General features: G+C 41.5%; 9 protein-coding genes across 11 annotated transcripts; 5 read left to right on the top strand and 4 right to left on the bottom strand.

The window, feature by feature from the left end:
• Window positions 1-9,699: 9,699 nt before the first annotated feature.
• Window positions 9,700-11,007, bottom strand: LOC118564480 (olfactory receptor 146-like). Its single transcript, XM_036142636.1, has one exon. The coding sequence runs from the start codon at window positions 10,809-10,811 to the stop codon at window positions 9,858-9,860; it is 954 nt and encodes a 317-aa protein (XP_035998529.1). The 5' UTR covers window positions 10,812-11,007; the 3' UTR covers window positions 9,700-9,857.
• Window positions 11,008-25,251: 14,244 nt separating this feature from the next.
• Window positions 25,252-26,524, bottom strand: LOC105921404 (olfactory receptor 1009). Its single transcript, XM_012857116.2, has one exon. It carries the CDS (start codon window positions 26,322-26,324, stop codon window positions 25,371-25,373), a length of 954 nt encoding a protein of 317 aa, XP_012712570.2. The 5' UTR covers window positions 26,325-26,524; the 3' UTR covers window positions 25,252-25,370.
• A 14,990-nt stretch (window positions 26,525-41,514) lies between these two features.
• Window positions 41,515-43,038, top strand: LOC105924548 (olfactory receptor 52K1-like). The gene is made up of 2 exons (XM_036142603.1): window positions 41,515-41,551; window positions 41,719-43,038. The coding sequence occupies exon 2, from the start codon at window positions 41,723-41,725 to the stop codon at window positions 42,701-42,703; it is 981 nt and encodes a 326-aa protein (XP_035998496.1). The 5' UTR covers window positions 41,515-41,551; window positions 41,719-41,722; the 3' UTR covers window positions 42,704-43,038.
• A 10,362-nt stretch (window positions 43,039-53,400) lies between these two features.
• On the top strand, window positions 53,401-54,324 carry LOC118564440 (olfactory receptor 52N5-like). The gene has a single exon (XM_036142604.1). It carries the CDS (start codon window positions 53,401-53,403, stop codon window positions 54,322-54,324), a length of 924 nt encoding a protein of 307 aa, XP_035998497.1.
• Window positions 54,325-66,774: 12,450 nt separating this feature from the next.
• On the bottom strand, window positions 66,775-85,674 carry LOC105921141. The gene is made up of 5 exons (XM_036143497.1): window positions 85,516-85,674; window positions 84,971-85,363; window positions 84,468-84,694; window positions 84,026-84,377; window positions 66,775-67,859 (listed from the first exon to the last, which is right to left on the bottom strand). The coding sequence occupies exons 1-5, from the start codon at window positions 85,524-85,526 to the stop codon at window positions 66,875-66,877; spliced, it is 1,968 nt and encodes a 655-aa protein (XP_035999390.1). The 5' UTR covers window positions 85,527-85,674; the 3' UTR covers window positions 66,775-66,874.
• Window positions 85,675-90,845: 5,171 nt separating this feature from the next.
• LOC118564481 (olfactory receptor 2K2-like) lies at window positions 90,846-95,531 on the top strand. The gene is made up of 4 exons (XM_036142637.1): window positions 90,846-91,004; window positions 91,157-91,549; window positions 91,831-92,057; window positions 92,148-95,531. The coding sequence occupies exons 1-4, from the start codon at window positions 90,994-90,996 to the stop codon at window positions 92,501-92,503; spliced, it is 987 nt and encodes a 328-aa protein (XP_035998530.1). The 5' UTR covers window positions 90,846-90,993; the 3' UTR covers window positions 92,504-95,531.
• Window positions 95,532-98,864: 3,333 nt separating this feature from the next.
• LOC105921142 (olfactory receptor 2K2-like) lies at window positions 98,865-100,568 on the top strand. The gene is made up of 4 exons (XM_036142638.1): window positions 98,865-98,937; window positions 99,090-99,482; window positions 99,814-100,040; window positions 100,131-100,568. Exons 2-4 carry the CDS (start codon window positions 99,106-99,108, stop codon window positions 100,493-100,495), a joined length of 969 nt encoding a protein of 322 aa, XP_035998531.1. The 5' UTR covers window positions 98,865-98,937; window positions 99,090-99,105; the 3' UTR covers window positions 100,496-100,568.
• A 21,314-nt stretch (window positions 100,569-121,882) lies between these two features.
• Window positions 121,883-124,671, top strand: LOC105921143 (olfactory receptor 2K2-like). The gene is made up of 4 exons (XM_021313148.2): window positions 121,883-121,921; window positions 122,055-122,447; window positions 122,912-123,138; window positions 123,299-124,671. Exons 2-4 carry the CDS (start codon window positions 122,071-122,073, stop codon window positions 123,652-123,654), a joined length of 960 nt encoding a protein of 319 aa, XP_021168823.2. The 5' UTR covers window positions 121,883-121,921; window positions 122,055-122,070; the 3' UTR covers window positions 123,655-124,671.
• A 5,579-nt stretch (window positions 124,672-130,250) lies between these two features.
• On the bottom strand, window positions 130,251-139,639 carry LOC105921145 (olfactory receptor 13C2-like). 3 transcript variants are annotated; one of them, XM_036142606.1, is made up of 4 exons: window positions 139,602-139,639; window positions 134,677-134,861; window positions 133,935-134,597; window positions 130,251-130,765 (listed from the first exon to the last, which is right to left on the bottom strand). In XM_036142606.1, the coding sequence occupies exons 2-4, from the start codon at window positions 134,746-134,748 to the stop codon at window positions 130,601-130,603; spliced, it is 900 nt and encodes a 299-aa protein (XP_035998499.1). In that variant the 5' UTR covers window positions 134,749-134,861; window positions 139,602-139,639; the 3' UTR covers window positions 130,251-130,600. The 3 variants fall into 3 exon arrangements, with proteins under 3 accessions (XP_035998499.1, XP_012712296.3, XP_035998498.1); XM_012856842.3 differs by lacking the exon at window positions 139,602-139,639 and adding an exon at window positions 138,744-138,890; XM_036142605.1 differs by lacking the exon at window positions 139,602-139,639 and having other exon boundaries at window positions 134,677-135,032.
• Between the last annotated feature and the right edge of the window lie 4,247 nt (window positions 139,640-143,886).

A 143,886-nucleotide genomic window follows, 5' to 3' on the forward strand; every position in this document is an offset into this window, starting at 1 on the left:
TTTCAAAAGAGCTCCTGTTCTATACTATGATTGACACTTAAACCAGTACCGGGCCCTTATTGAAGGGCCCGGTACTCCATACTCTCAGAGTACCCCCCACAGGATCCCTTGAGGGACACGGTCGAATGCCTTCTCCAGATCCACAAAGCACATATAGACTGGTTGGGCAAACTCCCATTGTTGGGATTAATGTTTATACTTCATTAACCAATTTATCTTGTTATGATGTAGTAATGTAAGCTTCTGATATAATCATATTACTCACATGATAGCTTAATCATGTCTGTGCGAAGAAACAGAAGACACTCTGTTTCTTCCCTTCCTGAAACAAGAAGACTCAGCTACAAGATTATGTGCTGACTGGACGTGATTACTCAGCTGTGTATCTTTGTTGACAACTGAGGCTGTAAACTATCTGTTCCCCCACCCTTCAGTACAGCCTCAGTACTGTAACTAGGGAAACGCCCCAAACTTAATAAAACCGAGGAGAACGCTGAGACTGGCAGAGTGGGATGGAGATTGTAACTGTGCGATGTCTTCCTACTCTCCTCGAGAATGAAACCAAACTAATTGTCTTTGTGCCTTTCTTTCCCTGTTTATATGATATTCTAGGTGCTTAGACCTGACACCCATGCGCCAAGACGTGTTGGTGTCAAGGTCAGCAGCACACCACCCCCACTATAAACAGTGTTGGTACTGCACTGCTTCCCCCTCCTCAGATGCCGGATAGTGGACCAGAATCGCTTCGAAGCTATACGGAAGTCTTTCTTCATGGCCTCTCCGAACTCTTTCCACGCCCGAGTTTTTGCCTCGGCGACCAGGCGAGCCGCCTGCTGGCAGAACCAGAACCAGGCTCAGTGTGAACGCTCATCTGCCTCCACCCACTGGGGCTTAGAGAAGACAGAGCAGAGACACAGAAAGCACAGAAGCTCACATTGACCCAGGAGTACTTTCTATGTTAGAGAAGACAGAGCAGAGACACAGAAAGCTCAGAAGCTCACATTGACCCAGGAGTACTTTCTATATTAGAGAAGACAGAGCAGAGACACAGAAAGCACAGAAGCTCACATTGACCCAGGAGTACTTTCTATGTTAGAGAAGACAGAGCAGAGACACAGAAAGCACAGAAGCTCACATTGACCCAGGAGTACTTTCTATGGTAGATGGTAATAGAGGATGATCTGCCTCCCCTGATGATGTCACAGTACCTTCTATGAAGAGAAAATGATAGAAAAATAAAAGTTAAAGGTTGAAATAATAACAAACAATGCAGATTGGAGAGCAGTAGGAGAACTCAGCAGAGAGAGAGAAATAGACCCTGATGTCCTCCAGCAGCCTAAGCCTATAGCAGTATAATTATAGACATGGAATTTAATATCCCTCCCGTCGAAAGCAAACAACCAAATAGTTCTCCTTTTAACCCGACTTTAATAACATAATAATGAAAGAATAAACATATTATTGAGTTCAGCCAACTCTTTGCCATTTAGATTGCCAAAGAGTTGGCTGTTATCTATATCCTATTAGATTCCTTGGGCATCTATGGATCTGGTCAGGATGACAGTGATTGCCAGACATACACATGGTGCTAATATGTGGATAAAAACTTTGAAGAAGAGCCTGTTGGGAAAAGGTTGGCCCTGGAGGGCATTAAAAGGGCACCACTATGGTGAGTCTGATATTCAATGCAATTCAATTCAATTTTATTTATATAGCGCCAATTCATGAAACACGTCATCTCAAGGCTCTTTCCAAAGTCAGACTCCATCAGATCCTCCAGGTTGGTGAGAAAGTTTCCTCTCTAAGGAAACCCAGCAGGTTGCATCAAGTCTCTCCAAGCAGCATTCACTCCTCCTGAAAGAGCGTAGAGCCACAGTGGACAGTCGTCTGCATTGTTGATGGCTTTGCAGCAATCCCTCATACTGAGCATGCATGAAGCGACAGTGGAGAGGAAAACTCCCCTTTAACAGGGAGGAGAACCTCCAGCAGAACCAGGCTCAGTATGAGAAGGTTGCAAGTACCCGGTTCGATCCCCACAGCCTGCCACTCTGGGTCCCTGAGCGAGACCCTCTGGTGCATAGCGGCCACTGTAGTGGACAGCTACTAAAAAGTAAATATCTCTTTAATTCTGTGGTTTCTATGGTGCAACTGCATATCAGTGTCTAGAATGCTCTCTGCTGCCACACTCTATTGAGGTCAATTCAGTGGTCAGTCATTGTAACTGCAAGTAAATTTCTTCTGAATCCAAGATGGCCAACAAACAGCAACCTCTGTCGACCACTGCTGGCATTTCCTCTCAATAGGGTGTTTTCACTGACGTCACTGGCCAACTTCCGGTCCGCCATATTGGATGGCACACTTCCTTATCTCTAGTTGTCGTACACGTATTATCGTATCGCGAATGGATAAGTACGCCAGCACGCTAGAGCGACCAGATAAGGACGTATATCTGAGGAAATGTTCCGTGATCGACCATATGGACCCGTATGCCCTCCACGGTGCCTTGTTTAGCAGTAATCCAGATGATTGGCCAAATGTAGAGCACGGCGACATAGTGCATTACCTGGTGTTCAGTGAAAACCCTCTGCACACTCTTGAGGAAATGAGAGCTTACAAGGATCTAGAGGCTCACAACCAGTTCACATCTGGTTATGTACATCAAGGAAATCGCCATCATACGTGGACGGGTGAGTTTTAATAAGATGGTAAAAATGTAAACAATCCGACGCAAATGTGTTGCAAATGTGTTGCACCGCCCGCCGGCGTCGGGCGGTGCGCGAAGGCGCTTGGCTGCAAGGCCGATCGACGCCGCTCGCGGCTTTAATTATTTAAGCAGAACAATGACCAGTGCAAAATTAAGTTGTATTTACCGTATTGGCGCCGGTAGGAGCTGCAGATCATAAAGCCAGCAAACAGCGGGAACACAGCAACTCGTTCAAAGGTAAGCTGCGCTCAGACGGGCTGGCACATGCTAGTTTAGTAGCTGCTAACCGTCAGTGCTAACAACCACTCGCGCATGTAATGTACTTTTAACTTGCTGCTATGTGTTTCAAACGTTTAGAACACACTCTCATTGACATCGGGATACTGTGGAAAGTTATGTTCGGTCGACTTACAGCCGCGATCCAAGCGAGCCGACGATCTCTTTGTTATCTCTGTAACTCGTTCAAAGGTAAGCTGCGCTCAGACGGGTTAGCACATGCTAACCGTTAGCGCTAACAACCACTCGCGCATGTAATGTACTTTTAACTAGCTGCTATGTGTTTCAAACGTTTAGAACACACTCTCATTGACATCGGGATACTGTGGAAAGTTATGTTCGGTCGACTTACAACCGCGATCCAAGCGAGCCGACGACTCTTTGTTATCGCTAACAGTTGTTCTCCGTGGTTGCGCCTCCAGGCAGGAAAGCGGTGGAAAATGAATCTGTTTCTATGTTTTTCCCATGGCGATCATGTGTTGCGCTGTTACAGCCCACAATACAGCAACGGTTTACCATGGTTGAAATCAAGTTAAGGTGAAATTAATCAAATTAAAACATGGCTGAGAGAGGGAGTACAGTACGCGGTAGTAATAGGCAGTAGAGGCGGCGGAGGCAGTCAACATGACAGCCGCGGAAAGTAATAAGTCATAACGCCCAAGCCCTATTATTAATATATTCTTCTTATATGTTTTAAATACTTAACAGTTAATTACCTGTGACAAAGTGAGCACCGCAGACTCTGGCGTATTCCAGCTTAACACCGTCCAAATCGGACCTGGATATCCGTGTCAGCCATAGGTGACGGCGTTGTTCAGAGAGCTGTTTTTTTTTTTCACACTGATTCACTATTACGGCTGGTAGGCGATAGAAAGCGTTGATCTCCACCTCCACGGGCCGTGCAACCAACCATTAAACACGTTTTCCCCATTGTTCACTTCCAATACTGCCTAAGGCGTCATACAATGCAGGTCAACGGTGCGAAACGACTGCCACCCAATATGGCGGACGCGCTGAGTAGTCACGTGAGCGTGACGTCAGCTGAAAACCCCCTATTCTTCTATAGTAGAAGAGCCCAACAGGTAAAAAAAATTATGATGATTTACAGTAACATCTAAGGAAGGATATTATCAGTTTGAAATATACAATTTTTTTTCCAACATTTAGAATATTACGATTAACCATGTGTCCACTGAAGTGGATGTCATGCATCTCCCATTACCAGTTTTGTATAGTAACCAAGTAAAAATACTTCACTACTGTACTTAAGTATATTTTGGAGTACTTTATACTTTTCTCAAGTATACATTTTTTTGATTACTTTTACTTCACTATATTTCCGTACTTAATTGCATACTTTTACTCCGATACATTTTCAATGTTTGGTTTAGTTACTCATTACAAAATAAGTGTCGGTTTGGCTCAGCCAGACCTGCGTACATGCACAGGTTCGCTCCGTTTGAAGCGCTCGGCGTGTCATTTAAAAGTTGCTGTGCGCTAGCGGGGGCGGGGCCTGGAGCTCCACGCAGCCAATCATTAACGCGCCTGGCCTTTGATTGACATGGTAGAGAACCCCCTTTAACTCTGCTCTCATTGGTTGTGCTGTCTTAAATCCCACCTTCCGTCTTCCTGATTGGCTGTTTTCTATTACGTGTGTGTGCGTGCTTGGAGCACGAGATTTCAGCTTTGATTTTAACTGGGATACTGCCGTTACCACAATTAATACTAGACTACGAAACTAGTCCCAGTTAAGAAACTAAATATTATCTGCACTAAAATAAGTGAAAGCTGCTGAGTGCAGTTCTGAACAGAAGCAGCAGAGAGAGGTTTGAATTGTTGAACTTGAGAAATGTAAGTAACCAACATTAATATCTCAAAATAGCATTTAATTCTGAAGTACAACACATTTTATCAACAAAAACCTAATCTCCTCTATAAAACTAAATATTCTGTGCCAGGCAGGAGTTCTGAAGACTGCTGGAAAGATGGAAAAGCAAAGACTGTAGGTCATAAAAATTCAGATTCTTAGCCACAGCCGTCTGAAAAAGGTGAGAGTGTCACTTTTACCCTTATTTCGTTGTTATTGTTGCTTTCATTTATTTTCGACCATTGGAGGCAGTTGCTATTCTTGTTTAGACCTTTGCGTAGTTATAATAGTATGATTAGGGTTCCACAAAATAATAGTGTTATTCATTTGACTATTTCTACTTCTAGAATTAGGATAAAGACAAATAAAACAAAGGAACACAATTTACATTGGTTTATTGTTCATAGATTTCCACACTGTCCATTAATAAATTAGTATAAACCAGGACCGGAGCTAGCAGATTCAGAGGGCAGAGAATTGCCAAAGTATCTAACATATTCTGCCTCCTGCAATGGAAGGGAAAAATTGTTATGGGCTGGCTAATATACAGCAGGTCAAAAAAATGCCATATTTTGGTTGCAGTGCTTTCTGTTCTCTTACGAAGAAAAGATCAACTAGTGCACTAAATTCAATAGATGGGTTGAAAATATCCAGTATAAAATACAGAGATTTGTGTGTGTGGTGTGTTGGTGGCAGGTGTAGAGAGGGGGGTGTAAAAGTTATATTTTCTGTTTAAACTTGGTCTAAATTTCTCCTGCACTTGGTTGTTTATATTATTTTAAGTGAATTTGACTTTCAAAGTTTACCAAAATCTAAAAAATGTCATTCAAATTGCATTTGCTTTGTTTTACTTTTTACTTATACTTTTCATTACATTACTTGAGTAATTACTATTTTTACAGTAATTTTCATACTTAAGTACAAGACATTTCAGATACTTTAAGACTTTTACTCAAGTAACATTTCAGTCAGCTACTTGGACTTTTACCAAAGTCATATTTTGGAGAAGTACTTATACATTTACTTGACTCCGAGATTTCAGTACTTTATACAACACTGCCCATTACATTTTTTCAACAGAAGTAATATAATTGCTTTACTGTCTTGTAATTGTTTTGCTTATAATTCAGTGTTTTAAATTTAACACATATAAGCTATTCATTTAAAATTTACATTTTAGTATATTTTGTTTATACTTTGTGTATATTTTGTGCAGATTAGCTGTAGTTTCTGTAACTATCAGTGTTGTATAAAGTACTGAAGTCTCGGAGTCAAGTAAAAGTATTGGTACCTCTATAGAATATGACTTTGGTAAAAGTCCAAGTCACTGACTGAAATGTTACTTGAGTAAAAGTCTTAAAGTATCTGAAATGTCTTGTACTTAAGTATGAAAATTACTGTAAAAATAGATGTACTCAAGTAATGTAATGAAAAGTATAAGTAAAAAGTAAAACAAAGCAAATGCAGTTTGAATGACATTTTTTAGATTTTGGTAAACTTTAAAAGTCAAATTCACTTGAAATAATATAAACAGCCAAGTGCAGGAGAAATTTAGACCAAGTTTAGACAGGAAATACAACCTTTTTGTAAGCTTTCAGTTTTCCTTCTTCAAGTAAGGTCAGTGCTATGGACTTTAAAGTTGTACACAACCAAGTGTAGGCAAACGTTTAGACCAGGGGGAGTATACTAAGAACATGGTTAAGTGATAAACCAGGTCTAGTCAACCTACAGGAAGTGGTAAACCTGCTAATAGATACACCTGAAGGTTATCATTTAGTTAAGAAAATTAGGACTCTGCTATTAGATGCTTTAGCTATACCACAAGGTTAATTTAATCTGACCTAGCACTGAACCAGCTTCTTATCCTGTTGGTGGTGATGAACAAACCCAGACAAGTCTGACTTTGTCGCAGTCAATCAGTAGGTGGGGTCAAAACACTTGCATGCGTGAGTGTCTCTCTTTTTGTAACGAGTAACTAAACCAAACATTGAAAATGTGTTGGAGTAAAAGTATGTAATTAAGTTCAGAAATATAGTGAAGTAAAAGTAAAAGTCAAAAAATGTTATACTTGAGAAAAGTATAAAGTACTCCAAAATGTACTTAAGTACAGTAGTGAAGTATTTTTACTTCGTTACTATACAACACTGGTAACTATACCAATTATTTATATTGTAGACTTCAAACACAGCGAAGAATAAGGCAAAAAATTCTAAAAATACAAACAGAGGCCATGATGCTGTGTGCACATGGAAGACTAAATACATCTGCATGCAATGCTGTGTGCCAGTGTGCCCTGGGTGCGTTGCAAACATTCATACTGCTTAGGTGTGATGACCATCAAAGTGATAGGAGATGCAGAGACTAAAATGAAAGTTCATGCTTTCTTGCAACATGCTAATAAAAGGACTTGGTTATACTGTCCTACGTTCTTATAGAACTGTGGAGAGCCACAGTGATGTTTGTCACATTCAGGTTAAAGATTTTTGGCTATGATATTCATTGGTTTTCTTATTCAGTTCTAAACATTGTGCCTATATAGTGTTAAAATTTAAACAAAATATGTTGAAATATTTTTCAAAGCATAAAATTAAACAAATGCTTGTATATTTACAACAGAATACAAGATTGTTCTTCATTTACAATACATTTATAATGTTTTGTGTTCAGTGCTCAGGCGCATGTAGTCCACTGTAGTGGACATTTCTGTAACTTCCTGGAAAAATTAAATTTTTGAAAAAAAAGTTCATATTTTTTCAAGCCCTAAGAAGATAAAAAACACATATAAAAAAATCTTGACTCAGGGATTCATAATTCATGCATCACCCCAGATTGCCGCACAGTGGCAGCCCACTGCTCCCTAAGGAAATGGGTTAAAATGCAGAAGTGAATTTCTCCATTGTGAGATCAATGATATTTATTTATTATTATGAACGGTCGACTGACTGGGGGTTAGAGAAGACAGAGCAGAGAACAATATTATAGCCAACAATGTTGAGACCCACTACAGAAATGAGACACAGAGGTGCTCTAGAAATAACCTCATCCTGAACACCAGCAAGACCAACAGGTCATAGTGGACTCCAGGAGATCCTGGAGGACTGAACATGCTCCTCTCTGTATACAGGATGATGTGGTGGAGTGTGTGGACAGCATATAGTTCATATGTATTTACATCTCTAAGCTCTCATGGACTGTCAACACCTCCCACCTGGTGAAGAAGAACTAACAACAGCTCTTTTTCCTCGGGAAACTGAAAGGGACTGAACTTTCTAATAAGGTGTTAAAAAACCTTTATAGAGCCACAATTGAAAGCATCTTGTGTCACTGTGACTGTGTGGTATAGGAGCAGCACAGTGCAGGAAAGGAAGGATATAGCATGGGTGGGGAGGTCAGCACACGGGATTATGGGATGCCTTCTGAAAGATCTGAACATGGATTATGTGTCCAGAAAAAGGCCGGATGTATTGTCACAGATCCCACCCACCTGGGCAATGCTCTGTTTGTCCCATTTCCACCAGGGAAATTATTCAGGAACATTAAATCAAAGAATAATAGACTCAAAAACAGCTTTTTTCGCCTGCTGCTGGGAGACAAAAAACCACCAGAAAAGTTCATAGTCTGTTACATGTTTACAAATATACTGCTGTTTCTCAAGTTCTTGATCTGATGAGAATTATTTACACCGTCTCTCTCATACCGATGTCTATTTGCCCACTTTAGCCTCTCAAGGAGTGTTTGTCTGATACATTCATGCAAACAGTGATTTAGACACACTTCAGGCACTGAGTGAATTGGTACAGATCAGATTTATTCGGCAGACTTTCTCTTGGTCGGACATGCTAAGGTCAAGTTCATGAAATCGATCCAGCTAATGGGACAATCAAGAGGTCAGAGCCAGGGAATCCAATAAAGAACTGAAGGGAAACAGGCAGGCAGAGAAGGGGCACAGGGCTGTCTGGGCGGGTAGCTGGGCAAGGGAGGAAAAACAGACTGGTTAGTCTCAAGCCAGGACTTTGACAAAGCTTTTCAGTAGGCCTGAAAGTGTTAATGCATAGATTATCATACAATGTGATGCCGTGCAGGAGGCCCATCCTTATAAAGCAGCAGCAGCAGCAGATCAGGGTGATGCTGTCCAGGTGTGAAGGTCACGGCTCAACAGGAGGCGTTGACATTGTTCTTTTAATAAACTGCTTCTCATCTCATTATCTGAATATGTCATATTACCTGTTAACAAATGCACTGTATGTGTCCCCTTTTGATAAGTCTTTCTCCTCTGCTGTGCAATATAACTTTAAATTGAGCTTTTTTCATATTGGGCTTTTCCATTTCTGAGGGTCTTCTCTAGGAAGGCTGAGTCTTTGTTTTTCCATGGATGTTTTTGATTTGTGTCTAGTAAGTAAGCAAGTAAAACTTTATTTTCATAGCAAGTACTTTGCAACAGAAATTAAAAACACAAGACACATTTTTAGCTGACCTTTAAAAGAAACCTCCAAGCCTGCTGATAAACTCAGTGTGTATTGTGTGCATTCAGAGCCGAATAACAAATTCAATAAAGACATTCTTCAATCTTGGAAACACTGATTATACTTATTTCTGTAACACTGGATATAAATTCAGGAATGAGGGATGGAGTTGTGGGTTTTTACTCTTTTTCGATTTATAGAAAAATACTCATGTGAGAAGCAAAAATCGAGATGTGAACATATTAAGGAATTAATGGAGATATATAATAAAAACTGCCTGGTCTGATTTGGGTGATGATGTTCTTTTGCTGTCTTTATTTTGTTTTTTTCTTGGAACTCTTGTTAAGATCTACGGCTGGTGCCTTAAAAAAAATTAAATACGAATACAATTTCATCAACATAAGGCCCACTTTATTTCTCACAGTATCAGACCTCAATGTTTCAGATGGTGGATTTTAAAAACTACACTGTAAAAAACTATACATTCTACAGTTTGGTTCTCAAGTTTTCTTTGACACATTCAAGCAAAGAACACAAATCTTTTTGACTATTTTCTGTTTTTTAAAGGCAAAACTTTATTTGATTTAAACATGTTAAGTAAGAATTTTCGTATTTCTTTGGATTGCACTCCATAGATGATGGTGTTGAGGCTGCCAGGTACAATAAAAAACAGCAGAATAGATATTTTCCTGTAATCTGAGTACTGAGGGAAGCGATGCAGAGCAATACCAGTAAATCCACTGAATGACATGATGAGATAGACAACCAAGTGAGTGCTGCAGGTTTGTAAGGCTTTTCTGTTGAGTGATTTGTTTTTACTGGTCAGACAAACCATAGCAATCTTCCCGTAGGTCAGAACAATGCAGCCGACAGACGCTACTAGCAACAGCACGGTGTAAAAGAGCCCATAAATATTATTGATGACAACACTGTCACAGGAGAGCTTAAACAATGAGGCGTTGTCACAGAAAGGGTTTGTGACGAGAGTCCTGCATCGGTTCAGACGTACGGAGAGTCCAATCAGAACCACAACAAAAATGAAAGGCACCCCCCAGGCAGAGACGGTCAGCTTCAGCACCATTCTGTTGCTCATTATTGCAGAGTAACGCAGAGGATTACAGATGGCCACATACCGGTCAAAGGCCATGGCCATGAGCACCGTGTGGGACGTGGCGCCGAACCACTGAGTAATAAAAGCCTGAACCACGCACTCATAGTAACTGATGAGACGCTCAGAGGGAGGCTTCAGAATATCCGACAGTATGCGAGGAAAGATTTCAGTACCTCCAATGATATCACTGACTGTCAGGTTGCAAAATAAAAGATACATGGGCTGATGGAGGTTCTTGTCAATAACGATGAGAATCAAAAAACCCAAGTTCAGAGTCATAGTAAAAATATAAAATGTTAAGACCAAGAAAAAGATAACATACACTAAATCCCTTGTAAAATTTAGGCCCTCCAGCTGGAGCGTCACACTGTTGAAGGTGTAGTTTTCCATTTTTCAGAAAAAAATGTTACACTGTTTTACTAAATCACTGTAGAGCTACAGACATTTTTTAACATGAAATTAGTACATAAGCTACAAGTATGGACAATAGCATCTAAAGATTAAAGTTCACCAAGAAATCAAACATTTATCAAGAGTGCAAACCAATTAGGAGAGAAATACCTGTTGGACTATTTCACCACCTCTCAGCAACAATTGACATGTTGCTCGTGTGAGGAGGTAGATATAGTTTTAATGTGAGTGGGCTGGCTCAGCTTTGCATTTTGACTGATGTAATCTTAAAAAAATCCATGTCATCGCTCCTACAACTATAACTAAAAATGGTCTAATGTTGGTTTTAATTTTCACAATTAAATTTGATTGGCTGAGCTACTGCTGTCAACAACTTCTAACCCTAGATGAAGTGTTCAGTGCATCAACCCTCCAGACCACTCAGGTCTTCTGGCTCAAATCTACTCTGCATAACCAGAATCAAAACCAGACATGGAGAAGCAGCATTCAGTTCTTATGCTCCACTTATGAGGTACAAACTCCCAGAATACTTTAAAAGTACTGAAACCCTGAGTTCCTTTAAATCAAGGTTAAAAAACCTGTTTGTTTATAGTTGCCTTAAAATGTAAATGTTGAGGTTTTTAGAATTATACTTAGACTTATACAGCTTTATTTGTCATTTTGTATGCACAGAGTGCGTACAGAACGAAATTTTGTTTGCATACAGCTTGAAAAACACAGTGAATTGCAATAGATTACAGGGTAAGTAAATTACAGAATAAAATTACAGGATAAAGTGCAGCAGTGATTTAACAGTAAACAACTGGAATGTAAACAATGCAGGAGAAAGAGACTGTGGGGGGGCAGAGTTCCTGTGTTGGTCCCTCTTGGGCGCCCTTGCTTTGGTGGTCCCTTTGGTGGTCTGGGGGGTCCCCCTGCGCCTGCCTTGGTGCTCTGGGGGGACAGGTCTTTGGCTCTTCACAACCACTATTCAGCATTTTTCTTTTGGATAAACTTTACATACCCATCTCTGGTGCTGAGGTTGCAGAGGTTGTTAAAAAGCTCCTCGGTGGCAAGGCCCCAGGGGTGGATGAGATTCCCCCTGAGTACCTTAAGGCTCTGGATGTTGTGGGGCTGTGTTGGTTAACGCGGCTCTGCAGCATTGCGTGGACATCAGGGGCAGTTCCTCTGGATTGGCAGACTGGGGTGGTGGTCTCCCTATTTAAAAAGGGGGGCCGGAGGGTGTGTTCCAACTACAGAGGAATCACACTCTTAAGCCTCCCTGGTAAGGTCTATTCAGGGATTCTGGAAAGGAGGGTCCGTCGGATAGTTGAATCTCGGATTCAGGAGGAGCAGTGTGGTTTTTGTCCTGGCCGTGGAACACTGGACCGGCTCTATACCCTCAGCAGGATTCTTGAGGGGGCATGGGAGTTTGCCCAACCAGTCTACATGTGCTTTGTGGATCTGGAGAAGGCATTCCACCGTGTCCCCCGAGGGATCCTGTGGGGGGTATTCCGGGAGTATGGAGTACCGGACCCTTTAATAAGGGCTGTCAGGTCTCTGTACGACCGGTGTCAGAGTCTGGTCCGCATTGCCGGCAGTAAGTCGGACTCGTTTCCGGTGAGAGTTGGACTCCGCCAAGGTTGCCCTTTGTCCCCGATTCTGTTCATAACTTTTATGGACAGAATTTCTAGGCGCAGCCAAGGTGTTGAGGAGATCCGTTTTGGTGGCCTTAGGATTGCGTCTCTGCTATTCGTGGATGACGTGGTCCTATTGGCTTCATCAGGGCGTGATCTACAGCTCTCACTAGAGCGGTTCGCAGCCGAGTGCGAAGCGGCCGGGATGAAAATCAGTGCCTCCAAATCCGAGACCATGGTCTTGAACCGGAAAAGGGTAGAGTGCCTTCTCTGGGTTGGGGAGGATGTGCTGCCCCTAGTGGAGGAGTTCAAGTATCTTGGGGTCTTGTTCACCAATGAGGGGAAGATAGAGCGGGAGATGGACAGGCGGATTGGTGCAGCGTCTGCTGTGAAGCGGGCGCTGTACCGATCCGTTGTGGTGAAGAGAGAGCTGAGCCAAAAGGCCAAGCTCTCGATTTACCGGTCGATCTACGTTCCTACCCTCATCTATGGTCACGAGCTTTGGGTCGTGACCGAAAGAACGAGATCCCGGATCCAAGCGGCTGAAATGAGTTTTCTCCGTAGTGTGTCTGGGCTCTCCCTTAGAGATAGGGTGAGGAGCTCAGTCATCCGGGGAGGACTCAGAGTAGAGCCGCTGCTCCTCCACGTCCAGAGGAGCCAGGTGAGGTGGCTCGGGCATCTGGTCAGGATGCCTCCTGGACGCCTCCCTGGTGAGGTGTTCCGGGCACGTCCCACTGGGAGGAGGCCCAGGGGAAGACCCAGGACACGCTGGAGGGACTATGTCTCTCTGCTGGGAACACCTTGGGATTCCTCCTGAGGAGCTGGCCCAAGTGGCTGAGGAGAGGGACGTCTGGGCCTCCCTACTGAAGCTGCTACCCCCGCGACCCGACCCCAGATAAGCGGAAGAAGATGGACGGACACACGAACTTTACATACACAAGTGCACTCTTGTCATAAAATAAAATCAAAGATGAACTGTAAACAAAACTATAATAAACTAAATTATTTTGTACTATTTTGCAATTCTGGTGAGATGTTCCACGGTCCCACTCTTTGTGTGCCAGGTGCTGATCAGAGCACATCATTGATTGATGGGTAGGGCAGATACCTTCAGAATTTGGTAGGTTGCGATGTGCGTCTTTGTTACTCCGGCTTCTGTTCCAGACCTAGTAATGGGATGAAGAAGATATGGGAGACTGAAATGTTCCAGACCCAGTAATGGGATGTAATGTTTGTTATTGCCAAACATTGAACATCCCTCTAACAATGTCAAGAGTGATCAATGTTTAGCAGATTTCTATTATACACAGTACAACAGTTGTATAAGCATACCATCTAGGGATGATAGGAAACATCTGATGTGATACATGACTAAAACACCCTACATACACATCCATGTAAATGGAACCTTATAAAAAGGTTTGAGAATTGTAATGTACTGTGTTATGGAACTGTGAATGTGCAACTCCCATTAAAGGGTCCCCCTACTGGCCAATAAAAAAAGAATCAGCTTTGTGTCGTCTTGTTTTCAGGTTAATTTCTCTCCAACAAATTTGCGACTGTGGCAGGACTGAAGCTAAGAAGTGAGAGGAAAAAAAGCCTGTTCCTGTGGTGTGCAGCGCCTGTGGCAAGTGGGCCCACTGAGAGACTGAGACAGGGGGGTAAGTAAATCTCCCTCTCTCCGTTTCTCTGCTTTCTTAATGTTAAAATCGGCACACACGGGTTCTGCTTTGGGAAGAGTGTGCTTTTTTTTTTATAAGCAAAACAAGTGAGGCAGTGCTGCTTCTTTTTTTGTGCCCAGAAGTTTATTTTCCGCGCCAAAAAGAGGCTGCCTAAAAGAGAAAAAGATGACCACGGAAGGAACAAAATTGGGCACCGGCAGTTTAAAAAGTGATCAATCTCCCAGCTGTGTCATTATGGACCCAACTAGTTTGAATTTAGTGACTACAAGATACTGGAACAAACTCTGGCTATGACCAGTTGATGGTCCTGCTATGATGTTATAACTTTCTAGAAACAAGTTCTGTGAGAGAATGTCTAGAGGGAATAAATGAGCTGGTTGGAGATTAGAGGTGTTGAGATCTCTGGCTACGGCATTTGAGGTGAAGCCTCCGCTCAAATTCAAGAGCCTGGAAGGAAACAGTAAATCTGTTCTGAAGCACGTGTATCATCATAATATTTTTCCTCCTTTGTGTGGGTCTGTTAAAACATGATTTAAGTTGTATGTGCGCACATAAAAATTAAGAAAATTGGATATCTGGACCATTAGAAAAAGTTACTTAAGTAAATAGTTCCCAGGAAAGTGAAGTAAAGGAATGACTGTTTGTGTGAATGAGTGAATGTGCTGTAAGTTTGAATGCACTCAGTGAGCAAGGGTTTGCTGTCTGATAAACTGCATGTGTTAGGCTGATTTTTGTCTGATGCTCGCTGTGTTAGCTGTTTTTGTTCAATGTCCCATTATCAAAAGGAAAGGTAAAATGTATCTAATTTTCTGAGTTTAACATGTATGAAAACTTCCCTGCCGGACTGAGGCACACATGTTTACTGAAAGCTGCTTGGTCAAATTGAGAGCTTGAGTGTAGGTTCTTTTCAGTGTGATCAAGTGCTGGAGAAGTACATCGTAGTGAATTTGAGCCCGGTGTCGAAACTTTTGGCAGTTACGTTGTTTCGTCGGTCTGCTGGTTTGCCTGTGAGTAGGAGTGACAATGCACACGCATTAATACATCCTGTACAGTGCAGGACACACACGCATTTCCTTCTCTACCCCTCCCATGTAGACACAAATCTATATACGGCTGTTGTAAGTTTTGTAGGTTCTGCAGAACACTAACCAGATCATTGAACCCTTAGTAAACCTATATTTGTCATCTGGGTTAACCAAATTAATATAGAGCAAAATGGGAGGTCTTCCAATTGTCATTATTGGACTATTCAGAGGACTAACATATTCAGGGGACTAAAATACCCTAAATATGCTTCACAGATTCCAAAAATCTCTAAGATATGGAATAAGAGGACAGCTTTAAGGAAATTGATGATCATGCCACCAGATACAATGTTTCATAAGGAAGTGTGGAACTCGCAGCAGATTCAGCCACAGGAAGGCCAGAAGCAGGGGGAGCCCCTGCTAACAGACAGTATGACTTGAGATACAGATCCACCATACACCCATCTGACAGGTACACAAATAATAAACAACTACCTTTTCTAGTAAAATGAAATGTCACCCATTATGTTCCTTGGGCCTCTGCTGACCTGGTGGCTATGGTTGCATAGTTGCCAGACATCCATGAAGGTGCAAGTAAATGGGTAAAAGTGTTTGAGGAAGAGACAGTTGGTAGAATTCTTGCCATAGGTGGCATTAAAGCTGTGTTTGCACAGTGCCTGATTGATCCCAAAGCACTGAAAGCTGATCCTCTGGAACACTGAAAGTTGATAAAAAGCCCGATGCTTACAACCCTGTTCCGAAATTCCATCATCGAGGCCATTCCCGCTCCAGTGCAAAACAGGCTTGAGGACGTGGTGGCGCTGTCATCAATGCCATGCAGAGAATTTTGTGATCAGTGAAAAAGTACAGAAAGGAAGAAATGAATATTGCAGGATAAGACAAAAATATGCAAAGAAAACTGGCAGAAATGCATCTTGGAGAACTGCAGGGGAAGAAAACACAAGCCACAATTATTAAAGTGGCTGAACATGCAACACCACCTCAAGGTTTTTCAGAATCTTTCTCAGATGTGGCAAAACAAACGCAGATGACCTTTCCAGCTCCTCATCCCACCCAGTTGCAGCAACCAGTGGTTAATGTCTATCCTTAACCATTCAACTCACGACCATATGGACCTGGAGGAAGACAGCGAAGAGGTCCAGCACGGACCAAAAGGGGCCAGACTGGTGCACCTGGAGTGGTAGGTGTTACGACCCCCTGTTGGTCTAGGGAAGTGGGGTCATGAACATATAGGCAGAAACCGGTAAATTATAAAATTATAATTTATTTGATAACAAGAGGTGCAAGCAATAAACAAACAAAAGGAGGGTGGATGAGGGTGCTGTGAAAATAACAAACCAAATTAAATAAGAGATCCTCAAAAGGAGGATTATGCCTAACTATACATTTAAACAGAGGAGATTCTTACTTAAAAACACAGAGAGCACAGCACCCACTACACCTAATGAGACTAACATAGAAAAACTCAGTGTGGCAGTCAGTAAGAACTCTGGCCCTAATTCCACCCTCTTCTTGGCCTCAAGGTAATAAATGCACAAAAAGCAAACACAACAAAAGATACTGGCACAGGCTACTAAACAAACCAAAATGGGTAACCATAAACTTAAATGAGCCACTCCACTAGGCACAAATACATCAGCTAACAAACAATTTCTCCTTCACACGAGGCACACAAGTCAACTGGCTGTGACAAGCTGCCTCAATCAACGGGTTGGCTCTCCTTATGAGCAGGAGGTGATTGTAGGTGGTGATGAACCATTGGTTGAGGTGGAACCGAGGGAACCAATGGATGGGACTGAGGTCAGCACCCCAGAAACCAGGAAGTGGGCGGGTCTTTTCACAGGGACAAGCAGCCTATTTAGTAGAAATGAGAAAGAAAAAGGGGGAAACACAAATGTGACGGCAACAGCCGTGACACTCCCCCCCCATAAAAACAAACTCCCCAGTTTGTAAATTTAACAGTCTAGACATAACCACCCTTTTTTTTAATCCATGAATGCTGTCTAGATAAGGCATATGCAACAATGTTTTAGGGTGGTCTATACCCTCTACATCTTCTTGCAAAGTCACGGCACCAGCTTCTTTCTTGGGCTTGCTTATGCTGTCCTTCCACTTTAGACAGACTGATCTTCAGGCTTTTGTTGTCCTCCTGCAGTCCAGCCAATCTTGCTTTCAGTTCCCTCATCTCCTCTGTTTCCTGACTGTAGTTCCGGCGCTCTGTCTTCAGCGCGCTCTGAAGAAGCAGGAGCTCCTTCTCCAGCTGGGCCATCTCTCCACCTGCTGCCCTGCTGCACTCCTGCAGCTCACGGTTCAAAGTTTCCAGCTGGCTCATTGACTTTGCCATTTCCGTGTGGCTCTTATTAAGGGGTTCCTTTTTCACAAAACCACCACCTTTAGTCTGTTGTGAATTTTGGTGTGTTTTGCGTTTTAGAGCTAAACAATCAGCAATGACATGTCCAGGTTTGTGACAATAGAAACATAAACGGCTTTCTTTTGAAACAGTGGTTTTACATTTTAAAATAAAGCAATCGGCGATAACATGTCCACTGTTATGACAATAATAACAACGGCGCTCTTCTTCCTTCGGATTGGGATTCCTAGGGGGACTAGACTGAGTTAGGTTTACATGAGAACTTCCTACAACCTGGCCAAATGCTACTGGTTTGTGAATTAGCATGTACTCATCTGCTAACATAGCTGCAGCAGACAATGTTAACACTTTTTGTTCATTTAAGTACATCACTATGCGTTCAGATAGGCAGCATTTAAACTCCTCTACCAGACATAGTTCTCTAAGTGAACTGAACTCAGCTACACTAGATGACGCAAGCCACCGATCGAAGAGAATGGCTTTCTCTCTAGCAAACTCTGTGTAGCTTTGCGTTGCCGGCTTTTTATGTGACCGAAACTTTTGCCTATAAGCTTCGGGCACTAACTCGTAAATTCGTAAAATTGCAGACTTAACTTTTTCATAGTTTGCACTGTCCTCAATAGAAAGAGCAGCTATAGCCTCCTGAGCTTTTCCCTGTAACTTGCACTGCAATAATAATGACCAGACCTCCGGTGGCCATTTTAATGCTAAGGCTATGCGCTCAAAAACTTGAAAGTAAGAGTCCACTTCAGCCTCTCGGAACACTGGTACCAAAACAATATTTTTGCCAACATCAAATCGGGGACTTACCGAGTCCAATTTGGATGAGTAGAGGAGAGAAGTTGTACCACCAGAACCCGCAGCCACACCAGCCATAGCTGTGTTGGCGCTTTCTAGCTCCAACTTCCGCAGTCTCACCACCTGGTCAGCCTCAATCTCCATTCTCCTTACTTCGAGCTGGAGTTGCCTTTGACGTTCTCTGTCTTGTGCCTCATAATGGAGACGGGCAAGGCGTACCTTGAGCCGTGCTTCTCCTAGCGAATGAGCACTGCTAACAGAGGTGGGATCAAACTTGGGTAGCGTGAATGGCGTCGCCAGCCATCTACCTGCTTTGTCTGAGTCCACTACGTGCGTAGCAGGGTCAGGGGTAGGCGTAACCTCCCCTTTGGCAGCTGGACCAGCCACTGGGGACATGAGCACTTTCTCAGGTGGTTCTGGTACTACAAGTATTCCTCTCTCAACTAACGCTAACAATAGCATAGGTTTCAATTCTTTCTTAAGAATGGTGTTGGGAACCGAGATGCCAAAGTGGGCTGCTAACTGGAGCAGCTCATCTTTCCGACACATATTAAATTGCTCAACTGAGGGCTGTTTCAGAAAGACCTCTAAGTCAAACCGTGCAGTGGCCATGATTCCCTGAATCAGGCAAGCTGTACCTCGTTACTGTCAAGCTAGTCACTCCACTGTTACCAAGAACCAGTTAATGCCAATCGAGATTCCTCTAGAAAGAGCGCTCCCGGACGAGCCCCCATATATGTTACGACCCCCTGTTGGTCTAGGGAAGTGGGGTCATGAACATATAGGCAGAAACCGGTAAATTATAAAATTATAATTTATTTGATAACAAGAGGTGCAAGCAATAAACAAACAAAAGGAGGGTGGATGAGGGTGCTGTGAAAATAACAAACCAAATTAAATAAGAGATCCTCAAAAGGAGGATTATGCCTAACTATACATTTAAACAGAGGAGATTCTTACTTAAAAACACAGAGAGCACAGCACCCACTACACCTAATGAGACTAACATAGAAAAACTCAGTGTGGCAGTCAGTAAGAACTCTGGCCCTAATTCCACCCTCTTCTTGGCCTCAAGGTAATAAATGCACAAAAAGCAAACACAACAAAAGATACTGGCACAGGCTACTAAACAAACCAAAATGGGTAACCATAAACTTAAATGAGCCACTCCACTAGGCACAAATACATCAGCTAACAAACAATTTCTCCTTCACACGAGGCACACAAGTCAACTGGCTGTGACAAGCTGCCTCAATCAACGGGTTGGCTCTCCTTATGAGCAGGAGGTGATTGTAGGTGGTGATGAACCATTGGTTGAGGTGGAACCGAGGGAACCAATGGATGGGACTGAGGTCAGCACCCCAGAAACCAGGAAGTGGGCGGGTCTTTTCACAGGGACAAGCAGCCTATTTAGTAGAAATGAGAAAGAAAAAGGGGGAAACACAAATGTGACGGCAACAGCCGTGACATAGGAGCATGCTCAACATGCAATGAACTTGGACATCATGCCGACCAATGCCTTTTAAGAAACAACTCATATCAAGACATCCAGTAGCTCCAAATTCTGGGTATTAGTGGGGCCCAGAGAACCTTACAGGGGAGAACCAGTGCCCAATCGTAAGAGAGGGTACTAAAAAAAAAAAACCTATGTTGAAAATTCGAATAGAAGAGAAAGAAACACTGATGCTGGTTGTCATGTCAAAAAAGACGAAAGGTAGGAGAAAAGAGTGGAGCAGGTTTCAGCTCATGGTCAAATCACCAGATACACAACTGGTAAGAGGAAATCAAGTTTCCGTTATGAAGATACTGTTTATTAAAAGGTAGAAGTTGAGTTGGAAATTTTGAAGATATTTTATTATGGCTTGTGGCCTGGTAATGTTCAGTTTATAGGTATGCTTAAGGTTGAGCCACAGTGGAAATGTTTGATGTAAAATGTTTGTTTGGAACTAATTGAATTTCTGTTTTTTAGGTTTTCAACCTAAATCCTTATGTAATGTTCAGAGTGAAAGGACCCAGAATTCAGCCAGACCAGCAGAGGTTTCTTTAAAAAGAAGCTCTTTAATCACAAAATCAAAAACAGGGGAAAAATCCAAAGAGGCTGTTGAACAAAAAGATGGCACAAAAAATAAACAGACGAGCAGGGCAGACAAGGCAGGAACAGACAGGGCAGAATGGCTCAGGTTTCTGGAGAAAAAGGGGTCAAAAATCCAAAAAGCAACCCAACATACAGAATTTGCAGGAGGAGACTCACCCATACTCAACAGGACAACCTGGCACTGATGTCTGGTCTCAACAGTTTATATGGAAGTGGAAGCAGGTGAACCCGGTGAGAGGTGATTGCAGCAGGGGTGGAGTTAGGCAGGTGTGCAGAGTAAGTAATTAGACCAGACATCAGTGCTGAGGCTCAAAACAAGAACAGATAAAAAAAAACTAAACTAAGAAGCTTCTGAAGACATAACAGAATAAACTAAAACAGTAAACAAGAATCTAAACAAGAATCCAGACAAGACAGAACTCAAAACAGCCAGATAATAAAAGACAGGAGAGAGAAGGAAAACTAAAACTAACATAAACCAGAACAGAACCCAGAATATTACACCTTAATCCTAATCCTAAATCCTGCGAGAAATCTAACACCATTTTCAACAAATAAAACACAATAGAAAAGGATTTGAGTTGTGCCTAGCGTCCTTCTTGGTGATGACCAGCCATTTTTCAAGTTTGGGCAGGAGCTGAAACATCAAACCAGACATAACTTGACACTGGTCAATACAGGGGCATCTTACAGGTGTGTAAATCCAAATGATGTAAAACAGCTCCCCATGTCTGATAAATTCTTCAAAGGAAGCTCTTCTTTCTAGGAATCTGGCTGGATTTATTAGTTCTCCTAAATGATGACAACCTAGGGTCCAGACCAGGAAGCAGAGCCGTAGTTTAACACACCTCTCTGCAACTTCTGTACTGTTACCCATCCATTATCCTATTGAGACGGTGTCTTTCCCACGGCCAAAACTTAACAGATCAAAAACTGATCTAAAAGGAACAAATCATAAAAACCTAATAAAAATCAATATGGTTCACCTTGAACCAAAAACTAAAATAATTAAATGTGATCTATTAAATATAAGGTCTCTCCCTCCAGAGACTTTGTTAGTTAATGAATTGATTTGCGATAATCAGATTGATTTGTTTTGTCTCACAGAAACCTGGCTACAAGAGGACTACGATAGTATAAATGAGTCAACTCCCTCCAATTATTCAAATTTCCACATTCCCAGATCTGTGGGAAGAGGAGGAGGAGTGGCAACTATCTTTCAGTCTGATTTATCAATTAGTCCCAGGCCAACTAATAATTACAGTTCTTTTGAACATTTAACCCTCAGTTTCCCTCATCCAAACTGCAAAGCAATAAAACCTTCTGTTTGTTGTTTTGTATCGTCCACCATGCCCTTACACTCAGTTTTTGGATGAGTTGTCAGATTTCTTATCTGATTTGGTGATAAACACTGACAAGGTTATTATAGTGGGTGATTTTAACATTCATGTTGACACAGAATGTTATAACCTTAGTGTAGCCTTTAAAACTATCCTAGATTCCATTGGTTTTGCTCAAAATGTGCATAAACTGTTGCCACTCTTGGCTCCATACTTTAGACCTTGTGCTGACATATGGCATTGATTGTGAGGAATTAACAGTATTCTCTCACAACCCTGTCCTGTCTGATCATTTTTTAATAACATTTGAGTTTAATCTAACTGAGTTCTCCACCCCCAAAAGACGGTTCCATTATAGTAGATCTTTATCGAATAATGCTGTATCAAAACTTAAAGAGTCTGTCCCCTTTTTAATATCGTCAGTATTGCAGAAATGGCCTGTAGATGGCAGCAACGCTGTTTCTTCCCATTCACAAATCGATACCTTTGCTAACAATGTGACTTCCTCATTGTGTTCTGCATTAGACAATGTAGCTCCCTTGAAAAAGAAGGTGATTATTCACAGGAAGCTGGCTCCCTGGTTTAATTCAGAGCTGCGTTCCTTGAAGCACAATGTTAGGAAATTGGAGAGAAAATGGCGCTCTTCACACCAAGAGGAATCCTACTTAATCTGGAGGGACAGTCTATTGTTGTATAACAATACCCTTTGCAGAGTTAGAGCAGCATATTTTTCATCATTAATTGAAGAGAATAAAAATAATCCTAGATTTCTCTTTAGTACAGTTGCCAAACTTACCCAGAGCCACAGCTCTGTTGATCCATCCATTCCCTTAGCTCTTAGTAGTAACAATTTTATGGGATTCTTCATAAATAAAATTGATGCCATTAAAAATAAAATAATTGGCATCCTCCCAAACATGATTACCTCATCCTCAGTAAGATAGGCAGTATTGGACGAATCTTTAGAACCTGCGCAGTGTTTGAACTGTTTAGAAGCAGTAGAGCTTTCTGAGCTATCTAAAATTTTAGCTTCATCCAAACCTTCTACCTATATGTTAGACCCAATCCCAACCAAGTTGTTTAAGGACATATTCCCAGTGCAGTGGCACTATTTTAGACATGATTAATCTATCCTTAGTAAATGGATATGTACCACAGGTTTTTAAAGTAGCTGTTATTAAACCTTTACTTAAGAAACCTTCTCTTGATCAAGATGAGTTAGTAAATTACAGACCTATATCTAATTTTCTTTTCTTATCTAAAATTTTTGAGAAAGTAGTTGCTAATCAACTTTGTGAACATTTACAAAGCAATGACCTACTTGAGGAGTTTCAGTCAGGCTTCAGAGCTCATCATAGCACTGAAACAGCTCTGGTGAAGGTCACTAATGATATTCTCATGGCCTCAGATAATGGACTTGTGTCTGTACTTGTCCTGTTAGATCTCAGTGCTGCATTTGATACAGTTGATCACAATATTCTCCTACAAAGACTTGAGCATACTGTAGGGATTAAGGGGAAAGCATTAGGCTGGTTTAAATCTTATCTGTCGGACAGATTCCAGTTTGTTCATGTTAATAATAAATCTTCCTCAAACTCTAGGGTCACCTGTGGAGTACCACAGGGTTCAGTCCTTGGACCAATTCTCTTTACTATATATATGCTTCCGATTGGCAAAATTATCAGACAGCATGGGATTAATTTCCACTGTTATGCTGATGATACTCAGCTATATTTATCCATGGATCCTGATGAATCCAATCAATTACTTCGACTGCAGTCATGTCTTGATGACATCAAAAGCTGGATGACTTTAAATTTCCTGCATCTAAATTCTGACAAGACAGAAGTTGTAATCTTTGGACCAGAGTCCTCAAAAAATAAACTTCTTAATCAATCACTTAATCTGGATGGCATTAACTTGGCATCTGGTAATAAAGTTAAAAATCTTGGTGTTATTTTTGACCAAGACATGTCATTTAAATCCCATATTAAACAGGTTTCCAGAGTTTCCTTTTTTCACCTCAGTAATTTTGCCAAAATTAGAAACATTCTGTCCAGGGGTGATGCTGAAAAACTAGTCCATGCATTTGTTACTTCAAGGCTGGACTATTGTAATTCTTTACTATCAGGAAGTCCACAAAATGCAGTTCAAAGCCTTCAGCTGATCCAAAATGCTGCAGCAAGAATTCTGATAAAAATCAACCAGAGGGGTCATATTTTTCCTGTTTTAGCTTCCCTTCATTGGCTTCCTGTTAAATCAAGAATAGAATTTAAAATTCTTCTTCTAACGTATAAAGCCCTAAATAATCAAGCTCCATCATATATCAGAGCTCTGATTACCCCGTATGTTCCTAACAGAGCACTTCGCTCTCAGACTGCAGGTCTGCTGGTGGTTCCTAGAGTCTCTAAAAGTAGAATGGGAGGCAGATCCTTTAGCTATCAGGCTCCTCTCCTGTGGAACCAACTCCCAGTTTTGGTCCGTGAGGCAGACACCCCGTCTACTTTTAAGATTAATCTTAAAACTTTCCTTTGTGACAAAGCTTCTAGTCAGAGTGACTCATGTTACCCTGAGCTACCTCTGTAGTTAAGCTGCTATAGGCTTAGGCTACTGGAGGACATCGGGGTCTATTTTTCTATTTTTTCTCACTCTACTGAGTTCTACTGTTCTCCAGTTTTGTATTGATTGTCGTCATTTCAGCTTTTAACCTTTGTTGTTTCTCTTTTTTCTCTTCATAGAAGGTACACCTGGTCTGGCGTTCTGTTAGCAGTGACATCATCCAGGGAAGACAGATCACCCGCTATTACCATCTAATGTAAAACAGATTACTGGATCAATGTGTGCTTATGTGCTTGTTTTTCTTTCTTGTTGTGTCATTGCTTTGTCTTCTGTAACATAGAAAGTACTCCTGGATCAATGTGAGCTTCTGTGCTTTCTGTGTCTCTGCTCTGTCTTCTCTAACCCCCAGTGAGTCGAGGCAGATGACCGTTCATACTGAGCCTGGTTCTGGTTCTGCTGGAGGTTCTCCTCCCTGTTAAAGGGGAGTTTTCCTCTCCACTGTTTCTTCATGCATGCTCAATATGAGGGATTGCTGCAAAGCCATCAACAATGCAGACAACTGTCCACTGTGGCTCTACGCTCTTTCAGGAGGAGTGAATGCTGCTTGTCAAGACTTGATGCAATCAATTGGGTTCCCTTAGAGAGGAAATTGTTTGACCAATCTGTATAATCTGATTGAGTTTGACTTTGGATGTTTAATGAATTGGTGCTATATCAACAAAATTGAATTGAAAACTGTCTGCTCTGTTTTGGATGATATAATTAAAACAAAAAGGTTCCAGTTCTTTTGCTTTCTTTGTTTTTTTCCCCCGTAGCTCTTCTTAAGACCTATGGCTGGTGCTTTAAAAAAATTAAATACGAACACACTTTCATCAACATAAGGCCCACTTTATTTTTCACAGTATCAGACCTCAATGTTTCAGATGGTGGATTTTAAAAACTACACTGTAAAAAACTATACATTCTACAATTTGGTTCTCAAGTTTTCTTTGACACATTCAAGCAAAGAACACAAATCTATTTGATTTGATTTATTTTCTGTTTTTTAAAGGCAAAACTTTATTTGATTTAAACATGTTAAGTAAGAATTTTCGTATTTCTTTGGATTGCACTCCATAGATGATGGTGTTGAGGCTGCCAGGTACAATAAAAAACAGCAGACTAGTTATTTTCCTGTAATCAGAGTACTGAGGGAAGCGATGTAGAGCAATAACAGTAAATCCACTGAATGACATGATGAGATAGACAACCAAGTGAGTGCTGCAGGTTTGTAAGGCTTTTCTGTTGAGTGATTTGTTTTTACTGGTCAGACAAACCATAGCAATCTTCCCGTAGGTCAGAACAATGCAGCCGACAGACGCTACTAGCAACAGCACGGTGTAAAAGAGCCCATAAAAATTATTGATGACAACACTGTCACAGGAGAGCTTAAACAATGAGGCGTTGTCACAGAAAGGGTTTGTGACGAGAGTCCTGCATCGGTTCAGACGTACGGAGAGTCCAATCAGAACCACAACAAAAATGAAAGGCACCCCCCAGGCAGAGACGGTCAGCTTCAGCATCATTTTGTTGGTCATTATTGCAGAGTAACGCAGAGGATTACAGATGGCCACATACCGGTCAAAGGCCATGGCCATGAGCACCGTGTGGGATGTGCTGCTGAACCACTGAGTAATAAAAGCCTGAACCACGCACTCATAGTAACTGATGAGACGCTCAGAGGGAGGCTTCAGAATATCCGACAGTATGCGAGGAAAGATTTCAGTACCTCCAATGATATCACTGACTGTCAGGTTGCAAAATAAAACATACATGGGCTGATGGAGGTTCTTGTCAATAATGATGAGAATCAAAAAAACCAAGTTCAGAGTCATAGTGACAACGTAGAAAGTTAAGAACAAGAAAAAGATAACATACACTAAATCCCTTGTAAAATTTAGGCCCTCCAGCTGGAGCATCAAACTGTTGAAGGTGTAGTTTTCCATTATTCAGAAAAAAATTCTATTACACTGTTTTACTAAATCACTGTAGAGCTACAGACATTTTTTAACATGAAATTAGTACATGAGCTACAAGTATGGACAATAGCATCTAAAGACTAAAGTTCATCAAGAAATTAAACATTTATCAAGAGTGCAAACCAATTAGGAGAGAAATACCTGTTGGAGTATTTCACCACCTCTCAGCAACAATTGACATGTTGCTCGTGTGAGGAGGTAGATATAGTTTTAATGTGAGTGGGCTGGCTCAGCTTTGCATATTGACTGAGCTTGCCATCGCTCTTACACCTACAACTAAAAATGGTCTAATGTTGGTTTTCATCTTTAGAATTACATTTGGCTGAGTTACTGCTGTCAACAGCTTCATGTTCTAGATGAAGTGTTCAGTGCATCAATCCTGCCTTAATTTTTTTAAGGCAGCAGCCGTAGGTCTTAACAAGGAGAGCAAAAGAATAAGAACCCTTTTGTTTTAGTTCCATCCATCCATCCATCCATCCATCCATCCATCTATCCATCCAATCCATTCTGACATGGATTCAATCTCTGTATTCCTTATTTTGTTTATATTCCCAGACTGTATTCACCTGAAACTAGAATTGTATTGTGCTTCACACACTGATTTGCGCTGATGTTATTTTGCTTCGCACACTGCTGAGATACTGGGAACGGTTTCTGTTTTGGAAACATGTTTTGGAAACATGTTTTGGAAATGGGACGAATGGATCGGCTGTGGAGGGAGAAGTGGCCATTCTCTCTCCACACCTGGCCCTTTGTTTGTAAGTATATAAAAGGGAGGCTGCCCTCGGTCCGGTAGAGTCTGCCGTGGGTGGCGTACGGACACCCAGCCGCGTGTATGCTACCCTACTGGGACTGACCCGACTCTCCAGTCCTTGTATCTTGTGCCGAGGTAGAGTGATTCTGAGAATCTGTTGAGCATTGTGCCTGTCTGAAAGCGTGTTGCTTTAAGTGCTTGCTACTTTCATATATTCTGTGGGGAATAAAGGGGACATTTATCCTATCAGAATTGGTGTTTGCAAAGTGCTTGCTGTTTTGTGTTGTTGTATTCTGTAGGGAATAATAAAAGGGCACTATTATTCTAGCAGAAACAGTGTTTGAGTCCCTTATTTGTGTGTCGCTAGGGATGGGAATCAAAAACTGGTTCCTGTTCAGAACTGGTTCTGTGTGTTCCAATTTCGTGGCACCGTTTGGCAGCTCGCTTAATGATTCTCTTTTCGATTCCGTCGTCAGGTTTTATACGCAAGTTACGCACATGGCACTCAGTAAGCACGTGTGCGTAACTTGCGCATGGCGTGACCAGGCTTAAAGCAAAACAAAAAAAAGTGGCGCCCCATCGGGTAAACGGTCGAAAGTTTGGCTTCATTTTAAGGAAGAGAAAGATGGCAACGAGGCGCCTTGCAATCATTGCAAAGTGGCATTTACATCCGCGGGAGGAAATACATCCAACAGGCAGAAACACCTGCGCACACAACATGGCATACAATTTAATGAATACCGTGTTTTTGATTCTTACCGGACAGAAGCTAAAGTTACGACCAGCATGGAAGGCAACTTGTTAAGTAGCTAGTTTTACATCACTGGCTGGTTCCTAGTAAATCATATGCCATTTCTGGAAATAAACCAATTTCCTACCTCTCTTTGGGGTTATTAAGGGAGTGTGTCTTTATCGTTAATCCAGCCCTTCATTGGTAGAATGTTTAATTAGAACTACTCGTAGCTGGATTTCTTATATGATGATTATAGCTATTGCAATGGATGTGACAAAACATGCTACAAAGTTGCTCCGCAGTTCAGGGAGCGAGAGAAAGGTGACGCTCGTTTATTTAAATCAGGGGGAGATGAGTTTATTTCCCAAAATTGTACAGTAATGCTTTTTCATTAAACGGATGGCTTCTCCGTTATATTTAGATGACTGAGGTTATCTAAAGAGAGATTAATAAGCAACTGTCACAACAAACTTACATTTTCTTGTATTCTAAACAACTCATCTACTGTATTTAAGTTTGTTCTTATATTCCTTTTTTTATTTAAACAAATATAAATGTTACTCCAGTTTCACATTTGCTGTGGACATCTTGACCTTGTTAGTTTGTAAGGTCGTGTGATAGTTAAGTAAACAAAGTTGATGCTCATCCTCAAACTGTTTGTTCTCCTTTTTCCCCAAATTGGAATCGAAAACAGAATCGAAAAGGAATCGGAATCGTGAAAATCTTTTCAATTCCCAACCCTATGTGTCGCCGATCTCTCCCGAGACCTTACTTTTTCATAAAACAGGAGGCCAGTAAACATTCAGAAACACAGTTCATACCGGGCTCTTTACCTGCAAAGCCAGATATAGAGTTCAACACTGCTTAGACCCAGTAGCTCGGGGTTCCCTAGTGTTCTCCCCAGCTTCTCTGAGAAACTCCTTGGTTCCTGCCGCTGGCCTCCAGGTTTCTGCCAGCCGACCGAGCTGCCATCACATCCCCGGGGTCGTCCACCGTGACGCCCGCCTCTGACTGTGCCTCCCCGCCGGGTTTGCCAACTGCAACGCCAGTGCCAGATCGTGTTGCTTGATTTGGCTGCGGCCCAGCCTCTGACCCGGCGGGTTCGCCATCGGGGACCCCCCCCCACGGCCCCCACCTCTGGTTCTGCGGGTTTGCCGTCGGGGTCGCCCTCTGCGATGCCCACCACTGGTCCTGCCACAACGAAGGCACTCTCACCCACCTCTGCTGCTCCGGCGGCTGCCATGCCCGGGCCGTCCTCTGGTGGCTCCGTCTCTCAACCTGCCGACGCTCTCAAGTTCCTGTGCTGCTGTTCCAGCGCTGCTTAAAGTTCTGAGTTCCAGCGCTGCTTAAAGTTCCTGAGTTCCAGCGCTGTCAAAGAGTTCCTGAGTTCTCCTGGCACTCACAGCTCCCAAGTACTTTTGTTTGGAACTCGTGCCCCCCGTCCAGTACCTCCCTCTGCCCACCCTGGGTGGGTCTTTTTTTTTGTGTGGTGGTCTGGTATCCAGCCTTGACAATTGTTTATTTCTTTTTTTATCCTGTTAGCTATGTTCTTTCTGCCATGCATCATCAGATATTTTACAGCTATCTCCCATCAGGGGTCCAAGCTGATTCTAGAAATGGTCACAACTAATAAAGCTACCACTAGAGCCCGGTGTGTATAACAGTGAAGTGATCTGAAGGTCCTGAGCACAGACATGTTCCTTGATATGTGGAGGAGCTAGATTAGGAGGTCGGGAGGCTCTGCAGCCTTTGGAAAATGCTGGTTTAGTCACAGAGCTAGGGTTATCAGAATGGCTATGCAGAGAAGATGTCAGCTGTAAGCCAATTTTAAAAACCTCTTTCCTGTTGTTGGTGAAATCCAGGTAAGAGACATCTGAGCTGAGTGTCTGGGGGGAGAGAGGTTTTGGTTCTCTGCTTGGGATAACCTAGGGGTCATCTTTTTGTCCTGTTGAGGTCTGGGAAGAATCCTCCTGTAGTGCTGACGTAGCCTCCTTCTGTGTCATCTTTCTGCCTATCTTTAACCTGACCTGTTGGGGCTGTACTGGGCTTATGATTTGTTTTGGCACTGATTGAGCTTTGTTTTGGGACAAAGCTGATGGGTTTCACAGAATATAAAATGTTTGAAATCAGGCGTTTTGCACCTGACCTCTCTAGAAAGAGACCATCTCTGTTGAACATATGTCTTTCCTCCCAGAAGATGTTAAAGTTGTCTATGAGGTTCGCAGCTGTTTGTTCGCTTGTTTTTTCCAGCCAGTTGTTAAGCATTAGAAGTTTTGAAAAAATTTCATCTCCACAATTTATGGGCGTGTGAGGTCCACTGAGAAACACCTTAGCCATGAACTAAATTTAGCAGACAAATGTAATCCCCCTTCATTCCAAAAAAAAGGAAAAAAAAAAGCAACTGTACTTGTTTTCTGTAGTTGAAGACGTTTCGCTTCCTCTCCAGGAAGCTTTCTCAATTCATAAAGTCTGGAGTAATGATGAGTACCAGGCTTTATACTGTAATGGCTTAGATAACATGCAAATTCAACAGAAACAGGACCACCCCTTAGTAATGGGCGGTCGTTAAAGCCATTAAGCCAGCAGATTGGACCAAAACTGGTCCACTCCTCTGTAACGACGTGTCGTTAGAGTTGTTGTTGGCTTGTCTTAAAGGAACAATGTTTTGATCACCCATATAAGGATGAGAGTTAAGGTGATGATTGGCCGGAATTAATCCTATAGCTGTATTATAAGTTTTTGAGAGTTGGAACCTAAGGCCTCCTCCTCTGTTTAAGGTTGATTTTTCTCTCTTAATGTAGATGGCTTCCTTCACACCCCTTTCAAACCATCTGTCTTCTTTGTCCAAAATGTGAACATTTTGGTCCTCAGAGAGTGTCCTTTGTCCTTAAGGTGTAGGTGGACAGCAGAGTCTTGTCCTGAGGAGGAAGCTCTCCTGTGTTGAGCCATTCGTCTGTGGAGAGGTTGTTTGGTTTCTCCAATATAAAGATCAGAACATTCCTCACTGACTGAACTGCATACACCACTCCGCTCATCTTAGGTTTGGGGATTTTGTCCTTGGGATGCAACAGCCTCTGTCTGAGGGTCCTGTTTGCTTTGAAATGTACTGGGATTTTGTTTTGGAGAAAATTCTCTTGAGTTTTTCCATCTTAATAATGGAATTCAGATGTTCTAACCATTTTCATGGCAAAACGTGTATATAATCAACCACCAGGCATACAGACTGTTTCTATCTACACTTCCTGAAATAATATAAAAATATTATGCATACATTTCCCAGAAATGTCTTAAAAATGTAAAAAATTGCAGATCCTATCTTTAAACCTTGCATTTCTCTCTATAAGTAAGGTGGATGGATACAGAGTAAATGGAATGCACCCCACTTTTGGTCCGGCCTACACGTGGTAGAACATGTGACACCTAACCCTTCAGCAAAATTAATACATGAAAAGTTATCTACCTTCCCTGAGCCCCCCCCCCCCTTGACAAAGGTTATACACATACTATTTATACGTTTTTCTAGACATGCCAGCAAAATGCATAGAACTGCAATGTTTTTCTTAAATACTGATTTTTATGAATGCGGAATTCTGACCACATCTGTAACGTAATTGGCTGCATCCTTGGCAACCACTTAGCAGCCTGACTGCATCATGTCTTTCTGAGACACACTGAAATTACTATATGAAATGTTGTCTATCTTCCCTAAATTAAGATTATAAATATATAATGCATACTTTTCACTATAGTTGTCATCAAGATACATATAACTGCAGATATTTTGCTTAAATGTTGTTTCCAGAATCTTGGTGACATAGGTAGGAAACATCACTTCCTCACGTCTTTCTGAGAACATCTTTGGCAAAACTAATAAACGAAAGGTTGTCTATCTTCTCTGAATGAAGATTATGAAAATAATATCCATACTTCTTGCTAGAAATGTAATGAAAATGCATATAAACATAGTTGTTTTGCTTAAATGTTTACTTTTCCACAGGCAATGGCAGCCTTGTCCTTGATAAACTTGATAGTCACGTAAATTGGCCTATTCACAAATGAATAGGCCAAAGAAAACATAAGCCTGACACATATTAAAGAGCCAAATTGTGACAATAATACATTTCCCCCTGTGAACCAATGTTGATATTAAACGTTTTTCAGTGAGACTGGGGTGCATTAGTTTTCTCTTCATTATGAATCTTAGTATATTTTTGCTTCTCTTACATCCATATGTTCCTGCCTTCCTGTCTTTAGCTTAGCTAGTGAGTTTATTTTTTCCTATTGTGTTTATTCCTTGTGGTTTCTGTATTCTTGTTAGGTTCTTTGTTTTCCTCCGTATCTCCTGCCACAAACCTGGCCAGCAAGGTTGATAATGCGTACCTATCTCCATTCTGCACTTTATCAATCTGGGTCTGCTTCCATCAAATCCGTTCAGGGAAAGGAGGGACATTCAGCAGAACTCTGAGCTTTTTGGATGAAGCAACACCTAGGGCCCCCCGACTAAAGGCTGGTCTTAGCCAGTAACGGTCTCAAATGAAAATTTAAGCAGTAGACGCCATAAGAAACAACAAGTTATGCTGGTCAAGGTACTTCTTTCTGTTCTCCTTTCAAAGATGAAATCGTGGACGCGTGCCTCCTCCTGTGCTGCCATGTTTCTGTTGGTTCTCCTGTGGGCTCAACCGCTCTTGCGTTCCTCACAGCTGTCCGGCCATAAACCTCAATACTGCAGCGTGATTGGCCCAAACCGTCACAAACGGTGGAAGGGGAAGCGGGTCAAGATGGATTTTTATGTTTGTGAACGCACAAATATCACGAGAATTCAGTTTGCAGGCAAGGTTATCCTGCCACATCATTGCTGTCCCTCTCCTTCAGCTCAATCACTCTCATATCTGTCACCTGTGTTGATTACTCTCACTTGCCATTCCTTCTGTTCTCTCCCCTATTAAACATGCCAGTTTCCTATCACCTGTTGTCAGATCATCTGTCCTGCCCCAGTTCCTGGTCCTTTTCTTCTCTAACTTGTAAGCTTGCTATTTTGTCAATAAATACCACCTTTACCAAAGTATGTGACTCGCAAACTCTTGTCTGCATTTAGGTCCTACAAAAACCTAAATAAACCTAACCTGACATTGATGGAATAGGCTCCATCTGCCGTGGGTTTGGAGCTTGAGGCATGGCATGGTTGTCTTTCGTTTCCCTGTGTCCGGCTGGACAGAGCTGGAGGGCGGGTGGGTTCCTGCCTGCTGATTGGGCAAAGAGAAACGCCTTTTTTAAACAGAAATGAGGGCTTGATGGAAATTATGTTTAAAACCTGCTCAAAGTACTTTTCAAAATGTACTTTTTATCTGACAAGCGAGCCTCATTGGAGCACCTGTTCTAATTAATTTAACAAAACTCTATGTATCTTTGGCGGGGACCTATTATTACTTGGCTGTAATGAACATCCTTGAGGCATCTTTGCTCCCATGTGTTTCAATGACCAGCAAGTGATTGAATTAAACCTGGAGTGTTGTGTTCAGGGACTGTCAGAACAGGAGTAATTCCTTCTTCAACCCAGATTGCATGAAAGCAGCTGTTTCCTTTTTTAACTTCTATTGACCTTTTCATCTGGATCACGTCAGTCCTTGGTGCATCTCCAAAATATTGTCAGGTTGTGGTTTGCCTTTATTTTATTTATTTTATATTTAACCATTATTTAACCAAGAAAATAGCTCTTTGACATAAATAATCTTTTTTTCAACATTGACCCTTGGATAACCCCAATGCATCAGTAGCAGTGAATCTAAGAAGTTATTCAGGGTTGATGAAAAATGAGAAAATGAGTTAAATTTGGACTATTCTTTGTGTATGCTGGATCTATCAGCCCAGGAAAGACTTTACCTAAAAAGTTGCTAGAGTACAGCCTCTTATAGTCATATAAAGGGACTCTACAGTGAGACTTTATCAGCCAGTTTATGTTTAATGTTGAAAAGATCCGGACTAAGGATTTGGGTTAGGAACCAGTCCTTGTTAATCTTGAGATGGTTTCCAGTTTTGGAAAATCTAAATGTAATGTATGAAAAAAAATAAAAATAAAAAAATAATTCTGTACGATTGCCCAGTATTAGATGAGAATTTGAGTAACCCATACCTCTTATGGAGCTTCCGTTAATTTCACTCAGGTCACAGGTCACTGACCTCCCTTGCTCTTGACTAAAGAAAAATCCTGTTTATATTTTTGTGTATAATAATAATAATAAGTTTGTCATACTTGGATAGAAAGAAGTAATTTTAGACCTTGGGGAAAATTACTATAACCACCTTGTAATTGGTGTTATTCTCTGAGCTCTTATGAACATCTAATAGGCCTCCATGTTTCTCCCAGAAGGCTAATTACCATCAGAAACTGTTGGTAAGTATTTGTTGGGGAACAGCTCACAGCGGACCTCATTAATGATCACCTTGGCCGTAAAAACAATGGCACTTGTTCTTGGCAGCTGTGGCAACTGCAGCAAACAGTGATGAAATGGGTACATCATTCTAGATTACAGCAGTCCTCTGGGCCAAGAAACGGTTCTCTTTCCACAGAAAAATAAAAGTTAACAAAGTGAAAACAATCAAAAGGCTTTCCTACTTAATGCGTGGCAGCAATAAAACCATATCAGTATGTCAGTCAATAAAAAGTTTGATCCTCAGGCAAAATATAATTAATATATAATAATTAACATAAACACCTGCTTTAAACAAATATTGTCACCTTCCTAAGATACTGGCCTAAATAATATTATCCTGATTCTGGCCACCTCTGATAAAATTATTTAATCCTCATCTGAAAAGATCATGTTTTTAATTTTACTTATTTCAAAGATAATCCCTTGAGATGTAACATTTCATTTTCAAGAAAACTAAATATTATCAGTAATACAAATAAAAAGTAATTCCAAAATGTAACACAAGACAATTTAACAGATTACTGGATCAATGTGTGCTTCTGTGCTTTTTTGTCTCTCTTGTTGTGTCTCTGCTCTGTCTTCTGTAACCCCCAGTCGGTCGAGGCAGATGACCGTTCATACTGAGCCTGGTTCTGCCGGAGGTTTTCCTTCCCGTTAATGGGGAGTTTTTCTTCCCACTGTCGCTTCATGCTTGATCAGTATGAGGGATTGCAGCAAAGCCAAATGCAGACGACTCTCCCTGTGGCTCTACGCTTCCCCAGGAGTGAATGCTGCTTGTTGGGACTTTGATGCAATCACCTGGTTTCCTTATATAGGACATTTTTGACCAATCTGCATAATCTGACCCAATCTGTATAATATGATTGAACTTGACTTTGTAAAGTGCCTTGAGATGACATGTTTCATGATTTGGCGCTATATAAATAAAATTGAATTGAATTGAATTGAACACAAAGACATCCACACAATACTCAAGTATACACAGTCTTCCACAGTTTCACAACCTCACATCCCCGTCCATCACATACACTTAAACAAACAAACATTTGGGGGAACGATTGACTGAGGCCTTGCGTTGCCAAGGAATGCAGCCAGTCGGTCGCTGCTATTAGCGCAGCCATTAGGCGCATTCCTCCAAACAGCCCCAGACCCCGCCTACACGGAGTCCACGAGGCGCTGCCCTTGAAATCTGTCGAAGGAAGAACAACAACATGGGGAAAAAGGGGGGGGGGGTGGAGAAAGGGACAGATGCTTGCCAATTTATGCTCTCACCAATAAAGAGTCAAACAACCGACAAAAAAACCCTCATAGCACGAAAAGCACAAATAACACAAGACAACATATATGCAGAAGGTAAACATTTGAGACCTGTCGCGTGTAAATTCATCCGTTTTATGAGCATCAGGTATGTGTGACTGTTTGGGTTAAAGTGTTTATATTTCCGTGAACACTCTCCAGAGGCCATTGTCCTTGATGTTATCAGCCGGCCAACAGTTCAGAAAAGCATCCACAGGTGTCAGCGGGGAAGGGGCGGTAGCCGTGGGCTTTTCTGAGCATTCTCTGCCATAACAATCCAGGAGTAGAGATAGGGAGGGAATCCAAATATGTTATTTGTTATGAACAAGCTGCTCTGACTTTACTGTCAGCTTTTAAGTCTTTTGCTGGCTCCAAATGGTAAATCCAATATTCCAAATTGTTGGGCTTTTTCTCACTTCACTTCCAGATTTTATCCCATCTCCCCTTGAGTTCAACCACCAAAGCCAGTCTGCGTTCCAGCACATCCAGCTTTTCAGCTCTGCTCCTTCACCTTCCAGGTTTGTCCATTCACCGCCTTAGTGGGCGCGTCATGCAGCTGGCAGCCTGATCAAAGCCAAATAGCTACCGACATCCGCTGTATTTGCTGATACTTCAAAAATCCACAAAAACCAATAAGTAGAAATCCAAGTATTCTGAATCCAAACATGCAAATGTTTCAAATAGGAATGACAAAGTCGAAAGACACACCGTTTTCCATCCAAGAATTTAGGGTGTATCTCACAAAATAAGTCAAATCAGGACCGGGCGGGTCCCCCTTCCGTTGCCTACCCGTCGAAAAAAACATATCAATAGTATTGAGAGACTGTCGTGGATGTCCTCCGGACGACGTAGTAATTTGGGCTAAGTCTTTCAAAAATTCTAAGTTCTTGATAAGTCAGTTGAAAAATCTCCAACAGTGGTCCAAAAATAAGCAGAGGCAGCTGGGTCTCGGTCCAGTATGGTTTATTGCAATAATACAAGTCAACCACACATGAGATGTTAACCGGTCAACATCTAACAAAGCAAAGAATGTGGTCTGCTTATATACATTCCCTGGGTCTTGGGGGCTCCTCCCCGAGCCCCTCCTATTTATTACGTATTTTCAGGTACTTTTCCACGGATATCTCTGTTATCCTAATATGTACCGGTGGAAATTTCCCTAGGGTGCGTGTTTTTAAAAACATGGTTACACATCACTGCTCATTCCAAACATGGTCACACATCACTACCCATTTCCGACATGGTTACACATCATTACCCCTTCCAAACATGGACCATGCACTTTCTGTTTACATTGCAGCCCTTTGGACCATACATGTTCTGTTTACATTGCAAATGGCTTGCTCTTTGGTCCAGATGTCTTGTCCACTGCCTCGGTATGTTTGCATTGACCCTCTACCTCTTATCTTGACCTCTGGAGTGACACACACACATTCTTTCTTAGGTATATGTTACAGCACACCCTTTAACCCTTGTGATAAGAATATATTCATTGTGAGACATTAATCCACCATCCATCCATCCATTTTCCAAACCGCTTAATCCCTCATGGGGTCGCGGGGGTTGCTGGTGCCTATCTCCATCGTTCACTGGGCGAGAGGCGGGGTACACCCTGGACAGGTCGCCAGTCTGTCGCAGGGCAACACAGAGAGACAAACAACCATTCACACCTAAGGACAATTTGGAGAAGCCAATTAACCTAACAGTCATGTTTTTGGACTGTGGGAGGAAGCCGGAGTACCCGGAGAGAACCCACGCATGCAAACTCCATGCAGAAAGACCCAGGGGTGTACTCGAACCCAGGACCTTCTTGCTGCAAGGCAACAGCGCTACCCACTGCGCCACTGTGCAGCCATTAATCCACTATATTGATATTAATCCACTACAAGACCAGCTTACCAGATCCATGATTTTCAGAGTTTGGTTGATATGAAGAAGGTGCTCAGAAAGACAAGACATAGCAAAGCAGGAGAGGGGGGGGGGTGAAAGCTGCAGAAGAGATTAAAGACACGACCGACCTCGGAGAGAGACAGACAGAATACAAGCACATCTAAGTTCACAGCAACTGTTTGGTACACATAACATCAAGACAAAAAATAAGACAATGCATACAAAGTACATGTGCATATCCAAATATATATGTTGAGTTCATTTCAGTTTGCTAATAAACTCCTAGCATTCCACTGTAGGATATGAACATCCTTAACTTTTTACCTCAGGAATATCGCCAAAATTAGAAACATTCTGTCCAGGGGTGATGCTGAAAAACTAGTCCATGCATTTGAATGAATGGGAGGCAGATCCTTTAGCTATCAGGCTCCTCTCCTGTGGAACCAACTCCCAGTTTTGGTCCGTGAGGCAGACACCCCGTCTACTTTTAAGACTAATCTTAAAACTTTCCTTTTTGACAAAGCTTCTAGTCAGAGTGGCTCATTTTACCCTGAGCTACCTCTATAGTTATGCTGCTATAGACTTAGGCTGCTGGAGGATATCAGGGTCTATTTCTCTCTCTCTGCTGAGTTCTCCTACTGCTCTCCAATCTGCATTGTTTGTTGTTATTTCAGCTTTTAACTTTTTGTTCTCTCTCTTTTTTCTTAATAGTAGGTACACCTGGTCTGGCGTTCTGTTAACTGTGACATCATCCAGGGAAGACAGATCACCCGCAATTACCATCTAATGTAGAACAGATTACTGGATCAATGTGAGCTTCTGTGCTTTCTGTGTCTCTGCTCTGTCTTCTCTAAGCCCCAGTCGGTCAAGGCAGATGATCGTTCATACTGAGCCCGGTTCTGGTTCTGCTGGAGGTTTTTCCTTCCCACTAATGAGGAGTTTTTCTTTCCACTGTCACTTCATGCTTGCTCAGTATGAGGGATTGCTGCAAAGCCATGGACAATGCAGACGACTGTCCCTGTAGCTTTACGCTTCTCCAGGAGTGAATGGTGCTTGTTCCCTTATATAGGACAACTGGTTCCCTTATATAGGACATTTTTGACCAATCTGTATAATATGATTGATTTTTGACTTTGTAAAGTGCCTCGAGATGACATGTTTCATGAATTGGCGCTATATAAATAAAATTGAATTGAATTGAATGAGAGAGAATTCTCCTTTTAAAATGGGGAGTTTTTCTTTCCGCCGTCGCTCCATGCTTACTCAGTACCGTTCACAGATGTCTCTGCTCTGTCTTCTCTAACATAGAAAGTACTCCTGGGTCAATGTGAGCTTCTGTGCTTTCTGTGTCTCTGCTCTGTCTTCTCTACCATAGAAAGTACTCCTGGGTCAATGTGAGCTTCTGAGCTTTCTGTGTCTCTGCTCTGTCTTCTCTAAGCCCCAGTGGGTGGAGGCAGATGAGCGTTCACACTGAGCCTGGTTCTGGTTCTGCTGGAGGTTCTCCTCCCTGTTAAAGGGGAGTTTTCCTCTCCACTGTCACTTCATGCATGCTCAGTATGAGGGATTGCTGCAAAGCCATCAACAATGCAGACGACTCTCCCTGTGGCTCTATGCTTATCCAGGAGTGAATGCTGCTTGTCGGGACTTTTCCAGTCCTCACTTGTAATTCTTCTGTTTTCTAAAAATGTTTTAATCCATATAAACATTCAACCATTTCTTCCTACTCTTCTAATTAATGCTCTGTTGCGTGAATACATGTTGAAACAGCGAAACAATATACAAACATTTAATTTTTTCTTGTCTACAAGTTAAGTGGTACAGGAGCAGTATAGTTTTCACAAGCCTAGCGAGCCCTCTTGTGGCTATAGAAAGTAATGTACCTATGGAAATTCTCAGTTATCCGGATAATCGCAACAGGAAACAGGTTTAAGCGGAGGCTACCAGACTTTCATTCAGTTCTTTCTGAATGAAAGTGGCTCAGTCTTTCCCACAACACATTGTCATAAGTTCCCACCACAAGTTAAAACAAGTTATAACAAAATAACACATGTTCTTAGTTTTATGTGAGAAACAAAATAACAGGCAAAACTCAGAGCATGAGCACAATATGTTGATCCCAGTTTCATGTGAATATGAGAAACAAAATAACAAAATAAGATATGTTGCTCTTAGTTTATGTGAACTCAAAAACATGTACCAGTTCTTCCCATAATATAGGTGAAACAAGTTATATAACTGGCCAGTTTTTCCCATAATATATTGTCAAAGAGCAAAAATAATTCTTTGGTATATCAACTTCTTACCGTATGCCTGCTAAAGCTCACTTCTCAGAGTCTTCTGTTGGAAGAAAGGTGGCATTTCAGGATCTCTGTCCTTCATCTGGAAAGCAATAACTCAGAAAAACATTTATGTTAGCATTCAGGTAAGGCATGCAGTCAAAAACCTGGTCCTCTTGGTGTCAATTTACCGTGATGTTCTTGGCTCATGCTGGAAAGGTTCATCTTTTCTTTCCTTTCCTTTTGAAATTTTGTTCAAAAACATCTCTTTCTTTCAAATTATCTGCAGAGCTACCTTAAATGTAGTTACTTTGCGTCACTGGAGATGCAAAAAATAAAAGTCTAAACCTACCTGCATGTTGGACCCAATCCCAACACAGTTGTTTAAGGAGGTATTCCCATTGATCAGTGGTCCTATTTTAGACATGATTAATCTATCCTTAGTAAATGGATATGTACCACAGGTTTTTAAAGCTGTTATTAAACCTTTACTTAAGAAACCTTCTCTTGATCAAGATGAGTTAGTAAATTACAGACCTATATATAATCTTCTTTTCCTATCTAAAATTCTTGAGAAAGTAGTTGCTAATCAACTATGTGAACATTTACAAAGTAATAACCTACTTGAGGAGTTTCAGTCAGGCTCATCATAGCACTGAAGCAGCTCTGGTGAAGGTCACTAATGATATTCTCATGGCCTCAGATAATGGACTTGTGTCTGTACTTGTCCTGTTAGATCTCAGTGCTGCATTTGATACAGTTGATCACAATATTCTCCTACAAAGACTTGAGCATACTGCAGGGATTAAGGGGAAAACATTAGGCTGGTTTAAATCTTATCTGTCAGACAGATTCCAGTTTGTTCATGTTAATAATAAATCTTCTTCAAACTCTAGGGTCACTTGTGGAGTACCACAGGGTTCAATCCTAGGGCTAATTCTCTTTACTATATATATGCGTCCGATTGGCAAAATTATCAGACAGCATAGGATTAATTTCCACTGTTATGCTGATGACACTCAGTTGTATTTGTCCATAAATCCTGATGATCCCAATCAATTACTTTGACAACTCCTGTCCTCGGACTTCCTGGCTCGTTGGTCGGAGATCCTGTTCGTGAAGCTAAATGTGATAGGAATTCTAAACAATAACTGACTTCCTAGGGTTGGTGAAATACAGGGCCCAGTTTAAATCAACCAAGTTCAGCAAGAGTCCTGTTGTCCTCATTTTACCTCTACTAACACTCTGAAACGTTCCAATCTCCCATAATCCCCCCCCTTTTCACTAAAAGGGAAAAATTCTAATAGTTATATATGAAATTATAACAGTAAATACTAAATTATAGTAATGTAGTAGTGAAAAATCACATCACTGAGGAAGATGGAATAACATAGATTCCCACTCTGGGTTGTCCTGAGAAGACAGGAAAAACTGACCTGTATCTTATATCACAAATATTTCCCAATGCACAGTCTTCAATACTCTCATGATGTTATCCTTGATGCGTCCGTGGTGCTAGAGTCTGATTAATTAATTCATGATCACAAGATCATGTGAGTATCCATATTTTTTTGTATTTTTCTTTAAGTAAATTGCAAACAAATGGTGGCAAATACCTGGTACTAAGGTAAGGGTCTAATGATGCTGCCTGGTGACTGTGGAAGTAAAAAAATATGGATGTCTAAAGGTGACATCACCCATTCTCTGAGGTTATGTGACCCCCCTCCTCATAACTTTAAAACAGCATCTAGAAATACAGTCAACACTGATTGCTCTGGAAATAAGCTGTCTTAACTCAACCTGACTGCCAGAAGGTATCAATATAGTTGATGTAATGCTGTTTTAAAAAATGCTTGTCAATTCATTTCTTGGAACTTTATAAAAATATTCCATTTGTTTAGTTTGCCTAATGAAGTAGCTTACTTTTAGTGTAATTTATTAGTTAACTTCCAGTTTTATTAAACATTGCTTTGTTTTTCAGCTTGATGGAGAACTACACCTACAACAGTCCTACACTCCAGCTGGAGGGCTTGAAGGTCAAAGATGATTCTGTACGCCTCGTCTTTTTCCTGTTTCTGTTTTCCTACATAATTTTTATGATCATGAATCTGGGTATTTTAACAATCATTTGCATTGTAAAGAGCCTTCATCAGCCCATGTATGTGCTGTTTTGTAACCTAACCATCAGTGATATTATAGGAAGTACTCACATTTTACCCCGTCTGCTGTCAGACATGTTACTGCCCCCTTCTGAGCGTCTCATCAGTTATTATGAATGCGTGATTCAAGCTTTTATAACACACATGTTCGGCACCACTTCACACACTGTGCTGATGGTTATGGCGTTTGACAGATATGTGGCCATCTGTCAACCTCTGTACTACAGCACAATAATGACCGGCAGAATGATTGTAAAGCTGATAGTGTTTTCCTGGGGGGTACCCTTCGTTTTGGTTGTGATTCTGCTGGGCCTGACTGTAAGGCTGAACCGATGCCGGACTCTCATCACCAACCCTTTCTGTGACAATGCCTCACTATTTAAGCTCTCCTGTGAGAGTGTGGTTTTTAATAACATCTTTGGTCTGTCTTTCACTGTGCTGCTGTTTGTATCGTCTATTGGCTGCATGGTTCTCACCTATGGTAAGATCACGGCAGTCTGTTTGGCTACTAAGAACAAAACACTGAACAGTAAAGCGATGAAGACCTGCAGCACTCATCTGGTTGTGTATCTCATTATGTCACTGAGTGGCATTACGTTTATTGTTCTCCATCGGTTCCCTCAATATTCAGACTACAGAAAACTCTCTGCCATTCTGTTTGTTATTGTGCCAGGCAGCCTGAACCCTATTATTTATGGTTTACAGTCCAAAGAAATAAGAAGTTTCTTATACAAACTACTTCTTTCTCGAAAATGTTTGCCATCATGTGAAACTAAATCCTTGATTAAACCTTGGAAAGATTTTTGAAATAAATGTTATTAAACATCAGCAAACATGCATTTGTGTAATAAATACACCTTTGCACGAAGAGTTCATGTACAATTGTTAATTCAATCAAATTTTATTTACCAATTTTAGAACCAATTCACAACACATGTTATATCAAGGCTCTTTTTAAAGTAAATTCAATCAAATCCTCCAGTCATGTTGGTTGAACATTTTCTCACTAAGGAAACCCAGCAGGTTGCATCCAGTCATTGACTTGCAGCATTCAGTGTTCCTGGATGAGCCTTGAGCCACAGTGGACAGTCACTGGCATTGAGTTGTTGACTTTGCAGTAATCCTTCATACCAAGCATGCATTCTTACAAGTTACACATCAAACATGTGAAAACATGAATAAAAATATCTATTAATACTCAAGATGCTTCAGTGAATGCTTTCTCTACAGTCTTATCACCAACAGAGGCCATGAAATTATAGTGTTCACTAATTAATAATATCAAATTTGACAATCTAATATATTCATGTGTAATTGACATTACAAAGGGATAAAAGAGCTCACAATAGGGTGCTATAGTCATGAAAAATGTTTTAGCATGTATTTTGAATATTTATTTGGTTTAAAGAGAGACATTTTTCATGTTATTGATTTGCAGCTAAGCAATAAGTCTGACGATGTGTGGAAGATAATGAATAAATTAAGATTCTTAATCTTGTTATTCAGCAAAACTGTATTTACAATGATGTCTAAAAATACAAGACAGTCAAATGAAAAAGTGTCATAATTAGTTCCTTTTGTTAAATATACTTAAAGAGCTTATTTCATTGCAGCTCTCCTTACTCTGACACGTCAAATAAAATCTTATTAAAATCCCACAATTGCTTTAAATCCCCCATGTTCTACGTGGCTCTGTGGAAGCAGTACTCCAGCCTTTTCCTGTCCTTGACATTGCACTTCCCCAGACCACAGCACCAAGGTGAGGTTCTTCGTGCAGTCTGTCTCTAAGAGATAACCAACTTAGTTTCTCTGATTAAAATATGAAAAATGTGGGACTTTTGCTTCTTTTGTTTTGTTTTAACAAACTCCTCCAATATATACAGTGCCTGTAAAAACTGTGCCAAAAGACTAAAAAACGTATTAAAAGGCTAAAAAAGTTTTTTGTCCTTTGCAATCCCTAAAAACATGAAAAGCATTTTCAAACAGACCAGATAAACACACATAAAACAGATAAAATGGAGTTTGTTGTGAGGGCACTGTGTAAAATCCTCGATTGAAGATCACCAGTTAGTTTTTTTTTCTTGGAGTCTGGTGTGCTCACCGAGGACCACCAACGCACCAGTGGATCAAGTCATCAGTCAACGGAGGGGAGCAAGATGGTGGGGGGATGGGCTCCACAGTTAGGGGAGACCTGAGATGTCCCAGGAGAGGAGGCAGTCCAAAATCCAGCCTAAAAAAAGACAGAGAGAAAACCATGTACACAGCCATATTCACTCATTCACACCCTAGTGCCCCCACATGCATACACTCTTACACACAAAAGAAAAATAAATAAATAAGAGGGACACACACTTGCGCTCACCACACACATTCTATACTCACAGTTTCAGGCACCTCAAGACCCCCCTCACCCAATAGTCCCCAAACTCAACATACATGGTCCATACTCCAGCCCCATCTCCACCACCCTGATCCCAGTCCTATAGACCCATCCATCCATCCATCCATCCTCTTCCACTTATCAGGGTCGGGTCGCAGGGGTAGCAGCTTCAGTAGGGAGGCCCAGACTTCCCTCTCCCCGGCCACTTGGGCCAGCTCCTCCGGGGGAATCCCAAGGCGTTCCCAGCAGAGAGACATAGTCCCACCAGCATATCCTGGGTCTTCCCCTGGGCCTCCTCCCGGTGGGACGTGCCCGGAACACCTCACCCCCCTAGGGCCAAAACCAAAATTTCCAGGGCGGGCGTAACGAGACCCTCCATTTCCGTACAGCCCCATACGGCCCCAATGCCCAGGTATGCGCGGCGGCGTGCCGACGCTCGCCGCGGCCAGGCCGGCCCCCTTAAAAATCGGCGGGCAGGCGGGCCGGGTGCGGCGCGGATCCCCGCCCGCCCCGCCACCGGCGGCATCCCGCCGGCGTGCACGCCGCCGCGCACGCCGCCGCGCACGCCGGCCGTGCGGCGCCCCCCCAAAGAACGCCCTTCTCCGCTCGCAGTGCGGGCTCCATCCACAGTGTGACGCCCGGGGGTAGGGTCGCGAACCGTACGGCCCGTACGTAGGCGGGGGAGGGCCGTACAGCCCGCGGCGGGCGGGAGGGGAAAAACGGGAAAGGTTCACGCATTGGCCGAGCCCGCGCATCCGTCGAACTGGCATGATTTTGGGAGGGAAAAGGTGGCCAAAGCGTGGACCGGCCGTACAGGACCTATAGATTCCCTTTGCCACTGGCGTCGGGTCTTCGGCGCCACCAACCTGTCGGAGAGGGGATAGCGCCAGCGCGGCAGGGGGCGGAAAGGGAAAAACGGGAAAGGTTCGCCCATTGGCCGAACCCGCACGTCCGTCGAAGTGGCGCGTTTTTGGGAGGGCCAAGCGGCCGAAACGTGGACCGGCCGTACAGGACCCATAGACTCCCTTTGCCGCTGGCATCGGGCCAGAACTAAAAAAAAAATGCCACTTATTTTAATATAATGGTAAAATTATTATTTAACCCGTTAGCAAATATAGCTTCCAGACCCCTAATGTGAAATAAAAAAAATAATGAATCTCCCACTTCCAGGCTGGGGGGGGGTCTCAGTCAGAGACCTCTTCCCAGGAAGAGTGCCTCTTCCTATGTATGTCAGCTACCGCGTTATGTACACTTTATATGTACGTGAGCTACGGCGTTATGTACACTTTATATGTACGTGAGCTACGGCGTTATGTACAGTTTATATGTACGTCACCTACCGCGTTATGTACACTTTATATGTACGTCAGCTACCGCGTTATGTACAGTTTATATGTACGTCACCTACCGTGTTATGTACACTTTATATGTACGGCAGCTACGGCGTTATGTACACTTTATATGTACGTCACCTACCATGATATGTACAGTTTATATGTACGTCACCTACCGCGTTATGTACATTTAGGACCTCAAAAAAACGCCACTTTTTAAAAATAATGTTCAAATAATTATTTAACCCATTTACAAATATAGCTTTCAGACCCCTAATGTGAATTAAAAAAAAAATTACTCTCCCACTTCCAGGCTGAGGGTGTCTCAGTCAGAGACCTCTCCACAGGAAGAGTGCCTCTCGCTGGGCTAGAGTGCTTGACTGGACCCCCCCTTCTGGAAGTCTGCCTTACTATAGGCACAATTAGAGCTACTCCTGTTGAATTCGTATCCACCCCATGCTGGAGACAGAACTCAAAAAAAATACGCCACTTATTTTAATATAATGTTCAAATTATTATTTAACCCGTTTGCAAATATAGCTTCCAGATCCCTAATGTGAAATTAAAAGAAAAAAAAATTAATCTCCCACTTCCAGGCTGGGGGTGTCTCAGTCAGAGACCTCTCCCCGGGAAGAGTGCCTCTCGCTGGGCTAGAGTGCTGGAACGATGACCCCCCCCTGCTGGAGCTCTGACATGCATCAGGCAACATCTCTAAATGTTTGGTAGGACAGGTTACAGTTTGTAATAGTGGTAGCCACATGCTGAACTTCATAAAACAATGTTATATTTATTAAAAATAACCTACCGCGATATGTACACTTTATATGTACGTCATCTACCACGTTATGTACACTTTATATGTACGTCAGCTACCGCGTTATATACACTTTATATGTATGTCACCTACGACGTTATGTACACTTTATATGTACGTCACCTACCGCGTTATGTACACTTTATATGTACGTCACCTACCGTGATATGTACAGTTTATAATTACGGCAGCTACTGCGTTATGTACACTTTATATGTACGTCACCTACGACGTTATGTACACTTTATATGTACGTCACCTACCGTGATATGTACAGTTTATAATTACGGCAGCTACTGCGTTATGTACACCTTATATGTACGTCACCTACGACGTTATGTACACTTTATATGTACGTCACCTACGACGTTATGTACACTTTATATGTACGTCACCTACCGTGATATGTACAGTTTATATGTACGGCAGCTACGCCGTTATGTACACTTTATATGTACGTCACCTACCGCGTTATGTACACTTTATATGTACGCCAGCTACGGCGTTATGTACACTTTATATGTACGTCACCTACCGTGATATGTACACTTTATATGTACGTCAGCTACGGCGTTATGTACACTTTATATGTACGTCACCTACCGTGATATGTACACTTTATATGTACGTCAGCTACCGTGTTATGTACATCTAGGACCTCAAAAAAAAAAACACCACTTTTTAAAAGATAATGTTCAAATTATTATTAAATCTGTTTCCAGATTTCCCTTCCAGAGTCCTATTAAGAAATTAGAAAAATATTTCAAAGTACAAGATGTTTATGTGCTTTAATGTTGTAAATGAGAATATGATGGCTGAGGTGAGATTCGAACCCTGCTCCTCTGGGTGGAAGGCAATGTTGTTATCCACCCTATATATAGGGGGCAGAGAGCCGTTTTATACTCCCATGTTGCCTGTACAGACTCCCTCCTTCCGTACACATTGACCCCTCCTAAACCCACATAATTACATAGGCCACGCTCTTGGCCAATAGCAAAAGCTTCCCCACTGTTCCCCTCCCCCGGTAGTTGTGGTCGTGTAGTGCAGTTTCAGACAAAACAGTGGTATATTTGTTAAAGCTTGATTTCCAATGAGTCCCAGCATCAGCCCGTAACCTACCGCGTTATGTACACTTTATATGTACGTCAGCTACCGGGTTATGTACATCTAGGACCTCAAAAAAAACGCCACTTTTTAAAAGATAATGTTCAAATTACTATTAAATCTGTTTCCAAATTTCCCTTCCAGAGTCCTATTAAGAAATTAGAAAAATATTTCAAGTCTAAATTGTTTATTTACTTTGATGTACTAAATGAGAATATGATGGCTGAGGTGAGATTCGAACCCTGCTCCTCTGGGTGGAAGGCAATGTTGGGTGCTGCTACACCCCTTAGCCCCTATATATAGGAGGCAGATAACCGTTTTATACTTCCATGTTGCCTGTACAGCCTCCCTCCTTCCGTACACCTTGGCCCTCTGTGTTGTCCTGCTCTAACTCTACTCCTCAGGTGTGCCTAGTTGGCTGAGGGGGCGTGGCCCACACCTGCAGCTCGTTGCAGGTGGCTTCCTCTGGCTTCTTAAGCAGAGCGCTGACAGATGGAAGACGCCAGAGCCTTAAGCAGTCGTGGTACGACGTGGCCTCTGACCCAACTCCTGAAAACCTGCTGCTGAGTTTTTTCGTCTTTGAACTTTGACTAATTTTGGATCTCCCTGTTTTTGTCACAGCTTTTGGTGCTTGGATGCACTCACCAGAGTCACTTACTCTTCTTCTCTTTGCAGTCTCTCCAGCCGTGATGTTCTGACCCTGCCGAGTTGTCCGTAGTCCCGTCCGTTGTATCTGCCTGTCTCCTAAATAAACATCTTAGAACTGTGCTTTGCCTCCCGATCGTATCTGCATGTGGGCTCGTCATCTGAAAACCATGACAGTACCAAGTTTGGTACACTTCTTTTTAGGATGCCCTGATTAAGGCCTCATTAAGGTCAAAAACCAGCTGCTGGCAGAGGCCCCAGTGAGGCCTCCTAAGCAAGGTGAAAAACACAGCTGTTGGGAGACAAAGGAAAAAGCTACATGGGCTCAAGTGGGCTTGTTTCGATCGTCTCCATTTACTGTTTCGTTTGGTACCAAGTTTGTGAGGCTACGATGCTCCTTTGCTAAACAGTGGCACAAAACACTGGTTTCTAGGAGGCCCCATTGAGGCCTCCTAAGCAAGGTGAAATCCCCAGCTGCTGGGAGACAAAGGAAAAAGCTACATGGGCTCAAGTGGGCTTGTTTCGATCGTCTCCATTGACTCTTTTGTTTGGTACCAAGTTTGTTACCCTTTGTTGCTCCCATGCTGAACAGTGGCACAAAACACACTGCTTCTCTGTGTTTTGTGCATCTCTTTTTCATACTTCAAACGGTTGCCATTCTTAGACGCAAGCACCCAGAGGCACAAAAATCACAGACGGCAGTTGAGGGTTGAGCTAGAACTCATATCTAAATTTTGGTATCACTGCGCATAAATAAACCTTTCTGCCTCAGCTTTTGAGACTCAAATACTGTCTTGAGCCCTTAGGAAGTTGGCTGATTTTTTTCGAGGCAAACAGCTTTTGTTGTTTTTTTCACAGGAGGCTGATTTTAACATATTTTGTAGGTGACCTTATGAGGAGCAGAACCTGTGATTTTGAACTCCCTGGGTGGTCCCACATGGACACAGTGGGGGTCAAAAGGTGAAAATGTGCAACCTTTGATGGCACACAGCTCACACACGGTTTGTCTGTTCCAGCTCCAACTCGGCATACAGGAGCCCCTTTGAGGCATCCACCAACAGGTAAGAGCTCATACCTGTATCCCCTTCCTATAGCTACTTCCTTTTAGCAATGAGATAAGAAGATGTGGTTAGTGGCATGTTGTAGAGCACTTCCAGGAAATGAGCATTTATAAGTTTGGTCCAAATCCATGAGCTGCAAAGGCCTCAATTATCAAAAATCAAATATTGCTTGGCTGGTGGCATAGCTCCAGAAACAAAACGGGCCCAGATTTCCACTCTTGGCCATATGCTGCAGCACCATTTGCCACCACCATTGGTGCTATTGATATTTGGACAGGCCTGTACACCATCCCTCCTTCTGTACACCTTGGCCCCTAAAAAACACGCATAATTAAATAAGCCACGGTCTCGGCCAATAGCAGAAACTTCCCCACTTTTCCCTTCCCGCCCGTAGTTGGTTCGTGCAGTGCTCTTTCCGACAGGTTGGTGGCGCTATGCTGGGTGTGCTAATAAGCCATTGTAAAGCAATGGAACCAGTTCCGTACAGCCTCCCTACTTCCGTACACCTTGGCCCCTAAAAAACGCGCATAATTAAATAAGCCACGGTCTCGGCCAATAGCAGAAGCTTCCCCACTTTTCCCTTCCCGCCCGCCCTTGCCGTAGTTGGTTCGTGCAGTGCTCTTTCCGACAGGTTGGTGGCGCTATGCTGGGTGGGCTAATAAGCCATTGTAAAGCAATGGAACCAGTTCCGTACAGCCTCCCTCCTTCTGTACACCTTGGTCCCTAAAAAACGCCCATAATTAAGCTTCCCCACTTTTCCCATCCCCTCCGTAGTTGTGTTCGTGCAGTGCACTTTCCGACACGTTGGTGGCAACATCCCACTCCAGGGACCCACAAGACCCCAAGACCCAGCCACCCCCCACAACACCCCACAGGACTAACCCAACAGCCTCCCACCCCCACTAAGTGAAGGAGCTCATAGAGATTGACACGTAATAAATGTAGCTTTTTTGTAACTTTGGAGGCGAGGATTTCACAGCCAAAATCAACATGCAGCTGTACGGAATTAATAAGCTGCTACTTTTTAAGAGAAAGAGACATCATGAACGGTTGACATGAGATGGGAAAAAGAGTATATTAAATGATAACAGGGGGGAACTAGAAAATTTCTGAAGAAATTTAATAAGACGCCCGCCTCGTGGTGCATACCGTACAAAATTCTAACAGGAAGTAACACTGTAAATTTCAGCTTCCTACGGTCTTCACATCGCAGCGGCCATCGAAAGGTGCCATGTTAAGTCGACCGACCTCGGAGAGAGACAGAACAGAAGAGCTTTACGGATTATTTTTGTCAGGATTTGTCTACGTGAACCCGGACAGAGCACGCACACACAGAGCTTATTGTATTGCAGTTTATTGAAGGTAATGAGTAGGATGATGATGACCAGAGTTAGTAACCAGACTGGAGATAATGGAAGCAGGAGTAGGCTGACTGGAAGAGACTGGAGAGTGTGCTAGGAGATGCAGGGCTGCTGTCAGACCAGAGGTGCAGAGCGAGACAGTTCTTGGGGTGTAGGGCTGCTGGAGCACAGGGTAGCAGGCAATCCAGTGACAGAGCAGAGAGCAAACCTGGAGCACAAGGGTAGCAGGCAGTCCAGCAACAAAACAGGGAACAAACCAGGCTGACAGAGGTGGAGTGAGCGGAGCCTGATGAGAACACAACTAGACAGGCGTGGTGTAGATAGAGACTGAAGACGAGCCGTCGGGGAAGAGAAGACTGAGGGAGGCTTACGTAGGGAGGCTGGCAGGTGGAGTGAATTCTGACTAATTAGTGCCTAAAAGGTGTGACTGATTGCTGAGGAGTGGAGGGTGAGCTGAGTAAGAGGAGGAGCAACTGAAAAATAACGGAAAAAACCCAGACCAAAACTAAACCATGGCAATTTTAATATCAACATTAAAAAGGGATATGAGACAACAGCTGGTAGGAAAGACGATCTTTGTCTGGCTTAAACACGAGACTAATGGTGGCAGAATTCATATTTGACGGAAATCTGTCAATTTCCTGAGTTTCCTGCAACATTCTGTGGAACGTTGGTGCCAGAATATTCTAGAATTCTTTATAAAACTCAGCTGAAAATCCATCTGAACTCGGAGCCTTTTTATTGGGCATGGTTTTTAGAGCTTCCTGCATTTCAGCTGTTGTCAGTTGTGAATCCAGGGTTATTGTTTGACAATCCATACGCCTGCCTCACTCACCCACTCACGGCCAGATCGTCACATCACATCACATCACTCGTTCTCTGCCGCCGTGGTGTTTTCAGTTTATGTGTGCTAATGTCTGGTTCCACCTACAGTACGTCTCCTGGTCTGTTTCTGCATTTAAAATAAACTCCTTTTTAATGTAACTCTGTGTTTGGCTCAATTTCAGGTTCACACCTACAACAGTTACATGAGGAGGAATCAGCAATGAAGTCATTCACTTACTACTGGGTGGGCATGGGTAAAGCGATGTCATCAGCTGACCAAATCATCCTCTCAAATAGATAAGGAACCCAAATTTGGGGAAGATCTAACGATGCATTAGGGTAATAGAGCCTTTCAAGCGTCCTAAGGGGTGCCATTGATCCAAATTCTAATGTAATCCAATGGTTCTGTTGGTAGCTTAACAACAATAATTTGTATCCAGTTTGAAGCAAATTGAATCATGCATGTTAGATTTAGAGCCTATGCAAAGGGTGTGCTATGGAAATTTGCCACTTTGCCACGTCCACACTGTCCAGCCATATGTTCCAGCTCAAAGTAAAATTTTGCATAAACATGCTCTTTTGGATCACACTTTGTTTTAAAATGTTAAGTCAGTGTGTAAAATGAGGACATCCAGTGAAACTGGCCACTTCCTGTTTGTCGTGGGCGGCGCTAAATTGACGTCATCATGTGAGCACATAACTGTAGTGAAAACGTATGTAAGTTGACTCACAGAAACTTTGGTGCTGCTCTGACCTAGTGTGTTGAAGTTATTAATGTTTAGTCTTTCATGGTGAAAAGTTTAATTTTGAGGCTTGGCCACACCAACGTGCAGCAAAATTTTTTCGATAACTTTTACTAGTTGGAAATATGGAAAGATGGCAAAATGGCAGCGCAAGACTCTGCAGCCACTCTGACTAGAAGCTTTGTCACAAAGGAAAGTTTTAAGATTAGTCTTAAAAGTAGACGGGGTGTCTGCCTCATGGACCAAAACTGGGAGTTGGTTCCACAGGAGAGGAGCCTGATAGCTAAAGGATCTGCCTCCCATTCTACTTTTAGAGACTCTAGGAACCACCAGCAGACCTGCAGTCTGAGAGCGAAGTGCTCTGTTAGGAACATACGGGGTAATCAGAGCTCTGATATATGATGGAGCTTGACTATTAAGGGCTTTATACGTTAGAACAAGAATTTTAAATTAAATTCTTATTTTAACAGGAAGCCAATGAAGGGAAGCTACTATAGGAGAAATATGATCCCTCTTGATTTTCATCAGAACTCTTGCTGCAGCATTGTGGATCAGCTGAAGGCTTCAAACTGCATTTACAATTAGTCCGGCCTTGAAGTAACAAATGTATGGACTAGTTTTTCAGCGTCAATCCTGGACATAATATTTCAAATTTTGGCAATATTCTTGAGGTAAAAAAAGGAAATCCTGGGTCAAAGTTTCTGAACCTATAGAGTTCTCCCACCCAGTTGGCTGTTGAAAACAGACATTAGCCTCTGCAGTGACAGTATACTGCAGAAGATTTAATCACAAGATTAATTAATTGAGTTTCCATTTTCTTTGAGTAAATAGCAGAATTGGTGGGAAAAACCTGGTACCAATGTAAGGGTGTAATGTCACTGCCTGGTAACAGTGAAAGAAAATAATGTGTTTCTAAAGGTTACATCACCCATTCTCTGAGGTTATGTGACCCTCCCCCCCCCTCCCAATGTTAAAACTGCATCTAGAAATACAGTCAACACTGATTGTTGTGTTAACCCGACCTTAAGGCCAAAAGGTATCAACCTATTGATGTAATGCTGTTTTAAAAAAGCACGTGTTTAATATTTTATGTAAATTAATTTCTTCTAATTTTAATTGTTGATGGATTTATTTAATTGGTTTAGTTTACCCAATGAAGTACAAATGAAGAAGAATTTTAATGTCATTTATTAGTTAACTTCCAGTTTTATTGAACATTGCTTGGTTTTTCAGCTTGATGGAGAACTACACCTACAACAGTCCTACACTCCAGCTGGAGGGCTTGAAGGTCAAAGATGATTCAGTACGCCTTGTCTTTTTCCTGTTTCTGTTTTCCTACATAATTTTTATGGTCATGAATCTGGGTATTTTAACAATCATTTGCATTGAAAAGAGCCTTCATCAGCCCATGTATGTGCTGTTTTGTAACCTGACCATCAGTGATATTATAGGAAGTACTCACATTTTACCCCGTCTCCTGTCAGACATGTTACTGCCCCCTTCTGAGCGTCTCATCAGTTATTATGAATGCGTGATTCAAGCTTTTATAACACACATGTTCGGCACCACTTCACACACTGTACTGATGGTTATGGCATTTGACAGATATGTGGCCATCTGTCAACCTCTGTACTACAGCACAATAATGACCGGCAGAATGATTGTAAAGCTGATAGTGTTTTCCTGGGTGGTACCCTTTGTTTTTGTTGTGATTCTGCTGGGCCTGACTGTAAGGCTGAACCGATGCCGGACTCTCATCACCAACCCTTTCTGTGACAATGCCTCACTATTTAAGCTCTCCTGTGAGAGTGTGGTTATTAATAACATCTTTGGTCTGTCTTTCACTGTGCTGCTGTTTGTATCGTCTATTGGCTGCATGGTTCTCACCTATGGTAAGATCACGGCAGTCTGTTTGGCTACTAAGAACAAAACACTGAACAGTAAAGCGATGAAGACCTGCAGCACTCATCTGGTTGTGTATCTCATTATGTCACTAAGTGGCATTACGATTATTGTTCTCCATCGGTTCCCTCAATATTCAGACTACAGAAAACTCTCTGCCATTCTGTTCGTTATTGTGCCAGGCAGCCTGAACCCTATTATTTATGGTTTACAGTCCAAAGAAATAAGAAGTTTCTTATACAAACTATTTCTTTCTTGAAAATGTTTGCCATCATGTGAAACTAAATCTTTGATTAAACCTTGGAAAGATTTTTGAAATAAATGTTATTAAACATCAGCAAACATGCATTTGTGTAATAAATACACTTTTGCAGAAAGAGTTCATGTACCAATGTTAATCAATAACATTTTATTTACATAGCACCAATTCACAACACATGTCATATCAAGGCTCTTTTTAAAGTAAATTCAATCAAATCCTCCAGTCATGTTGGTTGAAAGTTTTCTCACTAAGGAAACCCAGCAGGTTGCATCCAATCATTGACTTGCAGCATTCAGTCTTTTTGGATGAGCCTTAAGCCACAGTGGACAGTCACTGGCATTGAGTTGTTGACTTTGCAGTAATCCTTCATACCAAGCATGCATTCTTAAAAGTTACACATCAAATGTGTGAAAACATGAATAAAACATATCTATTGATACTCAAGATGCTTGAGTGAATGCTTTCTCTACAGTCCAATTACCAACAGAGGCCATGAAAATATAGTGTTCACAAAATTAATAATATCACATTTGACAATCTAATATATTCCTCTGTACTTGACATTACAAAGGGACAAAGAGCTTACAATAGGGCACTATAGTAATCAAAAATGTTTATTTAGCATGCGTTTTTAATATTTATTTGGTTTAAAAAGACACATTTTTATGTTTTTGTAATGATTACTGCAGGTGAACCTGATATTCAGCCGGAGTTACGATTAAAAGGTTTATTGAGAATGTTGAGTAGTGGCAGTTGAGGCAGACAAGTAGACCCAGACTTAGCAAATTAATCTTGGCAGTAGGTATAGGCAGGCAAGTATTAGCAGGAGACCAGCTGATGCAGGCTGGAAGAGACCACCCGAACAGGCAGAGCAAACAGCTGGGACTCATAAGAAAGCAGGCACAATTATGGCATGCAGACACAGTGACCTTATCAGAAGAGCCCAACTGGAGGTCATGGTTGATCCAAAGTGTCCAGGTGTGAAGAAACCATCAAACTGGGCGGAAAACGAGAATGAGAGAAGTGCGGGGAGAAGTGAGACGTTAACAGATCAAAAACTGATCTAAAAGGAACAAATCATAAAGATCTAATAAAAATCAACACGGCTCACCTTGAATCAAAAAATAAAACAATTAAATGTGGTCTATTAAATATAAGGTCTCTCCCTTTAAAGACTTTGTTAGTTAAGGAATTGATTTCTGATGAACAGATTGATTTATTTTGTCTCACAGAAACCTGGCTACAAGAGGACTACGTTAGTATAAATGAGTCAACTCCCTCCAATTATTCAAATTTCCACATTCTCAGATCTTTGGGAAGAGGAGGAGGAGTGGAAACCATCTTTCAGATTTATTAATTAGTTCAAGGCAAACTAATAACTACATTTCTTTTGAACATTTAACCCTCAGTTTCCCTCATCCAAATTGCAAAGCGATAAAACCTCTTCTGTTTGTTGTTTTGTATCGTCCACCGGGCCCTTACTCTCAGTTTTTGGATCAGTTGTCAGACTTCTTATCTGATTTGGTGATAAACACTGACAAGGTTAGTATAGTGGGGGATTTCAACATACATGTTGACACAGAATGTGATAACCTTAGCGTAGCCTTTAAAACAATCCTAGATTCAATTGGTTTTGCTCAAAATGTGCATAAACCGACGCACTCTTAGCTCCATACTTTAGACCTTGTGCTGACATATGGCATTGATTGTGAAGAATTAACAGTATTTCCTCACAACCCTGTCCTATCTGATAATTTCTTGATAACATTTGAGTTTAATCTAACTGAGTTCTCCATCCCTAAAAGAGCGTTCTATTATAGTAGATCTTTATCGGACAATGCTGCATCAAACTTTAAAGAGTCTGTCCCCCTTTTAATATCCTCACTATTGCAGAAATACCTTGCAGATAGCAGCAATGTTGTTTCTTCCCATTCACAAATCGATACCTTTGTTAACAGTGTGACTTCCTCATTGCGTTCTGCATTAGACAATGTAGCTCCCTTGAAAAAGAAGGTGATTATTCACAGGAAACTGGCTCCCTGGTTTAATTCAGAGCTGCGTTCCTTGAAGCACAATGGTAGGAAATTGGAGAGAAAATGGCGCTCTACACACCAAGAGGAATTCAATTCAATTCAATTCAATTTTATTTATATAGCGCCAAATCATGAAACATGTCATCTCAAGGCACTTTACAAAATCAAGTTCAGTCAGATTATACAGATTGGTCAAAAATGTCCTATATAAGGAAACCAGTTGATTGCATCAAAGTCCCAACAAGCAGCATTCACTCCTGAGGAACCGTAGAGCCACAGGGAGAGTCGTCTGCATTGTACATGGCTTTGCTGCAATCCCTCATACTGAGCAAGCATGAAGCGACAGTGGGAAGAAAAACTCCCCATTAACGGGAAGGAAAACCTCCGGCAGAACCGGGCTCAGTATGAACGGTCATCTGCCTCGACCGACTGGGGTTACAGAAGACAGAGCAGAGACACAACAAGAGAGACAAAAAAGCACAGAAGCACACATTGATCTAGTAATCTGTTCTACATTAGATGGTAGTAGCGGGTGAGCCGTCTTCTCTGGATGATGTCACAGTTAACAGAACGCCAGACCAGGTGTACCTACTATGAAGAAAAAGAGAGAGAGCAAAAAGTTAAAAGCTGAAATGACGACAGTCATTTCAATGTAATACAATGCAAAACTGGAGAACAGTAGACTGAAGAACAGTAGAAATCAGTAGAGTGAGAAAATTAGACCCTGATGTCCTCCAGCAGCCTAGGCCTATCACAGCACAACTATAGAGATAGCTCAGGGTATGAGCCACTCTAACTATAAACTTTGTCAAAAAGGAAAGTTTTAACATTAGTCTTAAAAATAGATAGGGTGTCTGCCTCACGGACCAAAACTGGGAGTTGGTTCCACAGGAGAGGAGCCTGATAGCTAAAGGATCTGCCTCCCATTCTACTTTTAGAGACTCTAGGAACCACCAGCAGACCTGCAGTCTGAGAGCGAAGTGCTCTGTTAGGAACATACGGGGTAATCAGAGCTCTGATATATGATGGAGCTTGATTATTAAGGGCTTTATACAGTTAGAAGGAGAATTTTAAATTCTATTCTTGATTTAACAGGAAGCCAATGAAGGGAAGCTAAAATTGGAGAAATATGATCCCTCTTGTTGATTTTCATCAGAACTCTTGCCGCAGCATTTTGAATCAGCTGAAGACTTCGAACTGCATTTTGTGGACTTCCTGATAGTAAAGAATTACAATAGTCCAGCCTTGAAGTAACAAATGCATGGACTAGTTTTTCAGCATCACTCCTGGACAGAATGTTTCTAATTTTGGCGATATTCCGGAGGTGAAAAAAGGAAACTCTGGAAACCTGTTTAATATGGGATTTAAATGACATGTCTTGGTCGAAAACAACACCAAGATTTTTAACTTTATTACCAGAGGCCAAGTTAATGCCATCCAGATTAAGGGATTGATTAAGAACTTTATTTTTTGAAGACTCTGGCCCAAAGATTACAACTTCTGTCTTGTCAGAATTTAAATGCAGGAAATTTAAAGTCATCCAGCTTTTGATGTCATCAAGACATGACTGCAGTCGAAGTAACTGATTGGATTCATCAGGATTTATGGATAAATATAGCTGAGTGTCATCAGCATAACAGTGGAAATTAATCCCATGCTGTCTGATAATTTTGCCAATCGGAAGCATATATATATAGTAAAGAGAATTGGTCCAAGGACGGAACCCTGTGGTACTCCACAAGTGACCCTAGAGTTTGAGGAAGATTTATTATTAATATGAACAAACTGGAATCTGTCCGACAGATAAGATTTAAACCAGCCTAATGCTTTCCCCTTAATCCCTACAGTATGTTCAAGTCTTTGTAGGAGAATATTGTGATCAACTGTATCAAATGCAGCACTGAGATCTAACAGGACAAGTATAGACACAAGTCCATTATCTGAGGCCATGAGAATATCATTGGTGACCTTCACCAGAGCTGTTTCAGTGCTATGATGAGCTCTGAAGCCTGACTGAAACTCCTCAAGTAGGTCATTACTTTGTAAATGTTCACATAGTTGATTAGCAACTACTTTCTCAAGAATTTTAGATACGAAAAGAAGATTAGATATAGGTCTGTAATTTACTAACTCATCTTGATCAAGAGATGGTTTCTTAAGTAAAGGTTTAATAACAGCTACTTTAAAAGCCTGTGGTACATATCCATTTACCAAGGATAGATTAATCATGTCTAAAATAGGACCACTGATCAGAGGGAATACCTCCTTAAACAACTTGGTTGGGATTGGGTCTAACATACAGGTAGAAGGTTTAGATGAAGCTAAAATTTTAGATAGCTCAGAAAGCTCTACTGCTTTTAAACAGTTCAGACACTGCGCAGGTTCTAAGGATTCCTCCAATGCTGCCTCACTTACTGAGGACGAGGTAATCATGTTTGGGAGGATGCCAATTATTTTATTTTTAATGGAATCAATTTTATTTATGAAGAATCCAATAAAATCATTACTGCTAAGAGCTAAGGGAATGGATGGATCAGCAGAGCTGTGGCTCTGGGTAAGTTTAGCAACTGTACTGAAGAGAAATCTAGGATTATTCTTATTCTCCTCAATTAATGATGAAAAATATGCTGCTCTAACTCTGCGAAGGGTCTTGTTATACAACAATAGACTGTTCTTCCAGATTAGGTAGGAAATAAATAGTTAATCAATCACTTAATCTGGATGGCATTAACTTGGCCTCTGATAATAAAGTAAAAAATCTTGGTGTTATTTTCGACCAAGACATGTCATTTAAATCCAATAATAAACAGGTTTCCAGAGTTTCCTTTTTTCATCTCAGGAATATTGCCAAAATTAGAAACATTCTGTCCTGGGGTGATGCTGAAAAACTAGTCCACTAGTCTGTTAAGCATGCCCAATAAAAAGGCTCCAGGTCCAGATGGATTCCCTACTGAGTTTTATAAAGAGTTCTGAAATATTCTGGCACCAACGTTCCACAGAATGTTTCAGGAAACTCAGGAAAATGGCAGATTTCCAGCTAATATGAACTATGCTACCATCAGTCTTCTGCTTAAGCCAGACAAAGAGCCTGTTTCCCACCAGTTATTGTCCCATATCCTTAATTAACGTGGATATTAAAATAATATGTAAAGCTTTTGCAAAACGATTAGATAAATCACTCCTCTCATAATCCACCCTGATCAAACTGGTTTCATCAGAGGAAGGCAGTCATCCACAAATACACGCAGATTACTTAATTTAATAGGTTATTCCTACAGTATAAAATATTTAAAATAATATATTGTCTTTAGATTCAGAAAAAGCATTTGATAGAGTAAACTGGAATTTTTTATTCGCTACTCTACATAAATTTGGTTTTGGCAAAAAAAAATTATAAATTGGTTAAAAATTTTATACAGCTTTCCAACAGCCTGTGTCAGGACAAATATTCAAACATCTTCCAGCTTTTGTCTCCAGAGGGGCACTAGGCAAGGATGCTCGCTTTTCCCCTTACTTTTTCCCATTTTTATCAAACCTCTAGCAGCAACAATTAGACAAACTAATGTTGTCAAAGGTATAAAATGCATGAAAATAGAGCATAAGATTAGTCTTTATGCTGATGATGTATTACCCTATCTCCAGCACACAAACTCTTCCCTCTCTCAAGTAATTAGATTACTAGAATCTTTCTCAAAAGTTTCAGATTACTCTATAAATTGGTCTAAATCTACGATACTGCCAATTAATTGCTCTTTCCAGAACCCCCTAGATTTACAATTGCAATCAGGAAATATTAAATATTTGGTTATTACTGCGTCGTCTAATTAGCGGATCTACTAAAATGTAACCACACCCCACTTTTAAAAAGGATAAAAGAGGACCTTGAAAGATGGAAATCGCTTCCAATTTCACTTATGGGTAGGGTAGCTACAATTAAAATGATGGTCTTACCTAGAATTAATTACTTGTTTTCAATGATCCCCAATAAACCATCATCCGACTGGTTTAAATCTCTAGACCCTTCCATCTCTAAATTTATTTGGAAAGAAAAAAAACCCATATCAGCTTAAAGACACTACAGAAAACTAAAGATGGAGAGGGACTAGATCTGCCTAATTTCCATAGGCTACAATACATACCTAAATGGATAAAACATAATCCTTTAGCAAGCCCTGGATAGACACAGAACAGAAAATATGCAATAATATTGTGATTTCAGATTTGCCGTTTATTAGCTCAAGTATAAAATGGCATACATCTTTAAAAATATTAACATTAGCTCTACTCTGACAGCATGGTGGGAGTTTCTTAAAATGACAAAGTCATCCCTTATCCCATGCAGTTGTATACCCATATAGCTTTGGAAAGGTCTTTTATTTTGGTAAATCTCAGTGTTGTTGAATAAATTCAAGGGCAGCGCCTCGTGAACTCCGTGTAGGCGGGGTTCGGGGCTGTTAGGAGGAATGTGGCCTCGACGGCTGCACTATTTAGCAGCGGCTGACTTGCTGAAACGCAAGGCCTCAGTCAATCGTTCCCCCCAAAATGTTTGTTTGTTTAAGTGTATGTGATGGACGGTTGTACTGGAACTGACTTTTCGATTGCAATGCAAATTGTAATTGACAATAAAATTTGATTGATTGATTGATTAAATACCTCTGTTCCAGGGAGAAATAACTTTGGAGAGGGCTTTTAGTATGGTAAATGTATCAGTGTTATTGAATCGATACCTCTGTTCCAGGGAGAAATAACTTTCGAGAGGGCTTTTATTTTGGTAAATATCTGTTATTGAGTCGATGCCTCTGTTCCAGGGAGAAATAGCTTTGAAGAGGTTTATTTTAATTGGGGACACTGGGTTTGTCGGCCTTAATTGGGGACACTGGGTTTGTTGGCCTTAATTGGGGACCCTGGGTTTGTCAGCCTTAACTGGGGACACTCGGTTTGTCGGCCTTAATTGGGGAGACTGTTATGTTTAGGACCTTAACAGGAGAGTTGTTAGGGTTAGGGCCTTAATTGGCCCTAATTGGTGATCTTGTTAAGTTTTAGGGTTGTGAATATAGAACTGGTTAGATTTAGGTTTGGGGGTCTAGGGAAAGTAGTATATTATGGTAAGTATTAGGAGAATATTAGTTGAATAAATGAATTTATTTCAGTGAGACTTAACTTTGGAAAGGAATTTATTCAGATAAAGGTCGACTGATTGAATAAATTATAAGGGGTATTGGTTTATAGTTTGATAGTTCTATCCTAAAAAGTAAGAAGTGATACAGTTGCATCACTGACCCCCATAAGGGATGGTCTGAAATGGTGGTATCCTTAATATAAGGTGATCCAGTTACATCACCAAAGGTGGCAGGACCATCTTTGCTCCAATTCCAGTGAGAATTAACTTTGGAAAGGGTTTTGTTTTTGTAAATATTGTTCTTAGTGGCTAAAAACCTCTATTAGAGGGAGAAAATAGCTTTGGAAAGGTCTTTTATTTTGGTAAATCTCAGTCTTGTTGAATAAATACCTCTATTCCAGGGAGAAATAACTTTGGAGAGGGCTTTTAATATGGTAAATGTATCAGTGTTATTGAATCGATACCTCTGTTCCAGGGAAAAATGACTTTGGAGAGGGCTTTTATTTTGGTAAATATCTGTTATTGAGTCGATACCTCTGTTCCATGGAGAAATAGCTTTGAAGTTTGGCGCTCAGACCTCGGCAGGAAAAATTCACGCTGAATTATACTTCAATATGCATAAGCAGGCGTATGAGAATAGGGATATTTCCCCCCAGGTCTGAAACTGGTGGTGGAGTGGAGATAAATAAAGTTTGTTCAGTCCATATGCTGAATTGTTTGAGCTAGATGTCCAACTTGATAAATACAGGTTTGCATGAACTGTCCATGATGAGCAAGCATGAAGCGACTGTGGAGAGGAAAAACTCCCCTTTGGGAAGAAATCTCTGGCAGAACCAGGCTCAGCATGTCGGTCTTCTGCCGGACCGTTTTAAAGAGTGACTGGGAATTCCATGAGAGTCCAGGAGGAATTACACTCTGATAGGGACGAGGTTGAAGGAGGACCGTAGGAAAGCCAGGCGGAGCTTGGCTACGATGGTGGAGAAGGGGATGGAGGTGGGTTGAAACCGGTCAGAGTCCAAACCGGACACGGCGCAGCCACCGCCTGCTCGCTGAGGAGAAGGCCGAGACGAGGATGTAGAGTTCTTTTTAAGATGAACCCAGGATACTGATTGGCTTCGAGGAGGAGCAGTTCAAAGCTGATTGGCTTGTGTCGGAGTCGGATGAGTCCCTGATTGATGGAGGTAGGCAATAGAGTTTCTTCAGTCTGAATTTTCGCTTAAGCTGCATTTTAATTGGGGACACTGGGTTTGTCGGGCTTAAATGGGGACCCTGGGTTTGTCAGCCTTAATTGGGGACACTTTGTTTGTCAGCCTTAATTGGGGACATTGGGTTTGTCGGCCTTAACTGGGGACACTGGGTTTGTCGGGCTTAATTGGGGACACTGGGTTTGTCGGGCTTAATTGGGGACACTTGGTTTGTTGGCCTTAATTGGGGACACTGGGTTTGTCGGGCTTAATTGGGGACACTGGGTTTGTTGGCCTTAATTGGGGACACTGGGTTTGTCGGGCTTAATTGGGGACCCTGGGTTTGTCGGGCTTAATTGGGGACACTGTGTTTGTCGGCCTTAATTGGGGACACTGGGTTTGTCGGCCTTATATGGGGAGACTGTTATGTTTAGGACCTTAACATAGCTTTGGAAAGAAGTTTTATTTTGCTAAATATCAGCTTTGCTGGTTAAATACCATCTTTCCAGGGAGAAATAACTTTGGAAAGGACTTCTATTTTGGTAAATATAAGTGTTATTGAATAAATACCTCTAAGGGATGGTCTGTAATATAATATACAGTGGTGTCCTTAGCATAAAGGGGATACAGTTGCATCACCGAGGGTGATAGGATACCATTTGGTGTTTCCAGTGAGTTTAACTTTGGGAAACTGTTTTATTTGGTACATATTAGTCTTGCTGGCTAAAAACCTCTATTGCAGGGAGAAAATAGTTTTGGAAAGGGTTTTTATTTTGGTAAATCTCAGTGTTATTGAATTAATACCTCTGTACCAGGGATAAATAACTTTGCAGAGGGCTTTTATTTTGGTAAATGTCAGTGTATTTGAATAAATACCTCTGTTCTAGGGAGAAGTAACTTTGGAGAAAGCTTTTATTTTGGTGAATATCAGTGCTATTTAATCAATACCTCAGTTTCAGGGAGTGTTAACTTTGAAGAGGTTTTATTTTAATTGAAAATAAAATAATATATACCTAATATACCCTAACTTTGGAAACCCATTTTATTTTGATACATATGAGTGAAAATGACCTTTATTATAGTGGGGATTACCTTTTGGAAGGTTTATTTTTTAACAAATTTATAATGAAATATTAAGGTAGGATTAGGGTCTAGATCAGGACTAGTATTTTAAGGAGACTGTATCCAGTTAAAAGAAGTAGTGGATGTTTCTACATCCAGATAACCTCTGAGCCTGCATAGGCTAAATCTGGATAGATTAAAGGATTTTGTTAAGGGTTTTTGTTAAATTTGGATGGTAATATTGGTAATTCTGTCCGGGGAACAGAGGTAGCTGGTGTGTTTACACACAGACAACCGCCGAGCCTGTCTAGGCTGAATCTGGTCAGAATCACCCAAGTATTTTGTTAAAGGATAATAGTATTTGTAATTTGGTTTTTATGTTAAAGGTTTGAACTTGGATATATATATATATATATATATATATATATATATATATATATATATATATATATATATATATATATATATAGAATTTTTGGTATAATAATGTTATTTGGGAGGAAAAATAAAGGATTTTTGTTGAAGGATTTTAATATTGATAAATAAGTCTTATGTTGACAATGGTTTAAACTTGAGTATATCTATTTTTGTTAGAGAGATTTTGGTATAACCTTTGTTTTTTGAGAAAGAATAATTGAAGGTTTTTGTTAAAGGATTGTATTATTGAAATTGTTTTATGTTGATACAGGTTTAAAAATTAAATATATATGTGTTTTGTTAGAGAGATTTTGGTATAAAAAAACTATGATTTTTTTTGACAGAATAATTAAAGGCAAGGCAAGGCAAATTTATTTATATAGCACAATTCAGTACAGAGACAATGCAAAGTGCTTTACATGATTAAAATATAGGAAAATAAAACAGAATAGTGTAGAAACAAAGAAAGAACATTTGAAAACAGTAAAGCATTTTAACTTGAACATTCAAAGGCAATTTTAAACAAATGTGTTTTTAATCTTGATTTAAAGGAACTCAGGCTTTCAGCACTTTTACAGTTTTCTGGAAGTTTGTTCCAGATAAGTGGAGCATAGGAACTAAATGCTGCTTCTCCGTGTTTGGTTCGTGTTCTAGGTATGCAGAGTAGGCTGGAGCCAGAAGACCTGAGTGGTCTGGATGGTTTATACGCTGATAACAAGTCTGTGATGTATTTAGGTGCTAATTCAGGGATTTATAGACTAACAGAAGTATTTTAAAGTCTATTCTCTGAGATATAGGGAGCCAGTGTAAGGACTTTAGAACTGGGGTGATGTGCTCTACTTTCTTAGTCTTGGTGAGGACGCGGGCAGCAGCGTTCTGGATCAGCTGCAGCTGTCTGATCCACTTTTTAGGCAGACCTGTAAAAACACCGTTGCAGTAATCAATTCTACTAAATATAAATGCATGGATTAGTTTTTCCAGATCCTTCTGAGTCATTAGTCCTTTAAACCTGGAAATGTTCCTCAGGTGATAAAAAGCCGACCTTGTAATTGTCTTTAGATGCTTTTGGAGGTTCAGGTCTGAGTCCATCACTACACTCAGGTTTCGGGCCTGATTAGTGGTTTTTAGCTGAAGCGACTGAAGCTGTGTGCTAACTTTTGATCTCTCCTCTATTGGTCCAAAAATTATTACTTCTGTTTTGTTTTTATTCAATTGAAGAAAATTTTGGCACATCCACGTATTGATTTTATTAAAGGATTGTTATATTAGTAATTTCGGACACATCATCAGTAGTGGACCCCGGGGTCACAGGGTGTTTCGGCCATCGTCACTAGACACCCTACCTGAGGAAGGCCCAGCTGGGATTTGATCAGGTTCCAGTGTGTGTCATTTTACCAAATTGAAGTTTTGTAAAAGTGAAAGTTATGGTCCCTAAGAATCTTAGATTAGGGTTTGATTGAATGTTTATTGGAAATAAGGTCCCTTTGTAAGGGGATCAATAAGTTCCCAGAATGGTGATCCAGCAGTGTGGTTTTTAATGATTAAGGTTTGAATTTTTATATTTTTATTATAGATATTAGCCTGAAGTTATGGCTTAATTAAGTTTGATTCTATATTAGGAGTGGGTTAACCTTTTAAGAGGATCAATGTATTCCCAGTAGGGTGATCCATCACCAGGTTAGGCTTAGGGTTTTTGGCTCCTCTCAAACATTTTTGAGCGTGTTTCTCATGGATAAACCTTGCATACACAAGTTCACTCTCACAAGCACCTACAGATGCGTGGATTCAGGTACTTACAGACTCACTTCTATACAGCTATATTATCTTTAGTAGCAAAGGATAAAATACTTTTTTCAGAATTTTAAGTCTTTTTAGTCTTTTGGCATAGTTTTTACAGGCACTGCATTTATTAGAGGAGTTTGTCAAAACAAAGCAAACAATCCAAAATCCCAAAGTTTTTATTTTTTAATCAGAGAAGCAAAGTTGATCATCTCGTAGAGACAGACTGCAGGAAGAACCTCACCTTTATGCTGTCGCTCTGTGAAAGTGCAACATCAAAGACAGGAAAAGGCTGACGTTTTGCTTCCACAGAGCCACGAAGAACATGGGGGATATAAAGCAATAGTGGGATTATAACAAGATTTTATGTAACATGTAAGAAGGAGAGCAACAGCCCTATATTATTTATTTTTAACAAAAGGGACCACTAATGACACTTTATTTGGATCTTGTTACATCATTGTAAATAAAATTTTGCTAAAAATAAAAATAAAAACTCTTTATTTGTTTATCTAATTAAACTCCTTGATTTGCTGCAAATCAATAACATGAAAAATGTGTGTCGTTAAATCAGATAAATATTCAAGATGCATGTTAAACATTTTTCATGACTATAATATTCTATACTATAAGGTCTTTTTTCCCTTTTTTATTTTAGGTCAGATAAAAAGAGTACACATGAATACATTAGATGATCAAATGTGTGATAGGACTGTAGAGAAAGCATTCACTGAAGAATCTTGAGTATTAATAGATATTTATATTCATGTTTTCACACGTTTGACGTGTAACTTGTAAGAATGCATGCTTGGTATGAAGGATTACTGCAAAGTCAACAACTCAATGCCAGTGACTGTCCACTGTGGCTCAAGGCTCATTTGTACATGAACTCTTTCTGCAAAAATGTATTTATTACACAAATGCATGTTTACTGATGTTTAATAACATTTATTTCAAAAGTCTTTCCAAGGTTTAACCAAAGATTTAGTTCCACATGATGGCAAACATTTTTGAGGAAGAAATAGTTTGTATAAGAAACTTCTTATTTCTTTGGACTGTAAACCATAAATAATAGGGTTCAGGCTGCCTGGCACAATAACAAACAGAATGGCAGAGAGTTTTCTGTAGTCTGAATATTGAGGAAACCGATGGAGAACAACAATCGTATAGCCACTTAGTGACATAATTAGATACACAACCAGATGAGTGCTGCAGGTCTTCATCGCTTTACTGTTCAGTGTTTTGTTCTTAGTAGCCAAACAGACTGCCGTGATCTTACCATAGGTGAGAACCATGCAGCCAATAGACGATACAAACAGCAGCACAGTGAAAGATAGACCAAAGATGTTATTAATAACCACACTCTCACAGGAGAGCTTAAATAGTGAGGCATTGTCACAGAAAGGGTTGGTGATGAGAGTCCGGCATCGGTTCAGCCTTACAGTCAGGCCCAGCAGAATCACAACCAAAACAAAGGGTACCACCCAGGAAAACACTATCAGCTTTACAATCATTCTGCTGGTCATTATTGTGCTGTAGTACAGAGGTTGACAGATGGCCACATATCTGTCAAACGCCATAACCATCAGTACAGTGTGTGAAGAAGTGCCGAACATGTGTGTCGTAAAAGCTTGAATCACGCATTCATAATAACTGATGAGACGCTCAGAGGGGGGCAGTAACATGTCTGACAGCAGACGGGGTAAAATGTGAGTACTTCCTATAATATCACTGATGGTCAGGTTACAAAACAGCACATACATGGGCTGATGAAGGCTCTTTTCAATGCAAATGATTGTTAAAATACCCAGATTCATGACCATAAAAATGATGTAGGAAAACAGAAACAGAAAAAAGACGAGGTGTACTGAATCATCTTTGACCTTCAAGCCCTCCAGCTGGAGTGTAGGACTGTTGTAGGTGTAGTTCTCCATCAAGCTGAAAAACAAAGCAATGTTTAATAAAACTGGAAGTTAACTAATAAATGACATTAAAATTCTTCTTCATTTGTACTTCAATGGGTAAACTAAACCAATGAAATAAATCCACCAACAATTACAAGTTAGAAAAAATTAATTGACATAAAATATTAAACACATGCTTTTTGAGGTTGATACCTTCTGGCATTAAGGTTGGGTTAAAACAACAATTAGTGTTGACTGTATTTCTAGATGCAGTTTTAACATTGGGAGGGGAGGGGAGGGTCACATAATCTCAGAGAATGGGTGATGTAACCTTTAGAAACACATTATTTTCTTTCACTGTCACCAGGCAGTATCAATACACCTTTACGTTGGTACCAGGTATTTGCCACCAATTCTGCAATTTACGTAAAGAAAATGGAAACTAAATTGATTGATCTTGTGATTAAATCTTCTGCAGTATACTGTCACTGCAGAGGCTAATGTCTGTTTTCAACAGCCAACTGGGCGGGAGAACTCCTTAAGTTCAGAAGTTTTGACCCAGGATTTCTTTTTTTCACCTTAGAAATATTTGGTCCAAGGTTGACGCTGAAAAACTAGTCCATGCATTTCTTACTTCAAGGCTGGACTATTGTAATTCTTTACTATCAGGAAGTCCACAAAATGCAGTTCAAAGTCTTCAACTGATCCAAAATGCTGCAGCAAGAGTTCTGATGAAAATCAACAAGATGGATCATATTTCTCCAATTTTAGCTTCCCTTCATTGGCTTCCTGTTAAATCAAGAATAGAATCTGGAATTCTTCTTTTAACGTATAAAGCCCTTAATAATCAAGCTCCATCATATATCAGAGCTCTGGGCTCTGATATATGATGGAGCCTATAGGCCAGCAGCCTAAGCCTTTAGGCTTAGGCTGCTGGCCGGCATCAGGGCCTATTTCTCTCACTCTGCTGAGTTCTACTGTTCTCCAGTTTTGCATTGCATTGAAATGACTGTTGTCATTTCAGCTTTTAACTTTTTACGCTCTCTCTTTTTCTTCATAGTAGGTACACCTGGTCTGACGTTCTGTTAACTGTGACATCATCAGGGAAGACAGATCACCCGCTATTATCATCTAATGTAGAACAGATTACTGGATCAATGTGAGCTTCTGAGCTTTCTGTGTCTCTGCTCTGTCTTCTCTAAGCCCCAGTGGGTCGAGGCAGATGAGCGTTCACACTGAGCCTGGTTCTGGTTCTGCTGGATGTTTTTCCTTCCCGCTAATGGTTGTTTTTTCTTCCCACTGTCGGTTAATGCTTGCTCAGTATCAGGAATTGCTGCAAAGCCATGGACAATGCAGACGACTCTCCCTGTGGCTCTACGCTTCTCCAGAGTGAATGCTGCTTGTCGGGCCTTTGAAGCAATCAACTGGTTCCCTTATATAGGACATTTTTGACCCATCTGTATAACATGATTGAATTTGACTTTGTAAAGTGCCTTGAGATGACATATTTCATGAATTTGCGCTATATAAATAAAATTTAATTGATTTCTTATCCTGAAACGGAGAAGAGTTGCTTGAGAACCTTGAGCTGACCACTTATGCGCAACTAGATTCATGTCTCCCATGTACTCTGAACGGTCTGAAGGCTTTCTTTACTTTGCATTATTGACATACTAACTCTTTTCACGTTATATTACTGTGTTTTTCAACTGCCGTGTTCCACTAACTTTTATGATCCTGTTTTAATTTTCTGTGTTATGACAACATACGCATTATGTTGATCATCATAGTTTTATGATAATAACCATTTTCGATCTACATCGGGAACGTCAACAGGCAGCTTCTGGAGTGAGTTGGAAGATTTAACAGATGTGTTTCATGAAGAAAACTATTCTGTATTTATTGCACAAAAAGATCAGAGCGATACTTGCGTTTCAGTCAAGCATAGAAATTGAATTAAGAAGAAACTCGATGCGCATATCAAAACAGAAAGATGAAGGAAGGATTCTATGATGATCATGAGAAGCCATATTGGTCCATGAACTTTATCTGTGCTCCTGTGTCCAAAATGCAGGTCCAAAACTTTACCCTCTTTAGTTGAGATTAAGGAAGAGTACTGCTACATCTGGGATTAAACAGAGGGTGACCTGGGTAGTGTCATGGAAAAAAAAATAAAAAAAAATAAAAAATGGAGAACAGATAAGTGGATCATGGCTTGTCTACTAGAAAAGGGGACAAAAGAAAACATAGAGGAAAACAACAAGAAAAGGGATAAGAGAGGGACAAAAGGAGAAAAAATAATGTAGATCTATTCTATTAAAATTTCTGTATCTGTATAATGGGTCTGTTATGTTTTGTCTTCACAATTCAGAGGGCCCCATGCCTTTCTTTGCCTAGGGCCCCAAATTTCCTAAATCCGCCCCTGTTCATCATATCTTGAAACCGGTTTCGAGGCATTGTGGCTTTGATGTGTGCATTCCCAAAGTCTTTGGACCACACATCCCACATGGCGCCAACACTCCCCTGTGCTGCCTTCATAAACAGAACTGCAATGAAAGCCATCAGCTCATACACGCTCATTTTCCATCCATGTTCTGTTATGCGACCCTGCTGGACTGTGCAGTCTCAGCACACCAATATCCACCAAACAGAGGAAGATTTGGAGGCGACTTGTAGTTTTTTCGGCTTGCAAACTCAGTTGGCCCTCCAGTATATATATGCGTGCGTGTGTTTGTTTGTTTGTTTGTTTGTTTGTTTGTTTGTTTGTTTGTGTGTGTGTGTGTGTGTGTGTGTGTGTGTGTGTGTGTGTGTGTGTTTGTGTGTGTGTATGTATGTGTGTGTGCGCGCGCGCGCTGAGCGGAGCGGAGGAGCGATCGCACTGAACTGATTTGAGTTATATTTGCCCCCTAGTAAATAGGGCAGATGGTCATTATTGTATAAATATTCTTGCTTGCCATCTTTACAACTTTCCAGCACATGCAGATATACAGCTGATCGCTGCGCTGGTGTGTCTGCTGTCAGAAATTTTTCCGGTCTTGGCGACACTGATGACGTAGACCTAGTTATGACGTAGATCTCAGGTAAAACACTCGTCAACAGAGAGGTTTGAGCGAAAACCGAAACTGAAGGGGGTGGAATGGTTCTCCAACGACAGGGCTAATGGGGCATTTACATCTGAACAGGGATTCATGAGTTGTGAAGTACTAATAATAATAATAATAATAATTGAACTTTATTGATCTCACAATGGAGAAATTCACTTCTGCATCTTAACCCATCCCCTTGGGGAGCAGTGGGCTGCCACTGTGTGGCGCCTGGGGAGCAATCAGGGGTTAAGGGTCTTGCTCAGGGACCCAGAGTGGCAGTCTGCGGGATTTGAACTCAGAACCTCTGGGACCAAAGCTCTGTGCTCTAACCACTAGGCCACCACTCCCCTTACCACACCCCTTACTGTCGGGGTGACTGGAGGCTGACGAAAATTCTCGTATCTCTGGGACTTCTAGTGTTAAGCTGAAGTGAGAGACTTATCTTCAAATCGGCTGGCAGTTTCTCCCTATGCCAGGGAGGAACTGAGTTTCAGAAAGGTTCATTCTCACTCATCCCGGGGCCTGTTCCAGCCCCATGCATGGCTCCTGCAGGCTTCCAGTCACATGCCCCCCCCCTCCTTGAGTGCTGGTCCTCTGTTGATGGAGGAGTGTGTGGAGAAGAGAGCTGAAGAAGAGAGAGTCTGTGCTGTGACTTTTATCTGTAAGGAAGGGTCACAGCTGACCTCCTGCTGAGAGAAGAAGGGCCGTCCAAGCCTTGAGGGTCTCATGTTGCAGTATGACAGAATTCCTGTTAAACTCTTCCACTGTTCAGAATCCAATCTGAGATCAATTATCTATCATGGCGTCATTGCATAACATTAGGGTTCTGCAGGCTGCGCCCAGTCAGGGTGCAGCTATTTTCCTCCCTCTCTCTCACAGGTGGCTGTTGATGAGCAGGGAGGTTCTGAGCCACAGGTGTTTGGCATCACGCAGCCCGCAGCGGGTGCATAAAAGTGGAAGGCTCCCAGCACAACACTGAACGTAGATCGACCGGTAAATCGAGAGCTTTGCCTTTTGGCTCAGCTCTCTCTTCACCACAACAGCGCCTGCTTCACAGCAGACGCCGCACCAATCTGCCTGTCGATCTCCCGCTCCATCTTACCCTCATTCCTGAACAAGACCCCAAGATACTTGAACTCCTCCACTAGGGGCAGCACATCCTCCCCAACCCGGAGAAGGCACTCTACCCTTTTCCGGTTCAAGACCATGGTCTCGGAGTTGGAGGCACTGATCCTCATCCCGGCCGCTTCGCACTCGGCTGCGAACCGCTCCAGTGAGAGCTGTAGATCACGCCCTGATGAAGCCAATAGGACCACGTCATCCGCGAATAACATAGACGCAATCCTAAGGCCACCAAAACGGATCCCCACAACACCTTGGCTGCGCCTAGAAATTTTGTCCATAAAAGTTATGAACAGAATTGGTGACAAAGGGCAACCTTGGCGGAGTCCAACTCTCACCGGAAACGAGTCCGACTTACTGCCGGCAATGCGGACCAGACTCTGACACCGGTCGTACAGAGACCTGACAGCCCTTATTAAAGGGTCTGGTACTCCATACTCCCGGAGTACCCCCCACAGGATCCCTCGGGGGACACGGTCGAATGCCTTCTCCAGATCCACAAAGCACATGTAGACTGGTTGGGCAAACTCCCATGCCCCCTCCAGGATCCTGCTGAGGGTCTAGAGCTGGTCCAGTGTTCCACGGCCAGGACGAAAACCACACTGCTCTTCCTGAATCCGAGATTCGACTATCCGACGGACCCTCCTTTCCAGAACCCCTGAATAGACCTTACCAGGGAGGCTTAAGAGTGTGATTCCTCTGTAGTCGGAACCCTCCGGTCCCCCTTTTTAAAGAGGGGGACCACCACCCGAGTCTGCCAATCCAGGGGAACTGCCCCCGATGTCCATGCAATGTTGCAGAGTCGCGTGAACCAACACAACCCCACAACATCCAGAGCCTTAAGGTACTCAGGGCGAATCTTACCCACCATCAACCAGACCCCCATGACAAAAAGAGGAGCTGAAGCATCCACTGTGCATAAATGGGCTCTGAGGCATCCTCCGTGGGGTAAAGCAGCTTTATGTAGGGAGAGAACCAGATGGAATGACTTGAGGTAATTAGAGGAAGCAGCAGGTAGAGCTAATTTGGTGCAGAGCGGTGGCATGTAGGTGACTAAGCAAACATCAATAAGACTCAACTTGAACCAAAATTAAAACTGTTAAATGTGATTTATTAAATATACTAACGTTTTATCCTCCAAACACTTTGTTAGTTAATGATTTTATTTTTGATAATTAGATTGATTTATTTTGTCTTATAAATCCCTGGCTGCAAGGGATTAATTTCCACTGTTATGCTGATGACACTTAGCTTGATTTATCCATACATTTTGATGAATCCAATCAATTACTTCAACTACAAGCATTTCTTGATGACATCAAAACCTGGATGACTTTAAATGTGTCAGGATTCTCTGTGCTGCTCTACTCTAACTCTATTCCACAGGTGTGTCTGGTTGGCTGAGGAGGCGTGGCCCACACCTGCAGCTCGTTGCAGGCGGCTTCCTCTGGCTTCTTAAGCAGAGCGCTGACAGATGGAAGACGCCAGAGCCTTAACCAGTCGTGGTACGACGTGGCCTCTGTCCCTACGCTCGGACACCAACTTGTGAGTTTTTGCTCTTCGTTTTTTGACTAATTTTTGGATCTCTGTTTGCCTCAGATTTTTGTGCTTGGATGCACTCACCCGTCTTGACGTCTCGTTCCGAAGAAACAGACCAGCAGAACCGCCTGCTCAGATTTTGCTCTGGCGCTCCCCTCATACTTCCTGGATGTTACCCAGCGAGGCCTGAGTTCCCCTCTCCCGGTTCCTGCTGGTTCTGCATTCACTCTGGTCAATCCATCTGTCAACCGTTGCCGACGAGGTTCGCTCAGGATCCCTCGCCAGTTACATCAGCCGCCCTCAGCCACCAGCCGCCTAACTCCAGCTGAGTAGAATCATAGAGTATTCCCGACGCTACTTCTTCCCGGTTAGGTCCGCCCGGCTAAATGGTAAGCAGCGCACTTCTAGCAATTCCCCTGGTTCAACTTTCAGAGTTTCTGACTTCCTCTTTCTTACAGACTCGCCAGCCTTGACGTTCTGACCCAGCCGACTCACCCGTAGTCCCGTCCCTAGATCTGCCTGTTTCTTAAAATAAACATCTTAAAACTGTGCTTTGCCTCCCGATCGTATCTGCATGTGGGCTCGTCACCTGAAAACCATGACAGAAGAAGGCTCTGGCCACCAAAGTCCAGCGGATACGTTCGGGCGGCAGTTAGCCGCACAGCAAGAGCAGATGCAGTCGCTAGGTTTAGCCGTAAATTCAACACAGGAGCAGCTTCATAGATTAGCCGCTCAGTGTAGCCAGCTCATGGACACAGTTACTTCCGCGATGACGTCGCCTGTCACTCAAAACCTTAGCACCCCGCCTCCCGTCGCTCCGAGCACTGATAATCAGCTTTGGGCTCCGCCACTTGAGGGCGCGTCACCTAGTCCGGAGAGATTCTCTGGTGACCATGGGAGTTGCGGAGGTTTCCTTTTTCAGTGTAAACTGGTGTTTAACCGATCCCCCCAGACTTTCGCCTCAGATGAGGTTAAGATATCTTATGTATTACGACTCCTAACAGGTAAGGCACTTAGTTGGGCTGAGGCTCGATTCCCTGATTGTCAGTCATTCGGGGTTACTTTTCAGGAATTCGTTACCGAGTTTAAGACTATTTTTTCGCCCGAGTTAGATTCGGCTCACCAGTCTCGTCATCTCCTTTCGTTAAGACAGCGCGGTCGACGCGTATCTGACTTCTCAGTGGAGTTTCGTACGGTTGCCGCAGCGGCGGATTGGCAACCAAGACCGTTAAAGGCAGTATTTTTTCAGGCTCTTGATGAGTCCCTTAAGGATGAATTAGCCCGGGTGGAGGAACCCGGGGATTTTGAGGATTTTGTGGCGCTAGCCATCCGGTTGGATACCCGGCTACGTAGTCGGAGCCGAGTTAGACCGAATCAAGTCATGCGATCATCCACCTCTTCCACGCTCACCCATAGGGAACCGCGGTCCGCTCCATCACCTCCCGAACCCATGCAGTTGGGCCAGGTTGGTTTAACCAATAAGGAGCGTCAACAGCGCTTCGCGGGCAACTTATGTCTATACTGTGGAGGGGAAGGTCATTTCCTTAAGGATTGTCCGGTTCGGCCAAAAGATCCAGTCCACCGTTCGTAACGGGGAGAACGGTGGACGTTAATAGTTCTAGCCCCCGAGTAGTTACTAAGGCGCCATCTCTTTCTCGCTTACATTTACCAGTGACGTTAATGTTTGATCAGGATACTTTCGATGTCTCGGCTCTAGTTGATTCCGGTTCGGACTTCAACCTAATTGACCAAACCGTAGTGGATCAGCTTCGTGTGCCGGTCGAACCTTTACCCGAGCCTCTCCGGGTGTCGTCCTTGGATGGGCAGAGTTTAACCTTAATCACCCATCGCACTCGACCTCTAGTAGTGATAGTTTCGGGTAACCACCGGGAACAACTTTCGTTTTTCGTGTTCCCTGTAAAGCGTTCACCCGTTGTTTTGGGTTTAGCCTGGTTAAGTGTCCACAGCCCGCAGTTTAACTGGGCCGAGTCCCGATTAGAATCTTGGTCTCCAGCTTGTCATTCTCGTTGCTTACAGTCCGCTCGCCCTGTATCTGTTACCCCTTCCCCTGAGACAGAATCTGGGGACGTTATTGACCTATCGCTAGTTCCGGAGGAATACCACGATCTTCAGAGAGTATTCAGTAAGACTCAGGCTTGTTCACTTCCCCCACATCGCCCTTACGATTGCGCTATTGACCTTTTGCCTGGGGCTCCACTACCGGTGAGTCGGCTCTACAACATCTCCAGGTCAGAACGTCAAGCGCTCGAGAAGTATATAGGGGAATCTCTAGCTACGGGGTTAATCCGTCCTTCATCCTCCCCATTGGGCGCCGGTTTTTTTTTTCGTTGGTAAGAAGGATGGAACCCTTCGACCCTGTATCGATTATCGAGGGCTTAACCAAATAACCGTTAAGAACAAGTACCCGCTCCCTCTATTATCCTCAGCCCTCGAACCAGTCCAGAATGCTAAGATCTTCACTAAACTTGATCTGCGCAACGCTTATCATTTGGTTCGGGTGAGACAGGGGGATGAGTGGAAGACGGCCTTTAAGACCCCGCTAGGTCACTTTGAATACTTAGTCATGCCTTTTGGTTTGTGCAATGCCCCGGCAGTTTTTCAAGCATTAGTGAACGATGTCCTTCGGGATTTTCTGAATGTTTTTGTTTTCGTCTATCTTGACGATATCCTGATTTACTCTCGTGACCTAGAACAACATAAACAACACGTCCGTCTTGTTCTCCAGCGATTATTAGAGAATCGCTTATTTGTTAAGGCCGAGAAGTGTGATTTTCACCAGTCTTCTGTTTCCTTTCTTGGTCTGATTTTAGAGGGCGGACAGGTGAAGTCTGATCCGGAAAAGATAAGGGCAGTGGTGGAATGGTCTGTTCCTGAGTCGCGCAAACAGCTCCAACGCTTTCTTGGTTTCGCTAACTTCTATCGGCGCTTTATCAGGAACTATAGTCAGGTAGCATCTCCTTTACATGCTCTCACTTCCCCCAAAGTACCTTATGTCTGGAGTCCAGAGGCCGAGGAGGCTTTCAAGTAAACTTAAGGCCCGTTTTTCCCAGGCTCCCATACTAGTTCACCCCGACCCAGCCAAACAGTTTATCTTAGAGATCGATGCCTCTAATACCGGGGTGGGAGCGGTTTTGTCCCAACAGTCGGAGGTAGACTGTAAGTTGCACCCTTGTGCGTTCTTCTCCCGTCGTTTATCACCAGCAGAGCAGAACTATGATGTAGGTGATCGTGAGCTACTAGCTATTAAACTAGCGTTGGAGGAGTGGCGGCACTGGTTAGAGGGATCCGAGCAGCCCATCATAATATGGACAGATCACAAGAACCTCTCCTATCTGCAGTCAGCCCGTCGACTCAACTCTAGACAGGCCCGTTGGTCTTTGTTTTTCTCTCGATTCAACCTCACCATCACCTACAGACCCGGCTCCAGAAATGTCAAGCCTGATGCACTGTCCCGTCTGTTTACATCTTCTGAACAAGAGAGGGAGCCGGAACCGATTCTTCCTCCCACCTGTACGGTTGGAGCGCTGCATTGGGATCTGGAGGACAGAATCAGACAGGCCCAACTCTTAGACCCGGACCCAGGTACAGGGCCACCTGGGCTTAAGTACGTTCCCCAGTCTGTTCGTCCTGAGGTTCTACGTTGGAGTCATGACACGAAGTTTTCCGCCCATCCGGGCATTTTTAGAACCCAGTCCCAGGTCTCCCGGCGGTTCTGGTGGCCTTCATGGACTAAGGATGTTCGAGAATATGTTCTCGCCTGCCCCGTTTGCGCCCAGAATAAGTCTTCTACGCAGCCACCTTCCGGTTTGTTAAATCCTCTTCCCATCCCCAGACGTCCATGGTCCCACATAGCGATTGATTTCGTTACCGGTCTCCCCTTGTCCCAAGGTATGTCAACTATCTTGACGGTAGTTGATCGGTTTTCTAAGTCCTGTCATCTTATTCCCATCCGCAAATTACCCAACGCCCTCCAGACAGCTCAGCTTCTTATCAGACATGTGTTCAGACTTCACGGCATCCCTGTTGATATCCTCTCTGACCGGGGTCCTCAGTTTATCTCCCAGGTCTGGCGGCACTTTTGCTCTGCTCTGGGTGCCCGTTATACACTCACCTCTGGATATCATCCTCAGACTAATGGCCAAACTGAACGCATGAACCAGCAACTAGAGACTACTCTCCGCTGCCTTACGTCATCTTCACCCTCCGACTGGAACAAGTTTTTGCCCTGGGTGGAGTATGCCCTTAATTCACACATCACCTCAGCTACTGGACGTTCACCTTTTGAGGTTGCTTTGGGATATCAGCCTCCACTTCTACCCACAGAGGAACTCAGGATTCCCTTCACATCCGTAAACGACTACATTGCTCGCTGCCAGGACATCTGGAGATCAACCATCACTGCCCTCACTCGCACCGCAGAGCGGAGCAAGAGGTTTGCCGACCAGCACCGCCGACCAGCTCCTCAGTATCGCCCCGGTCAGAAGGTTTGGTTATCTTCCAGAGACGTTTTGTCCAATCCATCCGCTAAAAAGCTTGCTCCCCGGTTCACTGGTCCCTATGAGATAGAGACAGTGATTAACCCGAGCACTGTCCGTTTACGTTTGCCCCCTCACTCCCGAGTACACCCTACTTTTCATGTGTCCCAGATCAAGCCCGTTTTGGACAGCAACTTGTGCCCTCCTTCCGGACCCCCTCCACCCTCCCAGGACAGTCAGAACCCTCGGGTTCTCAGGGTTGTGGATGCCCGTCGGCGAGGTAGGGGTCACCAATACCTCGTCGACTGGGAGGGTTGTAGCTCTGAGGAGCGCTCGTGGGTTTCCGCAGCTACTATCTTGAATAAGGACTTGATTTCAGATTTTTGGGCTACTCAGCCCAGCACCTCTTCGTCTGGGCCGCCAGGAGGCGGCCGTTGAGGGGGGGGTAGTGTCAGGATTCTCTGTGCTGCTCTACTCTAACTCTATTCCACAGGTGTGTCTGGTTGGCTGAGGAGGCGTGGCCCACACCTGCAGCTCGTTGCAGGCGGCTTCCTCTGGCTTCTTAAGCAGAGCGCTGACAGATGGAAGACGCCAGAGCCTTAACCAGTCGTGGTACGACGTGGCCTCTGTCCCTACGCTCGGACACCAGCTTGTGAGTTTTTGCTCTTCGTTTTTTGACTAATTTTTGGATCTCTGTTTGCCTCAGATTTTTGTGCTTGGATGCACTCACCCGTCTTGACGTCTCGTTCCGAAGAAACAGACCAGCAGAACCGCCTGCTCAGATTTTGCTCTGGCGCTCCCCTCATACTTCCTGGATGTTACCCAGCGAGGCCTGAGTTCCCCTCTCCCGGTTCCTGCTGGTTCTGCATTCACTCTGGTCAATCCATCTGTCAACCGTTGCCGACGAGGTTCGCTCAGGATCCCTCGCCAGTTACATCAGCCGCCCTCAGCCACCAGCCGCCTAACTCCAGCTGAGTAGAATCATAGAGTATTCCCGACGCTACTTCTTCCCGGTTAGGTCCGCCCGGCTAAATGGTAAGCAGCGCACTTCTAGCAATTCCCCTGGTTCAACTTTCAGAGTTTCTGACTTCCTCTTTCTTACAGACTCGCCAGCCTTGACGTTCTGACCCAGCCGACTCACCCGTAGTCCCGTCCCTAGATCTGCCTGTTTCTTAAAATAAACATCTTAAAACTGTGCTTTGCCTCCCGATCGTATCTGCATGTGGGCTCGTCACCTGAAAACCATGACAAAATGTTTTGCTTTTAAATTCTGACAAGACACAAGTTGTAATTTTTTGGACCACAGTCGTCACAAAATAATCAATCACTTAATCTGGATGGCATTAACTTGGCCTCTGGTAATAAAGTAAAATATCTTGGTGTTATTTTTGACCAAAACATGTCATTTAAATCCCATATTAAACAGGTTTCCAGAGTTTCCTTTTTTCACTTCCGGAATATCGCCAAAATTAGAAACATTCTGTCCAGGAGTGATGCTGAAAAACTAGTCCATGCATTTGTTACTTCAAGGCTGGACTATTGTAATTCTTTACTATCAGGAAGTCCACAAAATGCAGTTCAAAGCCTTCAGCTGATCCAAAATGCTGCAGCAAGAGTTCTGATGAAAATCAACAAGAGGGATCATATTTCTCCAATTTTAGCTTCCCTTCATTGGCTTCCTGTTAAATCAAGAATAGAATTTAAAATTCTCCTTCTAACATATAAAGCCCTTAATAATCAAGATCCATCAAGTATCTCTTCATCTGAGAGTTTATTAACCAAATCTTCCAAAACCTGACAGACAAAAACAGCGATTGGTGTCCCAGAAACGCATGCTCAGATAAAAGGTGTGTTGATAGATACATACATGGGAGGACTGAACAATTTATTTATAAATATTTTGTCTATCCAATGAGGGCAAACAGGTTAATATAGCAGGAATAGGTCTCTGAGAGTACACAAAAACAATATACTATGAACATAGTATATCATCCAAACTGCAAAGCAATAAAACCTCTTCTGTTTGTTGTTTTGTATCGTCCACCAGGCCCTTACACTCAGTTTTTAGATGAGTTGTCAGATTTCTTATCTGATTTGGGGTTAAATACTGATAAGGCTATTATAGTGGGTGATTTTAACATCCATGTTGACACAGAATGTGATAACCTTAGTGTAGCCTTTAAAACTATCCTAGATTCAATTGGTTTTGCTCAAAATGTGCATAAACCGACGCACTCTTGGCTCCATACTTTAGACCTTGTGCTGACATATGGCATTGATTGTGAAGAATTAACAATATTTCCTCACAACCCTGTCCTATCTGATCATTTTTTAATAACATTTGAGTTTAATCTAACTGAGTTCTCCACCCCCAAAAGAGGGTTCCATTATAGTAGATCTTTATCGGATAATGCTGTATCAAAACTTAAAGAGTCTGTCCCCTTTTTAATGTCCTCCGTATTGCAGAAATGCCCTGTAGATGGCAGCAATGTTGTTTCTTCCAATTCACAAATAGATGTCTTTGTAAACGGTATGACTTCGTCATTGCGTTGTGCATTAGACAATGTAGCTCCCTTGAAAAAGAAGGTGATTATTCACAGGAAGCTGGCTCCTTGGTTTAATTCAGAGCTGCGTTCCTTGAAGCACAATGTTAGGAAATTGGAGAGAAAATGGCGCTCTACACACCAAGAGGAATCCTACTTAATCTGGAAGAACAGTCTATTGTTGTATAACAAGACCCTTCACAGAGTTAGAGCAGCATATTTTTCATCATTAATTGAGGAGAATAAGAATAATCCTAGATTTCTCTTCAGTACAGTTGCCAAACTTACCCAGAGCCACAGCTCTGTTGATCCATCCATTCCCTTAGCTCTTAGCAGTAATGATTTTATTGGATTCTTCATAAATAAAATTGATTCCATTAAAAATAAAATAATTGGCATCCTCCCAAACATGATTACCTCATCCTCAGTAAGTGAGGCAGCATTGGAGGAATCCTTAGAACCTGCGCAGTGTCTGAACTGTTTAAAAGCAGTAGAGCTTTTTGAGCTATCTAAAATTTTAGCTTCATCTAAACCTTCTACCTGTATGTTAGACCCAATCCCAACCAAGTTGTTTAAGGAGGTATTCCCTCTGATCAGTGGTCCTATTTTAGACATGATTAATCTATCCTTGGTAAATGGATATGTACCACAGGCTTTTAAAGTAGCTGTTATTAAACCTTTACTTAAGAAACCATCTCTTGATCAAGATGAGTTAGTAAATTACAGACCTATATCTAATCTTCTTTTCTTATCTAAAATTCTTGAGAAAGTAGTTGCTAATCAACTATGTGAACATTTACAAAGTAATGACCTACTTGAGGAGTTTCAGTCAGGCTTCAGAGCTCATCATAGCACTGAAACAGCTCTGGTGAAGGTCACCAATGATATTCTCATGGCCTCAGATAATGGACTTGTGTCTATACTTGTCCTGTTAGATCTCAGTGCTGCATTTGATACAGTTGATCACAATATTCTCCTACAAAGACTTGAGCATACTGTAGGGATTAAGGGAAAAGCATTAGGCTGGTTTAAATCTTATCTGTCGGACAGATTCCAGTTTGTTCATGTTAATAATAAATCTTCTTCAAACTCTAGGGTCACTTGTGGAGTACCACAGGGTTCAGTCCTTGGACCAATTCTATTTACTATATATATGCTTCCGATTGGCAAAATTATCAGACAGCATGGGATTAATTTCCACTGTTATGCTGATGACACTCAGCTATATTTATCCATAAATCCTGATGAATCCAATCAGTTACTTCGACTGCAGTCATGTCTTGATGACATCAAAAGCTGGATGACTTTAAATTTCCTGCATTTAAATTCTGACAAGACAGAAGTTGTAATCTTTGGGCCAGAGTCTTCAAAAAATAAAGTTCTTAATCAATCCCTTAATCTGGATGGCATTAACTTGGCCTCTGGTAATAAAGTTAAAAATCTTGGTGTTGTTTTCGACCAAGACATGTCATTTAAATCCCATATTAAACAGGTTTCCAGAGTTTCCTTTTTTCACCTCCGGAATATCGCCAAAATTAGAAACATTCTGTCCAGGAGTGATGCTGAAAAACTAGTCCATGCATTTGTTACTTCAAGGCTGGACTATTGTAATTCTTTACTATCAGGAAGTCCACAAAATGCAGTTCGAAGTCTTCAGCTGATTCAAAATGCTGCGGCAAGAGTTCTGATGAAAATCAACAAGAGGGATCATATGTCTCCAATTTTAGCTTCCCTTCATTGGCTTCCTGTTAAATCAAGAATAGAATTTAAAATTCTCCTTCTAACGTATAAAGCCCTTAATAATCAAGCTCCATCATATATCAGAGCTCTGATTACCCCGTATGTTCCTAACAGAGCACTTCGCTCTCAGACTGCAGGTCTGCTGGTGGTTCCTAGAGTCTCTAAAAGTAGAATGGGAGGCAGATCCTTTAGCTATCAGGCTCCTCTCCTGTGGAACCAACTCCCAGTTTTGGTCCGTGAGGCAGACACCCTATCTATTTTTAAGACTAATGTTAAAACTTTCCTTTTTGACAAAGCTTATAGTTAGAGTGGCTCATACCCTGAGCTATCTCTATAGTTGTGCTGTGATAGGCCTAGGCTGCTGGAGGACATCAGGGTCTAATTTTCTCACTCTACTGATTTCTACTGTTCTTCAGTCTACTGTTCTCCAGTTTTGCATTGTATTACATTGAAATGACTGTCGTCATTTTAGCTTTTAACTTTTTGCTCTCTCTCTTTTTCTTCATAGTAGGTACACCTGGTCTGGCGTTCTGTTAACTGTGACATCATCCAGAGAAGACGGCTCACCCGCTACTACCATCTAATGTAGAACAGATTACTAGATCAATTTGTGCTTCTGTGCTTTTTTGTTTCTCTTGTTGTGTCTCTGTTCTGTCTTCTGTAACCCCAGTCGGTCGAGGCAGATGACCGTTCATACTGAGCCCGGTTCTGCCGGAGGTTTTTCCTTCCCGTTAATGGGTGGTTTTTCTTCCCACTGTCGCTTCATGCTTGCTCAGTATGAGGGATTGCAGCAAAGCCATGTACAATGCAGATGACTCTCCCTGTGGCTCTACGGTTCCCCAGGAGTGAATGCTGCTTGTCGGGACTTTGATGCAATCAACTGGTTTCCTTATATAGGACATTTTTGACCAATCTGTATAATCTGACCCAATCTGTATAATATGATTGAACTTGACTTTGTAAAGTGCCTTGAGATGACATGTTTCATGATTTGGCGCTATATAAATAAAATTGAATTGAATTGAATTGAATTGAACATTAGTTGGAATGATTCAATTAAATATAGGTATAATATGCTGCAACAATAGTTATCATTGTAATGAAACCGATATCTAGAGGACCTATTCATTTTTTTAGGTATAAGGTTTTTTTGTCAAAATGTAAGACAAAGAAGACAAAAATAATTTCAAGACCAATTTTAATAAAACTTCAGTGAGTTTTGTTCTGCATTTTGAATTCAAAAGTTCATTATGATTTAAGAATTCTAATCAATTAAAATCAATGCAATATACAGTTTAATCCAGACAGACAAAATGTTTGAAATGTGAGCAGTAGCTTAGTCTCATTCTAAAAGTAACAGTTGGGTTACAGTTGGTGTTACTAAAAACACAGCTGATCATAAAAAACGAGTTTCACAAATAAATGAAGATTTTATCTGTTCTCTATAATTTCTTTGTTGAGGTGTTTTGGTATATATGAGGGGTTCTGGGTTTAGCTGTGCAGTCCTGAGCTAGTCTCACCACAGTTTCTGTGGGCTCTGGTGATCATAGATATCTGTTGAACTGTGTCGTGTTGAAACATGAGCTAAACTGTTTACATCATCTACAAGAAGCATCAGCTCCAGTGCAAGAGACAAAACATCTAAGAACACCAGCTTCAGTGTGAGTCGGTCAAGATTTGTTTCTTACTCTGATGGAGAAATGTTTGATAAAGCTGACCCTCAGGTCTTTACTGACCAGTCCATATATAATGGGGTTAATGATAGGGGGGATGATAAAGATAAGGATGCTGAAAAACTTCTTTATATTTTGGGAAAGAGAGGGAAACCTATAACTCACAATCACAATCAATGAAGCGATTTGAAATAGCACATACACAACAATGTGTGGTGCACAGGTCTGAAAGGCTTTGCTACGGATGCTGCTGTCCGTTCTTCCTTGTCTTAACGAGGCACTTAAAATTCTGATGTAGGAAAAAGCGATGAGAATGAAGGTCAACGAACTTAAAGACCATGTCATAGCTAGACCTGAAAGACAAAAAGTCAAAATAAGAGATTACATGTGCTGCATATTGAACACAATGTTTCTTTTTTTGTTTAAATAAGGGATATCCTGACCATAAATGTTGCTGACAGGAGTGGGAATGCAGGCCAGGTTTAGGATGCCCCGGTTGCTGCAATATATTTGTTGGATTGTGCGGCTACACAACGGGACGTTCATGTGGAAGGAGAAGAGCACAGCGATGAGCAGCAGGGCCACCATCCAGGCCAGAGCGCAGCAGCTGTGCAGCCGGGCTGAAGTCATGATGGAGTGATACCTGAGAGGTTCACACACCGCGATGTACCTGCAGGGAGAGTATGTTGTCAAAGCAATAAACCCATCAAAGCTACATTCAAAGACATAATCTCTTTAAATTGGTCATTCATTACTGTTATAATTAATTATACATTTTTCATTTTAAATCTGTAAAATTTCCTTATGGCGGGTAAAATTTCTTGTCTCTGTGTTTTCCTGTTAGATAAGGTGTTTATATGCAAGGACTGATTCTTTGTTGTGCATATTATAAGAGGTTGAAATAATACCGTCAATGCTGAATTCATACTCTTACAGACTTCATTACCTGTCATAGGCCATCACACTTAAAATAGTCAGCATTGCTGCACCATATGTGTGAGCACAGAAGGCTTGGGCGATGGCTGAAATGTAGGTAATCTTCTTTATTCCCATCAACAAATCCATCATGAGACGAGGAAGCACCATTGTGGCGCCCAGCAGATCACAGACCACCAGGTGACAGATCATTATAAACATGGGTCTGTACAGGTTCTTGTCTATCATAATAACAGAGATCACCACACCGTTCCCCAGTAGCACCACTACGTAGGCGAGCAAAGCCAAGAAAAACAAGAAAGGTCCGTTGCCTGGTTGTACATCAAAGCCCTGGAGTTCGAAAACAATCGGCTGCTTGAGAGGAGTCACCATGGTTTTGTTCTCCATCCAAAGCAGCACAGCTCTGTAAATAAATACAATAATAAACCTTCAGATGTTAGAAATGCTGCAAAAGTTTAAAATATTTATATGCTATCATCTCAAAGTGAAATTCTGCAAGGATTTATTTAAGACAAACATGTAACGGCTATTTTCACATTGATTAAAATATATTACCTCCAAATCATGCAGGTGACAATCAGATGGAGACTGCATCAAAAATACAAAACTGAATAAAAATGATCTCAAGCAGAGTTTGTCTGATTGTATCTAATAATCACTGCTCTATTTGTGTTGGGTAGGGCATCAACTCACTCTGATGAGAGCACTGACGTTGCTCTGAGTTGTTGATGGAAACATGCACCCCTTTAAAGGATTTCTATTTGTCTTTAACTCCATCCCAAACTTAGAGGTACCATGGAAACACCACTTCCACCTGAAGTACCTGTCAGGGGTATCTGGGCTAAGGTTTGCAATGCAAATGCAAAACACAGGAGACCTTCAGACGGTAAGCTGAAGAGTCTTCTAATGAAAATTTCCAAAGAAACAAAGTTTAAACAGAGCAATAAAGAAAAACAATAATTTGAAAAAGTACACAGAACAGAACAGAGATAGAGCTGCTAGAGAACAGCAACACCCATGAATAATTCAGTGATGACATGATCCACAAAATACATGTAGATCAGAGAAGCATACTCTCTTGACCCCCTGAGCAATTCATCGAGATTAATGATCCACTCTTCCTCCCCTTTCTTCAAAATTGGAACTACCACCTTAGCCTGACACTGCAGCAGTGCTGTCCTGGTCTTCCAGTGTTTAGTCCTGTCTCTCTCGTAGACATAGCTATTGGTTGATCTTTTACTGTTACGTTCCCTAGGTATTAGGCTTTTGTGTATTTATTCTTCATGCCCTGGGATTGTACAGTCTTCAGTTTTTTTCCCTTTTTTATGTTATTTAGCTTGTAGAGTCTATTTATTCCTTCTTGTATCTTGTTCCTGTTCAATTTCTGTTTACTCGGTCTGTTATATCATTACACATGTGTTTTCATTATCACCTGATCTACTCCACTGGTTCTTCATTCCTTAATTCTCCCTCACTTCCAGTTTTTAAACAGTTTGGTTTCATGTTCACATCAGTGAACATGAAACCAAACTAACCAAACTGTCTACTGTTGACCTCCTCCTGTTGTTTCCTTGTCTCTGCTCCATGCCTTGCCTCCCTGATGTCAGTTGCTGTAAGATTGTTAATTTTAATTAAATATCGCCTCAACCTCTAGGATAGTCTGCATTTGGGTTCTTTATCTACAATCCTGACAGAAGACACAGGCCAAAGGATGGATCCAGCAGAGTGTTTTTTCCAATGTCAACTTCTTAAGCTGAAGGAAACAGTGGACATTTAGGAACACAAATGGAGGAGTTGAGTGCTGAACATTGGCAAGTGTGGTTTGGAACCATCGAGCTCAAGGATCAGCCATCAAAAGTGGCAAAAATCTGCTCCGATCACTTTTATTCGCGAAACTATTCTGTTCATATTTAGTTCATTTCTGCTTATTTACCTTAGCTACACTATGCCAAAACTCCACATGGTAAACACTCGCTCTGTCTGCGCAACGGCGAAATCTTGCCCGGTCAATTTCCCTACCCTCTATAACTCCGACAGGTAAGTTTCAGTCTGCGTCTTGCCTGCCTCAAGACAACACCGCCGCCAAAGAATCTCTGGCTAGGGGTTGGTGTTTTACCTGATCTTCAACGTTGATGGGACGGTAAAGCTGCGTTTGGCTCAGCTCATCTACTATGTCAAGACAGTGGCAAGACAGGGTAAATACTTCTTGCTGTGCTAAACTATTTTACTCCATCATGATACACTGAAATCGGGAACATTTCCAGGGCCAGCTTTTGCTGTGGACAGGTCATCCAAAACGGGGACTGTCCCCAGAAATCAGGAACGTCTGGTCATCCTATCTAAAATGTCATAGGTGATCTTATCGTTATCGCAAGCAAACATCTAAGGCAGAAGTGGCCACAAAGTCCCCAACGCTGTGCCATAACTATAACAACAACAATTAACTGATGGAAAATGGATTTAGGTTCATCAGTTACATCACACTTCAAAATCGAACCATAGTGCTTTAAGACGTGCAATACTTCGTCATCGGCATGGGTGTCGCAATAATTATATGTGAAGGAGACGTGTCCCCTCCATTTTTGAAAGCTATCCGATTGGAACCCCTCACATTTACAAAAATAGGATTGTTCCTTTTGCTTTCCAAAATAATCCATTCCACTTGATTGATTGAATACGTATGTCCTTCTAAAACTCCACTCAGTGTTTTCCCGGTTACCAACAACATCTCACTGCACAGCTGGTTTCTCCATAAATAAACTGAATGGCAGCTGAAAACTGGGCAAGGCAATGTAAGTCCCACTGACATCTCACTGTCTAGCTTTTGCTTTTTTTTTTATTACTTTTTTACATGGCTTTAAAATGAGCCGCTGGTTATGTTAAATGATTGCTAAACTAAATAAAGAAACTGATAGAATTATATTTACTATTTTCTGCATATTTTACATTATCTACTATGTCCATAGCATTTATCACGTATATACTCTTTACTACCAAGAAGTTTTAAGGTTTTAGTTATTCAGAAAGTTATTCTGAAACTGTTATGAACTGTGTTCAGCCATCTGGAGTGCTTACGCATAGCTGTACTTTGTGGACTGCTTGGTTTTATCTCGAAGGTCACAGAGTTGTTTTGCTTATCCCTACCTCTTAGCTTGACAATGTAACCAGGGATTCCTTTGGATAATAAAAAGAGAGGAGGTGACGGAGTATGCTTCAGAGCGAGTAGGAGATCTGTATTAAGCATCTCCGTTCGTTCTCCTTGCAAGATTGAAAACTAACTTTCCTGTTGTCTCTCCTCCTTGTGATTGTTTAATGAATGTCTTAGGTGTTTGAACCTGACCCTACACAGATACAATTTTACATGAAAGGATTCCCAACAAAGAAGCGAAATGTAAGTCAAAATTTCCAAACAGGACAGTTGTTTCACCCCAATGCAATGTTTATGCAGTTACGTCATAACATGTAACGCCGTAACCAAGTGGCTGGTATAGTGTACAGAAACATCTCTTCAGAATACCAACTGGAGACCCTCAGGTCAACATGGGAGTCATCTCCCAGGGTGGTCGAGAAAGACAGAGCAAAGATCCTGTGGGACTTCCAGGAGAGCCCAACAGATTTTATTTTTTTATTAATACATGCAAGAAGCTTTTTTAGAATTTATGCATGGAATATTTCATATTATTGGATACTGAAACAAGAAGGTAGAAGAGAAAAAGTGAAAGAGAACGAGGAAAGAGAAGGGAGAGAGTCTGCTTCTTCACCTGCACAGAAGAATATAAAAAAACAGCAAAAACAGCCGATAAAGTATTACAGGTACAAACAAGTAACACCTCAATACCATTTGATATGACATATATAACGTGACAGTTGGAGATAATAATAGGGGTTTTCTGTATTGAAGTGAATCTGTAAGTACCTGGATCGAAAGACCTGTACACGTTTGTGAGAGTGTGCATGTGTATGTAAGGTTTATCCATCTGAAAAATGCTCAGTAAAGGTTGTGAAGAGCCAAAGACCTCCCAGAGCAACAACGCAGATGCCAGGGGAACCAAAACCCCAGATGCCCGAAGGGAGCTTCAGAGCAAAGATCCCCAAGAGGGGCCAACACAGGAAATCTGCATCCCCCACCCATGGAAAAGAAGAGAAAGCCCCCAGGAAACCCCTTACAGCCAAAATGCCGGAGCCCCTGGGAGCCGCGGGGACAAACTCGTGGGCTCCACCAGCAGCCAGCTACGCCAGAGCAGATCCAGCCATGGGCGGTCCAGCACAACCCGATCTACGTGGACCAGACGACCCACGGGCTCACCCACCTGGAGATGGGGCCAACATGAACCGGACGGACCAACCAACCAGATCCCCCCCCCCATAATCCGGGGGAGAGCAGACGTGCCAGCTCCAGTCCCAGCCAATCACCCAGACCCAACGTCCACTGTCTGCCAAGATCCCGAACCAGGTGGCCCGCTCTTCCTCCAGGCCCCAGACTCTGGGTGGCAATCAGAGAACAGGGGTGTGAAATAGACCCGGAGCCCGCCTCCACCTGCTCAAATGTTGTGTTGTTGCATGTTGTTCTCAATCGGGTTTAAAACTGGGCGTGCCAAAAAAAGGGTTGCCCCGCACAGTCCCCCCTCCCCCCATGCAACCTACCCAGAATCTTCAACGTCTAAATGTGAGTGGGGGTACAGAAAGCCACCAGGGATGAGGCCTGCATAATAAGCCGCCCCCCAGACGTCTTACCCCCCCCCTCCCCCCAAATGCCCTAATTAATGCCCTGCATATATATGTGTTGTGAGAATGTTATAAATGAATGTTTCTAAGATGAATAATAAAATTAGGGTCCTTTTCATTCCTTGGGCCCATCTTCCTGATATTCCTGGAGCTTGGATGTTTTATCTTCAATGATGGCTCTGATGGTACCCTGCCTCTCGCCCATTGACAGCTGGAGATAGGCACCAGCACCCCGTGTAACCCCAGCAGGGATAAGGGTGTCGGAAAAGGGATGGATGGATAGATGATGGCTCTGATGCAGATGTGTGGGCCGACCTTTCTGTCAACCAGCAGCTGGTGCTTGGCTATTCTGTTTTTTCTACCCATGCCTTTCTGGGCCACTGTCCTGTGTTAGTCCATCAGCCCACTTAGCCACTATGATGCCTGAGAGGAGCTTCCATGTCGTGTAGAGATACGTTATTGGCCGGTAGTTGGTAGGGCCCACCAGCTTCTGGGGTCTTTCATTATCAGGACTGTTCTGCCCTCCGTCAGACATTTAGGGTTCCTTTCGTCAGCAGTTGGGTAATTTGTGCTGCTAGGCGTTCATAGAGAGAAGTCAGCTTCTTCAGCCAGTAGGCGTGGATTATATCCATGCCTGGTGCTGTCCAGTTCTTCATACCTGAGAGTCCTTGTTGGATGTCTGCCATTTTGGTGTTCACTGGATTTTGTTCAGGGAGATTATTGTGGTTTGGTCTAAGATCCATTAGCCACTGTGCATGATTGACATGTGATGCTTCTTTCTCCCAGATCCCAAATCAATCGATAGACAGACAGACAGACAGACAGACAGACAGACAGACAGACAGACAAACCATCTTCTGTGGACCCATCTACTCTGTCTCTTTTATGCATTCTAAATTATGTACTTTTTCAAATTATTGTTTTTCTTTATTGCTCTGTTTGAACTTTGTTTCTTTGGAAATTTTCATTAGAAGACTCTTCAGCTTACCGTCTGAAGGTCTCCTGTGTTTTGCATTTGCATTGCAAACCTTAGCCCAGATACCCCTGACAGGTACTTCAGGTGGAAGTGGTGTTTCCATGGTACCTCTAAGTTTGGGATGGAGTTAAAGACAAATAGAAATCCTTTAAAGGGGTGCATGTTTCCATCAACAACTCAGAGCAACGTCAGTGCTCTCATCAGAGTGAGTTGATGCCCTACCCAACACAAATAGAGCAGTGATTATTAGATACAATCAGACAAACTCTGCTTGAGATCATTTTTATTCAGTTTTGTATTTTTGATGCAGTCTCCATCTGATTGTCACCTGCATGATTTGGAGGTAATATATTTTAATCAATGTGAAAATAGCCGTTACATGTTTGTCTTAAATAAATCCTTGCAGAATTTCACTTTGAGATGATAGCATATAAATATTTTAAACTTTTGCAGCATTTCTAACATCTGAAGGTTTATTATTGTATTTATTTACAGAGCTGTGCTGCTTTGGATGGAGAACAAAACCATGGTGTCTCCTCTCAAGCAGCCGATTGTTTTCGAACTCCAGGGCTTTGATGTACAACCAGGCAACGGACCTTTCTTGTTTTTCTTGGCTTTGCTCGCCTACGTAGTGGTGCTACTGGGGAACGGTGTGGTGATCTCTGTTATTATGATAGACAAGAACCTGTACAGACCCATGTTTATAATGATCTGTCACCTGGTGGTCTGTGATCTGCTGGGCGCCACAATGGTGCTTCCTCGTCTCATGATGGATTTGTTGATGGGAATAAAGAAGATTACCTACATTTCAGCCATCGCCCAAGCCTTCTGTGCTCACACATATGGTGCAGCAATGCTGACTATTTTAAGTGTGATGGCCTATGACAGGTAATGAAGTCTGTAAGAGTATGAATTCAGCATTGACGGTATTATTTCAACCTCTTATAATATGCACAACAAAGAATCAGTCCTTGCATATAAACACCTTATCTAACAGGAAAATACAAAGACAAGAAATTTTACCCGCCATGAGGAAATTTTACAGATTTAAAATGAAAAATGTATAATTAATTTCAGAAAAACAGTAATGAATGACCATTTTAAAGAGATTATGTCTTTGAATGTAGCTTTGATGGGTTTATTGCTTTGACAACATACTCTCCCTGCAGGTACATCGCGGTGTGTGAACCTCTCAGGTATCACTCCATCATGACTTCAGCCCGGCTGCACAGCTGCTGCGCTCTGGCCTGGATGGTGGCCCTGCTGCTCATCGCTGTGCTCTTCTCCTTCCACATGAACGTCCCGCTGTGTGGCCAAATTATTCAACATGTCTACTGCAGCAACCGGGGCATCCTAAACCTGGCCTGCATTCCCACTCCTGTCAGCAACATTTATGGTCAGGATATCCCTAATTTATGCAAAAAAAGAAACATTTTGTTCAATATGCACAACATGTAATGTCTTATTTTTACTTTTTGTCTTTCAGGTCTAGCTATGACATGGTCTTTAAGTTCAGTGACCTTCATTCTCATCGCTTTTTCCTACATCAGAATCCTGAGTACTTCCTTAAAACAAGGAGGCAAAGACAGTTTCCTCCGTAGCAAAGCCTTTCAGACCTGTGCACCACACATTGTTGTGTATGTGCTATTTCAAATTGCTTCATTGATTATCATTTTAAGTCACAGGTTTCCCTCTCTTTCCCAAAACACCAGGAAGTTTTTCAGCATCCTTCTCTTTATCATCCCCCCTATCATTAACCCCATTATATATGGACTGGTCAGTAAAGACCTGAGGGTCAGCTTTATCAAACATTTCTCCATCAGAGTAAGAAACAAATCTTAACCGACTCACACTGAAGCTGGTGTTCTTAGATGTTTTGTCTCTTGCACTGGAGCTGATGCTTCTTCTCGGTGTGTGTTCCTAGGCCTCCACATTCACCCCCCACAGACAACCACATAGATTATTGCTTAGCTTCCGTGAACCCCTACATAAGATTGGTGAATCCCAACCCTTTTGATCATTGAATTAAAGAAAATTAAACATCATCAAGCCAAATCACAAACCCCTCAACGACACCAAAGCACCTCAACAAACTTTTTTTTTTTAAATATAAAGAACAGGAGAAATCATAATTTATTTTTACCTGAAACTGAGTTTGAAGTGATAAAGTAGTTTTTTTTTATAATCAGCTGTGTTTTCCGGCAACAAACAATCATAGCTTTGATTAAAAATAGACTAGCAGCTGTAAACCAGCTGTTAACCTTAAACTGAGACTGCTTCTCTGATTTAAAACATCTTCCTGACTTTTATTTATCTGTATTGACTAAACAGTATATTATATTTCTTTTTAATTGTTTATTATTTACAGATCATTGTAATGAAGTTTTACATTAAAACTGCAGAACAAGACTCGGTGAAGCAGCATTAAACATGGTTACAACAACATTCCTTCTACGCAGGGATTTTGAGGAGTCTGTTTAAGATGATGCTGAGGGAAATGACCTAGTCTGTAAGACTGGATCTGAGGACCTGGAATGACAACTAAAAACAGAAGGCAATTTTCAAATTTTATTAAGCAATTCTTGACAGCAGGGGCTCTGGGATAAAGTCTGGCAGACCCAGGGTTTAGAATAGGAGGCCAAAGATTAGTAACTTGGCAAAAAGTGGATTGAAAAAAATGGGTAACAGAGCTCCTGCTCCAGAGAAACGTCCAGGTTGGTCTGGATGAGCTTGATGGAAGTCATTGATGAATTCCTTATCAAAAATGTATCTGGCACGAATCCAGAATTGTTCCTCCCGGTCAGGTCCCTCCTAGTCGACCAGATAATGAAGACCATGTTCTTTGATTCAGATCTGTGAGATAACATGAAATTAAATGTGCTGAAAATTAATGCCCATCTGGCCTGATGTGGTTTGAGTCTTTTAGCACATTCTATGTACTCCAAATTCCTATTATCTGTCCACTCAAGAAAAGGCATAGCTTCCAGCCTGTCTCCACTCCTCCATGGCTGGTTTAACAGCCAACCTCCCATGGTCCCCTACATCATAATTCCTCTCTGCAAAAGATAAACTTCCAGAAAATAAGTCACATGGATGAATCCAAATGTCATCGAAGTTGTGTTGAACATTGCACCAATAGCAATATCTGAGACATCTACTTTTACAATTAATTGTTTACTGGAATGGGTAATGGAGAACAGGTACTGACATGAACTGTCTCTTAAATGCCTGATCTGCCTGCTCATCTTATGTGAACTGGAGAGGAGAAGCAACTTGGCTGTTGTTCTTAATAAACCTGCTGTAGAAGTTGGCAAAACCTAAAAATCATTGCAATTGCCATCTCTCCTTTGGTTCTGGCTTGTTAGCTGCTGCAGAAACTTTCTCGGGATCCATGGAGATCCAATTAGAGTAAATAATAAATCCTAAGAATGACATTGTAAAACAGTGAAACTCATATTTATCTTCCTTAATAAACAAGTTAATCTGCAGGAGCTGAAGGAGAACTGATCTAACATGTTTCCTGTGGGTTTAAAGATCTTTGGAACAGATGAGAATATTAGGACAGACAACTCTGAAGATCTTTAACCAGTGCTTAGATGACAGCCAGAGAATTGGATAAACCGAAGGGCATATCCCATAGGGGTATTGAATGTGGTCTTCCATGCATCCTCTTGAGGGTCCGACTTTCTTATAACCCCTGTGATTGTGCAATATACCTTCTGCCTGGTACATTTCCACTGAAGGGTTGACTTTTTCCTCTTTTTCCTCCAGAAAAGACAGCCATGCAGAAATAAATTGATGACTCTTAAGAGCTATAATTTATCCATCTTCATCAATGGCTGGAGCAGGCTTCTTTCTTTGTCAGCATGAAAGGTGGTTCTTTGTTTCCATGCATTGACAACCGGGGGCTTGCTATTATAATGGTTAAGAATCGTCATCCTCCCAGTTTATGGACGCCGTTCGATTTAATCCAGGGCACATGCTTATTCACCAAGCTGGATCTGATGAGCGCATATCCCTTGGTCAGGTCAGGATGAGTCTCGTTCAAAAGTTCTGTATCAGATGGAGGAGAAGCGTTGCAAAGACAAATGGATAAAAAATGTTTGACCAGCGCAGTATCTCCCACTTGCAACAGTAAATGTGGGGATTGTGAGATTTGAGCCTCAAGGCTTCAAGATAACTGGCAGATCTGGAGAATAAATGAGAAGGTGACCTTTGCTACATAATTCATTGCTCTTCCACCAGCTACCAACAGCTACTCATGAAAGTCAATGATGTAATCGGTTACTCTTCTATAGCCTTGTTTCAAAGTTAGGAGACCCCTAGTAGCCTCTTTATCTGGAATAATGGAATCAAACCCATAGGAGAGTTCTCTTGTAGTCTCGGAATGAATAAAAAATCTTTGTCCTCTGACCACTCTGCAGGGCCCCACAATTTAGTATGGTCTGATAATAAAGAAATGGCATTAGCCACTTTAGACTTTTCAGTGGAAATGTATGTGGGTCAGAGATCAAAAATAATCTCACACTGTCTCAGAAAGGATCTGCACTGTTTAGGATGTCCTCTGAGCGACTTGCCTGTTAAGATTCTCATCTTGCCCTGCCCTCACTGGCATCAGCATTCTTTCGCTGGTCACATTTTTGACTGTTCTCTGGTTTTGATTTCTGCCTCGGTCCTTGGACTTCATTTTGGTTTTGCTGCTCTACTGTGTATGACCTCTGTCCATGTCACGAATCTGGGTTAAATCAACAGACAATAGGGATGCTGGACAAAACTCACCAAAGGCTTCTTAGACAATGATCTGGCAAAGTGCAGGAGACAGATGCAGGTATAAGTAGAGGAGTGAGCAGGTGAATAGAGTGAAACTAGTTACCAGAAGTAGAGCTGATCAGGAGGGAAAAAATGGCTGGTGAAGGGGAGTGTCAGGAAGACAGACAGGATGCTACTGAGATGTGAAACGGATTGATCGGCAGGTGAAAAACAGATCAACTAAAACAGTTTCAGGATAAATCAAGACAAACCCAACCTAAAAACAGAAACTAAACCTATGACAGAATTGGTTAAATGAAGAGAATCACTAAACCAAATCAGAAACAAAATAACCATTAAGACCAAACCTAAGATAGAAAACCAAACTAAGACTAAACAGAACACAAGCAAATAATAAAAACCAGGGCTAATACTAAAGACAGGAGAGAGAATCAAATAACAAACATAAACCGTAACAAAACCCAAATCATGACAATTTCTCCTTCCAGGCCATCGCGCCAAGGCTCTGGAATGATCTACCACTCCTGTTACATTTGATTAACTCTGTTGATGCTTTCAAGAGTGAACTTAAGACCAACTTGTTTATCCAAGCTTTCTATCTACAGCATTGAGAGGGTTGTTTGACCACCATGCAAATTTTTACTTTATTTTAAACCACTGAACTAGTCATTGTATCTGTATTTTTATTGTAGATTTGTGTACTTTTTGTAAAGCACTCTGTGACCCTCCCTTGTCTGTGCAAGGAGTTATATAAATAAACTTTACTTACTTACTTTACAATAAACCCTTTAAGCACAATGCTGTGTCTGGTCAAATTAAGTCAAGGCAAGTTTATTTGTAGCACATTTCAGCAGCAAGGCAGTTCAAAGGGCTTTACATCATGAAAACATAGAACAAAATGAACACATTGAAACAGTCACTGGTTGTGAGACCAGTAAGAAACATTACAATTTATCAGGTGAACACATCAATACACATCAATATGTTGGACAGTGTTCCTGTTAATATGGCTGAAAGCAGCTCTAAACAGCTAAGTTTTCAGTTTGGATTTACAGGAATTCTCCTGATTTGCAGTTTTCTGGAGTTTGTTTCAGATCAGTGGAACATAGGAACTTAATGCTGCTTCTCCATGTATGGTTCTGGTTCTGGGTATGCAGAGTAGACCACAACCAAGAAGTTCTGAGTTGTCTGGAGGGTTGACACTGTAACAACAGGTCTTTAAAGGCATACTATGCAACATTTTTCAGTTAATGAATGTGCTCCATACCGTTTTGAAAGATTAAATGAGTCATTTCAGGTCGAACAAAGGTTTTCTCGGCCGCCCTGGTGGTCTGTGGGGGAAATACCGTACTTGCAATTGCAAGAGCTCACGGCCCGCATACACAGAAGTCTCGCTTTACGGCGAGAACTCCATGTGTTTTTGCCCTGCCATTCACTATATGCACGCGCGAAAGCAACAACAAAGAACCGCGTGTTAACGTCAAATAAACATGCAAGCATATCGAGTTTTATTATTATTATTATTATTATTATTATTATTATTATTATTTTTTTTTTTATGTTGACGAGACACTACCGCGGCGGCGGCGGCTGTGGCTTGGCGAGGCGGTGGCGGTAGCGTCTCGCCAACATAAAAAAAAAAAATAATAATAATATCTGAGGCGGTGGCTGCCTCGCCAAGACATCTGTGGCTTGGCGAGGCGGCCACCGCCGCCGCCTCGCCAAGCCGCGGCGGCGGCCGCCGCCGCCACGGGAAGCTTGATGTTCATACCTTCACTGTGTTAGTCATTGTTTGTACTGCCGTTTTTTCCACTTTTAATAATAAAACTGGCGAGGCGGAACTGGCGAGGCGGCGGCGGCGGCGGCGGCGGCGGCGGCGGCGGCGGCGGCGGCGGCGGCTGCGGCGGCTTGGCGAGGCGGCCACCGCCGCCGCCTTGCCAAGCCGCGACCGCCGCCGCGGCGGCCGCCGCCACGGGAAGCTTGATGTTCATACCTTCACTGTGTTAGTCATTGTTTGTTATGCCGTTTTTTCCACTTTTCGTTGCGTTCGCCTGTCTGCTAAGCTCAAAACAACCGCGCCTGGCTTGACGAAGAAACCAGAACAGCTGAGCATCTTTACGACAGTGCACTTTTACTTTCGCCCTCTGGGGGGAGCCTCGCTGGAAAATCAACCCCGGTTGCATAGTATACCTTTAATGTATTTTGGTGCTAAACAGTTCAGTGATTTTTAAACTATCAAAAGTATTTTAAAGTTTATTCTCTGAGCTACGGGGAGCCAGTGTAAGGACTTTAGAACCAGTTCAATGTTCTCTATCTTCTTTTTTTGAGTGAGAACACGAGCTGCAGTGTTCTGGATCAGCTGCAGTTGTCTTGATTGATTTTATTTGGGCAGACCTGTGAAGACACCATTGCAGTAATCAATTCTACTAAAGATAAACACATGGATGAGTTTCTCTAGATCTCATTGAGACATCAGTCTTTTAATCCTGGAAATGTTCTTCAGGTGGTAGAAGGCTGACTTTGTGACAATCTTTATGTGTCCTTGAAGGTTCAGGTCTGAGTTCATGACTACACCCAGATTTCAGGCCTGATCACTAGTTTGTAGTTGCAATGACTGAAACTGCATGCTTACTCTAGTTCATTCCTCTTTAGGACCAAAGATAACTTCAGTTTTGTTTCTTTTTATCTGGAGTAAGTTTTGGCACATCCATGCATTGATTTGTTCTACATATCTGTTCACAGTGCATGATAGGTTCAGAGTCACCTGGCAACATCATAATGTAGAGCTGTGTATCATTTGCGTAGTAACTAATCTTGTTTCTTGTTATAACCTCAGCTTGGGAACATATAGATATTGAATAGACGGGGTCCCAAGAGTGAACCTTTTTTGGTGATGGTATTGAGGTGTTGGATGTTTGTAGATTAACCTGGAACTGATCGCCTCTGTCAATGGAGAGTCATTAGGCTCATCGTTTGCCTGGCTGACAGGAGAAAGTTGTGATTACATGCAAGGAGGTGTGAATTTGGGTTAATCTACATGCAAATCCAAGCTCTAATGAGGCCTCCCCACCAGGTCTATAAAGCTTGGAACTCCACACAACTCCAGATATTTTGAATTGAGAAAGCTTCATGGATGGGAAGTGAAACATCCTCAGCTTCAGAATAGAAGTCCAGTTGTTTTATTTTTTAACCTTTTTTTGTATTGATTATGACCTGGATGACTAAGAATCAGAAAATTAAACCGATAATTGGACCAGTCAGGGCTCAGAACTATGGCAACACATTCCCCACCCTGTCAGGGCGGGGGAAGTGTGTTCATTGGCAGGACCTCATGGTTCTGATGGTGGGAATGAATCATGTCTAAAGTGACGTCATTAAATGTACAACTCGACTTGCTCAAAAATACAGACACCCCTCCAAGCTGTGACAAGAGAGATGGGTGGTCACATTTTATCCCCCTAGTCTTAGGCTGCAACCTCAGTCCTCTGCTGTTCATGTGATTGCTGGTACTTATCATTTCTCTCTATTTGATTTTATAATCAGTTTTTTTCATAGTCTGTAAGATAAACGGAAGAATCTTTAAATTTAATAACTCTAACTAATTTTCATATATGGTTATAAATTCACCACAGATTATCTTTCTGTTCATGTTTTTCAGAGCTGTGCTACTTGGAATGGAGAACCTAACTATGGGCGCTTCCCTCAAACAGCCAATTGTGTTTGAACTAGTGGGTTTTGATGTTCCACCAGGACAAGGTCCACTCTTGTTCTTCTTGGCCCTGTGTGCCTACATGGTGGTGCTACTGGGGAACGGTGTGGTGATCTGTGTTATTGTGATGGACAGGAATCTGCACAGACCCATGTTTGTAATGATCTGTCACCTGGTGGTCTGTGACCTGCTGGGGGCCACAGCGGTGCTTCCTCGCCTCATGATGCACTTCTTAACGGGGCAGAAGAACATCTCCTACCTCCCAGCTATTGCTCAGGGCTTCTGTGTGCACACATATGGTGTTGCAATGCAGACTATTCTGGGAGTGATGGCCTATGACAGGTGATTTAAGGCTATAAAAGAATTATAATTGGATATAAGCTTTCATGCTGCTATTACTTCCGATTTATTTTTTTCCTTTGGTGCATCTTGATTTATATTTGACTTAATTTCATGTTCTGTTCTCTTATATCAAAAGAGTTTGCAAATAAATTAGCTTTTGTCACATTGTATCTGGACTCTGGTTTCTTTCTATGTTTATTCTAACAGATAAATGTGTAAATATATACAAGAAGTGATAAGAATAAAAATGTGTGACAACTGATTGCATTTGTGTGGAAACAGATTAGAGAAAGTTAAAAACCATTTCTCTGACGGTGATATCTCCCTGCAGGTACATTGCGGTGTGTGAACCTCTCAGGTATCACTCCATCATGACTTCAGCCCGGCTGCACAGCTGCTGCGCTCTGGCCTGGATGGTGGCCCTGCTGCTCATCGCTGTGCTCTTCTCCTTCCACATGAACGTCCCGTTGTGTGGCCGAATTATTCAACATGTCTACTGCAGCAACCGGAGCATACTCAACCTGGCTTGCGTTCCTACTCCCATCAGTAACATCTATGGTCAGGGCATTTACTCAGAATGAAGCTTTGTGTTATATCTGAAACAGATTGTTCAGCAACTCTTTAAGTTGTCTTGCCTGTGTTTTACAGGTCTGTCCATGTCCTGGTCTGTGAGTACGGGGGTGTTTGTCATCATTGCCTTTTCCTACATCAGAATCCTGAGTGCTTCTTTTAAAAAGCGTCAAACCGACAGCAGTGTTCATAAGAAGGCCTTTCAGACATGTGCTCCCCATCTTGTTGTGTATGTGCTCTATCAAATAGCTTCAGTTATAATCATTGTGAGTCTCAGATTTCCTTCTGTCTCCCAAAACATAAGGAATTTCTTTAGTATCCTGTTCATCATAATTCCACCAGCGCTCAACCCCATCATCTACGGACTGGTCAGTAAAGACTTACGAGCCAGCATCTTGAATCTTTTCTCCATACAAGTGATGAGAGTGTGTCATAAACAGTGAATAAGTCACAGATGTTTCCAAAAAGAAACAATCCAGCAAACAAACCCTGAACAACATGTTGGATGTTGTTGTTGTGCAATTATACACTGTGTAAAGTTATTTAATGTTTCATAAATAACTCTCTGTCTGTTAAGTATTGTCTGGTGATGATCAGCTCTTAAACTGATATCAAGACAACGGTTAAAAGGGATGAATTCGAGCACTAGCGATCTTTTAACAGCAAAACCTGCACACACATAGAATAAAGGAGTGACAGCTTCTTTTCAAGTTCAAAAATTTAATAACAGAAATATAATGAACATCCACAGAACATCACTATGTAATGCTGTTTACCTGAATTAACACAATATTTCGATTATTAAATCCTCTCTACTAGGCTAGTGAAACTTAACTAAACTACTAAGCAAAATGAAGATAAAAAGAAGCTAGGCTAAGGAACTATTTACATGCAAAACAAACAAAAGACAAAACAAAAATGGTTAGTCATAATCAGAATACTTCAGTGAATCCTGGTTCACTGCAGATCTGATTAACAAAAACATGGAATGGATTTAAAACATTTGCCATGTATTTCAATCCATTCACAATGCAAAGCCCAAGTCAAACAAAACATTATTTGTTGAAATAATATTCTGAGGACCGTTTTGTCCTGTAAAATCATTTAATTCAGAATCGCTTGCCTTTGTTTATATGATTTTACCTCCGCCCGCTAGGGGGTGCTACAGCGATCGTCGCTAACCTGGTTAAAATCTATAGTTATCAAAATTATCTTGAAAACCGGCATTAATATACCATATTGTTGCGGGAATAAGGCAGATAACACCATCGGAGGATGGCGGAGCAGAACAGTTACGCTTATGCTTTAAAACGAACTCCTTTTCAAATGTCCGAAACCGGATGTTAGCAAGGCTAATAGCCTGTTTGGCTAGCGCGACCTACCGGTTAGCCCTTTGTTCTAAACACCACGGTTTACAAACATTTCCCAATAAACCTTTTTCTTCACCCTCAGACCGCTGCCCAAACCTGTCCATTTCAGTTCTGTTCAGTTTGGCCATTCACGGAAGGGGCGTTGAAGGAAGAAGTTGTTGGTTTCTTCTTGGCAGGCTAGCGTTAGCCTTGCAGCAGCATGTGGCTAACGGCATGGTCTGGATAGCTTGGAGGCCACGTTCTTTGACCGGGATGCAGTCCGATGAGCAGGAGTTTTCCTCAGCATCCAGCCTTCAGCTCCCTGGGTGTTCACTTCCCTGTACAGGCTGAGGAAAAATACACAGAGCTGTTTCGCATGCAGGATCTTTGCTCTGCATCTGATTGTGGGTTAAGACAGCAACTTAGCTCTGTATTTGCCCGGACATGTTCGTCCGGATTCAGTCAGGTCCTCTTCTGACGCAGGCAGTCGGGTCTAGCAGACCCTGGATCAAGCGTGGCTGCTCCGGGAATCTCCCTCAGCTGCTGGCTGGTGTGTCCGTGAGGCCTGACCAGGCCTCATGGTCCAGGCCTTCTTTCAGGCCTGTGTATGGCTCCTGCAGGGCCTTCCATCACATGGCTGCGAAGAAAGGAGCCCCCCTCCTTGGGAGCTGGTCATCTCTTGAGGAGCATGTAGAGAAGTCGAGAGCAGAGAGAAGGAGAGAGGCGAAAGAGAGGGGCTGTGGCTTTTGTCTGTAAGGAGGTGGTCACAGCTGACCTCCTGCCGAGAAGAAGGGCCCTCAGTGGGAGAGAGAGAGGAATAGAGGCCGTCCTTCCGGTCATGTCTGCAGCAGGACATAATTCTTTTTGTCACCTCTTCCTTACTGTTCAGGATCCAAGTTCAGGATAGGATCTGAGATCACTATCATGGCATAACATTGTCTATTCCTGGAGCAGTGCTTCATTTTTTCTTGCTGGGATCATGGTTAGGAGCTCTTTATACAGTCTAGACTTCAAGGATCTCAACAAACCAGAATCTCTTCACCTGCAATTCATCAGTCAAAAAGTAAGATCTGTCATCATGATCAGGGCTGTCCTGAAAACTGAAAAATGGCAATAAATCCGCTAGACTCTATAACATATCAACCAGTCATCTTCTTTGTCTCTGTCCTAAGCCTGAGAGGTGCTGAGGTTACTGTGCCACAATGTCATTGTTTTGCAGTTCCTGTTGCTTTCTACCCAACTTTTTCAGGTACAAAATGCTGCCGTTTATAAAAGCACATTATGGTTAGTCATAATCAGCGCCCCAGTGGACGTTTCAGATCTGCTTTAAAAAAACTTTATATTGTGGCATTGTCTGCTGGGAGGAACTGTGGTTTTATTACTCCTGTATATAGTATCTGCCAGGGTAAGGTCAACTAGAGATGATCTGAACATCTGTCATAAATAAGTCAAACTGCAGACCAGAACCAAAATAAATGTAAAGAGTGTAATTCAAACTTTAATATAATATACTACGGAATTAAAACTCTTTAAAGCCCGATACAGGTAATTGTGATGAAACTTCCCATTTTTAAAAATAATGTATTTTTGGTTGCTTTAAAAAAAATATAATCAAATGTAAGGCTTTCAATATTTCTTTGTATCGTAATTGATGCGTTAAATAAAAAAATACATTTTCCTCATGTTTCCTGCATTTTAATATAGGCTGTGTAAAATATACTAATTTGTATGTTGTAAATTGTGTGTTCGGAAAAATACTGACTTTGTTGAAGAGGTCTCAGAAATATTTGCATCAAAATGGTAAATTTGGAATTATGGGATTACATTGCACATGCGATTAAGTTACACATGAGATTTGAATATTTTATGATCATATCATTAACTGTCTTTAACAACAAAAATATGATGAACATTAAAGTAGAGTTTTATAAATTGCTTTATTTTCACATAAAAGTGGAAACAGGAAGAGTAATGACTTTATGGGATTCTTCATAAATAAAATTGATTCCACTAAAAATAGAATAATTGACATCCTCCAAAACATGATTACCTTGTCCTCAGTAAGTGAGGCAGTGTTGGAGAAATCTTTAGAACCTGTGCAGTGTCTGAACTGTTTAGAAGCAGTAGAGCTTTGTGAGCTATCTAAAATTTTAGCTTCATCTAAACCTTCTACCTGTATGTTAGACCCAATCCCAACCAAGTTGTTTAAGGACATATTCCCTTTGATCAGTGGCCCTATTTTAGACATGATTAATCTATCCTTAGTAAATGGATATGTACCACAGGCTTTTAAAGTAGCTGTTATTAAACCTTTACTTAAGAAACCATCTCTTGATCAAGATGAGTTAGTAAATTACACACCAATATCTAATCTTCTTTTCTTATCTAAAATTCTTGAGAAAGTAGTTGCTAATCAACTTTGTGAACATTTACAAAGTAATGACCTACTTGAGGAGTTTCAGTCAGGCTTCAGAGCTCATCATAGCACTGAAACAGCTCTGGTGAAGGTCACTAATGATATTCTCATGGCCCCAGATAATGGACTTGTGTCTATACTTGTCCTGTTAGATCTCAGTGCTGCATTTGATACAGTTGATCACAATATACTCCTACAAAGACTTGAGCATACTGTAGGGATTAAGGGGAAAGCATTAGGCTGGTTTAAATTATATCCGTCGGACAGATTCCAGTTTGTTCATGTTAATAATAAATCTTGCTCAAACTCTAGGGTCACCTGTGGAGTACCACAGGGTTCAGTCCTTGGACTAATTTTCTTTACTATATATATGCTTCCGATTGGCAAAATTATCAGACAGCATGGGATTAATTTCCACTGTTATGCTGATGACACTCAGCTATATTTATCCATAAATCCTGATGAATCCAATCAATTACTTTGACTGCAGTCATATTTTGATGACATCAAAAGCTGGATGACTTTAAATGTCCTGCACTTAAATTCTGACAAGACAGAAGTTGTAATCTTAGGACCAGAGTCCTCAAAAAATAAACTTCTATAGCAACCACTTAAACTGGATGGCATTAACTTGGCCTCTGGTAATAAAATAAAAAATCTTAGACTTAGACCTAGACGTAGACATCTTTATTTGTTATTTTGTATGTACACAGTGTGAAATTTCACTGCATACAGCTTATAATTAAAAGTAAACAATTGAAATGTAAACAATGCAGGAGAAGAGAACAATGAAAACCATTTGTATGTGCAGAAATGATGGTGCAAAAGGCATTTGTGCAAAAATACATTTGGAAACTGCCAGTTCGGCAGCCTTTGTAATGGTAGATAAAGATGCAATGGTGCAAATGTGCAAAAAGTGGTGTAGGGTCCAGTTTAGAGTTCAGGTGAGTCAGTTCAACTTTTTTAGTTAAACTGTTAATTGATGTTCTATTTTGTTACTCTGTTTCATTTTCCTGTATTTTAATCATGTAAAGCAGTTTAAATTGTCTCTGTACTGAATTGTGCTATACAAATAAATTTGCCTTGCCTTGCCTTCCCTAAAGTGCCTTGAGATGACATGTTTCATGAATTGACGCTATGTAAATAAAATTGAATTGAATTGAAATGAAACAGGGTACATGGGTGTGAAAAGGGGCTATAAACTGGTTATGGGTTAAAGATGTGTATGTGTTACTGTGTGTGTGTTGGTTCGGGTCAATTATCTGGACATTTTGCTTGAATACACACAACGCTATGAGGACATTTTGAATAAGTGGGACAGTACCGATGTCCTCATAATTATTTTAGTGTAAAATTGATTGGAGGGTGTTTGAAAGGATGCCAAAGACCTGAATTAAAAAAATGGCAAAATTCTCAATAAGTCACAATAGATCATAATTACATGACATTTGTGTATGACCTGTATGCCATTATGGCGCCCCTGCTGCTAGCTTTAGGTACTGCACTAGTTCATGAATAATTCACACTATGTATATTTTTAGGCATGCAGATTGGCCAACATATGGAGGTCCCTGTAAATAAGGTTTTTGTCAGGAAAATGTGTGTTAGATAATGTTCCTGAAAACATGTTACTTATTGAATGCAAATTTGGCTAAATTAAAACATTGACTAGTTTAGATGTACTATATCAGTAGTTGGCTGTTGGAGGATTAATTTCAACAAAGTTCATCTTTAATCTGTTATTTTATAGTATATTGAAGGATGTAAGAAGATTAATAATAAAGACTAAAAAATGTTAGTGGCCTAATGATATTTGACATTCCTGACCATGACATATTTTTGGATTGTAAATTAGATGTTGACTGATTAACATAGCTGTTAATAAATATGGCGAGATTGAATGATACTTACCACATGCTAATCTAATAGTTTAGGTGTAGGAACAACATGTAGCCAACTAAATCCTAACCTAAAAAAGATAGTGTGGATTTAGTGAGAAAATGGTAACTTCACTAAATAGAGACATTAGACTTGTGAAAGTGATGTGAAAATTTCTGGATAGCATATTTTTTATCCATATGAATGTGAATCAGGTGAATCCGCAAAATATTCAAACAGCTTCATTTTTTCTCACCTCGCTTTAACATTAGAAGTCCGGCAGATATGAGAAATTCGCATGGCTGCTAAGGCTACCATGTTCCCCACAACTCATTAATCTCTTCTCTCATGGAACCAGATGCCCATGAGGCTGAAAATGTGATCAATCTTAAAACAGCATAACACCTTCTGGACTACGTTTTAATAGAGGATTTTAGCCGCTACATTTAGGTAGAAAACTGCCTCGTTTGGAAGATCCACCGATCCTTCTGCATTGTGGTGTTAAAAAGCCACAAAGTAAACGCCGCACCGAAGCAGCCATTGGAGCCGCCGGTCAAAGTGAGCGCAGAGGAGCGATTGGACACCTGACGTCGGAACCAGAACCGCAGAGGAGCGATCGGGACACCTGACGTCCGAACCAGAACCGCAGAGGAGCGAAAGGAAATCCGAAGCCGCACAGGAGCGATCGATACCGGACGCTGGAACGGAGCTTTATGGATCGAGCTATTGGACCCACTGATATTCGGAGCAGCGGACATCAGGACGCAGATCATCAATGCCGGCCAACGCACCATTGGGGTATGTGAGTCAGCGCTGATATCTATGAATGGCCATTATTATTATTAATGTGTGCACACAAAAATCCATCCTTAAATCCAATGCATTGGTAGCAGACTGAAGACTGCTTAAACAAAAAGAGAGCTCTCTATAAACAAATAAATAAGCTATAAACTGTTGACCATAATGGCAGAAGAGGAGAACATTGATCTGGATCAGGAGGGTCAAAGTAACATTGTGGGTAAAGAGGAAAATCCTCAATGGGAGACTGAAAAAAGACAGGTGAAATTAACAGCCAATGCTTTGTTGGTGAAAACCAGTAACTTAGAAAGTGAAAGAAAAACAAAGTTAAATAAGCTCACAAAATTAAAACAAACTATTACAGTGTTGAAAAATGACAAAGGGTGTGTAAATGACGTTAAGGTGGAATTTAAAAGGTTTTTGGGTTTGTCTGAAGAAGCACAAAAGGTACACCAAGGTTTGTTGGGATTATTGCCTGTGGATGAAGCATAGAAGCATGACATGTGGTTTCAAGCTAAAATGTTGAATGTTCATGATTTTGTTGCTGCTACTCATAAATGGTTGGCTGAGGCTCAAGGTTGCTCAGCCGGTGTGCCTGATGGTATTAAAGAAAATTTGAGCAAAAATAATAATGAAGCTGAGCCAAAGACTGCCAGTGGTGACATGACCATGGGGGAGGAGGAGCCACAGATTGAACCTAATGACAGCGTTTCAAATGTTTCCTTAAGGTATTTTAGAAAAAATGGGAGTCAAAGGGGTTCTTCAATTGCAACCAGCAAATCTTCAATGCTTTCTGAACAAATAAAAGCGGAAGCAGAAAGGGCTGCACTCTTGGCATGTGCAGCTGCTTTAAAGGAGAAGCATGCACTGGAGGAGCAGGAATACCTGTTAAAGAAAAGAAAGGAACAACTTGAGATGGACACTAAAATAGCTGCTGCTAATGCCAAGCTAATGGTGCTAGAGGGCAGCACTAAAGGCAGCATTACATCTAAGCATTCTGATGGAATGGATTCATATGTTAGAAAAGGTGCTAGACCCAAGATCAAACCTACTTTACTCCTTTCACAAGCTTCACAGGTGGTTACCAAACCTGCAAAGAACCTTCAAGAAGATGCCGGACTGCTGTTGGATAAAGAGGTTGAGTTGGATCTAAGTACAGCCTATAAAAAGCATATTCCACCTCAAGTGGATGACACTGTTTTCAATCCTTTGGTGTCAAAAATGGCTCCCCCTGCTGTCCAAACTTCTAAAGCTTCTGTTATTTTATCCGATCTCAATGTTACCACTCAGAACAGTGTGCTTCCATCAAATCAAAATCGACCTGCTGGAGACCTTTACAATTTGCTGAAACAACAGAATGACATAACGGCTCTTCTGGTACAAATGCAAACAAGCCAGTTACTGCCACACCGAGAAATTCCCATCTACAACGGAGATCCTTTACAGGTCAACTCCTTTATGAAAGCCTTTGAACATTGTGTGGAAGCAAAGAGCAGTTGTAAAGGAGACTGCTTGTACTACCTGGAACAGTACACCAAGGGGCAACCAAGAGACCTCGTACGTAGCTGCCTTCACATGACTGCAGAAAGAGGATATGCGGTGGCCAAGCAACTCCTCAAAGAACATTTTGGCAATGAATTTAATATTACTGCAGCCTACATGGAAAAGGTCACTGGTTGGCCTTACATTAAAGGTGAAGATGCTAAAGCATTAAAGACATTTGGACTATTTCTTCGTGAATGCTGCAATGCAATGGAGGAACTGCAGTATTTGGATGAGTTAAGCATGCCAGCTAACATGAAAATCTTGGTTCAGAAGTTTCCCTTAAACTAAGAGAAAAATGGAGAACAAAAGCAAATGAGATTTTTGAGAGAACTTGTCAAAGAGCATGTTTCACAGACATTGTTGCTTTTATTGAACACCAGATTAGAATAATCTCAGATCCGGTTTTTGGAGATATACAGGACTTACAACCTGCTAAGGCAATCATAAGACCTAAAAAACCTCAAATTAAGTCACAATTTAAAAGAAACAGCTTTGTCAGCCATGTTTCTGGTAAAGATAACTGTAACATGCCTTCTCTAAAAAATGAAGTAACAATTGCTGACAAATCTAATTATTTATCCTGTCTGAATTGTACACAGGATGGTCATATATTGGAACAATGTCGACAATTAGGAAAGAGGTCACACAGGGAAAAACTAGACTTTTTAAAGGACAAAGGTTTATGTTTTGGTTGCTTGGATACAGGACATATAAGCATCTTCCCATCCTGCCTGTGAAACTGAAAAGTTCAAAGGGAACTGAGATAATTAAAACATACGCCTTTCTGGATCCAGGGAGCACCGATACATTCTGCTCTGAAAGACTTCTTAATGAACTCAACATTCAAGGTCGAAAGGCTCAGATTCATCTCCGGACAATGGGTCATAGTAAAACAATGACAACCTCTATCATTAAAGGGCTGGAGATTTCAGAAATAAATGGAAGCCATTTCTATCCGCTTCCCATTGTGTTTACACAAAAGGAAATGCCAGTCTCCACCAACAACATCATCAGTGAGGAGGAGCTGTCAAAATGGTCGTACTTAAAAGACATTAAATTTCCTCGCATACATGCTGGTGTAGACCTACTAGTGGGCACAAATGCATCAAAACTAATGGAACCTTGGGAGGTGATTAATAGTCAGGGTGAAGGGCCCTATGCAATCAGAAGCCTCCTAGGATGGGTTGTAAATGCTTCACCAGAAGGTTACAAGGATCTTGAAAATGGCTACCCTTCAGTTCATGTCAACAGAACTACAATTGATAAAATAGAAGAGCTTCTGACCAGCCAATACAACTATGACTTTATTGAAAAGTCCTTTGCAGAACAAGAGGAAGTGTCAAGAGAGGAACAAAAATTCCTGGATATAATGGATCGCTCTGCCCAGCTAAAGAATGGACATTACAAACTGAAACTACCTTTCAAAAGTGAAGAACTCTTTATGCCAAACAACATTTCTGTTGCTCTGCAGCGCATACTTGGTTTGAAAAGGAAATTCAAAAAGAACATTGCAGAACAGGAATTACATGGCAAGAGGTTACGCGAGGAGCACAAGCTCATGAAGAGAAAACCAGCCTTTCTGCCAGGACTCTTTGACAAAAAGCATCTTTATGCTAAAAAAGGTGGAAACAAATCCAATACATTTCAGATCTCTTTTGGAAACGAGAGTATCTACCGTTATTACAAGAACGACAAAAATGGATAAAGAAACAAAGGTGCTTCACCCCTGGAGATGTGGTGGTAGTAATGGACTCCACAACACCTCGAGGGTCTTGGATATTAGGAAAGGTTATTAAAAGTTTTCCAGATAAAAAGGGTCTGGTGCGAGTGGTTCATCTTCAAACAAAAAACAACATAATTGAAAGACCTGTAACAAAAATGTGTCTGTTATGTGAAGCTACAAACTGATAAACTGGTAGAATAACAAATGTGTAAATCTGATTTGCCTCTTATGTATACTTATATGGAGACATATGTTTATTTCTGGCTCCTTGTAATTTAAGTTTGATAATTGCTATGTCTTTTGCCACACGCAATTAGGGGCTGGCGTGTAGGAGCCATTTTTCCTTTCCTGTGTTTATCGCCAGCAGGGGGCGAATTTCATTTTGAGTGTCTGATGGGGGATGGGGTTATTTAAGGTCAACCATGATTGTGTTCAGGTGTTGTTAATGGGAAGAGGTAACAGTTATCTATTGTGCTTGGTTTAGATTGAAGGGGAATGTTTGTAGATCTAAATGGAAACAGTAAGAAAATGGACATTGTGCTAACAATAAATGACTTTCTAATAAGTCAAACTGAAGATCGGCCTGGCGAATCTTAATCGAGCGCACGTAAAACCAATGCCTTTCAGAAACAACAACCAGTAGCCTAAAATAGAGGATTTTAGCCGCTACAGTAATTAAATAAAACTACACAATCTATCTATGTCACCAGAGATCTGTTACCGGAATAATTTCATAAGCTGAGCTGCCTGCTAGCAAAGCCATCAGCTAATAACTGATCTGTACAAAGAAAATAGCTTCATGAGTTTGAACGGTGTAGAGGGAATGCAACAGTATTTATACAATAATGACAATTAGCCCTATTTACTATGAACAGCATCCGCTGTTACACTGAGGGGGGTGGGGCAGCAAACAAATTAAATGGGTCTTGTCAGCCTTTTTTTTCTCTCACTTTTCTCTCAAAAAGTTGACCGCAGACAGAAACAGTGAAAAATCTGAATTTGAGCAGAACTTGGCTCACAAAACCTTTTGTGTGAAAGATGAACAGGGACAGCAATATGCAGATTACTTGATTTGAAACAGTCAGATAGACAGAGAGTAAAAAACAGTTTAGAGTAGGGGTGTCAAAACCAAGGCCCTGCACAGATTTTTCTCTTTGGAGGGGAACATAAAAAGAACCTACAAAAACAGTTGTGTGCATAAATATAATTTTATCAATCAATTTGAAGCAGTTTTTATCTGCATTCTGCCAAATTGCATTGATGTGAAAAGATGTTCAATATCATTTCATTTTAAGAAGTTCTTGTCGAATTTTGATAATACATAGTGAGTCTCATAACTAAAACCAAATTTTACATCTAGACAGACGGTGATGTACAGAGTGAATATAGAAATTACAATGAAAAATGTGACATCTTTATTTAGAGCTTTGTTCATTACTAGTAAGGTAAGCTAATAGCATAAAATAGTCAGACACATATAGTTATTACACTGAATAACATTTGAAAACAGATTTATACGGACAAATCCGAGACCCTGGTCTTGAGCCGGAAGAGGGTAGAGTGCCTTCTCCGGGTTGGGGAGGATGTACTGCCCCTGGTGGAGGAGTTTAAGTATCTTGGGGTCTTGTTCACAACTGAGGGAAAGATGGAGCGGGAGATCAACAGGCGGATTGGTGTGGCATCTGCTGTGAAGCGGGCGCTGCACCGATCTGTCGTGGTAAAGAGAGAGCTGAGCCAAAAGGTAAAGCTCTTGATTTAACGGTCGATCTACATTCCTACCCTCATCTATGGTCATGAGCTTTGGGTCATGACCGAAAGAAAGAGATCCCGGATACAAATGGCCGGAATTAGTTTTCTCCGTAGTGTGTCTGGGTTCTCCCTTAGAGATAGGGTGAGGAGCTCAGTCATCCGGGGAGGACCGAAAGAACGAGAGGGAGGGGCACTCTCCAGTACCCCTTCCAAGGACTCCAAAAAGGGTGGGTAATCTGAACTGCTGTTTGGCACATAAGCGCAAACAACAGTCAGAACCCGTCCCCCCACACGAATGCAGAGGGAGGCCACCCTCTTGTTCACCGGGGAAAACCCCAACGTGCAGGCACCGAGATGGGGGGCAACCAGTATGCCCACCCCAGCTCGGCGCCTCTCACCATGGGCAACTCCAGGGTGGAAGAATGTCCAGTCCCTCTCAAGGAGACTGGTTCCAGAGCCAGAGCGGTACATCGAGGTAAGTCAGACTATCTTTAGTCGGAACCTTTCAACCTCGCGCACAAGCTCAGGCTCCTTCCCCACCAGAGAGGTGACATTCCACGTCCCAAGAGCCAGCTTCTGCAGCCGAGGATCGGAACGCCAAGTTCCCCGCCCTCTACTGCTACCCGTTACACAATGCACCCGACCCCTTTGGCCCCTCCGACAGGTGGTGAGCCCATTGGAAGGGGGACCCATGTCGCCTCTTCGGGCTGAGCCCGGCCGGGCTCCATGGGCAAAAGCCCGGCCACCAGACGCTCGCCAACGTGCCCCACCTCCAGGCCTGGCTCCAGAGTGGGGCCCCGGTGACCCGTGTCCGGGCGAGGGAACACGACGTCCAATAATTGTACTCACCATAAGGGGCCTGAACTTGTGATATACCAAATAATTATTTTTGCTCTTTTTCAATGTGCTGTGGGAAAAACTGGTCACTTATATAACTTGTTTTAACTTGTGACAATGTCTTGTTGGAAAAACTGGTCAGTTATATACATTGTTTTAACTTGTTTTTATCACTTATATGAGTTCTCACACTGAAACTGGGAGCAACATGATATTCACACACTGATCACGCTCTGAGTTCACAAGAGCAACATGATTTTTTTATGTTCACGCTCTGAGTTTCTCTGAGTTTCTTATTTTGTTTATATTCTCAGACTGATCGCGCTCTGAGTTCCTCATGTTATTTTGTTTCACACACTGATCGTGCTCTGAAACCGTGGCCGTTATGAATCTGGGAGCGGTTTCTGTTTCAGAAAACATGTTTTCAAAACAGGACAAATGATTTATTGGGTGGATCGACTGGGAGATGAGGACTGGCCATCCTCGCTCACATCTGATCCTTTGATAGAATATAAAAGACGGAGATTGCCCTCAGTCTGGCAGAGTCTGCTGTGACTTGCGAACGGATGCCCAGCCACGTTGATGCCGCTCTGCTTGAACTAACGGCTCTCCAGTTCTGTGTCACGGTAAGAGCGATTTTGGAAACTGTTATGCATCACGTCTGTTTGAAATGCTTGCTGCTTTGCTGTTTTCTGTGGCGGAATAAAAGGGCACAATTATTCTAGCAGAATCAGTGTTTGAGTCATTATTTTGTGTGTTGCAGATCTCTCCCGATCCTGAATAAAATTTCATAAAACAACTCGTGTCTCACACAGCTTTAACCACCTTGAGTGACACGCGCTTTAACAAGCCTTCCACACTCTCTTTCACTGAGGATGTTCAGCGTCTTCACCAGCATTTGGAAAATATTGCAAATTCAGCATCTGAGACTTTGAGAAGTTAACCATCATTGCAGGCCTATAAGGAACTGTGCAGAACTACATTGGCCAAACTCATTTTGTTCAACCGAAGAAGAGGCGGAGAGGTTTCTAAAATGCTACTGTCTTCCTTTCTAGAGAGGGACAACACTCCCTTGCATAACAATGTTGCCATAGGTCTTACAAAGTTTGAACAACGACTTTGTGGCCATTCCAGCAGGGTTAAAATTAAAGGAAAAAGGGGACAAAAAGTTGCTGTGCTTTTATCACCAGACATGTTTGAATCCATCACCCAGCTCATTAGCAGAAGAACAGTGTGGAGTGCCAGAAGAAAACCCTTCAACACAGATCAACACAGCTTCGCAAGCATGTTGCAGCATTGTCCCAAGTGTTAAACTTAAAAAATCATGAACTGACTTTCTTTGACATGGTATACATGTCCATAGAGATTATTACAGGATACCAGAGGCTACAACTCAGCTGGCAAACATTTCTAAATTGCTTCTAGCAATAGAAAGGGGGACCTTGGCAAATCTGCAAGGCAAAACAGTGGAAGAAATAGAAATTGAAGGTACTTTTCAAATTTCCATGTACTTGTTTGGATTAGCGTCCCTATTTGTTACTGAACTAGTTTTAATCTTCTTTTTAGATAAGCTAGAACTGACTGACTCTGAAAGCAGATAAAGTGAGGTTGATTTTGACCCATCCCCACTCGCAAACATTCCTCTATGTTCTAAAAATCAAGAGCCTAATGAATCTTCTGATGGTATGAATTTAATCAGGGCTAAGGCAATATTACTTGTTTTTAAAATTAGACAATGTGTGTGTTATGTCCACCAGGCTCGTTTGGTGGGATAACATTACAAGGAGACCACACAAGGATTTTCTGGTTAAATTAAAACTGAATTTTATTAAATTATACTAAAGAAATAAAAGCCCAAAGAGAGAATACCTGAAAAGAGAAACCATAACTAACCAGATATAGGCAAATGCAAAACAAACCTAACAAAACCCAACCATAAGACAAGCTACAAACCAAACCAAATGGGGATCTGAGGAGGGAGAGCAGGAAGAGAGCCTCTCCTCTGCTGCATGCAGAGCAGCTTTAAAGCAGCAGAACACCAATCAGGTAAATGCTTACCACCTGCAGAAGGCCTGTCTCTCGAACCCTAAAAGGAAAATACGGCCAGGAATGACTGCAGCCGTAACAGTGTGTTCTGTTTACTTATCCAGGTACAGATGGTTCAGGAGAAGGTACTTCTAATCTGTTTTTTAATTTTTTTTTTACTTTTTGATTAATAACTTCTGGAAGATTCTGCCATTTACTTTTCCCCCTTCAAGTTTTTTTTACGCTCCTTGACAGCATTGTTGACATTTTTATTCTGTATTGTGGGTAGGACATCCGCCATGCTACCTGTTGAGCAGCCTTCAGGCCCATAAGAAATTATGACTACCTTGACCGACCCCCACCCCTTTGACGCTGATTATTAAATTTCAATAATTTGACATAATAATTTACAAAATGTAGTAATGCTGAAAATGTTACCTTGTAACTATAATTTTGGCTAAAGAGTTTAGGTTTTTGTGCAGTTAAGACTAATATAGAACCAACCTTATTTTGTGTATCCAATTTGACAGGTGCAGCAAAACTAGATCCCCTGATTCCCCAGGGATGCCTCCTGGTATGACTTTTAAATTAACTGATTGAAATATCTGTATCTCTTTTTTATTATTGACCTGAAAAAATACTGAAGTATTGTAGGAAACAGAAATCAGAGTAGTACACCGCCAACTGAAAAATTTCTGTGTACGTTGAAAAAGGCAGAAATTGTATTAGAAGCTAAATGTTTGGTAATGTTTGCTTCAAGGTAAAATAAGTTGAGTTTCACCTTTTGAAAAGAGATAAAAATTTTAATGAGTACTTCAAAGCCTAAAAAGAAATGCTTTGTAGAATTATTTTGGGGCTCACTTGAAATGGAAAGGACTGTGGGACGAATAAATGGGGAGAACAGTGCTCTTAAAACCTGCTTCAACGACAGATTTGGAAGAACTTGAGTTTTAAAGCTTTTGTGAAAATGTTTTTGAGAAATTAAGTTTGATTGGAGCCTTTTTCTTTTAGGTTTGCCCCAAAATAAAAATTGCAAAACATAATGTTTGTTTATTCCATAACATATTTGAATTTGTATAGGTCTAAACATTACCCCATTGTTTTTTAGAACTGCAATATACTGCTGATGATGTCTTCCTATTTGACTATTTGTTGTTTCATATGTAGACTTAGATTATTGTAGTTCCTGCCTGTTTTCATGACAAATAAACACTACCATGATTGCAGAGTTAGCCATCCACTCAGTTACTTAAGTCAGAGTAAAGGTTATTTGATAAAAAGGCTACTTTAGTATTGTGTGACTAAATAAAGTTATTATGACATTTTAAAATCATTTACTGAGACATGTTACGCCCCGCTACCTCTCACTCTGGCTCGTTTTATCTGTCTTCTCATTGAGAGAAGATAGGGGTCGTAATAAACATGGTGCTAATGTGAATAAGAGGAAACAGTGAACAAAAAAACAAAACAAAAAAACGGGCCCCTGACGGAACACACAGTGTGGTGGGGGCTTACTTTAGATTTCTGATCAGAGTCCCCCAACCAACTGATCCTGAGGAAGGGCGAGCTTAGCGATCCCTCGTCCATCAGACGCTCCGTTTAATAGTTTATTTTCTTTTTTCTCTTTGGTCTTTAATATGCAGGTAGTTTTCTTCTTTTCCTTAAAATACACCACTTGTGGTTCTTCAGTGGTTATTCCTAGCTGGCGTGTAACTCTCCCGGTGCTTTTCCTTGTTAGCGTCCAGCCGGTTTCCCAAACAAATCGAACAAAACGAAACAAACTTAATTCTGGCCAAAACATCTGATGCTCCCCTTTGGGTAGATCCTTCCCGAGGTGAAGGTACTCTTCTTTTTTCCAGAGCCTTCCCGCACTGTCCTTTCAATTAATCTTATTTTTTCAAAAGTCCGCTGCTGCTGCAGCCTCCTTCACTGCCTCGCTCGTCACAAGAACCACAATCACCCACACGTGTGACACCAGCCCAGCTAAATGCTTGATTGGCAATGCCCCGCCCCCTCCACCAGTGAACCGTCAAAGGTGCAAAAAATAAATAAATAAAAATAAAACAACAAACAAGTCATCAGGGAACGAAGAAAAAAATAGCAACATGTAACAGACAATAATAAAAAAACTAAATAACATCATGACAAAATGACATTGAGCAGAAGAAACTCTCAAGAGTACTAAGGATCCCCTTTTCCTGAAACCTTCTCAGTCAGTGGTGATGAATGACAAAAAAAAAACATAAAAAGGCGGAGGCCTCTGGTGGCTGCAGGGTTCTGCGTTGCCATCTTAAAGATGTGTTGATAGTTCAAAACATCAAAGAAGGAAAAAATAATCAGTTTTTTAAAAACGGTTTCTACTAGGCATCACAGTATAATCACTAATATTTTTTAGATAAAACTGCTAATTTGATAATATTTGCAAAGGTTTAATAACAGTTTACATTTTCAATTTATCTCACTAGTTTTATCCTTGCTCTCTTAGAAATCTCAACCAGACGGAACTGGTCTCAGAGGGAAATCTGTGCTGTGGAAGAGACATTAATGGAGTTCATACTGTCTGGTAAAGTGCCTGGAAAATTAGAATGTTATGCCTGCATCATGGCTTCACCAGAGGCCCTTAAAATAGAGATTGGAAAGCCTTCAAATTTTATGTCAAAAAAACGCATCACTGCCATTCAGCGGGAAAGTGTTGGAAGAAAGAAGTATTGACAAACACTTGTTTATTCAAATTAATTCGCTTTTGGCTTTAATAAGTCCGTCAGTTTAATTTTGCCACAGAAGTTGTATGGCAGGTTTGTTTCATTGCTACTGGTTTTAGTTGATAATTTTGCTTATGCCAAAACAATTTTCTTTTGCAAGAATTCTATGTTGATTTCAAATTTTGTTGTTTAGAAAAGAGTGCATATGCATATGTTATTGTACATATAAACATTTTTGTTAAAAATCCAAACATGATGACACTTTTATGCACCATTTTGAAAAATATAGCAATATTTTTGTTACTGTGGCATTAATGTTAAATTTCTACCAAGTAATTGTAAAAGAAATGCTTGCTTGTGCTTCTACTTTGATCCATAAACGGTTTTGTGAAGAGGTATGCTTTGCTTTTTTGTCAGTTTGTTTTATATTTTCTTCAGACATGAATTGGTCTCCAGGAGAAAACAAAATAAGATTAAAATTAAAAATGAGTGTTTTTACAATTTAAACCCAGGTTTTGTTTTGATAAAGATTTTTAAAAATTTGCAATTCAAGCTACATTTTAAACCTTTTAGAAATGGTGGATCCTGCCAGGCCTTGGGGTATCAGGGGCCCCCAGGTGTAGTAAAAACGTGTGTGTGTGTGTGTGTTTGTTTGTTTGTTCTTACATGAGAGTGAGAACCATCACCAGTTTTTAACCAATAAAGTGAGGTCATTTTGGGGAAGTGAGGACATTTTCCTGGTCCTCACTTTGTTTCATCTAGTAATAAGCTCTACTAGCCATATAGATGTTACTATATGACAGAAGAGTCCTGGAGAAGCAGATAACAGGAGGACATGAAAACAGACTACTAACAGTGGGGATGATGGGCTTAATAGGCTCGTGACAGGCTGAAAGCAGAGCTCAGCTCATTAAGGCTGCTGAACTCTCGGGAGGACCATTTATCAGGAAAAGACTGTGTAATTTTGAAATTTGTACTGAGAAACGGTAAGAACAAGGTTGTATTCCGCATTACCAGGAGGTGCTAAACTGTGAGATGAATCAAAATCCTCCACTGAAAAGTTCCTCAAAAGGAGGAAAAACTTCAAAGGTCACAAAAGGTCAGCAGTCAGATTTGCCTCCTTCAGTCACAAAGCATCACCAAATCTGGGCCAAAACTGAACTTTTGACCAAAAAATTATTTTCCATAGGTTAGTGACGCTATGGGTGGGTCATTTTGGGGCCTCCCACCGGGTCCTAGCTGGTTCCGAGGCCAGATGGAAAATGTCTCTGACATTGAGGGAACCCCTTTTTTAACCTTCTGTGCGTGCTCCTATTGTTCACTTGCTGCCCTCCACTCAGCTCCAGAAAAAGATAGCTTTTAAGCTTTTGATGAAAGAGAGTCTTTGCTTCCAGCCTAATAGAAAGCCTCAAATGCCTCAATCATCATTTTAGGGTTGAGTTCTGGCACTTGTAAATGGGTTATGGAGAAGGGGGAGGACATGTTTTAACCATCTAATCAGGCTCTTCAAAACATACCACGCACATCCAGATCCGATCTTCCTAGCCTTAACAACAGTGTCAAACACACTCCCATTTCTGGTATGTCAGTGTAGCACAGCGATGGACCATTCTGCAGGCTGTAGGATATCGTTAAAATGTCATGCCTGAGCCAGTCTCTTTATCAACTCTTCCCCTACAAATGGTACCATGCATTCCTGCAAAAACCTCTCCCACCTGCAGCAGAAAGGCAAAACAAGTGTTTCATGAAATGGCAGATTTTCACTCATGACTCCATTCAAAGATCTTGCTGGTATCACTTTAGGCCCTATATAAAATGACCTTGGGGACCAATTAATGCTTATTATGGGCAGATATTTAAGAAATCATAATGTATCTTGTTTTCTTCCTGTAAAGTAATAACTTTAATTTTGGATTCCTGAGTTTTAACATCTTGGACAGTAGATTTCTTTGCTGTTTAAAATATGTGTAAAGAAGAATTGCTGTTATGATGAAATATATGACAGCCTCAGTTAAAATTATGAGAAAAACCTTTTTCAATAAATTAATCAAAATGGGCTTTTTAGGACAGTACAGTATGTTTATTCAGTATAAACAAAATATTTTACACCAATGATAACAACTAAATTAAAAATAATCATACAGAAAAACTAAAAAGGAATCCTAATCAATATGCCCCTAGAATAAAAGTGAGTGCAAAGTCATGCCTGTTTTTACAGAAAACATTTTAGGCTTAAGTCTGAGCCAGCAACCACTGAGTGACCCCTCCCTGACCCTCAAATTTACTTCTCAATCACTTAAAATTTCAAAAAAGTCGGTTGAACTCCTCGGTCCTCACACTGATGGTAAAAAACTTTTTTGGTAATTTAATTCTTTTGCAAAATCTGAAGTGGTGTATTGTGTGTGGGTGAGACCTAGTGACAGAAAATAAATCTTTCTAAGTAGCTCAGAACTACCGGTCCTCACTTTGTAGGTGTTTTTACTCGGTCCTCGGTCCGTAGGTCTTACAAATATGTGTGTGTGTGTGTGTGTGTGTGTGGCGGGGGACATAGTAGTTTTGAACATGCTAGAAACTACAAAAAGGAACAGATATAATATCTAATAATGTTTATATTTTTAATCACCCATAGTTTCAAAGGTTTGGTATTATTAGTTTGCTTCAAACTCATTGGCTCCCCCTGGGGAGAACAACACTTTTAATAATTTCGGTTGTTTATACAGTAAAATAATTTGAAACCTAAAAAGGTTTCATATAAATGTCCAACGTTTAATTTGGATTAAGTCAGTGTGAAAAAGTTACATTCTTATTCACAAGGTCACTGCTGTTCCACTTATGGTTACAATAAATTCCTATAAAATATTGTAATTTTTTTTAATTGTATGGTTTTAAGATAATCAGTGTCAATAATTAATAACACAATGGCTTGCATTCATACTCCTTTTCCACATTTTGTCACATTACAAACACAAACATGAATATATTTTATTGGAATCTTATGTGGCCCTGCGACAGACTGGCGACCTGTCCAGGGTGTACCCCGCCTCTCACCCAGTGAGGCGGGGTACACCCTGGACAGGATGGAGGACCACGCATGGAGGACCACTTCAGCAGCAACAATCCAGGTCACATGTGGAAAAACATCAGAACCATTAGGGAGTACAAGCACAACAACCAGCGGCTGAGCAATGACCGGCTCTCCCTGACACCTTAAACGCCTTCAGGCTTAAGTTAGCACACATGTTGCTATGACAACAAGTCCAGGATGAGTTTCAAAGCACCAAACGATCCAAGATCATGCCAAATTGTCAACAATCAAATCCAACTAACTGAGTTAGTGACGTACGAAGAACGGACCCCTGGTGGACGTTACAAAACAACAAACAGAAGAGGTTTTATTGCTTTGCAGTTTGGATGAGGAAATTTGAATAATTGTAGGGAGTTGACTCATTTATGCTAACGTAGTCCTCTTGTAGCCAGGTTTCTGTGAGACAAATCAATCTGATTATCAGCAAACAGACTTAAATCGCAGGCAGCCGGACTTTGGTTCAGTTCTTTCTGAAAACGTTTGGACAGGAATCTTTGTCAGTTCTGGTGGCTCGCTCTGAGCAACCTGCAGTTGGTGCCTTTCTGTAAATAAACAGTTTAATTTGTGGTTGTCTTCAGTTTTCTACAAAAGAGTCACCAATCATCTCACAACACGACATTTCCATTTTAGACATTTACCTTGTTCTGAACCTATTGCTTTTCACTTAGAGCCTGCTCTGCAAAACATTTGGGAATAATTGTTTCCATGAGACCCCAGCCAACAGCAAATAAAACCAGTCCTCTTGAACTCTGGACTACTGGTTTGGTAAATTCATAAAGAGTTTCTTTTTTATGTTTCCTTTGTTTCAACCTGAAGGTCAAATATTTAAAGGAGTGTGGTGCCTTCATACCTTAGTGTGATGTTAGTATGTGCAAGTTGTACACATTAGGTCAGCAAAACTCTTTGAACTAAATCATTTTGAGTAGACTTAATAGTGACAGTAATCTGTTTTTGGGGAATCAGCCTTTTGAGCTTATCTGCTTCCAGTGAGCATCCCGTCTAGATCCTAAATTGCTTTCCAAATTTTATTATTTTGGTTCCACGTTGTTAATCCTGTAAGTCTGCATTTGCAATTTAAATAGACTTGTTACACAGGATAGTAGGACCCTTAATATGGGTGAAGCATTTATGTTAGACTCATCAAAAAACAGCCAATCACTGTGTTGAACTTCTTAGGAAGTCCTGTATTCTATAATATTGAATACATCCCATTAATCCTAACAGCAACCTCACTCATGGTTTTGTCTGGCCCCACCCATGGCCAACAAAACAACCAATGAAGTTGGCTGTTTTACACAAGTCTGCACCTCTTTGAAATACTTAATTTTTATGCATGGATTTAAATTAAACATTTTAAATTATGAAGCAATATTTATAAAACAGTTTACAACACTTAGTTAAAATGAGTATAGAACGAGTTGAAGTTAATAATTAAAGTGGATGTTGCATTTTACAGTAATGATGAGTAAATTAAAACTTCATCTTCTCACTAATGAAATAATGAAGTGAACTGAAGAGTTGTTGTTGGCTGACAGGTGGGGGGGGGGGCAACAGAGGTGCAATGGGACGCAAGTAGCCATGAAGAGACCTCTTTAAATGGAAAACTGTTTCCTCTGAAGGATAGAGCGACACTGATACTCTGATGGGAGTAGAACTCGACATCTGCTCTTCGTTTAACATCCTTTGATTGTTTTTAGTTGATGTTTTTCATGAAGGTCTTAACTTCTCTAAGGTTGTCAATCAAGTGCTGTTTAATTTTCAGGTATTCTTTTATGTTCTTTACTGAAATGTAACCTAATACTGTTTCACAAAGATTATCTCTCAGCAGTTTGCTTAAATAGCTTGTTAGACATCTGGTCTCATGCCGACTGGTTGAATCTGCTCATTTTTTTCAGAGCTTTGCTGCTTTGGATGGAGAACCTAACGATGGGTGCTCCCCTCAAACAGCCGATTGTGTTTGAACTAGTGGGTTTTGATGTTCCACCAGGACAAGGTCCATTCTTGTTCTTCTTGGCCCTGTGTGCCTACACGGTGGTGCTACTGGGGAACGGTGTGGTGATCTGTGTTATTGTGATGGACAGGAACCTGCACAGACCCATGTTTGTAATGATCTGTCACCTGGTGGTCTGTGATCTGCTGGGGGCCACAGCGGTGCTTCCTCACCTCATGATGCACTTCTTAACGGGGCAGAAGAACATCTTCTACCTCTCTGCCATCGCTCAGGGCTTCTGTGTGCACACATATGGTGCAGCGATGCAGACTATTCTGGGAGTGATGGCCTATGACAGGTGAGGAGTTGGATCGGTTCTTCCAGTAAATTACCTTCATATTGAACTCTGTTGTCGTTCCTTCCAGGTTTTGAAACCTGCTGAGATACTTGTTAACTTCTGAACATTTCACTGCTGGGTGTCATTCCTCTTGCATCTTATGTTGCGTACTCAGACAGGGAAAGGTTCCTTTTCTAAAGCCACAGGAATATTATGCAGCCACAGATTTGAGCAAGGGCTAACAAGGGCAGTAGTCTCGGCCTGCAAGATCTGACTGCCCAATACTTAGAGGATATCTGAGTTCAGTGAAAGGATATCCTGTAACTGCTCTGTTTTTAACATTTTCAATAACTTCAAGGCCTGAATCACTACGAGGTGCTTCTGTTCATTGATAGTAGCTCTACAAGACCTGTATGCAACATTTTTAAAATGTCCTGCTACTTTAGCGCTTGAGTGATTTTTCTGACAGCAGCGTCTCCCTGCAGGTACATCGCGGTGTGTGAACCTCTCAGGTATCACTCCATCATGACTTCAGCTCGGCTGCACAGCTGCTGCGCTCTGGCCTGGATAGTGGCCCTGCTGCTCATCGCTGGGCTCTTCTCCTTCCACATAAACCTACCTTACTGCAGCCGAATTATCCAGCATGTCTACTGCAGCAACAAGATCATGATGAACCTGGCCTGTGCTCCCACTCCTGTCAGCAACATCTACGGTCAGTGCAAGCAAGCGATTAGAAAGAAAAAGATGGCATCAGAGTTGAAACAGGAACCTCTCACAGTTCCACCAAGCTTTATAATGAAATGATTGCTTAACTGCCACTCCTCATCATTGTCCATGCTGCTTCAGTAGCCCTTTTATTTTCTCTTTCATAGGTTTAGTCATCACCTGGACTGTGAGCACAAGCATGTTCATCTTCATCGCTTTATCCTACATCAGAATCTTGCAAGCTGCTTTTAAACAGGGCAGAACAGACAGCAGTGTCCGTTCAAAGGCCTTACAGACCTGTGCAACACACTTCATCGTGTACGTGGTTTATGAGGTAACTACACTAATTATTGTTGTTAGTTACAGATTTCCATCCACCTCCCAAAACATGAAAAAGTTCCTCGGCATGCTGTTCATCATCGCCCCCCCAGCTATCAACCCCATCATCTATGGGCTGGTCAGTAAAGAGTTACGGACCAGCATCTTTCAGCAGTTTTCTACCAGAACCTGCCGCAAGAACTGACAGATTCACTCCAGGTGTACTTCTCAAATCATGATATCCATAAATGTTGGGGAACAGAAGCAGGATCTACAATCTGTGGAACGTGAGAACTTTTGACCACAGAACCCAGACACAAACCAGACTTCAATGGCAGCATAGGAGGCATCATTTGAAGAGAAACTGTCAAGTCTTTCTTTGTAACTGCGTAGATGTATGGTTCACAGTAGGACCGATCGTTGTCAGGCATACACATTGATCCTTACAGGTGGATGGCTGCATGTTTAGGCAGAAAATGCATGGCTTTTTCACTTATATGAAAGCATCAAATATTCTGAATCGATGCATCTTATTTACTGGTTCCAGTTAATGTGCAAACATTTCCTGTAATGAAATGGTTGTAAGATGAGATTTAAAGTCATCAAAACTTATTTTTTTACAAGGTGTTATAAAAACATTTTCAGACAAGGCATAATGTAAAGCGGAATTTGGAAACCTGATTCACATTACTGGAATTTTTATATTTCTTTCTTAAACTTTCTTAAACTCTTAAAATACCAAAAAAGAATCTTAAAATCAAAGGTGTCGGCCTCGTTCAGGTACTTTCTGTTGATGATAATGCTGCTTTCCTGTTTGACCACTAAATTTGCTTTGAGCAGGATGTGGAGCTGAAGAAGACCTGAAGCTGAAACAACTCATTACGATTTTAAAAATGGACACTTCTACGCCTAATGTGAGACTTTTAGAACCCAATACGAGTCTTCGCAGTCCCTGACTGGTGTCTGTCTACAACAATTTTCACCACAGTAACACGTGGTGACAATACGATTCTCTTACAGTCTAAAGAGTCCAACTTTTCTCATCACCTTAAAAACTTTAGATTTTGTCTTTTATTCACTTTGTTTTCTTTGGATGAGCCTGTAAATCTACTGTATCTCTGACATGACTTCTCCCTCTGATTTAAAACAAAAATAGTTTACTTAAAGGAAATCTTGTACATTTTATCTGCAATAAAATGGAAGCATTTTTTGGGCTTTTGGATTGAATCTAACCTTGATTGAAGCCTTTTAGCTCATCATACCAATGTTGCTGGCACCTTACAGACTGACTCTGTTTATTTTGATTTTATTGTTGGTTCTGGAGAACATATAGTTTAATTTATTGGGGATTGTTCTTTTACTACAGACTCTGCTCCCTAATGTGAGAAAGAGGGGAGTTCTTCATCGTGTTGTGTTGTTTTCAGGATAGAATTGAATTGTGTCAGCTTGCTGAACTTGAGAGCAACAATGATACCCAAACATCTCATGCCCCTAATCTGTGATGAGCTGCTTGCCCTGAGACGATGATCAGGGGAGGTAGGAAGGGCCCAAGCACAAATAACTGAAATTTTTCTTGTTTGAGACATTGTATCTACTGAGAAGGAATGTAATTTTAAATAAAGAGCAACAAATGAGCATATAAACAGTAATCATTTTGTGCATTCGTGTTTTATATAACGCGTGACATGAAACCAAATTATGTTGACTTTTTCTAGAAGGTTGGGGTTGGGGTCCGTGTGTTAGACCTCATCTTTAATGAGAAGAGGTCTACCTTCATCTCTACCTAGGTTTAATCATGATCCTTGCTGGTCAGACCATCTTGTTACTGTTATTTCAGAAAGTTAGTGGACATCACAAATCATCATTTCTTATCATTATCATGCAGTTTGCTGACATACGAGGCTCGCAGATTGTATTGTAGAAGACTATGCCAGAAATGCAACACCTGACACATGAGAAAGGTCATTCCGTTTTCATTTATTCATCACTTCAGGACCGATTGTTGAAATTACTGACATCATTCCCGTTTTTCTATTGAAATGCAATGCAACACATCCATTTCACCTGAATCCTGCCCTGATCTGTTGCATATATATTGTGTGAATAGACCATCCAGTGGTCTCTGGTTGCCTGCCTGTTCCTGACCCAGTCTCGTTTTTGGATTCCTCCTGTTTTTGTCTTACCCCTGTTGGACTGTCCTGTTGACCTCTGATTCCAGAAACTGACCTATCGAACTGCCTTTGACCAAGCCTTTTGACTACCTCACCGATTACTTCCTCTTTTTGATATCAGACAGCAAAGGAAAGGTGGAGGAGTGGCCACTTTGTTTAGTGATTCACTAAAGTGTAAAATAGTGTTTCTTGGGAAATTTGACTCCAGTGAGTAAGTAAATTGTATTTATACAGCACCTTTCGCTGAATAAAAACCACAAAGTGCATCACAATAAAAATTCAATTAAATTTTATTTATATAGCGCCAGTCCACAACATATGTCATCTCAAGGCTCTTTACAAAATCAAATTCAAACAAATCCTCTAGACAGATTGGTCAAAAAGTTTCCTCTCTAAGGAAACCCAACAGGGGCTGCACAGTGAGAAGAAGGTCCTGGGTTTGAGTCCTACCCTTGCCCTGGGTCTTTCTGCATGGAGTTTGCATGTTCTTCCTGTGGATGTGTGGGTTCTCTCAGGGTTCTCCGGCTTCCTGCAGACACCCCATCTGAAGCAGTGATTTATAGACAGAACTGCAGCTAGAAAGACGTAATCATGCATTAAGCAATTCTAATAATAATAATATAATAATAATTATGATACAATGTAAATGAAGCACAATGAAAACAATATGTAAAGTGCAGCTTTTAATTTGTTACACACACAATGATTTATTGTCCTGTATTCTCTTAGATGACAAAGCTGCTATTATAAACTTCTACATCAATGTAGCAGAATAAGGGCCACATGTTTTCTTAAACTATGAATGAGGTACAGTGGATATAAAATATATAATTGATACAGTTGATCACAATATTCTCCTACAAAGACTTGAACATACTGTAGGGATTAAGGGGAAAGCATTAGGCTGGTTTAAATCTTATCTGTCAGACAGATTCCAATTTGTTCATGTTAATAATAAATCTTCCTCAAACTCTAGGGTCACCTGTGGAGTACCACAGGGTTCAGTCCTTGGACCAATTCTATTTACTATATATATGCTTCCGATAGGCAAAATTATCAGACAGCATGGGATTAATTTCCACTGTTATGCTGATGATACTCAGCTATATTTATCCATAAATCCTGATGAATCCAATCAATTACTTCGACTGCAGTCATGTCTTGATGACATCAAAAGCTGGATGACTTTAAATTTCCTGCATCTAAATTCTGACAAGACCGAAGTTTTAATCTTTGGGCCAGAGTCCTCAAAAAATAAACTTCTTAACCAATCACTTAATCTGGGTGGCATTAAACTGGCCTCTGGTAATAAAGTAAAAAATCTTGGTGTTATTTTTGACCAAGACATGTCATTTAAATCCCATATTAAACAGGTTTCCAGAGTTTCCTTTTTTCACCTCCGGAATATCGCCAAAATTAGAAACATTCTGTCCAGGAGTGATGCTGAAAAACTAGTCCATGCATTTGTTACTTCAAGGCTGGACTATTGTAATTCTTTACTATCAGGAAGTCCACAAAATGCAGTTCAAAGCCTTCAGCTGATCCAAAATGCTGCAGCAAGAGTTCTGATGAAAATCAACAAGAGGGATCATATTTCTCCAATTTTAGCTTCCCTTCATTGGCTTCCTGTTAAATCAAGAATAGAATTTAAAATTCTTCTTCTAACGTATAAAGCCCTTCATAATCAAGCTCCATCATATATCAGAGCTCTGATTACCCCGTATGTTCCTAACAGAGCACTTCGCTCTCAGACTGCAGGTCTGCTGGTGGTTCCTAGAGTCTCTAAAAGTAGAATGGGAGGCAGATCCTTTAGCTATCAGGCTCCTCTCCTGTGGAACCAACTCCCAGTTTTGGTCCGTGAGGCAGACACCCTGTCTACTTTTAAGACTAGGCTTAAAACTTTTCTTTTTGACAAAAATTACAACTAGTGACTCATGTTACTCTCAGCTACCTTTATAGTTTTACTGCTATAGGCTTAGGTTACTGGAGTATATCAGGATCTAATTTTCTCACTATATTGAGTTCTACTGTTCTTCAATTATGCATTATGTGTTGTCATTTCTGCTTTAACTTTCTGTTCTCTCTCTTTTCTCTTCATAGTAGGTACACCTGGTCTGGCGTTCTGTTAACTGTGACATCATCCAGAGAAGACGGCTCACCCGCTACTACCATCTAATGTAGAACAGATTACTAGATCAATGTGTGCTTCTGTGCTTTTTGTTTCTCTTGTTGTGTCTCTGTTCTGTCTTCTGTAACCCCAGTCGGTCGAGGCAGATGACCGTTCATACTGAGCCCGGTTCTGCCGGAGGTTTTTTTTCCCGTTAATGGGTGGTTTTTCTTCCCACTGTCGCTTCATGCTTGCTCAGTATGAGGGATTGCAGCAAAGCCATGTACAATGCAGATGACTCTTCCTGTGGCTCTACGGTTCCCCAGGAGTGAATGCTGCTTGTCGGGACTTTGATGCAATCAACTGGTTTCCTTATATAGGACATTTTTGACCAATCTGTATAATCTGACCCAATCTGTATAATATGATTGAACTTGACTTTGTAAAGTGCCTTGAGATGACATGTTTCATGATTTGGCGCTATATAAATAAAATTGAATTGAATTGAATTAAAATAGTCTACCCTATCATGTTTACCAAGAATACGGTGGCAAATGGGAAGTAATAGAATAAGAACTATTCCACGTAAATAACTTCTCAATGGTCCAGACTCTGAAACATCTCTGTTTATAATCACACTTGGACTGCTAAGATTCACTTTTAATCCCTAAATAATAATAGCAAAGCATGTTTATTCATTGCCTTAGAGTTTAACTTGCATGCAACAGCATCCAGACCTGCAGTTTATTCACACATTTGGAGACTTTAGTTTTTTAAATAGCGATTATTCAAGAAGAGAAATGTCCTCATTATAAGTATTACATGATAATACTACATTATGATAATCGTCTTTATTCGTCGTTGCAACATGAATTCCAATGACTCTTGTCCTCGTGGTGGGGGACCGCTCTGTGACCTGGAGGGAGACATGGTGACTTAAAGAGACGGCACCCAAACGAGTTGCTCTCAGACGCAGCTCAGAAAGGGGAGAACGAGGGGCTGATGCCTGGTCTGATCACTCATTTCACACACCTGCTTAGCTCTGCAGTGTCTCATTACCTGTTCATCTGATCCACCTGCATTAGTATAAATTCAGCCTTCAGACCAGAAATCAGTGCCAGATTATTTCTAGCCTTTGGCAATTATAGTCCAGCGATTTTTCTCATATCCTGCCTGCTTGTTACCAGACCTGTTTATGTCTTTGGATTCTCTGATTGCTGCCTTGCCCTTGTTGGACCTGACTGCCTTTTTCTGCTGCCTGACTTGACCTGCCTTGCGATTCTCTGAGCTTGCCCTATCCCTGTTTCGCACACCTGGACTATCTGACCTGTTTTTGTGCCCTGACCCTGATTTTGGATTTGTCTTGGATCATCACTGGACCTTGGACCACCCGGCTTCATGGTTCCTGCTCGCGGACCCTGATGTTCTCCTGCGATCTCCTATCCCTGCCACCATGGTTCTGACCCTCTGCCTGCCTTTCGACTACCATACTCGGACCAGTCCCTGGAAGGATTCCCATAGAGCCTTTTTCGGTTTGGACATTGTTTAATGAAAAGGTTAGTGACCCAGTCACCATAACTTCTTCCACCCGCTAATACTGGTCACTAACCTGTTATCTCTGATTGCAGTGGCTCCGGGTCCCGCCGCCAGCAACTCCTTTGATCTGTAGCAGTACACATCCAATAAAACAGTGTCTGTTCCATTACTGGGTCCTCAGTCTTGGTTTCGTTACAACACTGCCAGGTGTTCACCAGCAGGACTCTTCTCTGGAGGACTCAGGAACTGACCGACAGGATCACGCTACCGGTTTGGATTCTGATAAAGTTAGATGCTTTTCATGTGAGCCTTTCTGCCATCATTGACTCTTTCACTAACCCGTCTCCTCCCTTCTCAGAGGTTCTTGCTCAGACCGCCAGAGATTTCTTGACTCTCACCAGTTCCATTGTTGAAATAAATCTTTTAAAATGCTTTCAGCAGAGGTATGAAGTTCAGACAGTATGTAGTATTGAGATTTATGGTGTAACAGTGGGTGCCTGTCTAGTTTTAGAGATGCTGGAGTGGATTTGTCCTCAGAAGCTTGAATGGCCAGCTCACTAGTAGGAAAAAAATGTTGGCTCGTCACATTACAGGCTGTACTTCCTAAACTTATCAGACATTTTCCTGAAACTTTCCTGGAAGTTATTTAGTACTTTCTCCCAATTTTCTACTGCTAGTAAGGAACCTGTTAGGTTTAAGCAGAGTAAACGTCTCAATAAACCAAGGATGAACATAAAGAGCTGAACACGATTACGTCTCTGTAGTGTTTAACTGTATAAAATAGAAACACATTGTTCCTGACTTGCATAGCTAATGCAGGTCAGCCTGGTCACTGAGATCATTGTTTGCTTTTCCAACTGCAACCAGAATGCAGCCACTCTGTCTGTGACATAACTGAGGGTTGATGTCTAAGGAAAACCGAAAGAAATATATGTTCACTCAGACTGAATGTTTATACATAAATCTTTATTAAGGAACAGAGAAACGTCTGGGTTTGGTGTCTAGGTTCTGAGCTCAGTGATCCTGCTCCAGGTTGCTCAACAGGTCATGGAGCGATGAACATCTCAGGCCCTCATCATGTCTTCCAGCCTGTGAAGGAAGGAGGTTGTGACGTCTGTGGATGTTGGAGGCGCTAATGAGCAGCAGCAGCAGTGAGAAGATGGAGGCAGGAACCGTGCAGCCTAGATGGTTGAGAAGTGTGAGATGTTCTTGGAGGTGTGAAGCAGAAGCACAGTTTGAGCTGATTGGGTGACCCCATCGAAGACACTAAATGATCCTAACACATCAGGCTTTCCTCTAAGGTGGTGGTGGTGGTGGTGGGGGGGATTAATTCCCTGTCAGGTCACAGTCTGGATGTTCTTTGGTGCAGACATGACCGCCGGTCGGAACCTCGTCCCGATCCTCCTGATGGCGTCTTGCAGCTCCTTGTTCCTCAGACTGTAGATGATGGGATTGAGGAAGGGCGTCAGAGCGGAGTACAGCACGGACACAATGATGCGTACCTGCAGAAGGAGAATAAATGCTTCAGTGAACAGGGAGGACTGACGCTCTGCAGTCGTCTTAAACTGATGGTGATGCATCAGGTTCCTAAACAGAAGCTTCGAAAGACCCATAAAGCGGCTCCATGTTGGAATCAGACACGCTTTGACTTGTTTTCTGTCATGCATTACATTCACCTTAATGTTACTACCTACTGCACACTATCATCTCAGAATATCTAAATACACATTCCCGTGAACGAAGCCTCAGATCATCATTGTTCAATAAAAAACTTATTACCCTTATGATCTGTGACTCACAAAGGACAACTAGTTCATACAAACTTTTGAATCATCATCTTTTTATTTTTTATTTCTCAAGAATGTTATAATGAGAAAAAACTGTAACCCTTGTTCAGTGTTTACTTGTTTGTCTTTCTTATGTGTACTCTTAGCTGGAATGGCCAAAAAGAAATTTCACCGCAGTGACAATAAACAAAGGAATGTCCGCTTCTCTTTTAAAGACTGTTGGAGATTTTTCTTACTTGTTTTTCAAGTAGATAATTAAGTTACAGTCAGCTTTCATTCTCATAGTCATTCTGATTATTCTTGGTTTTAGTCATTTCCATCCATTTTGTAATGATTTAACCTTACAGACCTTTAGTTGTTATTCAGCAGCATCTCGCTGATAAAGAAAGCAACATGAGTCGCTGAATACATTTATTTTGCAGCTGTTTGAACATCAACAGTTATTCATAGTTTTCCTTGAGTTCATTGGTCAGTGAATCCGTTTCTCATGTGTCGAGAGGAGACCCTCACATCTACAGTGAAGATCTAGATCTAGAGATCTAGAGAGACCAAAGTCACAGAATCCATTCAGCTCAAGCCACCAAACAAGGTTTGTAAAAATCAGCTCTCTATGACAAATTCATAAAATCCCTTCAACCCTAACAGATCCAGGTAGGGCTTATAGGGTACTCGGAGACAAAATTCTACTTAACCTTGAGTTACCAAAAGCTTCATACCTATTCTAGGCTGCCAGAAGAACTTGCCAAGCTGGAATGGATTGAAATCTACTTGCCAGTGTTTAAGAGATTTTCTGTAAAGGTGACATGTTGAACTTTTTATACATCTACACAATTTGGGATGTAACGCCAAGGTGCATTTCAAAAGTTTAAATGTGTCATGGCCGTCAAAAAACTCATGTGATTATAAATAGTAGAGAGAAGGGTTTCATGGTGTAATGGGAAGCTCTTTGGACTTTGAATCCAGTGACTAATATTGATTAGTGACAAACATAAATATCCATCCATCCATCATCTTCCGCTTATCCGGGGTCGGGTCGCGGGGTTGGAGCTTCAGTAGGGAGGCCCAGCCGTCCCTCTCCCTAGCCACTTGGGCCAGCTCCTCAGGGGGAACCCCAAGGCGTTCCCAGGCCAGCAGAGAGACATAGTCCCTCTAGCGTGTCCTGGGTCTTCCCCTGGGCCTCCTCCCGGTGGGACGTGCCAGGAACACCTCAGCAAGGAGGCGTCCAGGAGGCACCCTGACCAGATGCCCGAGCCACCTCAACTGGCTCCTCTCAACGTGGAAGAGCAGCGGCTCTACTCTGAGTCCTCCCCGGATGACTGAGCTCCTCACCCTATCTCTAAGGGAGAGCCCAGACACCCTACGGAGAAAACTCATTTCGGCCGCTTGTATCCGGGATCTCGTTCTTTCGGTCAAGACCCAAAGCTCGTGACCATAGATGAGGGTAGGAACGTAGATCGACCGCAATGGACCGGTACAGCGCCCACTTCACACTAGACGCCGCACCAATACGCCTGTCCATCTCCCGCTCCATCTTCCCCTCATTCGTGAACAAGACCCCAAGATACTTGAACTCCTCCACTAGGGGCAGCACATCCTCCCCAACCCGGAGAAGGCACTCTACCCTTTTCCGGTTCAAGACCATGGTCTCGGATTTGGAGGCACTGATTTTCATCCCAGCCGCTTCGCACTCGGCTGCGAACCGCTCCAGTGAGAGCTGTAGTTTACGTCCTGATGAAGCCAACAGGACCACGTCATCCGCGAATAGCAGAGACGCAATCCTAAGGCCACCAAAACGGATCCCCTCAACACCTTGGCTGCGCCTAGAAATTCTGTCCATAAAAGTTATGAACAGAATCGGTGACAAAGGGCAACTTTGGCGGAGTCCAACTTTCACAGGAAACGAGTCCGACTTACTGCCGGCAATGCGGACCAGACTCTGACACCGGTCATACAGAGACCTGACAGCCCTTATTAAAGGGCCCGGTACTCCATGCTCCCGGAGTACCCCCCACAGGATCCCCCGGGGGACATGGTCGAAAGCCTTCTCCACACTGCTCTTCCTGAATCTGAGTTTCGACTATCAGGGAGGTTTAAGAGTGTGATTCCTCTGTAGTTGGAACACACCCTCCGGTCCCCCTTTTTAAATAGGGGGACCACCACCCCAGTCTGCCAATCCAGGGGAACTGCCCCAAATGTCCATGCAATGATGCAGCCGCATTAACCAACACAGCCCCACAACATCCAGAGCCTTAAGGTACTCAGGGTGAATCTTATCCACCCCCGGGGTGCCTGTTTCCCTCTGGTGTAATAGGGCATTTTTCACTACACATCTACAATCAAAGGAGCAGCACTAAATCATCCTGGTCTGTACCCTATAAGTACTACGCTGCATTATGGGTTTCTCTACATGCAAGAGAACATGCAACTCATAAAATTGCATCTTAGAAAATTCTACATTAAATTTAACTTTTGAAGAGATTTTGTGAGTATGAAGACCAGTTAATGAAGTCTTGCTGTGTAACACAGGTCCAGGATCCCAGTGTGGGTCAGAAAGCAGCCCATCATGGTGTTACCACTCAGAATAACATGTCAGAGCTTCACATAGAAGGAAGAACCAGAGTTCTACTGTCCGGTACCGAGACATTGTCTCCTAGTACTGATCAGGCAGAGGTTTGATGGGATATTTCAGAAACTTGTTTCCAGTAAATGTGATGGACAGGAGTCCAGACACCATGCATTCACACACTCACACCTGACATTATGTGAGCTTTTAACCCAACATGCATGTTTCTGGATTCAAACTGAGGACATCATTGCTGAGGCTAGAGCAGCAACCACTATTCCACCATTGATCCCAATACTACATACTGTCTGAACTTCATACCTCTGGTGAAACGTTTGCCACTCGGTAGGAAATGTAGATAAATGAGGCTGCGCTGTAGGAGAAGGACACCACAGTCAGGTGGGCGGTACACGTCCCCAAAGCCTTCAGCCTCTGAGCAACACCCATCCTGGACATGGTCACAGAAATGAGCACATAGGAGGTGAGGATGAGGACTCCGGTGGTCAACAGGGCCACCAGAGCAAAGGTAAGTGACACAATGTTATCCGCTGACGTGTCACCGCACACCAGACGCCTAACAGAAGATGGGTCACACCAGCCGTGCCGGACCACATTTGGGCCACAATAACGCTGCTGCAGGGCCATGGTAATGGCCGGCAGAGGGCAGAGAGCCCCGAATCCCCAGGCACCTACAACGAGAAGCACCTGGACGGGCCGGGTCATGATGGCGGTGTAGCGAAGAGGGTTGCAGATGGCCACGTAACGATCATAGGCCATGACGGTTAGGATGGCACGGCCGGTCACAGACAGCCCGATGAAGAAGTACATCTGTAGGAAGCAGCCTGAGTAGGAGATGGTCAACTGGTCCACCAGGAAGCCGGCCAGCATGTTGGGCATGATGCTGGTGGTGAACAACACGTCCACAAAGGACAGGTTGTGGAGGAAGAAATACATGGGAGAGAAAAGCTTCGGGTCAGTCAGGGTCTGCAGCAGGAGACACAGAGACAGGAATGATGATGGGCTCTTCAGACTGAGAATAGGAAGCTGAGAAATCTTTTTTTACCACAAAGATGATCAGGCCGTTTCCTCCCAGGATGATGATGTAAACCAGTAGCAGGATGGTAAAAAAGATCATCTTGTTTTCGGTGAGGTTAGCGAGGCCCTGAATGATGAAGAAGGTGACGTCAGCATGCTCGCTGGTGCCGTTGATGGAGCTGGATCTGGGGCTAAAAAACAGCTGGTTTGCATCTGGAGAGGAGGAATAATAAGGAAAACTAGAAAATGTTGTTCCTGCGAAACAGCAGTGAGAATGTTTTCCTGCGGAATGATTGAGGAAAATATGCATAAGATCTTTGAAGAAGAGAAAAAAACTAGCTGAAATGAAATAAAAGAACAAATTTTAACATGAAAAACAGCTGAAGGATTAGAAGAATATTATGAAAAAACTGAACTAGTTGAAGATAGCTGAAGGATATTTGAAAGCTATCATCAGTACTCAGCTGTAGTAGTAGTAGTAGTATCAGTAGTAGTAGGAGTAGTATATGTTGTAGTAGTAGTAATATCAGTGGTATCAGAAGAATTTGAAGGAATTTGAAAAATTTGAAGTATTTCAAAAAATTTGATAAATATGAAGAATTTGAACCATTTGAACTATTAGGAGAATTTGAAGGAATTTGAAGGAATATGAAAAAAATTGAAAATTGAAGAATTTGAAGGAATTTACATTCATTTCAATGGGAGAAAAGAAAACACAAAAAGTACAAATATTTTAAAAAGTATAAAAGTTAGCATAACCAGGTGGGTGGTGCTGTATAGGCCGGGTGGGTCATGTCTGGGCATCCTGTCAGGTCCTGTTGGAGTCCAAGGCCCGATAGGAAAACTATGTGAAATCCAATAAGTGACAGAAAAATGACACATGCCTGATATTCACTGGAAAATTTTAAAATATCAGGAGGAAGTGACTTCATCAATTTCAGATTCCTACGTTCATCACAGCCCCTGCAGTGGGCGTTAAAAGGTGCTATGCTATACCAATGGGCCTGTCCCTGACCTGTAGTAACCTCTGGCTACCAGAGTTCCGTTGTCATGGAAACTCACTCACACCTGCAGATGTCCATCTGCTGCATGCAAAGACTTTGGGTCAGAAGAGCTGTAAGTGGAATAAAATGGCATCACTTTGCCTCGAACAACTGTGGATATTTCGTCAACCGTAAGGGCAAGAGACGTAATTTTTTCTGCGTTTATTTTGTAACGGATAGGGTATCAAGACAAGTTATCAGTTTTTGCAGGAAATATTTTAATAAAAGGCACAAAAAAATTCATGATATAAAGGGGATTTTTTATGGAAATGCAAAAATCTTCTAAAAAGGGTCCCGAACAAATCTCTCTAGCTGAAAAACTATAAGAGATATCAAAATAATTATTTCACCGTGAGTATCAGCAGGCTTTTGAGGACTATGGTGCTTATTTTTATGTTTGTACAAAAATTGGTGTAGGCATGGCGACGATGTAAAAAAGTGCATCATGTGGAAGGATGCAGGTCCAAAGCGTTTTCAGGATTTTGCACATTCGCTACTCCCAAACAAATTGTTCCTGCGGCAAAACCATATCAGTTATCAAGAACATTTCTTTTTTGTGAGTGCCAGAAGAGTCTGATCATGATTGTGTGAAAGTGGCATGCCTGTATATCAAACGGTTTAGGAGTAGCAGCGATGTGAAAACATGTGTCGCTTGGGAATGTCAGGTGTGATTTTTCACCACACCACCATACAAAATCAATGGAGAGCATTTGGGGTTTTTGCAGCTCTGGGGTGAGTTGCAAGAAATCTATAAATCCCACACCAATGATGGTTACATTTTCTGAATCCAGACAAAGATTCCTACGTTTTGATGTATAATTTATGTGCATAGAGTGAAAATTGAGCTAGTGAGAAGAAGTTGTTCAGGGAAGGAAAAGTTATTGGAAACGCCAGAGTGGCCACTCTAAGTGAACATTAATCTTTCTGAATTTTATGAAAATGCTAAAATATTTTAAGGAGGTACTATATGAAAATGGTAAAAGATATGAAAAAGCTAAGATATACCATAATAGCCAAAAGATATCACTACATTTTAAAAGTTGAAGGGCATTTCTAGCTGAAAGTAGGCTGAAGCAGTCAGCTGTCAAAAAGCTGAAATACTTGAAGAATTTGAAGGAAATCCCCATTCAATTTCAATGAGAACAAAAAACTCACAAAAGTTAAATATTTTAAATATAAAAGTTATAGTTACCAAAAGACATAGCAGTAATGTCGTGAACGAGCTGAACGTTTTGATACGAAATTTGTTTATATCGGTTGCAGTATGCAGGAGTAGTTAGAAAAAGTAGTAGAAAAACGTACGGAATAATAATCAAGACCTGAAGGAACACAATAAGTCAGAATGCTGCATAGCATTCTCACTTGATTAAAAATAATTAAATCCAACAAAGACAAAGTAACTTAAGGTTTCAGCTCAGAAATCAGAGATGATCCAGAGGAATTAAATGAACAGTTTGTCTTATGTGTGAGATATATGAAATGCAGGCTGTACAGAGGAAAACTGGACCAATTAGACCTGAGCTGAACCTCAAGGGTTAACTCTGCACTCCCACTCGTTAGGATCGCAATTAAATGTTTACACAGCATATTTTTAAAGCTCCTGAAGCTTTTAAACATGATGACGGATACAATAATTATGTTAAAATTTAGTGACGAGTTTTCATCTCATTTTGCAGCCTAGATACTTTTTTAGGAAAATAAGCAAACCGGCTCTGAACCTTCGGTAGCATCCTTCCCACGTGTGGTTCACCAGCAGATTCAATTCTATGCAATTTTATTTATATAGCACAAATTCACAACACATGTCATCTAAAGGCACTTTCCAAAGTCAAATTCAGTCAAATCATGCAGACAGATTGGTTAAAATGGTTCCCATCTGAGGAAACTTTTTTTTCCTGTGCATTTATGATACAGACGTAAATGCACAGAAAAATGCATGAAATTCACCTTTAACAAACTTAAAACCAGATTAGTGCAGCATAAATCAGATTCAGACAGGAGAGTTCACTGGTTAGATAAATATACATCAATAGATTTTTTAATTATGTATTTATTTACTATGCTTTTGTAATAAAATCATGGTTTTATGTTGGATTTTTATTTTTTGTTTATATACAATTTATTGAAGACTATTTTACAAGGCAAATTAATATCTTCTGAAAAAATTAAAAGACCAAATGGGTTCATAAGCAAATATTGTTTCTTTCTTTCAAAGGCAAATAATCCAGAGCAGATCAACAAACATAAATCAGTGCAGTTCAACAATTTGACACAGAACCTTTCACTAAATAGAAAGCTGTTCTTTTAGAAAACAAACCTACATCATACCGCTGAAGTTATCGGTTGAAATGCAGAATGATTTAGATGTAAGCAGAGTATATTGGAATATTTTTACTCAATCAGTTCAATAAGAAACTTTCAGCTGTGGAGATTTTTAATTTCCATCCCCATTTTTTGTTATGTACTTGTAATCTAATTTAAATCAGACTGAAATTATTCTTACACCAGATTTTTAAGACTTTTTAGAACAAAATTTTGGGACTCAGTTTGAGATCAGCTTGGGATCAGCATAAGATACCAAGCTGATCTGAAACATCAAGTTCAACAGTTTTTTTTAGAGAAAAAAATGTTTTAGGATTACTGGTGTTGTCTCTTCTCATTCCTAATTTGGAAAACGACATAAAAATGCTTGATTGATTATTTTAAAGAGTTTATATGTAAACCCAAATCAGTTTTATGCATCAATCACATCCTCCCAATTCTGTGATTCCAGGTTGATCAGTTTCTGAAATCATACTAAACAGTCTAGATTTATGGCAATAATTCCCTCTTTTAGCTCAGAACAAGTATCCAAACACATCTACTCAAGGCATAATATTATTTTACTGAAATCTGGTTAACTTTATAGATAGTAACCAAGAAAATAAATGTTCATAATTTCTCATTCTAATCAGAATGTTGAATAAAGTTTATAAAAATATGAGCTAGCTGCAGCTGAGTCTGCATCACCTCGTATTCAAAGTGTCACAGATAATGAAAATAAGATACAGACCTCTGGGGCTTTCAGACATCAGCAGCTCCATCTCATGGATCCATAAACACCTAAAATATCTTCTGTCCACGTTAAGAATCTAAAGCTCAAAGCAACACCAACAAGTACTACTCTGCACTCTACGAAATGTCTGATAAGCGACCATACTCCTGCCTCAATATAAACTGATTTTACTGAAACACCTGAGCTAAACCTGAGTTCAACAGTCTGCTTTTTTTAAGGTGCTGCCAGCTTTTATTTTGGATATAAGAAACTTTAATTAGGCCAAATTACCTCAGGTCATTTGTTCAAAATGGTAAATTAAGAACACAAAATCAGGAGAAAACCAGTGGGACTCATTTTAAGTTCCTTCAGGGATTAAAACTGAGAAAAACAAAGAAACATAATTATCTGTTGCCATGGTAACAAATAACCTTGATAACCTCATTAAACTTTTCTGTAATTGTATGTATGTGTGTGTGTGTGTGTGTGTGTGTGTGTGTGTGTTCTTGTAATTGGTGCTTAATGAGAACATTTCTTTGTATTTTACCATCAAAGTGGGGACTTTGATGTAAAGTGAGGATGTTTTCTTGGTTATCACTTTTTTCTGGACTGGGGGTCAGGTTTAGTACTAAGGTGTCAAATAGGTTTAGAGTTAGGGTACGGTATAAACCCATAAAAGTTAGGCATTAGAGGCGCTGTGGGTTAACTAAGTAGTTCACTGTTTTATGTTTGAGTTGACTGATTATCTTATTGTTTTGTTTCCCAGTACCAGTGGTGGGCAGAGCAAGCCAAAAAGTTAGCTTCACAACTCGTATTCAGCTATCAAAAATATTAGCTTCACTACCATTAAACCAATGATAAATGCTAACCGCTTACCACTGGGTGTCCCTCAATCTGTGTCACACATCTTTAGACATAATATGCTGCATTTATGACCAAGCCTAAAGTTGCTGATAAAAAGCAGACCTGGCAACACTGCTGGAAGCCTGGAGCACATTGCTGAGGATTTCTGGATAAATCATGACTTTTTGGGTTACTTGTGTGCACTATTTTTTATACATAAAAATTGCTTTCATCATTGCTGTTAAAAACAAGTCTTTCCCATTTTATACATACTAGTTAATTGAACATCGCCATAGAGATGGCAGTAACCTGGCTAATGTTTTGTATGGAAGTGTTGGAGAAAGAAGAGTCCTGCTGAACCATGTAGCGACCCAAAAGTCCAGCTCCGAGTCTAGTGTTGTGCAATTATACACTGTTTAAAGTTATTTAATGTTTATTAAATAAACCTCTGTCTGTTAAGTATTGTCTGGTGATGTTCAGCTCTCAAGCTGATATCAAGACAATGGTTGAAAGGGAATAATTCGAGCACTAGTGATCTTTTAACAGCAAAACCTGCACACACATAGAATAAAGGAATGACAACTTCTTTTCAAGTCCATATATATAATAACAGAAATAAAATGAACATCCAGAGAACATCACTATGTAATGCTGTTTATCTGAATTAACTCAATATTTCGATTAATAAGTCCTCTCTACTAGGCTAGTGAAACGTAACTAAACCACTAAGCAAAATGAAGATAAAAAGAAACTAAGCTAAGGAACTATTTACATGCAAAACAAACAAAAGACAAAACAAAAGTGGTTGATCATAATCAGAATAATTCAGTGAATCCTTGTTCACTGAAGATCTGATTCGAAAAAGCATGGAATGGAGTTAAAAAAAATTGACATGTGTTTCAACCCATTCACAATGCAAAGCCCAAGTTAACCAGAACATCATTTTGAGTAAATAATATTCTGAAGACTGATTTGGTCAGTAAAATCATTTAACCTAATGAAGGCCGATCTTATTAATGCGATCCTACCTCCAGGCGCTAGGGGTCGCTGCAGCGATCGTCGCTAACCTGGTTAAAATCTATAGTTATCAAAATTATATTGAAAACCGACATTAATATACCATATTAATGCAGGATTAAGGCTCATAACACCATTGAAGGATGGTTGAGCAGAACAGTTACGCTTTTTGCTTTAACACAAAACTCCTTTTGAAATGTCCGAAACCGGATGTTAGCAAGGCTAATAGCAGTTTGGCTAGCGGGGGTTCGGCACTAACAAATAAAGGCTTTAGCTTTATTTTTAGTCATAATGAGTGGGCTTGATAAAGTAAACATTAATGTCCCATCCATGTATGAAACCCTTGTGGAGATAACCTTCCTGTTAAAACCATAAAATACACTCAAATGATATTAGCAGTACCATAAACGGAAGGCTAGCGTGAGCTATTTCATTAGCCCCTGGTTGTAAGCATCATGTGTCCAACGGTTTACAAAACATTTCCCAATAAACCTTTTACTTCACCCTCAACTCGCTGCCCAAACCTGTCCTTGGTCTCGTGTCAGTTCTGTCCAGTCTGGCCATTCACGGAAGAAGTGTTGAAGGAGGGAAACTATTGGCTTATTGTTGGCGGGCTAGCGTTAGCTCTGCCATAAGCTAACAGTGTGATCGGGGTTGGAGGCCTGGTCTGAGCATGTTCTCTGACCCGGATGTAGTCCGATTTTAGCAGGGGTTTTTCCTCAGAATTCCACAGCTTTCAGCTCCATCTGGGTTCGCTTCCCGGTTCAGGCTGAGAAGAAATACAACAGAGCTTTTTCGCATGCAGGATCGTTGCTCCTGCTACTGGTGATAATGTTAAACAGCAGACTTAGCCTTGTATTTCGTGTGTTGTTTATCCGGACTCAGTCAGATCCTCTGCTGAAGCCGGCAGACGACATTAGGCAATGCAAGGCAAGGCAAATTTATTTATATAGCACAATTCAGTACAAAGACAATGCAAAGTGCTTAGCAGATCCTGGATCAAGCATGGCTGGTCCAGGAACCTTCCCTCAGCTGCTGGCTTGTGTGTCGGTCAGGGCCGATCAGGCCCTCATGGTCCAGGCCTTCTTTGTCTGCTCCAGGGAGAGTTGGTCTGAGAGAGCTGCTGTAGAGCTGAAGAGGTCTGCAGAAGTGAAGAGGGCTCTTTGTCTGTGGGAGGAAGGTGTTATAGCAGCAGGACCCATGGTGAGAAGAAGGGCCGTCCCAGCTGTGAGGGTCTCATGTTGCAGCCAGAGTAGAATTCCTTTTGTTACCCCCTCCGTACTACATGTTCAAAATTCAATCTGAGATCAATTATTCATCATGGCATAATTATAGCATAACACTAGTCTCCTTCCACCTCATGAGGTAATGGTCTCTAACCCAGAAAGCTCAGTTACACTACTAACTAAAGGGTTAGAGTCACACGGCAGCACACTGTTTACAAAAAATCTATGCAGATATCGGCACTTCTGTTGAACAGTGGGAGCCGACTATAGTAAGACTATATCATACCAAGAAGAACAAACAGAACAAAAAAGCACAGCTATTAATGATTATTCTTTTTGCAGCTGTGACTCTACTGTTGTGTGGAGATGTCTTTTTGGATGTGTAGTGAGAGCCAGGACAATAATGTAAACTGCAGAATCAGGATCCAGGATGAAGCTGGCACCATCAGGGAGAAAGAGAACAGGACATAAGGCAAGATAGTAACACAAACAAGGTCTATGCACCTGACATTTAGGCTGTTCTTTTTCTTGAAGAGCGACACTACAGCTGCCCCGTAATAAAAGCTTTGCGCTCGCAGTCAGTGTAAAGCGAATAGAGAAGACAGACTCCAGTAAAAAGTCACACAACAGGGACTCATCGCACTGCAGATGAGTCCCTGTTGGAATTGTCTCTTTCTCCAAACTAAAGCTTGATGCCATTTCTGGTATTGTCCCAAGTTTACTAAACACGCTGGAGCAAAATGTGATGCGCATACAAAGAGTTGCACGGGAAATTCAGTTGATAGGTGTGGTTGATGTTAGTGTCTTTGTGCAAAAGACGTAAACCAAGGAGGAGCACCGAAATCTCACTTGGTAGAGAACACGCTCTTGTTGGTTTTTATGGTTTGTACAAAGAGCCCATACAAAAATCACTTTCAGACTGATTTTATGGAAGGTTTTACCTGAGGCCCAACACAAACACACTAGTTTCAACATGAAAATGTCTGATTTCCAGATGATGACTCTTTTAAAACAATAGGAAAATATTTATTATGATCTTTCCACTTCACATTTATTTTTGCTTTGTGTTGGTTTGCAACATAAAATCTACTAAAGTTTGTTATAGAAAGCCGAGAGGTGTAAATACTTTTACAAGCCACCATTATTCTTCAACAAGGAACTTCAGCCACGAACTACTACATACTGTTACTGACCCACTAACTCCAGTGAATGTGTAAGTACTTAGATCAGGCATCTTTTTCAGTATTTTCACGTTCACATCTTTTTAGGTCCACAGAGGTTAACTACATGAAAATAAGCAGCAACAATCAAGGAACATGTAATTCTGTGTTATTTCATGTAGATGAAAATGAAAAGAAATCACATTTCTCTGGTTTGGAGGATATGGATGAAGTGGAGTCTTCATTTGGATGAAGGAGCTCAGACAGCTCTGGGGAGGAGAGCAGAACCAGTCACACTAGAACCTGCACTGCATGAAAAGTGTGATTTTCGTCACTATGCGGCACTGTAGATTGTCGTGGAAGTTCAGGTTAACGGCTGTTCACGGTAATTTGCAGGCAACACCAAAAACTGCCATGAATTGTCAGAAATTGACGTGGCAGTTGTCCCCCCATGACCCCCCTCCTCCTAATTCTAGGGGAGGCTTTAACATGTAAATGAAAATGCTGTGAGCTATACAAACGCAAATCAGTGTTGCAGGGGGAGGTTTCGCCTTTCTTAGCAAGACAGAGTCACATTTCTTTCTTAATGCAGACTTTAGCTGTGGGTGATTGTAGAATGGTATGTGACCACAAGTCTTACAAACCTTTGTGCCATCGCGTCTGAGCTCGTAGGTTTCAGTAAGCATGTATACTGTCATACATTTTGGACAAACCACATACTGTAAGAAGTTGTCACGGAGGACACCAGTCCATTTCCTCAAGGAGAATAAAGTCTTTGGAATATTGCTTGCAAAGGCAGTGAGGGAATTAGCACACACAGACAACATTTCCAAGTATCCACATGAAATGTTTGATGCACAGAAGAAGTGATGCGATGGCATTGTCAGAAATCTTGAAGGTTGATTGCAATGACAA

This window comes from Fundulus heteroclitus, chromosome 11, assembly GCF_011125445.2.
Source record: "Fundulus heteroclitus isolate FHET01 chromosome 11, MU-UCD_Fhet_4.1, whole genome shotgun sequence".
NCBI classification, from domain to species: Eukaryota; Metazoa; Chordata; class Actinopteri; order Cyprinodontiformes; family Fundulidae; genus Fundulus; species Fundulus heteroclitus.

Coding starts and splice junctions, on each gene's coding strand:
- LOC105924548 (XM_036142603.1), top strand. CDS start 41,723: ATGGAGAACTACACCTACAACAGTCCTACACTCCAGCTGGAGGGCTTG.
- LOC105921141 (XM_036143497.1), bottom strand. Junction 84,378..84,467: donor TCCTGTCAGCAACATTTATG/GTCAGGATATCC, acceptor TTTGTCTTTCAG/GTCTAGCTATGACATGGTCT. Junction 67,860..84,025: donor ATCAGAGTAAGAAACAAATC/TTGACCGACTCA, acceptor TTTGTTTTTCAG/CTTGATGGAGAACTACACCT.
- LOC105921145 (XM_036142605.1), bottom strand. CDS start 134,958: ATGCATATTTTCCTCAATCATTCCGCAGGAAAACATTCTCACTGCTGT. Junction 134,598..134,676: donor ACGGCCTGATCATCTTTGTG/GTAAAAAAAGAT, acceptor CTCCTGCTGCAG/ACCCTGACTGACCCGAAGCT. Junction 130,766..133,934: donor TGGCAAACGTTTCACCAGAG/GTATGAAGTTCA, acceptor CTCCTTCTGCAG/GTACGCATCATTGTGTCCGT.
- LOC105921142 (XM_036142638.1), top strand. CDS start 99,106: ATGGAGAACCTAACTATGGGCGCTTCCCTCAAACAGCCAATTGTGTTT. Junction 99,483..99,813: donor GGAGTGATGGCCTATGACAG/GTGATTTAAGGC, acceptor ATCTCCCTGCAG/GTACATTGCGGTGTGTGAAC. Junction 100,041..100,130: donor TCCCATCAGTAACATCTATG/GTCAGGGCATTT, acceptor TGTGTTTTACAG/GTCTGTCCATGTCCTGGTCT.
- LOC118564440 (XM_036142604.1), top strand. CDS start 53,401: ATGGAGAACTACACCTACAACAGTCCTACACTCCAGCTGGAGGGCTTG.
- LOC118564480 (XM_036142636.1), bottom strand. CDS start 10,811: ATGGAAAACTACACCTTCAACAGTGTGACGCTCCAGCTGGAGGGCCTA.
- LOC105921143 (XM_021313148.2), top strand. CDS start 122,071: ATGGAGAACCTAACGATGGGTGCTCCCCTCAAACAGCCGATTGTGTTT. Junction 122,448..122,911: donor GGAGTGATGGCCTATGACAG/GTGAGGAGTTGG, acceptor GTCTCCCTGCAG/GTACATCGCGGTGTGTGAAC. Junction 123,139..123,298: donor TCCTGTCAGCAACATCTACG/GTCAGTGCAAGC, acceptor TCTCTTTCATAG/GTTTAGTCATCACCTGGACT.
- LOC118564481 (XM_036142637.1), top strand. Junction 91,550..91,830: donor AGTGTGATGGCCTATGACAG/GTAATGAAGTCT, acceptor CTCTCCCTGCAG/GTACATCGCGGTGTGTGAAC. Junction 92,058..92,147: donor TCCTGTCAGCAACATTTATG/GTCAGGATATCC, acceptor TTTGTCTTTCAG/GTCTAGCTATGACATGGTCT.
- LOC105921404 (XM_012857116.2), bottom strand. CDS start 26,324: ATGGAAAACTACACCTTCAACAGTTTGATGCTCCAGCTGGAGGGCCTA.